Source organism: Molossus molossus, unplaced genomic scaffold (genome assembly GCF_014108415.1).
Source record: "Molossus molossus isolate mMolMol1 unplaced genomic scaffold, mMolMol1.p scaffold_m16_p_35, whole genome shotgun sequence".
In the NCBI taxonomy this organism is placed as follows: domain Eukaryota; kingdom Metazoa; phylum Chordata; class Mammalia; order Chiroptera; family Molossidae; genus Molossus; species Molossus molossus.
In genome coordinates this window covers 247,138-357,421 of record NW_023425372.1, presented here as the reverse complement: position 1 = coordinate 357,421, position 110,284 = coordinate 247,138, and the positions used below count along the sequence as shown (strand labels likewise).

General features: G+C 64.1%; 6 protein-coding genes across 7 annotated transcripts; 4 read left to right on the top strand and 2 right to left on the bottom strand.

Moving 5' to 3' along the window:
• Positions 1-2,319: 2,319 nt before the first annotated feature.
• Positions 2,320-6,499, top strand: C1QTNF12 (C1q and TNF related 12). Its single transcript, XM_036281420.1, has 8 exons — positions 2,320-2,478; positions 4,524-4,640; positions 4,717-4,828; positions 4,931-5,082; positions 5,494-5,602; positions 5,865-5,949; positions 6,128-6,206; positions 6,401-6,499. Exons 1-8 carry the CDS (start codon positions 2,320-2,322, stop codon positions 6,497-6,499), a joined length of 912 nt encoding a protein of 303 aa, XP_036137313.1.
• Positions 6,500-15,332: 8,833 nt separating this feature from the next.
• Positions 15,333-17,367, bottom strand: B3GALT6 (beta-1,3-galactosyltransferase 6). The gene has a single exon (XM_036281476.1). It carries the CDS (start codon positions 17,357-17,359, stop codon positions 16,364-16,366), a length of 996 nt encoding a protein of 331 aa, XP_036137369.1. The 5' UTR covers positions 17,360-17,367; the 3' UTR covers positions 15,333-16,363.
• Positions 17,368-17,589: 222 nt separating this feature from the next.
• On the top strand, positions 17,590-31,481 carry SDF4 (stromal cell derived factor 4). The gene is made up of 7 exons (XM_036281504.1): positions 17,590-17,655; positions 19,998-20,330; positions 24,203-24,339; positions 25,337-25,450; positions 28,777-28,935; positions 29,536-29,711; positions 30,984-31,481. Exons 2-7 carry the CDS (start codon positions 20,044-20,046, stop codon positions 31,158-31,160), a joined length of 1,050 nt encoding a protein of 349 aa, XP_036137397.1. The 5' UTR covers positions 17,590-17,655; positions 19,998-20,043; the 3' UTR covers positions 31,161-31,481.
• Positions 31,482-33,790: 2,309 nt separating this feature from the next.
• TNFRSF4 (TNF receptor superfamily member 4) lies at positions 33,791-36,451 on the top strand. Of its 2 annotated transcripts, none has more exons than XM_036281500.1 (7): positions 33,791-34,134; positions 34,335-34,457; positions 34,832-34,933; positions 35,144-35,210; positions 35,635-35,837; positions 35,929-36,039; positions 36,381-36,451. In XM_036281500.1, exons 1-7 carry the CDS (start codon positions 33,993-33,995, stop codon positions 36,449-36,451), a joined length of 819 nt encoding a protein of 272 aa, XP_036137393.1. In that variant the 5' UTR covers positions 33,791-33,992. The 2 variants fall into 2 exon arrangements, with proteins under 2 accessions (XP_036137393.1, XP_036137392.1); XM_036281499.1 differs by having other exon boundaries at positions 35,929-36,054.
• Positions 36,452-41,120: 4,669 nt separating this feature from the next.
• Positions 41,121-43,659, top strand: TNFRSF18 (TNF receptor superfamily member 18). Its single transcript, XM_036281419.1, has 5 exons — positions 41,121-41,277; positions 42,008-42,124; positions 42,956-43,043; positions 43,166-43,368; positions 43,435-43,659. The coding sequence occupies exons 1-5, from the start codon at positions 41,121-41,123 to the stop codon at positions 43,551-43,553; spliced, it is 684 nt and encodes a 227-aa protein (XP_036137312.1). The 3' UTR covers positions 43,554-43,659.
• A 4,942-nt stretch (positions 43,660-48,601) lies between these two features.
• On the bottom strand, positions 48,602-102,845 carry TTLL10 (tubulin tyrosine ligase like 10). Its single transcript, XM_036281418.1, has 18 exons — positions 102,741-102,845; positions 102,032-102,237; positions 67,994-68,087; positions 62,457-62,522; positions 62,248-62,402; positions 61,922-62,034; positions 61,299-61,379; positions 61,088-61,223; positions 60,836-60,954; positions 60,598-60,727; positions 59,808-59,876; positions 59,242-59,327; positions 58,847-59,018; positions 57,835-58,006; positions 57,223-57,363; positions 49,691-49,807; positions 49,299-49,392; positions 48,602-48,945 (listed from the first exon to the last, which is right to left on the bottom strand). Exons 1-18 carry the CDS (start codon positions 102,843-102,845, stop codon positions 48,602-48,604), a joined length of 2,400 nt encoding a protein of 799 aa, XP_036137311.1.
• Between the last annotated feature and the right edge of the window lie 7,439 nt (positions 102,846-110,284).

Here is a 110,284-nt window from a genome sequence, read left to right as displayed (position 1 = left end):
ATGCAGAGCCCTCCGGTGTCAGCCCTCGTGCTGGTGTCCAGGCCACTCCCGGCCCGGGTGTGTGCCTGCCGGTTGGCATAGCCGACCCTCCATGGTGCCGGCTGTGTGGTGAGGTGTGTCTCCGTCAAGGGAGCAGCCTGACGGCATCGACACCCCGCGGACGTGTGTGGACCGTCTTCTGTGCAGAGTGGGCTTGGAGAGCCTGCGTCTCCCCGAGGCTGAGGCTTTCACACCAAGAGGTCCTGGTCTGAGAGGCCGGAGTGACCGCTGCTCGAAGGGCCGAGGTGGATGGCCTGCTGGGGGGTTGCCCAGGGCTCTGTGCCCTGTCCTCCCCCAGAGGGCTGGGTGCCCAGTGTCGGCTGTGAGCTGGGTGGGTGAGGACACCAGCACGGGCCTGAGCCTTGGCTCCCGGGCAGCTGGCCGCTGTGGCAGGAGGGCCTGACAACCCAGCCTGGGGCCCTCGGCCTCTCCAGGTGGCTCCACTGCTGTGCCTCTGGAAGACCCTCGGCGCGTGGGGGAGGGGCACGGACCCGGAGGCAGTTCCACAACACCTGGTACTGAACCCTTGGAACCCACACCCCAACCCCAGAGCACGGGCAGGCGGACACACGGACACACGGATGGCTTCCTGCTTCCTGGTTGTGAAGGCGCCTGGGACAGCCCTGAGCCCCGGGGTGGGTGGGGTGGGAACTGCCTGAGGCTCAGCTTTGCCTCCACATGGCTCCCTGTCCAGTGGCAGAGCCGTCTGCCGGAGGGCTCGAAGGATGGGCCCACCAGGACACAGGTAATGAAAAGCAGGTGCCCCGCCTCTGGGGAGGGGTCTGGCAGCTTGTCGGGGCTTCCTGGCCTGGTGCTGAGTGCAAGTCCCATCCAGGGGTCCAGCTGGGTGGGGTGAGGACGGGGGGTCTTCTGCCATGTGGCCCTACTCCAGACCCAGGTGTGGGGCACGGGCTCACCAGCCAGACACAGGGAGCTGAGGCTTCAACAGCAAGCTTGGGGTTCACTAGAACCCACGCTGCTGTCCTGGATGTGACCGCCTCTGCTTGACCGGGAGGGCGGGCGGGTGTCCCTGGGCAGACACCCCTCACATCTTCCTGCCAGCTTCTCAGTAGCTCTGCCTACAGACGACCACGGGTGTAGGGTGGGCTGGGTCTTCTGCTCGGCTGCTGGCTGTTCCTGGCAGATGTCTGGGAGTTAGAGGGTCTGGAAGGCTCTGCTCCGCTGTCCACTGGGGCCGGTGCCCTCCACCTTTCTCGCGGCCGCACTGTGATCAGCGGCTCCTGTGGGGCCAGCCATGGCTCTGACCATCGTCAGCCTTGGTCTACACCACCCGATGGGCAGCTGTCCTGCCTGCAGCCTGGGGAAGGTCCCAGCTCAACCTGGGGAACCCGCAGTGTGGCTCAGGTCTAGCTGGAGGGAACCATTCACTCTCCCGGGCCGGATGGCTGTGGAGGGAATGGGCTCTTCTGGTGGGCACAGCTGGGGGGTGGCTCACATGTGCTGACCTCTTACGGGACTGGCCTGGGAACTAGCCTCTCCCCCCTGCTGGCTCAGGAAGCCAAGTGGCCTGGCTGGGTGAGGGCACCCCCCCAGGTAGTAAGGGTTGGCCCTGTGCCTCAAGAAGAGGGGCCACCTGCCATGCCCCCCGCCGTCGCTGGCACACTCAGCCCAGTGGAGAGAGAAGCAGCACCCAAGGTCGTCAAGGCCAGCACGAGGCTGGGAGCCCAGTGGGTCAGCTGCCCTGCTTCCCTGGCCCTGCCTTTCCCAGGCGCAGGGCCTGAGCCAGGCCTTCGGGCACCACCAGGACCCTGGGGCAGGGGACCTGGCAGATCCAGAAGAGCCCGACTGAGGTGGGTCCTAGGAAGGGGCCGATGGGGCTGTGAGCGCGTCCTCCCTCCCTCCGCCCCCCTCCGCAGCCGCAGGCCCGCGGTCAGTGGGGGTGCCCGACCCTGTCCACGCCCCAGGGCCCGGGAGCCCGCTGACGGATCATCCATGTGAGCCCTCCCCCTTGGAGCCCGCGAGCTTTGGGGCGGAGGGGAGGGTTTATTTGGCGGCGGCGCGGGGCGGCGAGGGCGCTGTGCCTGTGAGCGGAGCCGTCACCAGCCCGACCCGGGGCAGGAGCGCGTCCCGCTGCCTCTCTGGCGCGCCCGTCGGGTGCCCGTCGTGCCGCCGCGCCTGGCTCATCCCGCACAGACATGCAGCGGCGGCGGCCCGGCGGCCCCCAGGGCCGCGCCTCCGCGCCGCCCCCATGAGCGCGCCTGGGCGCCCCTGCGCGCAGCGCTGAGCCTCCGCCGAGGTCCGCAGCCGCCGGCCGCCACCATGCGCTGGGCCTGGGCCGCGGCCCTGGCCCTCCTCTGGCCGCAGCTCGCGCTCCTCGGGGGCGTCGGGGCCCGGCGCGAGCCCAAGCGGCCCAGGCAGCGCGCCGAGCCCCCCAACGTCACCGTGGCCAACAGCGAGGGGCTGCCTGGCTCCCCCAAGGTACGCAAGGACCGGCGCACGTGGGCGTGCGCTCACTTGCGGGCGCTGCTTGCTTCGGGGGCTTCCACTCAGTGGGGCACAGCCCTCCCACCTGTCGGCTCTACCTGCGGGGCTCTCCAGGCCCCCTTCCTGCCTTGGTGGGGTGGGGCTTTGGGTAGGATCTGCTGCAGACAGGTTTGGGGCCACCTCGGTCCTCCGCTGGCCTGGGAGGGGGAGGGGAGGGGGGAGAGGCTGCTTCTCCGGGCTGCCCTGAACCTTTGAAGCCCCAGGCGCGTCCTGGCCCAGCACCCTGCTGCCTTTGGGTGTAATCGCCAGTCTAGGAGGAGGTGGGGAAGCGCTCCAGGCAGCCTGCTCTTTGGCTGCCCAACAGACCCCTGGTGGAGACCGGCCCCCACCACTCCTGGGTTGGAGGCCAAGGCTAGCCTGGACCCTGTGCATCCTGGCGGTCCTCACCCTCACCCCTGCTGTGTAGCCACCCCCCCCCCCATGGCTTCTAGTATGGGAATGCTCCTATCCTGAGTCCCTATGGCCCCGACCTGTCCCAGGTCCTCTCTAAGACCTGAAACCCCCGGCCTGCCTCAGCCCTCTCCTGTCTTTGGCTGAGGATCTCCTGAGGGTTTAGGAGCTGACCCCATGGGCCCAGAATTGGGAGGGGAGCGGTGGTTGCCAGGACACCCCCTCCACCCCCCAGCCCTCGTGCCTTTGATCCCAGCCTCCTCACGCCCTTGGGCGTCTCTGTGGCGGCCAACCTGGCTGCTCTCAACCCACGCGGCCCCGTGAGCCTGAGGCCCCGTTTTCCAGATGGGCAAGTGAGGGAAGTGAGTCCCTGGGCCCTGCCAGCAGGGAAGGGTGGTTGCCAACCCAGCCAGGCACGGGGCAGTCTGAGGACAGACAGGTGGACCTTCGTCCTGGGCGGGGCCTCCGTGGGAGTCCCCAGACCCTGTGACACATGCCCCTCCCCACACGTCAGGACCTCTGCTCTTCCTCCACCTGCCTCCCCCTGGCCCTTTGGGGTCCCTGGGTACCTCGGGTGCAGCCGGGGTTTGTGGTGGCCAGGGACGCAAGCAGAAATCAGGGGACCCCTGAGTGTTCCTGGCTTTTCTGTCTCCCCTGGGTAGGGCCAGGTCAGGTTTGGGAGGCAACCCTACCCTGCTCGTCCCTCCTAGCCCCCCAGGACAGAGGCCTGCCAGGTCCACTGGGAAAGAGCCCAGCCTAACCCTGGTCATGAGGCTGTGCCTGCCCCGGGAGTCTGGCTCTCGCTGTGCCTGGGGCTGAGGGCTGACGGCTGGACTGGACCTAGGGCCAGGACCCCTGGGCTTGCTCTGCCTGGGACAGCACTCTGGGAGTGGTCAGGGCCCTGCTGGCTTCGTGGCAGTGTCTGCTCTGCTTCTGCCCACTTTATGGGCTTCCTGTCTGAGTCCGGCACAGACTTCCTCAGGACGGCAGGCTCTCTCTCCAGCCCCCACCCCCTTTCTGAGCACGGGTCTCCTCAGACATAGGCAGGGGTGTTTCTGCCTCCCCCACCTGCCTGGAGCTGAGGAGACTGGTTGGCGGGCTGGGGGCACAGTCTCAGCAGCTCTGCTTTGCCTCTCCCAGCTCGTCCTCCAGCAGCAAGGTGGGCCAGCAGCTGTGGCCTGGGGCCGAGCTCAGGAGCAGGGCCTGTCCCACCCCTGCCCAGCTTCGCAGGGCACTCTGGACGGTCAGAAAGGCCACTGCCCTCTGCGGCCTGCCTTGGCCAGGGCCAAGTCCCTGTTGGGACACACGAAGCCGGCTGTGTATGTGCATGGGTGTGCCTGTCTGACTGAGGACAGGATGCAGTGGAAGGGGACAGGTCGCTCCAACACTTGGCCAGAGCCAGGGTGTCCAGACGTCATGCCTGCCCCAAGCCATCACCCTGCCTGAGGTCCTGGTCTGGTCCCTAGGAATGGCCTTTGGTGCTCCCTCGCTCCTCCTGTGTCTGCCCAAGTACTGCCCGAGGCAGCGGGGACCTCCGCGGCCCCCTCTCCCCGGGGGCAGCACATTAGCCCTGCCATTTGGCCTTTCAGCCGCCCGAGGCCCTGGGGCCTGAGTTCTCAGATGCCCACATGACATGGCTGAACTTTGTCCGTCGGCCCGATGACGGGGCCTCAAAGAAACGGTGCCGAGGACGGGACCAGAAGTCGGTGAGCCGGGGTCTGGGCCCAGGCAGGGGTGGCTGTGGCTCCCACCGGGATCCTCATGTCCTCCTGCCTTCCTCAGCGAGGCCTCTCGGGCCCCCCGGGCCCCCCCGGGCCCCCGGGCCCCCCCGGGCCGGCAGGTGCAGAGGTCACACAGGAGGCTCTGCTACAGGAGTTTCAGGAGATGCTGAGAGGTGAGGTGCCCCTGCCCCCACTCCTCCCAGAGCCTCGCTCAGGAGGGTCTCCCAGGCTCTGGGGGTGACCCCAACCTTCTGCCCCTGCCTTTGTCCCCACAGAGGCCACCGAGCGTCGGTTCTCAGGGCTTTGGGGCTCGCTGCTGCCCGAGGGGATGGCCGGGCGGCTGGGGGCGGAGGCCTTCCACTGCCGGCTGAAGGGCCCTGTGCTGGTGGACAAGAAGACGCTGGTGGAGCTGCAGGGCTTCCAGGCCGTGAGTGGGCTGGGGTGGCCTGAGGGGCCCCACGAGCCCCAGGGTCTCTGGGGGCAGGATGCTGGGGCGGCCCCCACAGGTGACGGGGTTCACCGCCACCACGGGCACTTACACACAGCAGTGGCCACCTTGGGTCCGGTGGAGGGACTGTGTGCCCAGACCCCCATCTTGCGTCGAGCCTTCGAGTGGGGTCAAGGTGGCAGGGGTCTCTCTCCTGTAGGGGCTCTGGGGCCTCTTCTGCCCCTGGGGCCTGAAGCCTGTGGCCAGAGGCCCAGGTTGGTGCAGAGCACAGGTCCTGCCTTCTGTCCTCGACACCTGGGTGTGCTCGGGCTGGGAGCTGTTGGTTGCAGGCGCTGCCTCCAGGCTGGGTGTCCAGGCCTTGCTCCTGACACTCACCTGCTGTCCCTGCAGCCCACCGCCCAGGGTGCCTTCCTGCGGGGGTCTGGCCTGAGCCTGGCCTCTGGCCGATTCACAGCCCCAGTGACTGCCATCTTCCAGTTCTCCGCCAGCCTGCACGTGGGTGAGTGGGGCAGCGGGGGGTGGTGGGGGCTGGTTCTCCCAGGTGGACCCTGACACCCCAGGGTCCAGGCCTGGGTCTCACTGCAGAGCTGCCTCCTGCTCCAAGCCCAGCTCCCACTGGGGGCTTAGACGGGGCCCCATGCCCACCTGCCCCAACTAGCAGCCACTCCTGGGCCTATCTTGGGCAGTGCGCCATGAAGCCCCCCAGCCCCAGCCTCTGCTCCGTCCCCCCTGAGGGCCGCTGCAGCCAGCTGTCTCCACAGACCGCAGAGGGCTGCAGGGCAGGGTCCGGGCCCGGGACACAGTCAGGGTGCTTATCTGCATCGAGTCCTTGTGCCATCGCCACACGTGAGTGGGCCCTTGGGACCACCTTTGATGCCAGGGGGTCACCGGGCGGGGGTGGGTGCCTGAGTGTGAATGTCCCGCCCATGGAGAGGGGAGGGGCTGCCCGACATGACTGCACTGAGCAGCGGGTGGGTCCAGGCCCTCGTGCCGGCTGGGCCCTCACCCTGGGCGCCACGTCTAGGTCCTTGGAGAGCATCTCGGGCCTGGAGGGCAGTGGCAGGACCTTCACGGTGCTGGTGCAGGGGCTGCTTCAGCTGCAGGTGAGGCCTGCGGGGCTGGGCGGGGCAGGGGGGTCCCATGCCTCGGAGCCTCGGAGGGGTACCCCAGCCCAGCACATGGACAGACATTGGCCATGGGGCCACTCAGGACCCTGGGGCCAGGGTGGGTGTCCCACGTGCTCCCCGTGGGCAGGCAGGTCCTGTGGGCGGTGACGTGCACTGTGGGCTGTCTGCAGGCTGGACAGTACGCCTCTGTCTTTGTGGACAATGGCTCCGGGGCCGCCCTCACCGTCCAGAGTGGCTCCAGCTTCTCCGGCCTGCTCCTGGGTGCGTGAGGACACCGACGGGTCCCAGAGGAGCTGCGTCGAGAGGACCCTCCAGGCCATGGCGAGCTCCCCAGTCACCCATTCCCACTGCCCTCTGTTAAAAGTGTGGTCACAGCAATAAAGAGTACCCAGCCCTCTCTGTCGCCTGGTCACTGTGTTGGGGGGGGGGCAGGTGCAGCTATGGAGGCACATGGGGCCTCAGAACACAGCCCTCGGGTGGGGTGGGTGGGGAGTGGACTTGGCTTTGGAGGTTCCGGTGGAGTGACCTGCGGCCTGTGGCCCCCACGGCCTCTGCGCCCCTGGGGTCCACGTTTACCCTGAGGACAGGACAGATGTCCATCCTGGTCCCTGCTCGGCCCTGCCCACTGCCTGATGCACCTCTCTGCTCCCCGGGCTGGGCAGCCTTGCAGGGCTGGGGCCCAGATGGCTCAGCCTCGGGGCGCTGGAAGTCCCAGAGCTTGTGAGCGGGACGGTGGCCGGATGCTGTGCCTGTCTGGGGAGCAGAGGGTGAGGTGGGGAGCCCTTGGTGTGCTCCGTCCTGTGGGGGCAGGCACAGGGAGCATGGACAGCGCATGTGCAGGCCACCAGCACCACGTGTGAACCCCGGGGGGGGCGCTGAGTGCTCGTATGTGTGGGGCTGGGTGAAGGAGCCCTGGCCACCTTCCTCTTGGTGGCTGCAAACCCCCTGCCCCAAAGGTGGGGCCAGAACTGGGGGGGGGCAGCCAAGACCCTGCCTGCGGGTTCTGTGGCCCTGGGACCCCGGCACCCACCCCTGGTGGCTCCAGCAAACCCAGACCAAAGAATGTAAATGGGTCCTGGGATGGCCAGGCCTCTGCAGAGCTGTCAAGATATCATCTCTCGTGGGCACCTGGGCCCTGGCAGTGGCTCCACCCGAAGCGTGAGGCTGGCCCCTGACCCCTCCGCAAGCAGACACCCTGGGGCTGGGGCTGGGGCTGGCGGGAGACCCTGGTTCCAAGGCTGAGCAGACAGAGAAGGGCATCGTTGTCCTGTAGATGGGGGCAGGGGCTGGGGGAGGGCAGGGGCCGGGGTCCTTCTGCAGACTCAGGGCCCAGGAGTGGGAGGTGGGGCAGGTGGAGACGGGAGCCCCTCCCCCAGGGACCCTGGCCGCCGGCGGGTAATGAGGCAGCAGAGCCCTGGTGCCGGCCGGGCGCTGGTCTGTGCAGCGCCGGGCTTGGCCACTGACCCGTCCCCACCTCTCTCCCTGGTCCCCCAGGGCGGCGTCAGGGGCTGGGGGCTTGGGGGGGGGTGTGTCTCTGCTTCACAGCAACGGTAGGCGCCGGCGGGGCTGAGTGGGGGTGCGCGGCAGCCTGCGGGGGCGGGGCGCTGCGCCCCGTTGAGGGGGGGAGGGGCACGAGCGGGAGGCGGAGGCAGGGTCCCTGCCCCCACTTCCCATCGCGGGGCCTCGTGTGGCTGCCGTGGTCAGCCTGGCCCGGCGGTACATGCCGGTCTGTGCTGACCGCCTGTTGACAGGGTGCCCGGGTGCTGTCGGCGGGGTGCTGAGGGACCTCGGCCAGCACCCAGCCAGACCCTCCGGCGCACCTGGGGCCTCACTGCACCTGGGGTGCTCTCCCGACCGTCCATCAGCGCCAGCCAGCACCCTGACCCGCCTGGCCTGGGGGGCAGGTCTTGCTTCCCCGTCCAGCCTGCTGCGGCCGTGATGACAGAGACGGAGACCCAGACCCAGCCCGGGCCCAGGGCCCTGCAGAGCGCAGCAGACAGACGCGGGACGGAGACAAGGAGACGAGAGATGGGGAGAGGAAGGCCAGGCCGGCCGAGGCGCCCGGGGTGGGCAGGTGGCCAGGGCTGGGGAAGCAGCGTCTTGGCGCCCAGCTCCACCTGCCTGTCTCGCCTTCATCCTTGTCTCCCCCCTAATCTCAGGTCATTACCGTTTAGCGGTGACTCCCCTGGAATGTGCTGTCTCCAGTCCCCATGGCTGGGGTGGGGGAGCAAGGGGGGGGGGGCCCCGCAGCCACTACTGCCATATGGAGGTTCAGGGGCATGAACTGGGGGGACCCAGGGCTCGGGGTTCAGGCCCTAGGCTCAGACAGGCTGCCCCCACAGTGCAGACAAGGGCAGCGCTGGGTGAGCCCCCGACGGCCCCAGTCTGAGCCCAGTGGCATCACCCGTATCAGATCCGACCCAAACCACGGTGTTGACAAGCTTCCGGGGACTCTGGAGGGGTCTGGAGACCCCCTAAGGGGCCCTGGGGCCCTGTGGTCACGCCCACCCAGACTGAGCAGGGGGAAGTGCTGACAGGGCCAGACCTGCAGCTGAAGGCAGGGGGCTTGGTAGGGGACCCGAGGGTGGGGGTCCTGGGGGTCGGGGCTCTTTCCCTGGCCTGGCCTCCGGTTGTGGCGCTGGGTTGTGAGGTGGCCCAAGCCTCTGACTGTGGCCGGAGCCAGGTGGTCGGCACAGTGCTCGCTGGCCTCGGGCTGACCCCTGACCGAGCCCCACCCGGAGCAGCGGGAGGTGCTGGCTGACCTTGTTGACCCGTCCTAGGGCTCACTTCCCAGAACCTCCGTTTGACCTGCCGCCTGCCGGACAGGGGCTGGGAGGCTGCTGTCGGGAGCTCAGGCAGACCCTTGGCCGGGCGCTTCCCAAACCCTGGTCTTGGGCCACAGCCAGGCTGCATCTGACCGGCCCTTCCTCGTCCCGAGGTGGCCCTGAGGTGCGGGGGGCGAGTGGATCTCTGTGTTGGCTCCGAGCCTGCCCCCCAGCACCCCTGGCTGCTGTCCGGTTTGAGTGCAGACAGGAATGAGGGTGTCTGGCTCCAGATACCTGGAAGTCCTCTCAGGGCCAGGAGCAGCCGTGGACGGGACAGCCGGGCCCCACCCCGGGCTGTGGCAGGAGCAGCGAGGGCCAGGGCAGGCCGGGTGGGGGGCTCCCAGCTGCAAGCACGAGGCTGCCTGGCCCCATCTCCCATGGTCCCCTCTGGGGCTGTGGATGGCACGGGTAGGGGTGAGGCCTGCCGGAGCGGCCGTCCACCTGGCCTGGGCCTCCGGTACCTGTGAATTTAAGGGACAGCAGGACCGGCTGGCCCTCTGTGGCCAGAGCTGAGCTTTGGGTCTGACTTTGTCCTCCTTAGGCTGGTCTGGGGTTGGTGTGGCATCTGCTCCAAGTAGCCCAACATCTGGGTGATTAGGCTGGCTGCCACAGAATCGCTGCACCCCGACCTGGGAGCCCGGGGGTGGGGCCAGGGAAGGCGGTCCTTCCCCAAGGAATGGCTTCCAGCACCCTGTCCTGGGGCAGGAGCTCCCTGGGGCATCAGGGACACTGCCGGTGTCCGAGGCCTGCCCTGTGCAGAGTGCCGACCGGGGACGGGGCTGTGGCCAGGGAGTAGGGGCCATCTCGGGGCCTTCACTCACTGACTGGGCTTGGCCAGTGTGCCCTGGGCTCCAGGCTTGGCATGACCTCACGGTCCTGCCTGGGGTCAGTGAGACACTGGACTCCTGTCCCACAACCTGAGTGGACCCAGGAGCCAGGCCTCCAAGGCCAGGGTCTCCGGCAGTCTGGACCCCGGCGCTGGGTGGAGGCAGCGGAGGAGCTTGCCCTGCGCACGCCTGGCCTGCGGCCGCCGCGGGCACGTCTGTCTGCCCGCATCTGATGGCGCGCAGCAGCCTGGGGAGGAAGGGGTGGCTCGGGGACAAAGGGCCTTTGTTCAGCAGAGTGTGGGGTGCAGCCCCGCTCGGGGGCAGTGACTCACAGGTCCCTCTGGTGCGATAGCATCAGTCTTGCAACAGCTGGCGTGTCACACACCCCGGGAGGCAGCAGTAGACCCCCGCCTGCGCCCCAGGCCCCTCCAGGCCATGCTGTCAGAACCTGGGTGTGTGTGGGGGTGGCAGGAAGAACAGCAGGAAATAAGGGGCATCAGAGGGCCAAGAACACATTTTTCCCCACTGACTCTGAGAGAGTGGAAGGGAGGAGGGACAGGGAAGGAGGGAGAGAAGCATCGATGTGAGAGAGAAACATGGGGTGGTTGCCCCTCCGCTCCCCAGGCTGAGATGGGACCTGCCACCCAGGTACGTGCTCTTGACCGGGAATCCGACCCGAGACCCTTCCATGTGCGGCCTGACACTAACCACTGAGCAACCAGCCGCCCAATGGTCTCTGGCAGCATTTTTCTGGCCTCCGATCCCCTGATGAGGGCCAGAGGCCCCTCGGAGCCCCAGCACCAAGGTCAGACCCCCAGATGCGCGGCTCGCCTTCAGTCCCTCCTCTGGGGGGCATGTCTGGGGCTTGCTCCTGGCTCTGGCCATCTGTCCCTCCCTCCCTGTCAGGATCAGGTGGGCAGCTGTGGCAGGGGGTGTGAGGGCCCCTTGGGGGCTGGGCCGCCGAGACCCTCAGACGCCACTGGAGGGAGGGGCCGGGGATTGTGTTTCCTTCTCCTAGGGTCACAGGGTGGGTCAGGCTCGGGGTCAGTGGGAGGTGGGAGCTGGATGTGGCCTCCTGGATGTGGCCTCCCTGGGCTCCTGTTCGTGTGCCATGGAGGTTTGGCCGCTGCCTGCGGGCAGCCTACCCCTGTCCAGGCTCCCAGGGCCAGTGCTGCAGCTCCTGGCTTCTCCCCAGCCTCGACTTCACCCAGCACCACGGCCCACTGAGCCCTGCCTGGTGGCCGCTGCTGGAAAATGCAGGGACCCAGGGCCAGAGCCACGGGCGCCACCTGTGCACGTGGGTACAGGCGTCCGGGGGCTGCTCCCTGACCTACTGAGTTGCTAGACCAGAAGCTCCCTCTTGCTGACCTCCTTCCCCCGGCAGGGCCTCCCCGGGTTTTAGCTCTGGCACCCCCCCAGCTACAGAGCCCTCTCCCAGGGGGATGGTTTCCACCTCCAGGCTCAAGTGAAGACTCCCCTGCAGAGACCCTTGACCTCGCCACCGCCTGGGGCCCCTCGTCCACTCAGAGGTGGCCCAGCTGCAGCTCCTAGTGTGTCCAGGACAGAACCCTTTTCACCCTCACCCGTAGCTCCTGCCAAGGCTGGGTCTTCCAGAGCCGCTTGGGCGGGCGGGCAGATCCCGTCTCCCCTTGAGCCTCTGTTCTCTGCAGGACCCACTAGTCAGTTGGGGCTGGCAGACCGCTGGGTGCCTGCAGCTGCCCACACTGCTGACCCGGGCAATTGCTGCTGGCTTCCTGAGTGGGGTCCCCCGGCCCAGGTCTGAGGGTCCCCAGGTGCTCTGCCCTGCCTCACGGGGGGCTCCTGATCTTTCCTGAGGCACTTGTTTCCCGTGGGGTCCAGGGGACAGCCAGTGAGGGGGGCTATGAGGCATCTACGAGAACACAGCCTGGGCCCCGCTCACCGTGCCCTGGGCGGAGCGGGCAGCTCCAGCCACAGCCACAGGCTGCCTGCGGAGGCCACGCTACAGGTGTCACAGTTCCCTGCTGTTTGGGAGCAGAGGTCTGAGGCTGGCCAGGAGGCAGACCCTTCTGCGTAAGGGTGCGAGGGCCTGAGCAAGGGTGGGGGAGAGGCAGGAGCCTGCAGCACCCACACAGGGCATGGGGTCAGAAAGGGCTAGGAAGGAGGAGGGCACTGGGGACAAGTGGGGAGGTGGGGTGGAGAAGGGAGAGAGGAGTTGGTGGGGACAATGGAGAGAGGGTGGGGATGTGATAAGCACTTTTTTTTTTAAACATTTTTTTTCTTCTTTATTGATTTTAGAGAGAGAGGGAGATGGAAACATTGATGAGAGAGAACATCGATTGGCTGCCTCCTGCGTGCCCACCCGGGGATTGGGTCCACAAGCTGGGCATGTATCCTGACCAGGAATCAAACCGGCAACTTTCAGGTGCATGGGTCGATGTTCAACCATGGAGCCACACCGGCTGGGCATGATGAGCACTTTCTATGGGAGCAGAACTGAGGGTGTGAGCCCAGAATGGCCCCAAAGAAAGGGGGGTTGGTGGCCACAGGGGACAGGTGATGGGTGAAGCTGTCTATTCCAGCTCCCAAGGCTCTGGAAGGTCCTCCGTGCAGGGGCGAAGAGGTGACCCCCAGGGGAGACTCAGGAGTGGAGGGCCTCAGGGTCTCTGACCAGAGACACACGGGGTTTGGACTGAGCCCTCGCAAAGCCCAGGTCTCCTCCGAGGCCAGGCCTGGGGAATGGATAGACACGCAGCCGTGGTGTCAGGACACACAGGGAGGTCTTTTACCTGCTCCCTGGACTCTCGTGGGAGATTGTCAGTCAACCCAGAGCAGGCTGATTGGGGGAAACATAACCTGAGTCCCTCATGGCCCTGGAACCACAGTGCAGGCACGAAAGAGCGTGTGAGACGTAACTGCAGGCACGAAAGAGCGTGTGAGACGGAACTCCAGCTCCGTTTTCACTGGGCTCCCTGCTGTGTGGCGCTTCTGAACATGGGTTGTCTGTGGTTCCCTCCCGAGGCCCTGAGGGGCCGGGCGTCTGGCCGGCTTTAGGCCTGTCTAGGGACAGCTGCCAGGTGCTTCCTGGGGCCCTGGACAGCGGACATCATCAGCCTCATCACGTGGATAGAGTGCCCCGTGGCTGGGGCCCAGAGAGGGCACTGGCCACTCCCGATATTCAGAGATACCCCCTCTGACGCTGGCAACACTTACTTGTCCTCACCTCTGTAACTTTGTCAGTTCAAGAACGGCAGAGAAATGGGACCTTTTCTCACTCGGTGCATTCCTTGCAGATTCACCCCAGTCGTGTTTGGAGGTTCCCGTTTCCTAGCTCTGGGACCCTGGCCAAGGCGCTGTCTCTCCTCCATTCATAGGAAAACGAAGGGGCTGTGAGCAGGGGTGAGCACCCTGCTGGCACCTCAGCCTGGTCCTGACGGCGGGGCTCCCTCTCCACCTCCCTGAATGATGCCTGTTTCTTGCTGCCCCAAGCCCAACCCCCCCACCTCCTGAGGGCCTGCTCTCTCCTGGGCCCCATGCTGGGGGCACACAGGTCTGGATGGCATGATCCCCATGGTGCGCACCCTGGCAGGTGGGAGTGGTAGACTTTTGGGGGCTACCTTGGGCGGGGCACTGCAGCCAGCTCATTATCAAGAGGAATCATGGGGCGGTGGAAGATGCTAGGGTGCAGGGAGGATGTGGGCCCAGGACCCTGGCTGGGAGAACCCACCAGATGGGAGCTGAGAAGCAGAGGCCTGAGGGGCAGACTCCACCCTGGACCACGTGTGGCCTGGCCACGGTTTCCAGGATCACAGATGCAGAGGTGTCTGGGCCACTCCGGGAAGAAGCCGCTGATCTTTAGCTCCGCTGAAGCCTGGCATACCTCAACCGCAGCGTGGATGTGCGTGGTCAGCCAGGGTTTCCCGTTTTGAAACTTCTTGTTTCAGGTTGAATGTGAGTTTCCCATTTTCATAGGTCAGACTTGGTTGCACATGGGGTTCAGCTGCATGCAGGCTAGAGCCCAGGTCCCCTGAGGACACGTGCCTGGACTTGGAGATATTCCTCCAGGGGGCCGTGGGCACTGCTGCCGTGCTCTCTGTGGGGTCCACACTGTGGAGAAACCAGCAAGCTGTGGCCAGACCGGTGGTGTGGGGCAGGCTTCGGGTCCAGCCCTGGCTGGAGTCCAGGCTGTGCCACTGGCGACGTGGGCCTCAGCAAGTGCTCCGACCTCTTCAAGCACCTGACCCTTGTCTGAAAGATGGGGGTGCTCACACCGACTGCTCTGTGATCAGGGGGTTCAGACGGGGCATCTCAAGCAACAGTGGCTGGCAGGAATTGGGTCCTGATGCTGTCAGCATCCCCCTGGGGGCAGGCCCTGTTGTGCTCATCCTGGTGTCCCCAAACCTGGACCCTCTCCTGGATCATTCCCATGAACAAGGTGTACACAGGAGCTGTGAGTCTTGGCTCGAGGCAGCCAATCAGAACACTCATACTCACCTTGTAATCAGGACCCTGTGCAACCCTGGACCTCTGAGGTTCAGCCTCTAACTTCTGAAGGCAGAATCACTTTAAGGTCACTAACCTCACGACCCCCTTGTCTGGCCCAAGACCCTGAGTTCCACATATTCTTCCACCTTTGACAAAAATACCCCAAACCTGCTGCTACGGACTAATTGCATCCCCCAAATTCATGTTGAGCCCTAATCCTGGTGTGACAGTATTAAGAGGTCGTGCCCCCGGGGAGGTGATTTGGGTGAGATGAGGTCATGAGGGTGCCCCCACTGACGGGACTAGGAGAGGACACACGAAGGGGGCATCTGCACACCAGGAAGACGCCTCACCAGAACCTGACCCTGCCAGCACACCCACAGACCTCTGGCCTCCAGAAACGTACAAAATAACCGTCCCTCTGCTATCTAAGCCGCTGGTCTGTGGGGTCTGTGATGGCGGCAGAGCTGATGGAGACCCCTGAGAATGTAAAAGAATGGCAATGAGGTGCTCTGTACTCCTACTCATGTGGTCCCAGTACAGACCAGAGACCGCGGAAGCACAGCGTGGTCGCCCAGAGGAAGTGCAATTTGCACGCGTGGTGGACTGGGGAGGGCTCTCGGATGTCCAGCAGCCGCTCGACTTCACCTCTACAGTGACCAGAACACCCGCTTTTCACAGTCAGTGGGGGAGAGAGGAAAGCCCAGCTTCGGGAGGACGGCAGGGTGTATGAGCTGACCACCCGGTGCGCATCATCGCATTCTCCGAGAGGTCGCGCCGGCCGGCCTGTTTCCTTAAGACGGAATTTGGGAAACCTCGTCAACATTCCGAGGGTTCCGATTCCTGGAACTGGGGATAACAGGCGCATGAGTGAGAAGCACTCGCCCCTGTGCGGCCACAAGGAGGCCTTAAAAGGAAAATCTTTTCAGAAAGAGACAATAGGACTGACTTATGTGTAAACTAAAAAGAGAAATGGACAGTTTTTAAATTCTTCCGTGTTTAAACACCCATGCAGTAACGGGTCTACAGTTCACGCTGTAAAAACAGATTAATCCACGAGTCCCAAGTTCTGATAGAAAAACCTTCTCAAATGACTTAAAATAATACCGAGACCCACACACTCCCAACTGAAGCTCTTATCTACACAAATTTACAATATTTATAAATTGCAGACAGACGCTGAATAGCACGTACCACAAATTCACTCTACGGAGACACAGAGACCAAAACTAATGGATGTAAAACGAACTTTGATCTCGGAGTTACGCACAAATGACGCCAACAGAAGCCACGAAGGAGGTAACCTGACCGCACAAAACAGCAGCAGTTCTCATAAAGGCCACTGGCTTGCCCCTGGTCAGGGCCTGCGCTCAGTTTGCAGTGGTCACAGCTCTCGGTGCAGGTGACTTCTAAGTGGATGGTCAAAACGGTGGATGCAGGACACGATGTAGTCCCCACCCAGAACAAGTCAGATCTGTGTTTGGGGTCAGGTTCTGCAAGTTCAGGTCAGCTCCAGCCTTCAGCTCTTTGTCCCTGACTTGAGACAGACAGCAGGAGGACCAGCAGGGGGTGGGGGTGCTGCTGCAAGCCCCTAAGACTGGGGAGGTTCTTTCTGACTCACACCCAAATCTGGGCATCTTCCCAGCCCAGGTGGATGCCGGCTGAAATCCAGGGGTAGGACCCTTCTACCTGGACATGATGCATTGCCCTGGCACGCCCCAGGGTCTCCTGGACACAGAACAAGATGCTCTTGCGCTATACTGTAGATACGGCCACCGATGTGCGCACCCCTGGGTGCAGACTGGAGCTGGGGCCTGGTTGTCCGCCGCTGCATGGCATTAGCACTAAAGCCCCACCGATCACTGGAAAAACCAGGTCCCCCTCGAGTGCTGGACTCGTCGCAGACAACCAGCCAGTCTGTTCGCTCCCAGTGTAAGACCGGTGTGTGTGTGTGAGGGGTTCCCAAAGGGCTCCTGGGGTGTCTGTGCTGGCGCCCCCACCACAGTGGCCGCAGCGCTCAGGGGATGCCCTCCTTCCTCTGGCAGCACTGGGAGGGCGGCGCAGACCAGTCGTAGACGTAGGAGAGGCGCAGCTGCACCTCCTGTTTGCACAGGCGGCCCTCGCGCGTCAGCGTCTGGTGCTTCTCCAGCATGTCCTCCAGGCTCTGCTTGTGGGTCACCAGGTACTGGTTGCTGCAGCCGCGGGACTTGTACTCGGTGTCGAAGCGCGGGTCGTGCTCGCGCTGCACGTCCACGGGCGCCAGCCAGGCGCCCATCGACACGTCCTCGCTCTGCCAGGCGCGCAGGTACTCGCGGCTGAGGCGCAGGTAGCGCACCAGGTCGGCGGAGAGCACGTAGCCGCCCCCCAGCGCGTAGGGCAGGTAGTAGTCGCAGAGCTGCCAGGCGGCCTCGCGCCAGCGGCCCCCGGGCTTGACGCGGCCGCGGCCCGAGAAGAAGCCCCAGTAGAGGCGGCGGCGGCGCGCGGGGTCGCGGGCGCGCAGGTCGGCCAGCAGCGCGTCCAGCCGCGCGAACGAGTCGTCGTCCGCCTTGAGCACGAACTCGAAGGCCACGTGCTCGTCGAGCCAGGCCAGCATGGCCAGCACCTTGGCGGTGAGGTTCTCGTAGGCGTCGCGCAGCGCGGGCAGCAGCAGCAGGTCCCCGTGCCGCGCCTGCTCGCGCTCCAGGGCGCGCCGCTCCTCGGCCCCCAGGCCGCCCGTGCCCACCGCGAAGCGCGCCCACACGTCCCCCGGGCCGCCCCGCCGCGCCGCCGCCAGCCACGTGCCGCGGACCACGCTGCGCCGCTCGGCCGCCCGCGGCGCGCTGGCCACCAGCACGGCCAGGAAGGCGGCGGCGCGCGCGGGGGCGGCGCGCGGGGGCCCGGGGCCGCGGCCGGGCGGCGCGCGGGGGGCGTCGGCCGTACAGCGCGCCAGGTAGAGCAGCGCGGCGCCGCACAGCGCCAGGCCGCTCAGGCCCAGCGTCGTCCGGTGCCGCCACGCGCGCCGCGGCAGCTTCATGGCGCGCCGGCCGGCCTGCGAGCGCGCACAGGCCCCGGGGTCCACGGGCCGCGAGGCGGCGGGCCCAGCCGGCCGCCCGTCACGTGGCCGCGCGCGTCCGGTGCAGTGGTCACCCCGGGAGGGCCGCGCGGCCGCTTCCGCCCGGAGGCAAGATGGCGGCGCCGGCGTCGCCGCGCGGAGGTCGCGCCCGCCCCCACGGCCCGGAGGCCCGCCTCTTCCCGGAAGAAAGATGGCCGCCGCCTAGCCGAGTCCTCAGGAGGCGTCACGGCCGCAGCAGCGCTCGGCGGATCCTGGCGGTGAGTGCGGGCCCGGGCGGGGCGCGGGCAGGTGCGCGGAGGCCGGCGGAGCTGCGGGGCGGCCCGGTCCGCGGAGGGCGGGGGCGCGGGCCTGGGGACGCGGTCGGCGCGCGGTGACCTCGCCGTCCTCGCCTGCGAAACGGGGGCCGCGCCGCCCCGGGTGGGACCCGGTGCGGACCTGACGTCCCGCTGCGCAGCCCGGCAGCTGCAGGGCGGCCCGGGGCCGGAGCAGCTCGAGGACTGAGCGCTTGTCTGTCGGCGACGAGGAACGCGTGTCCGCGGGACGGGCGCTCCGGGGCGGCCGCGGGGTGCCGGCCGGACGTGCGAGGGCCCGAGCGGGGCTGGGCGCCCGGGGAGCCCGCCGACCTGGCGCAGGGGCCGTGGCAGCGGCGCTCGTCAGCGCCCGGAGAGCGGGGACGACCTGGCGCCGAGGAGCGAAGTGCGCGCTTTCGGACTCGGCGCGTCTGCGGGGCGGCTGCTGGGTGTCCGGCCTCCTGGGCCCGGAGAGCGGGGCGCGCACCCCGGCGGGAGGGGGCGCCCGCGGGGGCCGCCGGAAGGAGGCTGCGTGGCCCCCAGCCGCAGCCCCTGGCACCGCCTGGGGCCTGCGCCCTGCGTGCCCTGCACCGTTCGCCCCTGCGAGCCGCCTCCCCGCTGCGGGTCCTCCCTCTGGGTGTAGCTGGGAGTCACCTGTGCACCTGCGCGGGGCGCTGGTGTCGCAGCAGAGGCGCCCGCACCCCTCGGCTGTGCTGCGTGCTCGCGGTGCGGATCGCTTGCTGTGTGGCTGGCGGGACAGGTGCTGGGACCCCGACGCTCAGGACGACAGGGCCCCGGTGAACGGCTCGGGTCAGTCACAGCGCAGAGCACAGCGGGGCAGCTGCTGGGCCTCGCGGGTGTGCGGAGCGCACAGCCCCCGTTGACCTGGAAAGAGAGACGCCAGGCTGTCCCCTGAGTTACTCCTTCAGAGGAAAGGAACCCGAGGGCACTCGGGGCCAGAGGCAGTGCAAAGGCATCGGTCTGTCGAGGGTGTCAGGAGCAGGTGGGGCAGAAAGGAGGCAGCGAGAAGCTGGTGGTGGCATCTGCCAGGCCAGCTGGGGGAGCTGCTACCCATCCTGTCCCTGTGCGTCCTCAAGCTGTGGGTGGGGGCCAGGCACAGTGGCCCCTGACACCCCCCCCCCCCCATGCTCCAGCTTGGCTGCAGGTAGCATCCAGGCCTGAGGAGAATGTGCCCAGGGCCACCGTCCCTGGCTCCAGGTGCCAGTGGGCTTCCCTCTGCTGCTCCTCCCTATAAAAACTGCCGGAGGAGGTGGGGCGGGGGGAGGGGGGAAGGGGGGTGCTCAGCTACGCCTGGGAGGACCAGCAGGTGTTTGCCAGGTGGACAGGTTACAAGAGGAACAGGTTAGGGACAGGAAGAAGCTGGAGTTCTCTTTGGAATAGTTGAAGCATAAAGGTCCAATTGGGGAGCTGGGGAGGCAGCTGGGCCCACAACTGGGCCCGGTTTCTGGCTCGGAGGTTCCTGGAGAAGTAACTCAGGGTGTGAGGGAAAGCTGGTGAGCTCCGGGGGCAGGGACAGGTGGGGGCAAAGGCTGTGGCTGTGGGGTCCTTCACATGGCAATGTGGACAGAGGGTGGCCTCGTTCCTTTGCCACCAGGCCCAGGTACCCCCAGGTGACAGACTTCCTGGGCGCTCCTGCATGAACATGAGAAAGGGCATGTGTGCATGCGTGCGTGTACATGTAGTTATTCACACACAGGTGTGTATACATGCATGTGCATATGTGTGCATGTGCTTGCGTGTGTATGTATGACTGTGTGCGCACCTGTAATTGTGTTCACATATGTGCACTCACTGTACTTGTGTGTGTATACATGCCTGTGCGCGCATGTGTGTGAGCAAGCACATGCAGGGGTCGTTGAGATGGGACAGTAGGAAGGGGCTGGTGCCCTGCTGGGTGGTTTGGGTGTTTACTGGCACCAAGCCCAGTCCTCACAAAGCTTGGGGTGAGGGAGGGGCTTCCTGTCTCATGGAGTAAACTGAGGCCAAGGAGGTCATGTGGTTTAGCCAAGGTCACAAAGCTCACAGTGCTGAGTCGGGATCTCGAGCGTGAGTTACCATGACTCAGGCAATCCTCAGTGCTGGGGCTGCTGGGATGCTGAGAAGGGTGCTTCACCCAGCAGGAGAGTCGGGAGCTGGAAGAAGAAACGACACCCCGCCTCGTGTGGGTCCTAGAAGCTGTCTTCTCAGTCAGGTCTTTTCTGGGCCCTGTGTCCTCTGTGGGCAGCTGCCTGCTTGTCGGGGTCTGACGGCTGTAGCCTCACCAGCTCGCCTGCCTCTCCTCTCCCCAGCGCCTGGCCACTTGCAGGCTGTCCTGAGGTCCGGACCCAAGGGGCCATGGCTTCCAGGCAGGCTCCCTGCTGCCTCTGGCTCCTGAGCATCGTCCTTCTGATGGACGCGTCCGCACGGCCTGCCAACCACTCATCTGCACGGGACAAAGCAGGCCACAGGGAGGACAATGAGATCCTGCCTCCAGACCACCTGAATGGGGTGAAGCTGGAGATGGACGGGCACCTCAACAAGGACTTCCACCAGGAGGTCTTCCTGGGGAAGGACACGGACGGGTTCGAGGAGGATGCAGAGCCTCGGAAGAGCAGGAGGAAGCTGATGGTCATTTTCTCCAAGTAGGTGCCCGGGCTGGGGGCTGGGTGCTGTGTGCATAGTGGCCAGCACCGGGGGCCCTGTTGGTCCAGGCCTGGCTGTGCAGTGTGGGAAGTGACGTGGCGTGTGCCTTGTCGGCAGGTGCAGGAGCTGAGCTCGGGACGTGCAGCCCTGAGTGGCAGCTGGGTGCAGAGGGGCTCAGGGCTCGAGCAGGGCTGCCCCCATCCCAGGGCCATGCAGGCGGGAGGAATTGGGACGGCCTGGAGCAGGCCCACCTCGTGCGCCGTGGTGAGAGGCAGTTGGTCACGGCGTGGTCACAGCGGGTGGCAGTACCAGTTAGCCGAGGCCTGGCAGTGACCATGAGGTGTGGGGAGGCTTCAGCTCACACCATGAGTACAGAGCTGACTGGCGAGTGGGTGTGTGAGCTGGCGGTGGGCACATGTGTCTGGAAGTTCCTGTGACATGAGGTGAGAGGGTCGGGTGATGGGGGAGTTGTGGGGGGTGGGCTGGGGCATGTGGGGACTTGGGGCCACTCCCCCCTTTGCAGGGTGGTGATGGGGAAGGTGTGAGGCGTGGCCTGGGGAGACCAGGGCCAGGCAGAGGACCGAGCTGGAGGCCCAGGACCGTGGTTGGCATTTCCAGGCTGCGGTGCAGTGAGACGGCCAAGTCGGGTTGTCAGCATCCGATCGGTTTGTCCACGTGCCCTGTGCCAGGTCACAGTGCACAAGAGCTCTGCGCTGGGGCAGGGCGTGGTCCATAGGTCTGGGCGCCCCACCCTACCCAGCCTGGTGGGTTGCAAGCTCTTAGGTTGTGAGTGGTGCGGTGCCCTGAGGGTCACTTGCTGGGACCTGGAACTCAGGGCTCAGCTCCAAGAGGGAGAATGAGGGGTTCAGCTGACTGAACACACACAGGTCACGTGGGCTGAGGTTGCGTGGCCTGGGCTTTGGACTGCCTGCAGGAGGGCGGGGCTTCATGGCCCTGGCAGCTCAGGGCAAGGACCTTGACAGCTGGCCCGGCCTCCTCCTCTGTGGATTGGGTCACTGAGCACCCTGCTTCTCGGGTGGGGAGACCTGGCGTGCACCACCCTGTCCACACGCAGGGGCCCAGGAGCAGGGCAGACAAGGGTGGAGAGCTGATGGGGGGCCCAGAGGGGTGAGACACAGGAGAGGCTGGGCTGGGCCTTCTGATGACGGGTGGGCAGGTTTCACCTATTTCAAGGAGAATCCAGGTGGGGCCCGAGCAGCTGCCGTTGGGCTGGACTGGCTGCCTGTGAGGGACTTGCAGGCAGAGGGAGCTGGGACAGCAGGAGCCCGGTCACCACGGCTGTGCCCTGGGTGAGATGTTGGAGAGAGGGCCACAGCCAGACCCGGGCTTTCGAGGTTCAGCACTTGGGAGAAGGGAGGGCCCAGAAAGGAGCTGCCAGGAGCCAGGGCCCAGGGCTGGGGGCCTGGAGCCAGGGACAGCAGTCAGCCCGTCAGGCCCTTCAGGACGGCTTCTCGTGGAATGTGAGGACCGCCGGCTTGTGGCAGGTGCACCGCACTAAGCCTCGTCCAGGGCGCACACCTCTGAGCGGAGGTGGAGCTTGCTGTCTTAGGTGAGCAGAGGAGAGAAGCCAAGACCCGAGCCAGCAGGGGGCAGGTTGCTGCCTTGTGATCAGGAGAAGCTCGGCCCACAGAGGGGGTGGGGTCCGCACGGCACGCCTGCCCCTTCTTCCTCTTCCTCTTCGCAGTGTCCCTGACCGGCCTCCCTAGGGAGCAGGTTGGCAGGAGAGGCAGAGTTCGGGCTGCACGCACCAGGCCCTGGGGGGCCCTGTGGGTTGGTGAATGGGCCGCCAGCTGGGGTGGGAGCTGGGGCAGAAAGTCGGGCCAGTGGGCTGGCCAAGGCTGACATGGCTGCTCTTGAACCCTGCCGCGTACTTGGCCCCGGGCTCCACAGCTGAGGCCCGGGCTGCTCTCACAGGACATCTCATCTGACGCTGAGTGGCCAGCTGACCTCGCCGTCGCTGGGCTCTCCGGGGCCCTCTGAGAGCCCCTTCTTGGGTGGCCTGCAGAGGTGTCCCGCACCACTCGGGCTGGGCTGCTTGGACCTGCCTTAGCCTCTTGGGGAGGGAGGGTGGCTGCTCAGCTGGGCCCCCGGGTGCCTGATTATCTTAGCTCTTTGAGACACGTGAAGAAAAACCTTCCCCCTAAAGAGAAGCTTATTTAGCTACAAACAGCAGGCTCCTCCTGGCCGCCCTCTGCCCCTCGAAGCCAGGCCAGTGGGCACGTGTGCTGGGCTCGGAGGGTCCCGTGCTGCACACAGGGAGGCCCAGGCAGGGCCGACTGGACCGCACTGGGAGGGTGTGGGGTCCGAAGGCCCCTCAGCACCAGGAGCAGGTGCATGACGAGCAAGGGTCTGAAGGAGGCAGAGGCCCACAACAGCCTCACCTGGGAATGGAGTGAACCTTCCAGAGGGGCCTCCTGCTCAGTGATCAGGGTCAGCTCTTTGCCTGGTTGGAACGGGGGAGGCGTTGTGACTCAGATATTGGGTGGATGGGACCAGCACTGCAGCGAGCCAGACGTGGGGCACTCGGATCCCCCACTGGGTCGAGCCTCACCTGGATTCACACCTGGCAGGACCCCGGGGACAGGTGTGCAGAGGTTCAGGCCGCACCAGCCCTGGCCCTGCAGGACGCCGGCACCTGCTGGGCTCGGAGTTCCAGCTGGGGCACTTGTAGCCAGATTGGGGTGAGGTGGGGGTGGGTTTTGTTTTTGTTTTTGTTTTTAAACAAAAAAATGTCACCTGAGGAGGACATTTTTGCATTTATCTTCAGATAGAACAGGCGGGAGAGAGACACATCGGCTGGCTGCCACCCACACGACCCCAACTGGGGCCGGGGACAGACTGCAACCGAGGTACGTGCCCTTAGCGGGAACTGAACCCGGGACTCACTGGACTGTGGGCCGACGTTCTAACCGCTGAGCCAAACCGGCCAGGGCAGGGGTTGGGGTTTTGATGCCCAGATTACATCGCAGGAAATGTCACCCTGGATCCCCTGGATTAGGGGGGGTCACTGGTGTCTTCTCTGTAGTTGCTCCTGTCCTGTCCCTCCTGCTCCTCCCATCACTGAGGCAGCCTCCCTGCGGTGGGGGGTCCACCACCCCGTGTGGAGTTCTGGGCAGCGGCTTCTCTCCCCCCTGACGCTGTCCCTGTGGACTCGAGGGTGTTCGAGTGGCTGTTCGCTGTGCCCTGGCCTCGGCTCCTGTGTCCCCGGGACACACCAGCACCCGTGGTTTCCCAGGCTTCTTACTCTCTGCCGTCACCCGAGGCTCCTGTGTCCCCGGGACACACCAGCACCCGTGGTTTCCAGGCTCCTTACTCTCTGCCGTCACCCGAGGCTCCGGGTTCACCTCTTGCCCCTGCCTCAGCCCCCGGAGCAGCCGTGTCCCCAGGGAGTCTGGTCTCTTCTGCAGGAGACTGGTGTTTAGAGACCCAGCCCGGTCCCCGGCCCTAGTGTGGGGTGCCGTCGGCATCGCTGCCTGTGGGAACACGTGTACACACTAATGTGTGTGTGTGTGTACGCACGCCCGCCGCGTACACGTGTGCCCCAGCTGGTGCGCCCACACCTGTTCCCCACCTTGCTCCGGCGTCCCAACTCTCACCTGTTCCCAGGGACTCGCCGGGCATCCACATGTCTGGGGCTGTGGAACAGGGTGGGTGCTCTGGCAGCCAGACAGGGAGAGGCCACTCCCCGCAGCCCCAGAGCTGAGGCCGCCCACCGCGGGTCCTGCCCACCCCATGTCCCCGCTGGCGCAGAGTGGCGGTCTCGTGGCTGCCGGGGGAGCCCCGGCCAGCCTGCGTCCTGCCCTCCCGGCCTGCGGGCCAGGCCTGTCTGACCCGAGCCGCCCACGCGCAGGGTGGACGTGAACGCCGACGGGAGGATCAGCGCCAAGGAGATGCAGCGCTGGATCGCAGAGAAGACGGCCGAGCACTTCCAGGAGGCCGTGGGCGAGAGCCGGGCACACTTCCGCGCAGTGGACCCCGACGGCGATGGTGCTGCCTCACTCTGACCCCCACCCGAGGGTCCTGGGGCTGGGGCGAGGACGGGAGAGCCCACGGGCCCTATGTGTTCTGCCCACCAGGCCACTCCCAGCCTTGCCGGCCAGGGTGGGCTGGGTCCAGGTCGAGCGGCTGTCTGCCTGCATCTGCTTCCGCAGCTGCTGTGGTGTGATGTTTAAAAGATACGTGCTTTGCCCTGGCCAGTTTGGCTCAGCGGTTAGAGCGTCCGCCTGCGGTCCGGAGAGACCCGGGTTCGGTTCCCACTAAGGGCACATACCTCTGTTGCAGTTTGTCCCCGGCCCTGGTTGGTCGTGCGGGTGGCGACCACTCGATGTGTCCCTTTCACATCGATGATTTCCTCTCTCTCTCTTCCTCTCTCTCCCTCCCACTCTGTCTGTACAAAAAATGGAAAAATGTCCTCGGGTGAGGATTAAAAAAAAAAAAAGTGCTTTTATTGGTTTTAGAGAGACAAGGGGGAGAGAGGAACATGTGAGAGGGAACATCCATCAGTGACCTCCTTATGCACCCAGACCGGGCATCAAACACAACCTGGGCATGTGCCCCAACTGCGAATCGAACTGGTGACCTCTTGGTGCAGGGTCTACACTCAACCACTGAGCCACACTGGCCAGGGCTGCATGAAGATATTTTTAATTTTTTTTTTCATCCTCACCCAAGGATATTTTTCCATTGATTTTTAGATAGAGTGGAAGGGAGGGAGGGAGGGAGAGAGACATCGATGTGAGAGAGACACATTGGTTGGTTGCCTCCCACATGACCCAACCAGGGCCAGGGATCAAACCTGCAACCCAGGTACGTGCCCTTGACCGGGAATCGAACCTGTGACCCTCGGTGTGAGGGCCAATGCTCTAACTGCTGAGCAACACCAGTGAGGGCCCCGTGGGGATTTTTAACCTCTTAAAATAATTAGACGTCCTTTACTAAGAACGTTCGTCGTTAGCCACCCTAACAGGACGGTCTCCTCTTTCAGGCCACGTGTCGTGGGACGAGTACAAGGTGAAGTTCTTGGTGAGCAAAGGCCACAACGAGAGGGAAGTTGCTGAGAAGATCAAGAATAACCAGGAGCTGAAAGTCGACGAGGAGAGTGAGTGCGAGGCCCCAGGGCCGCAGGTGTCGTGTGGGGTCGGAGCCCAGCAGGTTGGCGGGGCACCTGCGTGGGCCCCGAGGCAGGAGGGAGCTGGGGGACAGCCCCACACCTTCCGTGTCCGGAGCTGTGCCTGTGCGTTGCGTTGGTGCGGATCTGACGCACGAGGGGCTCGGCAGGTTCCACCGCGTCACCAAGAAGACTCGCCGTCGCTGGTCACTGCCTCCAGCTCGCCACCCACCCCTCCCTGGGATGTTTGCAGCCCAGTGCTGGTGGGCCCGTGGAGGGCGTTACGAGTGCGCCACGTGGTGCCGTCAGTCCTGTTGTCTTCAGCGGTGGGTCGTCCCCCTGCCGTGGGCTGCGGACGTTGTCTTCTCTGAGGGACGTGTGAGCAGGAACGTTCCAGGGGCTCTTCTGCCGGGACGTGGTCTCTGTGTACTGTGTCCACTGGCTGTTGGGTGGAGTTTGTCACAGCCTCGGTGGCGTCCTTGTTTTCCGTCCGTCCTCCACCTTGAGACGGTGCTGTGCCGCTGTGTTCCCCGCGCGTCTTCATGGGGGCCTGTCTGCCTTCAGTGTGTCTCCTGCCTCCTTGGTCTTTAATCCCGAATCCCGCGTGTTCCTCGCCAGTGCACAGGAAAGGGGCCAACCTGTGTGTCAGCCTCTGTGGCGGAGACGGCCGCTGGCCCAGGAGTGTGGCCGTGACCGTGGCCATGAGGGTCCGCGAGCAGCGGTCCTCCCTCCCTGTCCCTTTCCTGTGTTGCCTCGTTGTGTGAGCTGGGCTCCCCGGACGATGCTGAGAAGGTGCAAGAGGGGCGTCTGGTCCTGCTCCCGGCCCTGGCAGGAGAGTTTCGGGTCCCGCCGAGCTGTAGGTTTTGCAGCTGCTGGTTATCCAGTCGAGGAAGTTTCCCCTCTTTTCCCCGTCTGCTGAGAGCTTTGATCTCGAGCGCAGTTGGGTTTTGCCAGGTGGTTCATGTGCATCTGGTGGTGCGACCATGGGCGTCTCTTCTTCAGTTCATTGATGTGGCGGCTGGATTTCCGACGCGGACCAGCCTCGCACACCCAGGATCAGTCCCGCCTGGTCGTGGGGGGCGACTTTCCGTGCCCTTGGGTTTAACGTGCTGACACTTTGTTGAGAGTTTTTGCATCTGCATTCGTGAGCGACGCTGGTCTGCAGTTTTTTTTCTTGTAACACATTAGTCTGGTTTGGGGGTTAGGGTGACGCCGGCCTCGAAGACTTGGAAGGTGTGCCCTCCGTCCCCCGCAGGGGCTCCGGCAGGATCGCAGCTTTTCCGCTTGGCGGATGCACCGTGAGTCCTTTGCTCAGTCTTTCTAAAGTGCTTGTTTTTCCTGGACCAGAGTGTAGTTTTGTTCGTGAGCCAGTATGAATATTTTGGGAATAGGTGGATTGAGCCCATTCACAGTCTTTGTTTCTGTTTCCCTCCATCCACTCCTCTCCTCTGCTGTGGGAGGACGTGGAGACCGACTCCCCCCTCCGGTCGTGGGGGCTGCCTGCTCAGCAGTGTCCACCTCACACCTTCGTTGTTTCTGCCCAGTCTGTCGAGCTCAGAGTCCCCAGCGGCTCCCCGTCCATGGGACCCTGGCCGCCCAGTTCTCGCCACGTCACCCAGGTCCTAGCCCATCCTCTTGAAGCCCGTGCGCCAGGCTCTTGTGACCTCTGTAGATGCTCGCGGCCTCTTCCTGTGCTGGTCTCCATGGTGTCCCCGCCCCTTCCTGCGGGCCAGGGTCTTTCCAAGGGCACCTGGGCCAAGGGGCTTCTGTCCCCCTCCTGCCAGAGGTGGCGGCTTGGCACTGGCTTCTGAGCGCATTGGGAAGTCCCACTGCCGGTGGCCTGCCCCTGCCTCTTCAGGGGCTGGTGTGCCTGGGGTGGGGCGGGTCCTCCTCTTGGGCTGGGTGGGGGGTGAGTGTGGAATCCACACTGTCCCTCGCTTTCTTTGCTCTCCTCTGTGTTTCCCTTTCCGGCTGGGGGAGCAGATGGAGGGCAGGGGGCCTGGGTTCCTGGGGCTGCCGTCACAATACACCTGACAGGTTGGGGTGCCTCTCAGTCGGGGCTCTTCCCGTGGGTGCTCGGAGCAGGGTCTGTCCCAGGCATCCCTGCAGCTTCTGGCGGGCGGGCGTTCCTGCCTGTGGCTGCGTCACTCAGCCTCTGTGTCTTCTCACCTGCGGGCACATGCCACTGGTGCAGGGTCCTCCCTCGGTCCCGGTGGTCTTCTCTCAGATCCTTAACTCGGTGCAGCTGCAGAGACCATTTTCCAGCTCAGGTCGGCTCACAGGCTCCAGGTGGACAAGCAAGTGTGCCCGTCTCCATCACTCATCCCGCGGTGGAGCAGGCGGGAAACCACCAGCCACCTCCCGTCTGCCCTTTGACAGTTGGCTAGCACGGGCTCCTGCCCATCAGGAGGCAGCAGCTGCCAGGTGACGGGCCTGTGGGTCACCCCACTGTGACTGGGCAAGGCCGTGGCATCCCTGCTCCCTGCTGGAGAGCAGAGACCCCTGTGCCCGCTCTCCCTGCTGTCGGAGCCCCATGGCCTCTCCCCGTGTGCCCTCGGAAGAGCTCTTCCCTCGCCCTGTACGGCATTCCCACCGGGAGAGCGGGGCAGGCTGGGCCGGGGCGGGGTTTGCCCCCCAGCCCTGCTCCCCGCACCCGCACCCGCTCTGTCCCTGAGCAGGTGCATTTCCCTGACCCAACAGCAAGCTGGGGGGCTGCACCTGTGTGTGGGGGTCTGAGTCTGAGACTTGCTGGGGGCTTAGTCTGGGGGCACGTCTGTGTTGGGGAGTTTGTGTATGGGGTGATTCTTCTCCGTCCACACCTCGGGGCTGACCTCTTCTCTGAGGGGGGACGTGTGGCCTCGCCTGGCTGCTGAGCCGCCTCGGTGTTCAGGCCGTGCGCTGGGACTTCCTGGATGCTGCTGGCGTTGCGGGTGCGGGGCGCTCACAGGTGTTATGGGCGCCGGGGGTGCTCACGGGCGTTCCGGGTGCGGGGCGCTCACGGGTGTTATGGGCGCCGGGGGTGCTCACGGGCGTTCCGGGTGCGGGGTGCTCACGGGTGTTATGGGCGCCGGGGGTGCTCACGGGCGTTCCGGGTGCGGGGTGCTCACGGGTGTTATGGGCGCCGGGGGTGCTCACGGGCGTTCCGGGTGCGGGGTGCTCATGGGTGTTATGGGCGCCGGGGGTGCTCACGGGCGTTCCGGGCGGCGGGGGTGCTCACGGGCGTTCCGGGTGCGGGGTGCTCACGGGCGTTCCCGGGCGCTGGGGGTGCTCACGGGCGTTCCGGGTGCCGGGGGTGCTCACAGGTGTGCCTCTCTCAGCACAGGAAGTCCTGGAGAACCTCAAAGACCGCTGGTACCAGGCAGACAACCCCCCTTCGGACCTGCTGCTGACCGAGGATGAGTTCCTGTCCTTCCTGCACCCGGAGCACAGCCGTGGCATGCTCAAGTTCATGGTCAAGGAGATCGTCCGGGACCTGGGTGAGGCTTATCCCTTGGCCCTGCTGAGGGTGTCAGCCCCTCACTGCTGATGCCCAGGCCTGGGCGGTAGGGCTTGCTGTCCGAGCCCAGCGGATACCCCTAGCAGGAGGCCAGGGTGGCAGGTCCTCAGCTGGCGTGTCCTTGGGCCAGGCTTCAAAGGAACACCCAGCCCTACAGGCGCCATGGGGCCTTAGCCAGGTTCCCAGCGGGTGCAGCTGTTTAGCTTCAGTCTACAAGGTCACAAGTGGGGCCCTGGCTGGCTTGGCTCAGTGGTTAGAGCGTCGGCCTGCGGTCTGGAGAGACCTGGGTTCGTTTCCCGCTACGGGCATGTACCTCGGTTGCAGTTTGTCCCCGGCCCTGGTTGGGTTGTGTGGGTGGCAGCCACTCAATGTGTCCCTTTCACGTTAATGTTTCTCTCTCTCTCTCTCTCTTCCTCCCACTGTATCTGAACAAAATATTGAAAAATGTCCTCGGGTGAGAATAAAAAAAAAAATCAATAAATAAAAGATCACAAGTGGGAATTCTGATGGCAGAACCGCCTGGCTGACTCTTCTCCCCAGTGGCCCTGGGGCCGAGGTCTGAGCGCCCTGTTGCCCACAGATCAGGACGGCGACAAGCAGCTCTCGCTGCCCGAGTTCATCTCTCTGCCCGTGGGCACCGTGGAGGACGAGCGGGGCCAGGGCGTCGACGACAGCTGGGTGAGGGACCGGAGGAAGGAGTTTGAGGAACTGATCGACGCCAACCACGACGGCATCGTGACCATGGCAGAGCTGGAGGTGGGCACGGCATCCAGGGGCTGTGGGGTGCCCCGTGGGGGTGCCCGTGGCACCGGGAAGGAAGAGTTGGTCTGGTTTCCTGTGGTTGGTCACTTGATCGCTTAGTGGGACCTGGGGCTGAGCCTGTGTGACCGCCGGCACCTGACCACTGTGGGCTCCAAGGAGGCCCAGCCAGCCAGGGTCGCTGGCTTTGTGCCCAGCAAGGTGGCCGGGCCTGTCCCTGGATGGGGGTGCCTGGGGCAAGGCGGCCAGTCCCGTCTCTGAGGAGCCATGTCCGTGGGGTCTGGGCCGGCCCCCGCAGGGACGAGGATGTGGGCTGGGACCTTCCTGTGCGCCGTTCTCACCTTGCTGTGTAGGTGCCACGGGCTTGTTTTTCCCGCCCTGATGAGTCATTTCATTTTACACAAGAATTCTCTGATCCCTGCTGATAGCTGGGGGACAGCTCTGGGCCGGGCTTCCTGTCCGCACTGCAGTCCTGGTGGCCGGTTTAGTCCATGTCCATGTGACCTGCTGGCCTCTGGCTTCATGCCGGGCAGGGCCTCCTCCTCCCCACCCTTCCCCCAGGTCTGAGGAGGCAGCGCCCACACAGCCCTGAGCCTGTGTCAGCCTGGTGTCCATCTTCCCGCCACCCCCGCCATCCCCGTGCACCCCCGCCACCCCCACCACCCCTGTGCACCCCCACCCCCCCCTCGCCCCCCCCGCCATCCCCACCCACCCCCGCCATCCCCGTGCACCCCCGCCACCCCCACCACCCCCGTGCACCCCCACCATCCCCGCCATCCCCGTGCACCCCCGCCACCCCCACCACCCCCGTGCACCCCCACCATCCCCGCCATCCCCGTGCACCCCCGCCATCCCCGCCATCCCCGTGCACCCCCGCCACCCCCACCACCCCCGTGCACCCCCACCATCCCCGCCATCCCCGTGCACCCCCGCCACCCCCACCACCCTCGTGTACCCCCACCACCCCTGTGCACCCCCGCCCCCCCGCCATCCCCACCCACCCCCGCCATCCCCGTGCACCCCCACCACCCCCGTGCACCCCCACCATCCCCGCCATCCCCGTGCACCCCCGCCACCCCCACCACCCCCGTGCACCCCCACCATCCCCGTGCACCCCCACCACCCCTGCGCATTCCCGTGTCCCCATCTTGCAGCCTCAGGGGGCGGCGCTGTGGTGGTGAAGCCAGCTGCTTCCCTGGGCCCCTGGTGCTGCCCTGTGTGGGCCTCAGGACGCGTGGCCAGGTGGGCTGACAGGTGGTGCCCTCGCAGGAGTACATGGACCCCATGAACGAGTACAATGCCCTCAACGAGGCCAAGCAGATGATCGCCGTGGCCGACGAGAACCAGAACCAGCACCTGGAGCCCGAGGAGGTGCTCAAGTACAGCGAGTTTTTCACGGGCAGCAAGCTCATGGACTACGCCCGCAACGTGCACGAGGAGTTCTGAGCCGGCCTGTGCCGCAGGCTGCTGCTGGCGTCCGTGCTGCTGGCGCCTCGCGGTTCTGAGAACTCGGCGGCCGCGGGGTACCAATCACCTCGAGCCCCGGGCTCGCCGCTGTGGGAAACAGCTCTGGTTTCCTCGAAGCTGAACAGCTGGGGCCGCGGGCCTGGCGGGCGGGTGGGCGGCTGTCTGACCCGCTGAGGCTGCTCAGCCTCTGGGAGGCCCGGACGGTGGCAGAGTCTCGCTGACTGGCTCTGAGATGTAGTTGCCTCTCTTCCCAGCTGTATTTCCGGTGGAGAAATCCCATAAACGGTGGTCGGAACCCCGTGCCAGGTGCTTCCCTGACGCCTCTGAGGAGGGCAGCTGCTGGAGCCCTGGGGATGGCGGCAGGGTGGGCACCAGGGTCGGGGGCCACTCTGAAGGGGCAGGAGGGAGGGGAGCTCCAGGTTGGGGGCATCTGAGACGAGCCCTGGCCACTGCTTAGGGCTGGGGCAGGGTGGGGGCAGAGGAGGGAGGGGCCCAGGGCCGAGAGCCTGGGCACGGGGCAGTGTAGGCTGCTGCTGGGCCAGAGTCCTGTCTGCAGTCCCGCCGGAACCCACCGTCCTGAGCCGTCCAGGGCGCAGCTGTGCCAGCGCCTCGGTGGGGCAGAGGGCGATGCAGCCCAGAGGTGGCACGACTGAGGCCCTGACCCCATGCGTCTGGCTGGAGACCTGCCTCCAGCAGCCTGTCCACTGCTGACCCCTCGCAGCCTCAGTGCGCAGCTCGGGGCCAGCAGGTGGGCTCAGGCCTCTGAAGGCCCTGGGTGGGGGCTCCGGCTGAGTGGGCAGAGGGGCCACCCTGAGCTGCCCACGTGACCAGCTCCTGCCACCTCCAAGCACCTGGGCCCGGAGCACCACGGAGGGAGGGGCGGCACCGTTTTCAGGCAAACAGGAGGCTGTTTCAGAGTTGACGGACTGTGCTGTGCCCGGGGCGCAGTCTTGGTGTCTCGGCGGCCTGGTCCAGGGGTGGGTTGGTAGTGAGCAGGTGTGAGGTTGGACAGAGGTGGAGACTGAGCGCCAGGCCAGCCGGACCCGCGGGATGGAGGCCGGGCCAGTGGTCAGTGTCTGCGGGTCACCTGGGGCAGACGCCCGTCCATGGGCTCAGCAGCAGGACCTCGGGCAGCAGAGACCTGCACCCAGGGAGGGAAGGGCGCCACCTGCCAGACCCCGAGTGCCCGCTGCCCAGAGGCTGCAGCCTGCTGCGTCTGGCAGAGACGACGGGACGCAGGCTGCACGCAGGCAGGCGAGCAGTTCCCGGACGCCTGACCCTCCCGGGGGCGCGCACTGTGAGGCCCGGCTGACCCTGCTGTGGCCACCGCGTGGAGGTGGAATTTCCCGCAGGTGGGCTGGGACTGGCTTCTACCTGAGCAGCTCAGGAGGAGGGGACTTTCCAGGCTCCGCTTTCCTCCCTGTGGGAGGCGGCTCTGCCTGAAACTTCTCGAGTTAGCTGTCAGACAGGTAGCCCCGTGCCTTGGCAGGAAGGCACAGAACCACCGTGATGCCTCCCTGCCTCGGGACCTGGCAGTACCCGACTTGTGAGCATGTGTGCACATGTGTGTGTGGTGAGTGCACGTGTGTGCACGTGTGTGCCTGTGCACTCCCCTCTGCACGCCATGGTGGCCACCTGTCCTGGGACTGCCCAGGTTCACGTTCGAGGACCCCATGCACCCCTGGGACGGTCAGCTGGGTCACCCGTCTTTTCTGTTCCTGTGGAGCTTGGGATCAGGAGAGCAGGACCCCCCAACACAGGTCCAGTTCTCGGGAGCAGCCACACGTGGCCCGCACATGGGGCCAGTAGCACACGTGTCCTTGCACACGCAGACAGGCCCACGCAGGTCCCGGCCGCTCACCCCCAGGAGCGGGCAGCCGTGCGTGCTGGGCCAGCCCAGGCTGGCGGAATACCCCGGGTTGGTGGCTTGGACGACATGCCTGTTTGTCCCCAGCCCTGGGGCTGGGCTTCAGACAGGCTGGGCCCCCCGGAGGCCTCTCCTGGGTGTGCAGACGGCACCTCCTGCGTCCTCACGCCGCGTCCCTCTGTGGCTCTCCTGGGGTCGCTCCTTCCTCTGGCAGTGATGCAGTGCTGTGGGGTCAGGCCCCACTCCCGTGACCACCTGACCTTGATCACCTCCAGACACAGCGCCTGGGAGTCGGGGCTTCAGCATGTGACTCTGGGGACACGTGCGGCCCTCACACCTGCTGTGCTCACAGCTGCTCAGGGCACCGTCTTGCACACCCACACACTCGCCAACACGACTGCTGCCACGGCATCGGTCCAGCCGGTCCTGGACACGTGGGCCCGTGACCCTGCTCTGGAGCCCAGGGCTGATGCTGAAAGAAAGTCCGACTGTGCCTGTCTCCTGACCGAGTGTGCTGCCTCGGTTTACCCACGTGCGCTGTGAGGGTTGGCTTATGTTGTGCCCCCTGCTTCTCCCTGAGGGGCTGCCCTGTGAAGGGGCCATGTGGGCCCGGAAGGAGCAAGCATCTGAGGGGTCCCAAGATCACCCTGTCCAGGCAGCTCGGCTGGGCACCCAGCACTTCCTGGTGAGGGTGTGGGGAGGCTGGTGTGGGGAGGACGTGCAGACCAGACAGTGGGGGGACCGGGCAGTGGTCAGAGGCTCTGGGTCCCACTGTGGTCCCAGATCTGCACCTGGCAGGAGGGCTGGGTCTGAGGTGTGTAGGCATAGTAGTGGAGGGGTGTCCTGGTCCCCTCCTCCTGCCCTCCCTCCCACTTCCCCCGGCTTTTTATAGCCACATCCTGCAAGGAAAAAACCCAGACTCCTGCACAGCTGGCGAGACGAAGATGTGTGTGGGTGCTCAGAGGCCCCGAGGGCCCCGCTCGGCCCTCCTGCTGCTGGGGCTTGTGCTGGGCACTGCGGCCAAGTCCACCTGCCCCAGGAACACCTACCCCTCAAACGGCAGGTGCTGTTTTGATTGCAAGCCAGGTGAGTGGCCTGGCCAGGGAGGGGGGAGGGTGTCTGCAGGGACCCAGGGATGGGGCCATGGATATGGAGGACGTGGGACCGGGAGACACAGGCAGGTGGGGAGGGGTGCAGGTATCACGGGACAAGTGACTCAGGGTGGTGGGGAGCCGGAACCAGGCCTGGGACAGGCCAGGCCGTGAGGATCCCGGGTGTCCCCACAGGTTTCGAGATGGTGAAGCGCTGCGCGGACAATGAGGACACAGAGTGCCAACCGTGTAACTCAGGCTTCTACAATGAGGCCGTGAACTACGGGGAATGCAAACCCTGTACTCTGTGCAACCAGAGTGAGCTCCCCCTCCCACCCGCCCAGACCACATTCACCGGAGGCTCCCAGGGTCCCCGCAGCCACAGAACCAACCCCAAACCACAGGGGGCATGTTCCCTCCGCCTGGGGGTCCCCAGAGGCACCGCCCTCCTCCCCGTGGGCTGAGACTGGTGGAGTCAGACTGGAGCACATGTCAGCCACGTGGCTGTGGAGGGTCCTGCCGTGGGCTGGAGGGAGTGCGGGAGGGAGGCCAGGCTGCCACGGACTGTTCCTGGGCCACATGGCCTGGAGGGACGCAGCACCTGGGGACCAGAGGGAACGGGACCTGCTGGCCTGGGGGAGGCGGCTCTGGGCCTGTGGCTTGGCCCTCCAGTCCCCCGACTGTGCCCCCAGGAAGCGGGAGTGAGGTGAAGCGCCAGTGCACCTCCGTGAGCGACACCGTCTGCAGCTGCCGGCCTGGCACCCAGCCCCAGGGCGGCTTCAAGCTCGGAGTCGGTGAGCCTGGGGCAGGGTCAGGGCCACGTCCCACACAGCACCCTCCTCACCGAGGCCGCCAGGTGCCCCTCGCCACCAAGCAGGCCACGCCCAGATGCGGGTGCGGGGTCAGGGGCCCCCTGGGCAGGGCCCGTGGGTGGAGGGGCTTCCAGGGGCCATGGGGTCGAGTGCCCAGAAGCACAGGCCCGGCCACCTCCCTCTTTCTTACAGACTGTGCCCCGTGCCCACCAGGACACTTCTCCCCGGGCAACAATGAGGCCTGCAAACCCTGGACCAAGTGCGTGTCCCAGGGGTGGGACAGTGTGGGTGGCCTGGGGACCCGGGACCTGGGAGCCAGGTTTAGAAGCAGGAAGCACTGGCTGGGGGCGCTCCTGGCCCTGTCCCCTGCGTTGGCCCCTCTCCCTGCTGGGCTGCAAGTGGGAGCCCCTGAGACCCTGCCCGGGGCCCAGTTCTGGTGGGCTCTGTGGAGGAGCAGGGGTTTGGGGTGAAGGGTCAGGAGGGGCCTGGGGGGCAGAGAGCGAGGGAACCGGTGAGCAGTGGCCTCAGAAACCTGCAGGGTGGGGCCGAGGTTTGGGGGAGGGCAGCAGGGTCCGGGCCCCTCCCACCGCCTTCTTTGTGGATTTGGTGCTGTGAGGTGACCAGTGTGGACACTGTCCCCGCCCGGGGCCTCTGAGCCATCCTGACCCCGCCCCCACCTCTAGCTGCACCTTGGCGGGAAAGCGCACTGTCCAGCTGGCCAGCCGCAGCGCCGATGCTGTCTGTGAGGACAGGACGCCCCCTGCCATTCCATCCCGGGAGACCCGGGTCCCCCCAGCCCAGCCCCCCACTGCCCAGCCCCCTCCCACCACTGCCTGGACCAGGATCTCACAGGAGCCCTCTACAACCCCCTCAGAGTTCCCCAGGGGTAAGGACCCCAGCCCCATGGTAGGAGGGTGGGGGGGGTGGGGGGGATGCCCTGGCCTCCTGGGGCCTCTCCAGCAGCCCTCTCCCCACAGGCCCCGCGCTGGCCGCCGTCCTGGGCCTGGGGTTGGGCCTGGGCCTGCTGGCCCCAGTGGCCGTGGTGCTGGTCCTACTGCTGCAGCACAGAGCCTGGAGGCCGCTGCCCGGCGCCAAGCCCCACGGTGAGTGCCCCGCAAGCCCCCCTGCCGCCCTCTCCACCCTCATCTACCCCCCTGCAGGCCCCGCAGGCCCCCCTGCCGCCCTCTCCACCCTCATCTACCCCCCTGCAGGCTGGGTGGCTGCCCTCTCCATCCTCATCTACCCCCCTGCAGGCCCCCTGCCGCCCTCTCCACCCTCATCTACCCCCCTGCAGGCCGGGTGGCTGCCCTCTCCACCCTCATCTACCCCCCTGCAGGCCCCCTGCCGCCCTCTCCACCCTCATCTACCCCCCCTGCAGGCCCCGCAGGCCCCCGGTGGCCGCCCTCTCCACCTCTCACTCTCCCCGCAGGAGGGAGCAGCTTCAGGACCCCCATCCAGGAGGAACAGTCCAACGCCTGTTCCTCCCTGGCCAAGATCTGAGCTCATCTGCTGGAGGGGAGGCTGGCGTCCCTCCCCTGTGCAGGCTGCCGCACCGGGCACCCCTCACCCCATTGGCACAGTACCTTGTCACCCTGCTGCCTCGCCACCCTGTGCCCCCCTTGGCTCGTCACCCCATCACCTCGTCTTCCCCTGCACCGTTCTAGGTGCCTCGGGCTGGCCCTGGGCTCAGCTATGTATGCCGTGCATACTCCCCCCCAGGGTGGTGACCCCAATAAATGATGTCGGAAAATGTGGGTCTGTGTCTGGACACCCTTGGGCTGAGGCTGCCCGTTCGTGGAGGGGCTGGGGTTTCTGAGGCAGGGGTGTGGCGTGGGGGCCCCAGCGGACCACTCGGGCCCTGGACTGTCCCCCTACTCTCTGGGCATGTTTTGGTACCTGGGGGGGGGCATGGAGGTCAAAACAAAGGGCCTGGGCAGCCGGACAGTGAGGTCCTCAACTTGAGGCCCGTGGCCTGAGCACGGAGGGGGTCAGACTGAGGTCCTGGGCTAGGTGCTAACGGAGGCCCTGATCCCCAAGGGGCACTGAGGATGCCCCCATCTCTGCCCCTCTGAGAGCCGAGCGTCGTTTCCTTCTCCTCCCAGACCCTCAAACCCCCACCTGCCAGCCCTGAGTGTGGTGACCTGGACCCATGCCTGCAGGGCCCCTCGTCTGCGAGGCTACTTGGTGCCCTCTGCGTGCCCAGGGCCGAGCATCTCCCAGGGTCCTTGGGGGAGACTGTACTCCCAAGTCCTGCAGTGGGAATGTCAAAGACACTCTGGGAAACAGGGCGCCTGGTGGCTCATGAACAGAAAGGTCCCAAGGTAGCCCTGCAGACCCATCCGTCGGCTGCACGGTGGACAGAGAATCCGTGGCTCGTCCACATGGGCTGCTGGCCAGCTGTCAGACGCGGTCCTCTGCACAGCTCGGACGGCCACGCGTGGTTTGGGGACGGAGACCTGGGAGTGCAGGTGGCCCGCCCCGCAGCGTCCCTTCTGGCACGAGTCCGGAAGCTGGGACCCAGCCGGGGGAAACGCTGCTGGGAACCTGTGAGCACAACACCAGCCGCAGCGGCAGGTGGGCCCACCCTCGACGTCTGAAGCACATTCCAGAGCCACTGGAGGAATCAGAGATGAACCGCTGCGCGGGAGCGGGCCTCCGGGGTGCCTGGCAAAGACAGGCTCGGAGGCCTGCTCAGCCTCCACCCCTGTGCCCTCCAGTCCCACTGACCAAGGACTTGCCATCTACTGGGGTGTCCTGCCAAGGAGAGCAGCCGTGACCACTCCTGGGGTGCAGCTGGGAGGACTTGGGGCTCTTGTTCGGGGAACCTTAGTGCCACCTCCCTCAAGCTGCCCCAGAGGCCTCCAACCTTCCTCAAACCTCTGGCCCCTGACCCCGGAACCTCTGGTTGCAAAGGGGAGGAAACCGTCGCCCTTTGGTCAGCAGGGGCTCGCTGGGCTCCCACAGTGAGAAACAATCCCCCACACCTCTGATGCGGGGACCGTGGCCTCCAAGTGGGCCCTGAGGGAGGTGGTGGGGAAGGGCTTCCTCCCCAAGCCTGCCTCCAGCCCAGCGACGCCATGTGTGTCCCAGACGGATGCGTGGAGGCAGGGTGGTCGCCTCGCTGCTCTACACACCCTTGTGCACGCCTGGTTCTGCCGACAACCCCGACTTCCTCGTCTCCAGGCCTCCTCACCCAGCATGTCCCCACCTGGCCCCTCACGGGGCCCTGTGGGACCTTCGAGCCGTGAACACAGGTTACCGCTGCAAGCAGGAATACACGATGTAAAAATAGCCGCTGGGGAAGAGAGATGAGCAGACGCTCCCTGGCTGTCACGGAACCTCGCTCACCGCCCACCGCCCACCGCCAACGACACGACCGTAGGCTTTCCCCAGGGGCCGCAGGAAGGAAGCCTGGGGCACCGAGAGTTTCTGACGTCACCCTTGGCTTTTACAGGCTTTGCTTACGTCCCTGTGGTCACAGAATACGGTGCTTCAGGTAAAGGCTGTGGTGGGCCCCACCCCAGTGCACTTTTTTATTTTTCCATTTTTTGCTCAGACAGAGCGGGAGGGGGAGAGAGAGAAACATCCACGTGAAAGGGACACATCGAGTGGCTGCCACCCGCACAACCCAACCAGGGCCGGGGCCAAACTGCAACCGAGGTACATGCCCTTAGCAGGAACCGAACCCGGGTCTCTGGACCGCAGGCCGACGCTCTAACTGCTGAGCCAAACCGGCCAGGGCTCTTTTTTTTTTTCTTTTTTCTTTTGATTGATTTTTAGAGAGAGATGGAGAGAGAGAAACATCGATGAGAGAGAACATCGATTGGCTGCCTCCTGCACGCCCCCCACTAGGGATCGGGCCCACAACCTGGGCCTGTGCCCTGAACGGGAATCGAACCGGCGACCTCTTGGTGCAGGGTCAACGCCCAACCCCTGAGCCGCGCCGGCTGGGCATCCAGTGGACTTTTCTTTCTCTGCAGATCCCGGCTCAGCTCAGCTGCCTCCCTGCCCCCTCCCCCATGAGCCAGTCCCAGAAGGCTCTTACTGTCCCTGCTCCGGAAGGACCAAGTGTCACAGCACACGGCCAGACAAGCACCCTGCGGGGGACACGTGTGTTCATTTCCTTGGGCCGGTCTACGGGGTGATTCCCAGGACTGAGCGATGCTGCCGGCGCAGGCCCGACCTCTCATGCCTTCAAAATGAGCAGCGGCAGGTCCAGAGCGGCCCAAGTTGCCACCCAGAGCACCAGTACCTGGCGCCCAGGTGTGGCCAGAAGGCCTCCCGTTCTGTCCTAGCTCTCGGACCCGCGTCTCCACTAGGAGCTGAACAGAGATCTCGGGGCCCTCTGGCCCCGCGGGCCTCACTTTATCCTCTGAGTCTCCGGCCGCTAGCTGGGAGCCAGAGTCGCCCTGGAGAGCCCTCTCTGAGGAGGCTGGTGAGGCTGCTGAGAGTTGAGTCACAAACTGCTAATTCCTATCATTTCCCTCAGACAAGGAACCGCTGCCCCATGCAGCTCTCAGAGGGGCTTGAACCAGGTCTCCTGGGTCTGCCCGAGTCACAGCTGGCACCTCCAGCCTGTCCCAAGACCCCACCGCCCAACCCCCAGCATTCCCAGCAGTCTTCACCAGCTTCCCTGTGCCGAGCCTCAGCGAGAGGGCTGGGAAATAGGGCTGCGCAATCTAGGCGGGCTTCCTGGAGGAGGAAGGCCCCAGAACCCTTCAGTGCCACAGCGGGGAACTGAGGCTGAGACACAAGGGACCATTTCAAGGTGACTTGGAGGCTGTTCTCTGTGACCCCAGGGCCACTTCAGGGGCCGGCCTTCCACAGCCTCCAAGATGACCAGGTTTGTCCAGGGAGGTGTGGGTCAGAGCTGAGTCGTAACCAGACAGGCCTCCCCGGTCCAGGCTTCAGGGGTCTGGAGCTTCAATCAGTGGCCTGGTGTCTCCACTCCCCCCACCCCCCAGTCCCAAGGAGCTCCTTCAGTGGGGAGGGGTGGGGGGTTGCCCTGGGGGCTCTAAGCCATAGCGAGGTGACTGCGGGCTGCAGCCCAGGGGGGTGTGTGGGGCATCCCAGGCTGCTGGAGCCCCACCAGGCCTGGTCGGCCAAGTCAGGGGGGAAGGCTCGTCCTAATTCCCAGAACATGTGTGTGGGGTACTCATCCGGATCTCTGCACGGGGATACTGAGTTCATTGCTGTCTCGTACTGTGGCCACGCCCATGGCAGGTGTGAGGGGGGTGTCTGGGACTTTACGAAGGACAAGGACGTCACCCCACTCCCTCTGGGGATCCAAGGAGAGCTCTCAAAGCCTGTGCCTGCCTCTCTGCCCAGGAAGCTGGGGGGGGGGGGGAGGGCTCAGCCAGGAGCCCAGTGGTGCAGTGAGGGAGGAGCTCCTTGCAGTCTGCAAGGGGGGCCCTCTGGAGCCCACCTGTGGGCACTGCCCATCTGAGATGACTCAGGGCCCAATCTGCCGCCTGCATCTGGAGCCCACCGCTGCTGCCCTCCTGCCCACACCCCCTCTCCTCAGACCTGGTGGCCACAGGTTTTGCATAGATAACATTGTAGATCTCTGCTCTGCCCACAGTGGGACCTGGCTGGGGATGTCCGGGTGGGAATTCCGGGGCCAAAGGGCAGGAACACTTAGGAACCCCCAAGGTCACCCCACGTGCGCCTCAAGGCTTCGATCAACTCTGAGTCAGGTGCTGTGCACGCCTGGACAGGGGTAGCCCGGGCTCCTCTGAGTTTTTCACAAGCAGACTTTATTTTTAGAGTAGTTTTAGGCTCACAGGAGAACTGAGGAGCAGGTCCAGAGACGGCCGCACCCCGCGCAGCCCACCCCGCGCGGACGCACCCACAGCAGGTGCATCAGCGCAGCCGAGACCCTGCACTGGCGCGTCATCAGCACCCGGCTCAGCGGGGTCCCGGGCGCGCTGCATCCGGCTCGCAGCGTGAGGACTGCGGGGCGCGGTCCCCCCCTCCCCCGCCCCCCCCGGGGGCCCCACTGCCCGGCCCCTCAGTCCCGAGCTGGTGGCTGGTGCTTCGGGTCCGCGCTGGTGGTCGGACGTCTCTCCGCCCTGGGGCGTGGCGGCGGGGGCGCAGGGCGGGGTCTGGCGTGTCGGTGGGGGCGGGACGACGCCTCAAAGTCCCGGTGCTGGCGGGGGTGACGGGTGCCATGGGAGCTGGGGTCCGGCGGGCCGCCCTGTGGGGCGTCGTGCTGCTCCTCCCGCTCGGCCTGGGCCGGTGCTCCCCGGGGGGCCCGAGCTGCGCCCCCGGCCGCCGGCTGCTCGGGACCGGGACGGACGCGCGCTGCTGCGGCTCCTGCGCCCCCGGTAAGGCGCGGGCGGGCGGGCGGGGCGGAGGGGGCGACCCGGCTCCGGCGGGGCAGACGGTCCAGGTCGCGCCGAGGCCCCAGCGCAGCCCCGGGACCTGGGAGCGCGCTCAGAGACCCGGGCCGGGGCGAGGCGTGCGGAAGCCTTTTCCAAGACACGTCGGGGGTCCCGCTTCCCAGCCAGCGGGAAATGAGCCCTTGGTCAGCCGCCAGGCCACTTCCCGCCCCTTTTCGGCCTCAGCGGCTCTTTCCACACACACCCCCGTCCCTGACCTGAGGCTGTGGGTGAGGGCAGGTGGAATGTGCCTGCCCGGGGACAAATATCAGAGGGAAAACACCCCGGAGTGTCACCCTGAGGGGTCCTGGGGCTTGGGGTGTGCGCGGGGGACAGGCAGGCTGCCTCAGGGGGGCCAGCGGGGAGGCAGTGCAGGGAGGGGAGGCCCCCAGGCTGCTCTGTTGTCCAACGGGGCCGTCTGAGCCACAGCCCTGCAGGGTGGGAGCCGTCTCAGGGCAGTGGGTGGACATAGCAGGCCGCATGGGTGGAGGAGTTGGGTGTTCAGGAGGGAGGGACACAGCTGCGTAAACAGGGGTCCTGGCTCCTCCAGAGGTGCCCTCGGCCCCCCGGTGATGTCAGGGTGGGCGGTGGGCTGCCCTGGAGGCCCCGGAGGTGGGAGCCCTTTGAAGGAGGGCTCAGGGCAGCACTGAGGGCGAGTGTGTCCCCTGCTACGCAGAGGCCTGTCCTGTAGGAGCCTGCGAGTGTGTCCAGCCTGAGTTCCACTGTGGGAACCCGGAGTGCACCACCTGCCAGCACTACCCCTGCCCGCCCGGCCAGGGGGTGAAGGCCCACGGTAAGGCCCTGCCGGCTGCAGCCAGAGCCGCCCAGCGCCCACGGGCACACCTGTGCCGAGTGGCGTTGAGTGGAAGGAAACTCCCATAGACATGTCCTCAGGCAGGTGGCGCCACGTCCTGTGCTGTTGGGGTCCCAGCCCACTCGGTGCACTTCGGCGAGCCCTTCCTGCTCCTAGCTGGGTCCCTCCATCCAGAAGGAGGCGCTCATCAGGGCTGGTCATGGGGGACAGTGGGGTGTGCAGGAGGTGTCCACGGGCTGTGGGTGCTCGGGCTCTGGCTTCGACCACACGCAGGTCCTGCACCCACCCCGACTATCTGCCTGGGGACCGTCCTGCCCCTGAGCCCCATCTGGGGGTCAACCCCTTTTCTGGAAGGAACAGCTTACATCCTACTGGGGCTTGTTTACCTCACGGGAGGGGCTGGGGGAGTGCGGAGAGAGGGGAGTCCTGCCTGGTTGGACAGTGCGAGTCCAGGGTCCGCTGGGGGACACCAGCCTCAGCCCCTCTCCAGGACCCTCCCTGGCCTCCTGCCCTGCAGCCGCGGGACCAAGCCTAAGGCTTACGTGACCTGGCTCCAGCTGTCCTCTGCTTCCACCTGCTCCCCACCCCTCTGGTCCCACCTCACCCTGCTCAAGGAACCCCACCCAGGCCAGGGTCACGGCCTCTGGTCCCCCAAAGCTGCCTCTACCACAGATGCCTGGCCTGGATCTGGTGCACGCTGGCACAGCAGGAACTGGAGACCTCTGTCACAGGGGCTGGGGGGGGGGGGGTCCACACCCACCCAGCAGCCCTGCAGCCTGTCTGCCTGTCTTTCCATTCGTCCGTCTCCAGGGAAACTCCTGTTCGGCTTCGAGTGTGTCGACTGTGCCGCAGGGACCTTCTCCGGGAACAGAGAGGGCCGCTGCAAGCCTTGGACAGAGTGAGTCCTGGTGGGCCTTCGGGCAGCTCGCAGGGAGGGGCCCCAACAGCTGGGAGGGCGGCCGCGTGGAGGGGCTGCTGGCGGCCGCGGGCTGATGGAGGGCTCTGTGTCATGCGCCCCAGGTGCTCCCAGCCCGGGCTGCGCTCCGTGTTCCCCGGGAACAGGACGCATGATGCAGTGTGCAGCCTGGTGCTGCCGTCCACTGAGATGCACTGCTCGCTGCCCATCCTGCTCCTCATCGTGGCCGCCTGCATCCTGGCCCTGAGCGTGGTCCACCTCGGCCTGCACATCTGGCAGCTGAGAAGGCAGCGAGTGTGGTCCCCAGGTCAGTGGTGCCCTGGGGTGGGGAGGCGGGCCCCTGGACTGCCCGCTGACCGGAGCCCCTCTGCAGAGACCCAGCTGCTTCTGGAGGCGCCGCCGCCAGCCGAGGACGCCTGCAGCTGCCAGTTCCCTGAGGAGGAGCGGGGGGAGCAGCTGTCCGAAGACAAGAGCCAGCTGGGGGACCTGTGAGTGTGAGGCCTGGCCACCTTCCGGCACAGCGGACCCTACGCCAGACCCTCCCAGGACCTCGCCCACAGCTGGCCCTTGGGAGCAAGGGCTCTGTGCCTTACTGAGGGGCCCTGATCTGGCCCGGCCCTGCTCCCCTCGAGGGCGGAAGTGGGTGGGGATGGTGACAGCCACGAGTCCCCCAGACCAGGCAGAAGACGTAGCAGCTGTGGCTGGACTGTGGGAAGACACAGACACGGCCACGGCGGCCTCCCCACCTTGCCAACTCTGCTGGGGTGGGGTCTGTGGGCCCCCAGCTACCAGACAGGAGGCTCTACCCAGCCCAGGACCTGGATGCAGGTGGTGCTCAATAAACGTGTCAGTGACCCGAGTGGATGTGTGCTGGGGGGCAGGGACAGGGACGGGGGGCATGCGCTGCAGGGCCTCCCCCTGTGCCCACAGTCCCTCCCAGACTAGGTGTGGTTGGGTTGAGAGCAGAAGTGAAACCATGTTGGGGCAGGGACCAGTCCCATCCTCGGCAGCCTGCCAGCGCACCAGGACAGCTGGGTCCAGAGCCTGTGTCATCTGGGCCCAAAGTCAAGGGTGAGGTGTCTCTGCACTCGGCACTTCCTGGTGGGCGGTGGGCAGTCTCAGCCTGGCGGGCTTCGGGCCCCGGCCCTCTCCCCAGGTCCTGCTGCTGGCCTCCACCAACTCACCGACCTGTCTCCCTCGGAGCGTGCTTCTGGGGTTCCTCCCAGTGGGGGCGAGAGCACCCTCCCCGCCTCCGGGCAGGTCTGATAAGGACTTGTTGGCACGGTCGTCCGGGGTGTGGCAGGGAGGCCAGTGGAGACCCGTCTCAGAGCAGCGCCTCCAGGCGCTCGCATACCTGGCCACCTGCCTGCAGCCTAAATGCACCTACTTGCTTCAGCGGCCCCTGCCCGCCCCTCCACGCATGCTGCAAGTAGAGCCCTCTTGACTCATTCGCTCTCACCCACCCCGTCCCCACGGACAGTGGGCCAGGTGGGTACTGCTCACAGCAGGTAGGCAGAGGAGAGAGGAACTCTGGGTGTGTCCCACCCAGGGCATCGCCCCACCCTGGCATAGCCCAGCTCATTTTACCCCAGAGAGGAGGGTGTGGAGAGCTTCATGACTTCACTCACTTGGGAAATACTTATCCTTGGGCCCTGTTCTGTGCCCACTGGATCCCCGGCCCTGGGCACATCCACGGAGCCCACGTCCCTGGTGAGTGTCCAGGTGAATTAGCTAAGAAATAAGGACATGCAGGTGGGCTGGCTGGGCATCTGGGAGACATGTCCCGGGAGAGCCCACGGAGCGGGAGCGGCTTAGACCTGCCTGCCACGCTCCTGATGCGCCTGTCTCCGGGCGGGTCTCCCGTCCTGCCAGCCTTCGCCCCCTTCCGGAAGCTTGAGGCTTGCTCTTGTCACCGGGGTCACTTGACTGCTCCACCCCCACAGACAGGCACCCGGTGCTCACGGCTGTCTCAGACCCTCCCTAGGTGCCTGCTGCGGCTGCTCCGGGGACCCTCACTCAGCCCTCCTGGGAGGGGTTGGAAGTCAGGTCATCTGAGGACTTTCCATAGAAGTCACTGTGACTTGCCCACACCACGGTCATGAGGGGCCTCTGGGTGGGCGGTAGGACTGACTCAGCGCGGAAACTCCTCCTGAGCCGCCTGCGTAGGAGGAGGCACCAGTACCCGGAAGCCAGCAGCCCATGCACCGCCTTGGGGGATTCCAGGGCACCAAGGCCCTTGGAGGGGTGGGAGGGGTCAGTCCCAGGAAGCTGGGGCTTCGGGAGGGCTTGGGGAGTGTCCCTCCACCCCAGGTCCCCCCACCTCCATCTGCCCTCCCTCCAGCTCATGTCTCTGCTCAGGTCTCCTCTGAGCTGCCAGGATCCCATGATTGGCAAGCTTGGCCTGGCTCTGCTGTGCCCCAACTCAAACTCTGCGGTGACAAGGGGCTGTGCACGGTGCTGAGGCTGGGGGTCCGGTGGAGACGGGGCTGTGGGTGTTCGGAGGCAGCCCAGGAGTTTGGGGAGGGGAGGCCTGAGCAGCTCAAGGTTCAGAGGCGGGAAACGTGGACAGGTAGTGGGGGGCAGTGCCCAGGGCAGGGTGCCGAGGACACTGGGGTGCTGGCTGTGGGGAAAGGCAGGTGGGGGACTGGTGCTGAGAGAAGGCGCTGAGAGGCCCCCTCCCCCTCCCCCTCAGCCCAGCCTCCTCAGAGGCTGGTAACCTGGTCTGATTTCCGGGACTATGGAGCCCAAGAACCCCCAAGCTGAAGCTATACACCCTGAGAACCCCTACCCACTGGAGAAGCTCTCCAGATGTTCCGGAAAACCACAGCCCCTCCCCTGGGGTTGGAGTTCAGCCTCAGATAAGGATCCAGAGGCCATCTGTTCTCAGAAGTGCTTCCGGCCACAGCAGCTCCTCACCCAGCACCCCCTTCCCCGCCTGGAGAAGGCCCCTGCCCTGTCCACTGCTGAGGTTGGCACTCAGCCAGCGTGGGAACCCCGCAGAGACCCCCGGTGGGGGCGGGGAGGAGGTCCATCCTAGACAAAACTGGGCACCAACACCTCCTGGTTCCAGGACAGTGCAGGGGGCTCTGCAGGTCCCTGGTGCCGCCAGGTGTCCTGAGGTGTGCCTGCCCCAGAGTCGAGGGCAACCTGACCCCTGAACTTTCTGCAGATGAAAGGTATTGCCTGAGTTTTCCGCCCACCAGCAGGACCCCTGGAGAGGACAGGGAGAGGGCGGAGGAAGAGAGAAAGGGAGTGTGTGGGGCAACAGGGGGAGGGGAAGAGTGGGCCCACGACAGCTTTCAGTGGCTTGCACTTGGCCGAGTGCAGTGCCTAGCGTCCCTGTGCTGGGCACTGGGCACCACCCCTCCCCCGCCACAGCAGGGGTCTCAGCGCCTCCGCTGTGGTTGCCACCCACCCTGTTTGAGTATTGGGAGGGCACCTCCTATCTGCAGGTGCCCATGTGCCCCATGTGCCCACAGCTCCTCAGACCCCATCTCCTGCCTGCCTTTCCCTGGGTCCTTAAGGTCCTGAATGTGGGCTGGTGGGGCCGGGGGTGTGGCATCACCTTTGGGGGTGAACCAACCGCAGTGGCTCTCAGGAATCCTCATTGGACATTCGGGCCCTCAAGGGTCCTAGGGACCTAGGAGCTGCAGGTGGCCCAGGCCTTTGGGGGAGCCCTGGGATAGGGGTGCTGTCAGGATAGGGCAGGCTGCTCTGCCAATGTGCACTTCTTGTCACATCACAGGTCCCCGTAGGTCATTGCACACACTCAGGGTCCAGGGTTGGCAGAGGCGGCAGGGACAGCATCTCCCTGAGGACTCCGGCCACCCACGGGGCCCACAGCCACGGGGCAGCTCCCTGACGGAGTCCGAATGTGCCGGGACAGCGCTGATGCCACCACGGGCCACGCCGACAACCGTGTGGGCAGAGGACCCGAAGGCAGGGACTCGCAGGGTGGGTGAATGTAAGGGAGGGGTGCTGACATCTGTGAGCTGAGACAGGGGGTGCAGAGGCCCCGCGGGCAGATCGAGAGGGGGCCCCGAGGTAGCACAGCCGTGCAGCAGCCTGGATGCCACAGGGAACATGGCCGGGACCCCAAGGCCCAGGTGTGGGTTTTACAAAGACCGTGCACTCAGCTCGCCCAGGAGGCCCCCTTTCCGATGGAGGCCGGTCTCCACCCACCCCAGCCTCGGGCACAGAGCAGGCAGCCCCCCAGCATGGCCCTTCATGGAGAGAACACCAGGCTGGAGGCTCCTGGCAGCAGCGACAAGTGCGTGCCTCTTGCCTGGGCGCCCCACACTCCAGGAGCAGAAGGGCGATGAGGGTGCTGGGGGTGCAGGCGCTGGGCGGGCTGAGGGATTGCACAGGTTGGACCCTGGCTCTGGCCCCTGCCCCGCCCCCGCCCCGGCTGCAACCTGTCTGAGCCCCAGTTCCCGCCTTCCTCGCCCCGGCTCCAGTGGGACGTGGTGCACAGCGCCCTCTGGCGGTGCTGTAGCGGTTGCGTCCCTCGGAATCCAGCTGCCTTCCCCATGGAGTCGGGGGGGGGGGGGGGGGGTGGCCCCAGCCAGAGCTCCGTGACAGAGCGCACAGGGGGTCCCGCAGCGCCCCCTGCCTAGGCCACTGATGTCTGGGTCGGATTCGAGGTCAGAAGGGTGGGTGGGTCAGGAGCATTTGCCACTTGGCTGACCACTGGGAGAGGTGAGCAGGGCAGGTGAGGGAGCACAGGAGGAGGGGGTGCAAACTGGGGTGGGCCTAAGGCCGGCTGTCTGGACCCTGGGGCTGGACTGGGGTGGGTACAGAGTGGCTGGGAGTGGGGGGTGCAGAGGTGGGGAGGGGATTATAGCTGGTCTGGACACTTAGGGGCAGGGTGCTTGGACACATCAGAGGTCCTGAATCACCCCGAAACCTTGGGGCTGGGCCCATGGAAACGCCCAGGCCCCACAGGGATGCAAGGGTGGGCCCACTGTTGGCCAGCGTGTCCTTCAGGGCAGGGTCCTGCCTTGGCTGGGTGTCCTCCGGGCCCTGCCTGCTTGGAAGTCAGGGCTGCTGGGGGGCAGGAAGTGCAGGGCCCTGGGGTTCCAAGGCCCAGGCAGAAACCGTGTCTGGGGCTGAGATGAGGAAGAGAGTTGGGGGGAAGGCCTGGCAGGGGGTCTGAGGAACAATCTGGGTTAAGGGGGCCGTCCTTTGGGGATCCAGGAGGGCACCAGACACCTTTCCTGGGGATCACAGAGCCAAACTGTGGGTTCTGCGTCGGGTCCTGGACACAGGGTGATGGGAGGGAGCCCCGGGGCGGGCGGGGGCCCACGATGGAGGCAGCCCCGGGATGAGCAGAGCAGGGGCTGTGGGGGCTCATCTCCCCGTCCTGCAGGACAGGCCACCCCATCCCTCCACCTGTGCCTCCCGAGGGCGGGTCCCAGCCGGGAGGAGGGCGGTGGCCGAGCGAAAGGCGCAGACCCAGGGGACGTCCAGACAGCAGGACCCTGACCCGTTGGCGTTTGTAACAAAGTAGCCTTTATAGGTCTGAGAGGGCGCGGGCGGCGCTAGGAGCCGCGGTGGTCCTCGGGCCTGCGCTCCTCGTGGTGCTCCTCGGCCGGGTCCTTGGGGTCCGCTCGCGGCCGCTCGGTGTTCCGGGGGCGAACCTGCGCGGAGCGGGGCTCCCCTGGCCTGCGCGCGCCCGGCCTGTCCGCCGCGCGGGCCAGGGGCGCCGGGGACGCAGGCGCGGCCTGGCAGGGTCGGGGCGCCAGGCGGGGGCCGCTTGGGGAGCCCACCAGGCGCGGCCAGACATCCGTCTCCCCGTTGTGTAAGAGCACGAAGCGGCGCTGCGACAGCAGAGGCACCATCCTCTGGCCGCACAGGCTCTTCTGGAAGGTCTCCAGCGCCAGGTCTGGGGGAAGCAGCGGCAAGCGGGGGTGGAGAGCATCGTCGGGGGTGTGTGTGTGTGTGGGTGGGGGTGCGTGCGGAGCCCAGTCTCTCCAACATCATGTTTGCAGGGCCGGGGACAGAGGAGGTGAGGGAGTGGTGGGGGGTGGGGCCCAGGTCCGGTGGGGTGTGGGTGGGCACTGTGGGGAGGTTGGGGCCCCATTCTTTTTCTGTGGGGCCTGGGTTGATACCCTGGTGCTTGGGATGTTGAGGGTCGGTCTGTGGGCATCTGAACTAGGGGAGAAGAAGGGGCGCTCATGCACGTCAGGGCAGGCAGCAGAGGGGCGTGGACAGTCCAGGGACCTGTGGGAGACTCACCCAGGGTCTCCATGACGACGCCAGGAATCACCTCCTTCAGGACCTCACAGTTGGTGTGCAGCGCAGGATTGGAGTTCATCTCTAGCAGCCACACCTGGGCCCAACATTGGTCAGTGTCCTTCCCCACCTACTACTTGGCCAGCAGGAGGCGGAGGCTCTGCTCCGTTAAGCCAGGTGACCCTGGGCAGGTGGCTGCTTTCTCTGCCTCACTCCCCACATTTGCCCAAGGGTCTGAGGTCTGGCCTTGGAGGCTGCCCCAGCTGCAGGACGGGCAAAGCCTGATTGGACACAACACCCCCAGGGCTTGGGGAGGTCTGGCTGCCTGGGTGGTCACGGTCGCCCCTGCCTCCTCCACCTGCCTACAGGCCCCGCCCCCTGGGACGCCTCAACACCTTGAAGTTGTCGTCGATCAAGAAGTCACAGCCAATGAGGTCGAAGTAGCCCAGTTTGCACTCCAGCTTGGACTTGACAGCCAGGAAGCAGTGGACCATGATCTGCTGCATCTGCGCCTGTCGGAGGGGCAGGGAGGGAGGGGCTGGCTCTGTACCTCCCGGGCCCAACAGCCACAGCCACACCGCTCCCCTCAGGCTCACCTGCGCCTCCCCTACAGTCCCGCCTGTGTCCTCACGCACAGCCACACCTGTGTCCTCACGCACAGCCACACCTGTGTCCGCACCTGCACAGCCACACCTGTGTCCTCACGCACAGCCACACCTGTGTCCTCACGCACAGCCACACCTGTGTCCTCACGCACAGCCACACCTGTGTCCGCACCTGCACAGCCACACCTGCCCACATTTTCACTCTCGGAGTGTGAAGCAGGTGTACGGCCCCTCTCCTTTCACTGGACACGCACGTGGGGCTCGGGCTGTGGGGCAGGTGCGGGCACAGAGTGCAGAGGACCTGTGAGGTGCTGCCGTGCACAGAGCACGCGTAGCGTTGAGGCAGACCACACACCTGGCCCGCGCATTGTCACGCACTTTGCGCAGGAAGGAACACATGCTGGCGGGGAGATGGAGTTGGCGTGGGGATGAGGCTTGGGGGTGGCTTTTGTGATGTAAGGAGGGGTCTGGTCTGGGTGGGCCTCACTGAGGAGAGAGTGAGCAAGGCCTGCAGACTGGAAGGAGGTGCGGGGAGGTGGGCACCGGTCAGCGGTGCCTGAGCTGCTGGAGGAGCAGAGACGCTGCGGTGGCTGCAGGGGGCAGGGGGGGCAGGGGGCCAGGACGAGGATGCTGCCGGCCACACGGTGGGGCGTGGGGCGGGGGAGGACCCTGCCTTTCACCGAGATCAGAGCGGTTGGAGAGTGGGCACAGGGGGCACACGTGACCCATGCCCTAGCAGGCTCAGAGACCGGAGGGGCTGGAAAGCCGTCGCCACAGTCCAGGTGAAACGGTGGTGGCTGGGGCAGCTAGCGGCGGGGGGATGGGCTCTGAATATATTCTGGGGCGGAGCCCAGCCAAGTGGTGGATGGAAAGAGGAATGAGGTTTATCCGAGGTGTTTGGTCTGGGATCGGGAAGGACAGAGCTCCCGTCAACCAAGAAGGGGCAGGAGGACCACGGAGTCTGAGCGGCCTCCGGGCTGCAGCTGGGGCGTTGACAGCCATGGGCTGTAAGGCTCAAGTTCAGGAGCGAGGTCAGGGCCGGGTGTTGAAATATGGACTCTTAAGCACGGAGATGGGATTTGAAGCCAGGGGACTTTGACCACCAGCGGGTGTGGTCAGAGAGCAGAGCAGCGAGGCCCTGGGCCTCCAGGGAGCAGAGGCTGGGAGATGAGGGCCGGCACAGGGGCCGGGGAGGCGGGGACAGGCCCTGGGAGCCACGGGAAGAGCAAAGGGCGCGAGCAGCTCTGTCCAGAGTGGCTGGCAGGTCAAGCATGAAGAGGGCTGGGAACTGACCCCTGGGTTTGGCAGTGTGAAGGGCACTGTGGCCTTGAGTGTTTCAGGGGCAGGGAGAGGCGGCCCCCCCAGTGACAAGGCCAGAGGAAGGACGTCTGCAAACAGGCCACTCAAAAAGCGGGCAAACCGGTCAGAATAAACCTCAGAGCTCTGGAAATCAATGAGGCTTGCGGCACCTTGAGAAGTGCTTATTCAAGAAAAACCTCGAGCCCTGGCTGGTTTGGCTCCGTGGTTAGAGCATCGGTCTGGTGCCGAGGCGGGAGCTCAGTTGTGGTTAGGGCATGTACCTGGGTTGCAGGTTCGATCCCCAGCCCTTGTCGGGGGTCATGCGGGAGGCAACCGATCAATGTATCTCTCTCACATCAATGTTTCTCTCTATCCCTCTCCCTCCTTCCCTTCCACTCTGTCTATAAAAATCAATGGAAAAATATCCTTGGGTGAGGATTAACAACAACAACAAAATTCTTGCATCCTGGTAAGAACAGGGAGCTTGGTGGCATTTGAAGTTGCCCCGGTCAGTTTTGTCCCCCACTGCCCCCTCAGGGCCGCCTGGAAGACAGCAGGACCAGGCCTGGCTTGCAGAGAGTTGTAGTTATTTGCGGTGCCCTGTCTGGGGCCCCCCTGGAGAACCTCACTTGAAAAGGATGATGGAAAACTGTGAGAACGATGTCTTACCCAATGGAGGATACCAGGGAAGAGGTATACATTATAAAAGGGAGCAAGAAGAAATTCTGGAGTTGGGAAGTGTAATGATGGAAGTGTAATGACACGATCCAGCGTGAGGGACGGAGAGAGGAAGGAAGGAAGGAAGGAAGGAAGGAAGGAAGGAAGGAAGGAAGGGAGGAAGGAAGGAAGGAAGGAAGGAAGGAAGGACAAACAAAGCCGCAGGGACCCGAGGGCACCACCAGGCAGACCAGCAAGCACAGTGGGCATCCCAGACGGAGAGGAAGAGGCAGGGAGGATATCTGAGGTCATGATGACAGAAAAGTTGCCAAGTGTGATGGAAAACAATCCACGCGTCCAAGAACGTCAGTGAGCTCCAAAGAGGATGAACTCAAATAGGATGAGGTCCACCCCAGCACAGGCAAGACGAGACTGTTCACGTCCGCAGAGAAGGGACTCGTGCCTGGCTGGTTTGGCTCAGCAGTTAGAGCATCCGCCCACGGACCGGAGGAGAGAAGGGACTCCTTCCGGGGCAGCCTCAGGGACATGATCAGACACCACAGGGTCCATGCCCGGTGGTGTGGCTCACCGGTGGAGCATTGACCCAGCACCAAGACACCACAGGGTCCTGAAGGCAGCATCTGGCACATTTGGGTGGAAAGAACAGACCTGTCAGCCGAGAATTCCACATCCAGCAAAACCACCCTTCAAAAACGAAGGGGAAATGAAGACCTTTCCAGATTTAAAAATAAATAAGTAAATAAGTCATCACTAGAACTGGCCCACAGATTTTCAGGCTGAAATAAAAGGTCACTAGAAAATAACTCGAATTCACGTGAAAAATAAAGAGCACCGGAAGGATAATCACATTGTTAAGTATGTGACAGTATGGGTTGGCCGGTGCGACTCAGCAGCTGGAGCGTCAGCCTGCAGACCCAAGAGTCTCAGGTTCGATTCCCTGCCAAGGGCATGAACCTTGGTTGCAGGTTCAACCCCCAGCCCCAGTCAGGGTCATGGGGGAGGCAACCAGCCTGTGTGTCTCTCTCACATCGATGTTTCTCTCTCTCTCTCTCTCTCTCTCTCTCCCTCACTCTATCTGAAGAGAAATGAAAAACTATCCTCGGGTGAGGATTAAAAAAAAAAAACACAGCCCTGGCCGGTTTGGCTCAGCGGTTAGAGCGTCGGCCTGCGGTCCGGAGAGACCCGGGTTCGGTTCCCGCTAAGGGCACGTACTTTGGTTGCAGTTTGTCCCCGGCCCTGATTGGTCGTGAGGGTGGCAGCCACTCGATGTGTCCCTTCACGTCGATGTTTCTCTCTCTCTCTCTCTCCCTTCCTCTCTCTCCCTCCCCCTCTATCTGTACAAAAAATGGAAAAATATCCTCGGGTGAGGATAAAAAAAAAAAAAAAAACACAAACAGCATAAAGAGAGGTTGGAGCTGTGTAGGAACCATTTTTTATACTGTTGAAATTAATTTGGTATTAACCCAAACGAAATTGCTATACATTGAGATGTTAATAGACATCCCCAGGACAACAGCTAAGAAAAGAACTAAAAACTATAGAGGAAAAGAAATGACTGTAGCCCTGGCTGGTTTGGCTCAGCGGTTAGAGCGTTGGTCTGCAGTCCAGAGAGACCCGGGTTTGGTTCCCACTAAGGGCATGTACCTCGGTTGCAGTTTGTCCCCGGCCCTGGTTGGGTCATGTGGGTGGCAGCCACTCGATGTGTCCCTTTCATGTCAATGTTTCTCTCTCTTTCTCTCTCTCTCCCCCCGCCCCCCACTTTGCCTGAAACAAAAATGCGAAAATGTCCTAGGGTGAGGATTAAATAAGAAAAAGGAGCCCTGGCCGGTTTGGCTCAGCGGTTAAATTATCGGCCTGCGGTCCGGAGAGACCCGGGTTCGGTTCCCGCTAAGGGCACGTACCTCGGTTGCAGTTTGTCCGCGGCCCTGGTTGGGTCGTGCGGGTGGCAGCCACTCGATGTGTCCCTTTCACATCGATGTTTCTCTCTCTCTCTCTTCCCCTCTCTCCCTCCTGCTCTGTCTGAATAAAAAATGGAAAAATGTCCTCAGATGAGGATAAAAAAAAAAATATTTAAAAAAAAGAAAAAAAGAAAAAGGAAATGACTGTACAAAGGCAGCATTACAAAGTGCATTTCTATGTAACACAAGAGGAGGCGGTGACAGGAGAACTGACGGGCAAACGAGACAAATAGCAGGAAGCAGGTGGAAATCCCGCCCTATCAGCAGTTACGTCCGATGCAAGTCAAACTTTCCAGATAAAAGACGGAGCCTGGCCAAGCGCAGGAAAGCCCCTTGAGGCACCGTGCGACTTCAGCTTCCGAGACACAGACAGGTTGAAGGTAAGAAGGTGGGAAAAGGTATCGTCAGCAAACAGCAGCCAGAGGAGAGCTGGAATGGCTGTACTAGCATCAGCGAGAACAGATGTTACGACAAAAACGGAGGATATTCAAAAGTGCCTTCTACAGTGATGAGTCAAGATGGAGTAATTATAAACATATAGGCACCTACCAAAAGAGCCTCTGACTACGTTCAATAAAAACCAACAGAGCTGCAGGGAGACACAGACAATGCAACAATAATAGTTGGAGACTCCAACACCCACTTCCCACGATGGATAGACATATAGACAGATCAGGCAGCACATAGCAGACTTGAACAAAACTATAATTTATTTTTCTTTATTGATTTTTTGGAGAGGGAGGGAGAGGGAGGGAGAGAAACATCAATGAGAGAGAACATCGGCTGGCTGCCTCCTGCACGCCCCCCACTGGGGATTGCTCCCACAACCTGGGCATGTGCCCTGACCGGGAATCAAACCAGCGACCTCTTGGTGCTGGGTCGACGCTCAACCCCTGAGCCACCCCGGCCGGGCTTGAACGGAACCATAAATCAGCGAGACCTGACAGCGGACACACATTCTTCTCAAGGGCACAGGGAACATTCCCCAGGGCAGACATTTTTTAGGACACAAGTTTCAGGAATGTCTTTGAAGGGCTGGAATCATGCAGACTGTTCTCGGACCACAGTGGACTGAGAGTAGACGTGCGTGAGAAGGAAAGTTGGGAGCTTCACAAATATGTGGCGATAGAAGAACGTGCTGTGAAGCCACAAACAAAAGCAGCAGAATCTCACCGCAGCGGCAGCGAGAGCCGGGCCCAGAGGGCGTCTGTGGCCAAAACACCAACGTTCCGCGGAAGAAAGGCCTCAGATGGGGAACTAAGCCTCAACCCTGAGAAACTAGAAAATGAAGGGAAAAGCCAAAGCAGGTAGACTGGAGTGGACGCCTGTGGAGTGGAGCAGAGGAGACACGAGAGAGAAGTAAACAAAACCCAAAGCTGGCTCATCGAGAAGATCAACAAAATGGACAAACTCCTGCCTAGATGGACCGAGGAAAAAAGAAAAGAGAAATGACTAAAATCAAGAAAGGAAGACCTTACACAGAGGTGAACATGAGTATAACAAAGGTTATAACTGTTCATAAAACAATTGTATTTTATTTTATTTTTTATTGATATTTAGAGAGAGAGGAAGGGAGAGGGAGAGAGATGGAAACATCAAAGAGAGAGAACACTGATTGGCCGCCTCCTCCATGGCCCCCGCTGGGTATCGGGCCCACAACCTGGGCCTGTGTCCTGACCGGGAATCGAACCGGTAACCTCTTGGTGCATGGGTCGGTGCTCAACCACTGAGCCACACCGGCTGGGCAGAACAATTGTATTTTATTTATTTTATTTATTTATTTTTTAATCCTCACCCGAGGACATTCTCCCATTTTTGTTCAGACAGAGTGGGAGGGAGAGAGAGGAAGACAGGGAGAGAGAAACATTGACGTGAAAGGGACACATCGAGTGGCTGCCTCCTGCACAACCCCAACTGGGGCCGGGGACAAACTGCAACCGAGGTATGTGCCCCCAGCGGGAACCGAACCCGGGTCTCTCTGGACTGTGGGCCGAGGCTCTAACTGCTGAACCAAACCGACCAGGGCAGAACAATTGTATTTTAAGCAAATTAGATAACTCAGAAAAAATGGACAATTCCTAGAAAGACAAACTAGTAAACCTGAGCCAAGAAGAAACAGAAAATCTGAATATAACCTAAAACAAGTAAAGGTTGAGTTATAAATAAATAAACAAACAAACCTTCTCAATAGAAAAGTCCAGAACAGGTGGCCTCGCTGGTGAAGTCTTCCCAAAACTTAAAGAATGAATACAAGACTTTCACAAACTCTTCAAAAATAGAAGAGGAGGAAACACATCCAAAACGTAAACACACAAGAAAAGAATGCTCTTGACCCATATTGCTTATGCGTGTAGACGCAAAAAGTACTCTGTGAAGTCCCAATCCAACTCCTGCAGCAAATGTGCAGGATAATTACTGTACATCTGGCGAGATTTGTCCCAGAAATGCAGGGGCGGTTCAGCACCTGCAAACCAAGCAATGGGATCCTGGCTCAAGGACGGACACACTCCCCCAAGAGGCAGAAAGAAACCCAGCAATGTGTCAAGAACAGTCCCTTTGACCGTGGTGCTGGGACATAGGATGTCCACCAGCAAAAGAATGAGGTTGGATCCCTACCTCACAACCTATACAAATAATGACTCAAAATGGTAAGAGCTAAACTAAAAAATGTTTAAAAGAAAACATATGTCTGCACCTTTCCAATCTTGGATTTGGCGATGGATTCTTAGCTAGGACCTCAAAAGCATGAATAACCAGAGAAAAGACGGGTAAACTGGACTTCATCAAAATCTAAAACTTTTATTCAAAAAAGGACCTCATTAAGAAAGTGAGAAAAGAACTCAGAACAGGAGAAACTGTCTGCGGGTCACATGACAAGGGTCTAGCATCCAGAACACATAAAGAGCTATAACAGGAAGGACAGAGGCTCCGAGTAGGACGTTTTCTAAAGCAGATACACCGATAGCCAATAAACACAGGAAGAGACACCCAACATCATTATCGTTAGCGAGATGCAAATTAAACCCACAATAAGATGCCACTTCACAGCCAACTTTTCCTTAAAAAAGTAAAAAAATAGAACTTTCCCTTAAAAAAATAAAAAATAGAATGTGCTGGCGAAGATGTGGAGAAACCGGAACCTTCACACACGGCTGGTGGGAATGTGAAACACTGTAAACGGGAGAGAGACGGGGACACCTCCAGGTGCCAGCGTCCACCGTTACCCATGGAGACACACTCTGTAGTACAGACACACCCTGTGTCCACATTGTCCATATACCTCGTGCCCAGTCCAGTCCTGAGGGAAACACTGCCCCCACCCCATGTACCCTAAGGGGTCTTGACCCTTGCCCTTCCCCCCAGATGGAGGTTGGGTGAGGAGCTCACGGTGAAGGTAGTGAAGACCCAGTCTCTGGGGAGGCCCTTGGTCTGCCTGAAGTTGTCGTTGATGTAGCGGTTGAGGTGCTCCATGCTCCACACTGTGTCCTCCTTCAGGAGCACATATAGGGGGCTCTTCTTCTGCATGAACTACGGGCAGGTGATGTGACCCCTGGAGACATCGCCCCAGAGCACCGAGAAGCCGTGCCTGCCCTCTGGACATCCTGCAGCAGCCCTGCTGCCAACCCTCCTCCACACCTTCTTCCATGGAGACCTCCTCAGCTTCCAAGTCCCCCTGATCCTCAGGGGATCCTGCCTACGCTCCTCCCAGCACGAACCTTCCACCAAGACCTCTGGCCCACAGGTTATCTCCACTGAGGTCCCCACAGAGACCCCCCGGCTCCTCCCCCTCCCCACACCTCATCCTCACTCAGAGGGAACCACTTCACCAGGATGCCCTGCAGTGGCTGAAGGTGCGAGGCAATGCCAACTGCAGGCAGGGGCAGCCCAGGCCACCTCCGGGGCTGGACCACCTCTGGGTCTGAGCCATGTCTGCAGCTGGGCTCTCCTCGATGTTCCTGAGCAGTGAGCTCATCCCAAAGCTGCAGGGAGGGTCCTCACCTGGTTGGTCAGGTGGCCACTGAGGTCTTCGGAACAGGGGTCGTACAGGTTGAGGGTGAGGCGAGCGTAGCCGTGGCCAAAGAAGATCATGTACGGCATGGTGCAGGCGATGAGCAGGTAGGAACGCACGTCAAACTTCTTCCCCTCCAGCAGCAGAGGATTGCTGATGTACCTGGGTGGGCGCAGGAGGGCTGAGCACACCGCCAGCCTGGCCTGTGTGTGTCCCTTTGCCCCGACCCAGCCTGGACCAGTTCCTCAGTACCCCCACCACCTGCGGACTCCCTCCCCTGGCCGAGTGCATGTCGGTTGGGGGCACATTTCTGAGCCTGAACAGTACAGAGGATCCCTGGGTCTCAGCCCGTTGGAGGCCGAGGTGCTCAGGCTGCAGCTCTCACTGGGCGCCTGGCGGGTGTAAGCAGATGAGGCCCCGGGCAGGGAGGACTGCCTGGAGGAGGGGGGGGGATGCTGACATTGGGCCTAGAAGTGAGTGGTTCTGGAGAGGCAGGGAGGGAGCTGGAGGACCGAAGACCCAGAGCCTGGGATGGCCGTTGGAGAGGAGGGTGACCGACAGCCCCTGGGACAGGACTGTGGTTTACAAAGGGCAGATGAGGAGATCCAGAGAGACCTTTCTGAGATGACCGTGCCTCCCAGCATGAGACTAGGGTATGGACCCTGTCCAGAGGCAGAGGGGTGGAAGGAGGGACTGGCTGCAGTCAGCTCTGGCTGCAGGCCTGAAGGTTGCGGCTGCCTGGCTGGGCTTCCTGCAGGACAGAGGGGCAGTGCCCAGGCAGGGGAAAGACTGACCAGTCCTTCCCTGCCCCGCCCCTGCGTCCAGGAGCCTCTGTCCAACCGCGGGTGACCCCTCCACCTCTGCAAGCTACTCAGCGGCCCGGCTGGGGACACCGCAGCCTCCCACGGCCAAGAGTCCTCGTGGGCCCGAGACCCCTCACAGGCAGGAGCCCAGGGCCAGCCTCACACCCCCGACGCCCCTCGTGGTGTGCACGCCCAACACCTCTGCACAACCCGGGCCTGGGGTGCCCGGAAAGGCATCCTGCGGTAGACGGGGTCGTCCTGGATGCTCTGGGTCTTGGCCTGGAGCGCGGTGACCTCCTCCTGGCTCCTGAGCAGGAAGATGCCTTTGCCCTGGTTGGAGGCGGTGGGCTTGCAGATCCACGTCTGGGTTTCTGCGGGGAGAGCCGCCGAGTCGCCCGGCCCCGCCCTGCCCCGCCCCAGACACGCCCCGCCCCGCCCACCCGGACGGCTGCCGCCTCCCGCCCACAACACCCCGCGGGCCGACCACGTGCAGCTCCCCCAGCCTCCCGGCCACGCCCGCCCCTACCTGGACCGCGCCCCACCTGGACCTCCCCTGGGCCCTGCGCCCTGGGCCCGCGTCCAGGGGCCTCTCACCATCAAAGAGGGTGAAGAATGCTTCTCTCTCATCCTTGATGTCCAGACGGTAAGTCTCTGGGAAAAAATCTTCCATTTTCAGGATCCTGGGGAGCAGCGAGGGGGTGCGGATAGGGAGAGCTTGGCAGGCCAGTCTAGGGGTCTGGCCTGGGGGCGAGCTGCAGGGAGCATGGCCCCTGGGAAGCTGGGTTGGGCTCCAGCACCCCGGTGTCCAGCACCCCACCCCCAACCCTGGCTGTTCCCTTGCCAGAGCCCTCCTGCGTGGCCCCTTGCACACCTGCACCTCTACCGGCTGCCTCACCTACACCTGGCCCCTCCCACTTCCCCGGCCCTTTCTCCCAGCTGCTCTGCCACCTGCGTGGCTCAGGCACCTGGGAGAGGTCAGGTCAGAGCTGGGTCCCCAGGCAGGGACAGTGCCCAGCATGCACTGAGCACAGATCCCTGAGTGCTCCGAGCGGGTCCAGACCTGGTCTGCTGGCCTGGGGTGGCCTTGAACCTGTCCTCTACCACTAGGCCACCCTTCAGTGTGGGCAGCGTGGCCCCACCCAGCTGGCTGGAAGCTTCACCTCTGTGGCCCAGGCCTCGTGGGCATCCATGTAAGCTGCTCGAGGGAGGGTGCTGGGCCCTTACCAAGTCTGTACCCCAGGGGGACACGGGGCCTGGCTAAGTGTGCACTCAGTGGTGTGTGGAGGATGGATAGGTGGGCCTGGCGAGGTGGGGGAAGGGGGGTGTTGAAGTAGGCAGGTGGGTGTGTGGCTGGGTGGTGGCTGGGTGGTGGATTTGGGATGGAAGTAGGTGGATAACAGGCGCCTGCTTACCCACAGGTGTGTGCTGATGTGAAGGTGGTGTCGTGGTGACCAGGTGGGGTGGGCTGCCTGCCTGGTGGAAGGTGGACAGTGGCCAGGTGGTTGGGCAGCAATGAGCGGATGAATGAGTGGACAGGCAGACAGGTAAACACGGCTGTGGTGGGTGACGGCGTGGGAGGTGTGGGGTGGGCACCGGGGGGATGGCATGGGCCCGGTGGGTAAGCAATGACTAAGTGAGGGATGCCAGTGGCAGGTGTTGTGCGAGGACTCGGGGGGGCCGTGGGGGCTGGAACGGGTGGCAAGTGCTTGGGGTGCAGACATTGACGAGTGCGTGGTGGAAAGGTGTGTGGGTGGATGGGTGTGAATGGGTGGACAGAATGCAGGGTGGTCAGGACCAGCAGTGGACTGATGGTCAGATGGGTGGGTGTGCAGCTAAGTGGAGGAGGGACGGACGGGGGGTGGGATGTGCTGGCAGGGTGGACGAGTGCAGGAGGGGTTGAGGTGAGTGGACGGGTGCCCACGGAAGGTGGGTGGGCCAGGGTGGACGTACTTGGCTTGGGCACCGGACGATGTTTTGCTGATCTTGCTGAGGACCCGGGAGTACTCCCTGAGGGCGCTGAGAAGCCCAATCTTGGTGGTGAGCAGTTTGTTGTTGGGGAGCTGGAACAGCAGCTGCTCACCTGGCAGGACAAGGCCCCGGGCAGCACCAGGTGACCACGAGGGGCTCCCAGGGCGGGGCTGGAGCCCTTCTGCAGCCGGCTGCCCCGAACCCCGCCCCTCTCGGCTACCTTCCCGGAAGCTGACGTAGCTGTCTCGACACTTGACCTCACACCACTTGAGCTTGTAGTCTTCCCGCCGGCTGTCCTGGATGCGCTGCCAACCCTTGCTCTTGCAGTAGGAGTTGATTCTGTGGGGCAGAGGGGCAGTCGTGACCCTGGGCCTCAGAACCGGGGGGGGGGGGGCACACCAGGGGAGGGCACAGGGGAACTCCGTCGGTAGAGCTGAGGCTGCTCCAGGCCAGGCCTGAGGCCCCCACTCACATTGAGGCCCCGTTGGTGCCTCCGATGTAGAAGAAGGGGCCGCACCCTGAGCTGGGAGGCTGCTTCTGCCCCCCCAGCAGGTGCCTCTCCAGGAGGGCCGCCCGGGGCTGGGCAGCCACAGCATCCTCCAGAGGGTCTGTGGACAGGTGGTGGTCAGAGGCTCCGGCCTGGCGGGAGGCTTTCCCGTCTCCTGTCCCCTGCCTGAGCCCACCTGCATCCTGGTCCCCCTGGCTCAGCTGACTCAGGAGCCCGTCCACGTGGCTGCTCCCCATTGGTCTCTCATGGGCCCAGCCTGTGAATGGGGTGGTGCCCACTCAGCATCTGGCCCAAGTCCAGTCCCAGGTAGGCTCCAGACCAGCTGACCCCATCCTACCCATATCTCACAGCCCCTAGGCAGCCCCCCAGCCCATCTGGGCACATCTCATCCCAGGTGCAGGCCAGTGGGCCTGGGCCGACCACACCGGAGAGAGGTGGTCACTTGCAGCCGGCAGGGTCCCGCCTCACCAACAGGGCAGAGCTCGGTTCAGGTGAGGGGCGAGGGTGTGAGGCTGCACCTGGGGGCGACATGGCACAGGGACATCCCAGGAGGGCGGGGTCACAATGTGCATCATGATGTCATGGGTGACCCAGAGGCAGAGGTGGTGGGCTGCCCTGCCCTGGGTGCTGGGGTCGGCAGAGAACCTGCCAGACTGTGGGGAGGAGGCGTTTCCCCTCCTGTGCCTGGTTAGACCCTGGCTGTGCTGGCCCCTGCATGCTGTGGGTAGTCCCCTGGTTAGAACACTGTCCCTGGACTGGGGTGCAGGCCCCAGGGGGGCCATCCCAGGCTGCATTCACCTGATGCCTGGGCGCAGCTCCGCCAGACCCCTTTGATCCTTGACCGCTTGCCTCTCTTGGTGCCGACCTGGGTCTGGGAGGACAGTCCCCGGCAGTGGATGAAGACGGTGTGGCTGCAGGCCGCAGGTGTGGGGACACAGAGGCAGGGGCACCCCTGGGAAGATGCTGCCCCCACCCCTCTTCGGGACCTTCTCAAAGCCCTGGGTCCTAGCTGCTCTATCTGGCCTGGGGTCAGGCCCACCCTGCGCGGGGAGGGGCACTTCCTGGGGCTGTGGACTTGGGTTTCTGCTTGTGGCTGGCTCTTGTCTCCATAGCAACTGTGGGACCTGGTACCCCTCAGGGGCAGGGCGGTCTCTGCATTCCGACTGTCCTGGGCGAGGCCTCCCTGGTAGGGACTGTCTGTCTGGACTCCGTGCCGCCTATAAGGAGGGTTGAGGCCGGTGTCGCAGGTGGGCGGCGCTGGCGTTGCCCTGGGGCAGTGCTGGGAGGGGCAAGTGAGAAGCTAACTTGAGGATAAACTTTGGAAAGGGTTTACCTGGTCCGGTGTAGTGACCGGCAGGAAGCAGAGCAGCGGTGTGATGAACGGAAGGCCCTCGTGAACCTGAACGGAACGTCCAAGAAAACGAGAAGAGGTCAGTGCCCGCCGTGCACCGACAAGGGGTGCTCGGGAGGTGCTCACACCGCCTGGCTAGCTGGTGCCTCCCGGGGAGGGGCAGGCTGTCCTGGGGATGGGTTCCCACAGACGGCAGGAGGCTGCCCTCCTGAGCATGGGTTCTGAGAGACAGACCTGGCCCTGGGTGGAGGAGCTTGTCCCGAGGAGCCCACACCTCCAGGAGGTGCACCCTTCTTGGCCCGGCCCTGGGGTTCGTGCCCCTCGCGCCGTGGACCCTGAGGCATGGACTCTGCAGAGGGGTGGCACCCTTCCCCTGCCCTTTCCTGTCTCGTCTCTTTCTGCTCCTGGGCAGAATCCCCAGAGGACCCACAGTGTCCTTGGTGGCCAGGGTGGGGCACAGGAAGGAGGCCCCAGTCCTCACACCCAGCCAGGACCCCTGCTGCTGGCCCGCCTGTCTCTCTTTCCTGCCTACAAGCTGCTGTGAGCCCCTGCCCGGGAAACAGTGGTGGCCTGGCAACTGTTTCCCAGCAACCTCAACCCAGGGCCAGAGGTGAGCAGGTGGAGAGGGAGGGGCAGGGGCCAGGCGTCCGGGGGAGCTGGCCTCTCCATTCTCTCCGGAGTCACCCCTGAGCCTTTTAAGACCTCAAATCCACACCCAGACCCCAGAACGTTTTTTGTTTACCAGGCTTCATTGCCATATCACACCTCCCTCACCACAGCCCCTGCACTTGGGGGACACCCCTCTCCAAGTTAAGTGGGGGCTCAGCAAGACCGTGCCACCCTAAGGGTGGGGTGCTCCTGCCTGGGGCTGTGCCCCCACCGTCCACAGCCTTGCACGGGTCAGGAGTGTCTCTGCTTCCAATGCCTGTGCGTATTGTGTGCACCTTCTCAGCCCCAGGACCTGCAGATGTGACCTGACTTGGGCAAAGGGTCTTTGCAGATTAAGTTAAGGATCATGGGGTGAGGTCCTCCTGGGTTCTCTGGGGGACCCTAAATCCAGTGACCAGCGTCCTGAGAGGGAGGCAGACAGATGAGGAGACACAGGGGAGAAGCGTGTGCAGAGGGGCAGAGGCTGGAGGGATGTGGCCACAAGCCCAGGGACTCCCAGAGCCCCCGAGGCCGGGAGAGGCAGGAAGGACCCTTCCCTAGAGCCTGCGGAGGGAGCTCCCCACCCCTCCTCCGTTTCTGACTCTGGCCTCTGAGCTGTGGGAGGACGCACTTCCGTCGTCCACCCCGCCCAGTCTGTGGCCGTTTGCTGTGGCGGCCTAGAACACACACACACCACGCCCGCTGGCGTGGCTCAGTGGATTGAGCGTTGTCCAATGGACTGCGATCCTGGTCAGGGCACATGCCCAGGTCATGGGCTCGATCCCCAGTAGGGGGCGTGCAGGAGGCAGCCGATCGTTGTGTCTCTCTCACATCAATGTTTCTATCTCTCTGTCCCTTCCTCTTTCTAAAAAATGAATAAAAAAACATAGTTTAAAAAGAAAGGCACACACACCCCTTAAACCTCTCCTCACTTTGAAGGGTCCTGGGCTTCACCCTCATTATAGGGAGGCCTCTGTGACTGCAGAGGCAGCTGCACCCACCAGCTGCATGCCTGCCTGGGCTGGGTACGCCGGCCTTCAGGGGTCAGTCCTGCTGGACGGTGGTCTGAGACCTCTGCCCTGCAGGGGGTGAGCTCTGGCCAAGCCCTTCACTGGGTAGTTGGGGCATCCAGACCTCAGCAGCTGGGGGTTCCCAGCTTGGGGCTTCTTCAGGGGTGCAGTGTGGCCCCTGGTCACCTTTAGGCTGACCTCTGGAGCCTGAGCTCCTTGCCCATTTCTCGGGGCGAGACCCTTGGAGGCTCCCAGGCTCCTGGGCCAGCCCACCACCTTGGCCCCCCCGGTTCCTCATGGGCTCCGGGGACATCAAGAGCTCAAGCTGGAACACAGCCTCATAACCCGGAAGAGCCCTTTGGCGTGGTGCCCTCACTGCGCAGCGGGGGGCCTCCGGGCCGTGTGTGCCGGAGGTAGGGGCTATGGAGCCAGGGAAAGGCCCACTGTGCTGGGTCGGGCCAGGCCTCCTGGACACGGGCAGAAGTCCTTGCTGGTACCAGGCAGCCTCTGGCCTCTGCTCGGCTCCTGCCGGTGTCTACATGGCCCCCCTGGTCCCCTTGCTGTGCAGACTGTTCAGGGAGCGAGGAGGGAATGGGGGAGGGCAGGGACCTCCCCCAGGAGCCCCAGGGGCCTCTATCCCATTCCAGAGGCAGAGCTGGGCGGATGCAGGGTCTGGGGCTGTGTTCTCAACGGGTCCTTGGTCAGGACCCCGGGATCTGCTGAGAGCTCTCTGGGGAAGGAAGGGGCTTTGGGGGGACAGCTATGATGCTGATGGTGCGGTCAGCGTCAGAGTTTGTTTTGGGGGACAGCTTTAGACAGGACATTGCAGTGAGTGCAGTGAGGGGGGCAGGGTAGGGCTAACGTCTGGGGTGGGGTGGGCGTGAGGGGGCTCTGTGGCACTAGGAAAGCGTGCCCCCTGATTGTCCATGCCCCAGAGACAGGTCATAGGGACCCCCTGCCTGCCCCCCCCCCCAGCTTCTTGCTCTAGGCTGAGGGGGTTTCCACTCCTGGCACCTTCCAGCATCCGACACTGCTTGGGATTGGGGTCAGCCCTGGTTTCGGGGGCACTGCCTGCCGTTGGCACCCCTCCCCACCATGGCTGGGGGTTTGGGCGCTGGAGTTGCTTCTGTCTTGTCCTCTGAGGTCCCCTGCCTGATGCAGGTTGGGAGGGTATGAAGGATGAGGTCGCCGCCCTGGAGAGGGTTCCCGGCTGGGTGGCAGGGTGGGGCTGCCTGCACCCCCATCTCTTCTGGCCGAGGACAGGGCCCAAGCAGGGCCCACGGGAGACCCAGTGTGCCCTGTGCCCGGGGCAGACATGAGGCCCAGGTGTGGGCACGTGCTCACCCCCTGGTCAGAGCCACTGTGGACCTCAACTTCCACCGGCCTCCGCGAGGGGCCCCTCCTCCGGCGACCGGGCCGTGGATGGGCGGCTTTACCAGACAGTATTAGACAGAAGGACCCAGGTCTAACCGTGTCTGGTAAGACACCCATCACAGGCTGCCTGTCCTGCGGCGTTCAGCTGGGTGGCAAGACCCCGGTCTCCCCTGAGTCTGCAGAGCGGCTCCCCGGCGCCTGTGGCCCGGTGTCTGGCTGGAGCCTCCCAGGACCGGCTTGCCCCCGGGCTGCTCCGAGGAGGGCCTCCCACAGACCCCTTCCCGGCACAAAGCCCCCCAGGTGTGTGCGCATGTATGTGTGTGCGTGTGCATGTGCGCCTGTGTGTGTGCATACGTCAGTGTGTGTGTGTGTGTGTGTGTGTGTGTGTGTGTGTGTGCAGATGGGGCATCTGGTTACCCTGCACTTGACCCTGAGTCAGTGCTCAGTTAATGAGTAACCGGAGGCCAGGGGCAGACCCTCCTCCCCTGAGAGACCAGCTGGGGCCCGAGGCAGGGTGGGGTTCCCGGGCCAGAGGGCTGCCTCTGTGCACGTCAGCCAGGCAGGTCTGGGGGCCCAGCCCTGGCTTCAGATCAAAAAGAAAACCCAGGGCTTCTGGCCTTCGAGGTCAGACTGTTCCCATTCTTGCCCATGACGCTGTGGGGGGGAGAGGGGGATGGTCCCCGTCGGGAAATAGCACGGACTGCCCGCTGCCCTTAGCCTGCAGGCCGGGGCAGGGCACCTGGACGCCCCTGTCCTTCCTCTGACCAGGTGGCCTGCGGAGCATGTTCCCGACAGAGTAAAGGGCTGTGAGGGGGGCCCCTCAGGAGGCCCAGCTCCCGATGAGGAGGGTGGCTGGGGCTCCCTGGGCAGCCACAGTGGACGTGGGACCTGCATGGTGGCGGGAGGGCGGGCTGCCTGTTCTGGACCAGCCCAGGGTGGCTGACGGGCTGGCTTTTCTGTGGAAGTCCTCGGACTGCAGCGGCAGATCCGTCACGGGGTGTGCGCCAGGTCCCCAGACGAGGCTGGTGAGGGCAGGGCCCCGGCCCCGTGGTCTCTCCTGGGGGTCAGGTCACCGTGGGCCTGGCTGAGACAGGTTGTCGCCCGAGCCCAGCTGGCCCCGGGCCTGAGCCCAGCTCTGCAGTCAGGGACTCAGGACAGCGCGTCCTCGGGCCGCTTCCGGGCAGTGCGCGGCGGGTCACCTTTGAACATCGTTACCAGACAGTGTTAGAGCCGAGCCGAGAAGTCCAGCACTGTCCGGTAAGATGCCCACAGAGGCCCAGGTGTGCCTCGGCCCGAGGACACGGGAGGGACGCACAGTGCCGCCCCCAGGCAGGAGGACCGTGGTGGGAGCTGCTTCCTCCACAGTTGGGGTGTGGGCCTGGGCCCCGGGCTGGAGGCGCAGCTGGTCTGCCAGGAGGACCCCACCCTGGGCCCTGGCCGGCTGCCCACCCGGCTGCCCTTCACCCTCAGAGTTTCGCGTCCGTCCTGCTTGGGCCTGATGGGTAGGACCCAGAACCTGAACCCTCTAATCCTGGGTCACCGTCCTAGGGGGCTCAGCACGGCTGCTGGAAGCCTTTCCTTCTGTGGGGCTGGGAAGGGGCTCAGACCCACCAGGGCCGGGGGGACAGGCCTGCCCGAGGACAACGCTTGCCCCGTAGCCCCACCAGAAGCCACTGGGCAGGGCGAGGTGGGGGCTGTGCTGCGGACACGGGGCTTGGGGGGAGAGGGTCTGGCGTGGGCGGGCGGCCCCGTCGCTGTGCGCAGGGCCCCGCCGTCATCATTACCAGGCAGTATTAGAGACCTGACACCATCCAATGCTGCCCAGTAAGATGGCGACGGCCACCCCGTTGGGTCTGGGGGCCGCCCGGGTTGGGTCAAGAGGGGACTCAAAGTGGGGCACCCAGCCGCCTGAGGTCGACTGTGTTCTCTTAGGACACTAAGGTGGGGAAGAGCTCATGGGGGGCCCGTGTGCCCGAGGCCCAGCGCCCCGCTGGCCCCATCTGTGGACTGGGCTGCTGCATTCGGAAGCCCCTGGGGACAGGACCATAGGGCGACCTCCCTGCCCGGCCAGCCCCTCCCGACCCAGCAGGGCCCCCGGCTCTGGACGTGGGGTAGGCTCCTGAGGGGGCGCAGGGTGTCCTGCTCACAGGAGGCTGGCAGCCCCAGGGGTCAGGGCAGAGCGGTGCCCTCTCTTTGGGTGGCCCCAGAGAAAGGCATGGACATCAGGCTCAGGCCCTCCGGGTCCCAGGTGAGCATGATGGTGTCTGAGCTGACGGGGCTGGACAATGGGCCTCTGTCCCCAGACGCCCCAGCAGCTGTCTGCAGCCCAGCCCCTCCTGTTCTTGTCAAGGGTGAGGAAGGGGATCAGGGCGAGGATGGAGGGGGCCGCGGCTCTCAGACAGGACAGCCCCTGGGACCTCCGCCCCCACCCACTGAGCAGGGCAGGTGTCCCTCGGGGCCCCCACCTTGTGCAGCACCCTCTCTCACCGGTGAGGTCACAGCTGGGCTGTCTGCCTGCTCCGGGGCCCTGGGGTTCTGGCCACCGTTGGCCGTGAAGTCCGAGGCTGAGATGGCTCGGGCCCTGCAGGAGGGGTGAGGGCCCTGCTCAGTCTGTGTCTGGCAGTCCCCTGGGCTGTGTGCTCCCTGGTCTGGGGTTGAGCCCAGAGCAGGTGGAGCACCAGCTCCCAACACAGAATGCGGGACAACAGTCCCCAGCTGCCAGCCTCTAGTGTAACCCCCCAGGGCGGGTGTTCAGAGTGAGGGGGTCGCGGAATGGGAGTGTCCGCAGACCCCACCATGCTCAGGTCACCTGGGCCCCCTGCAGAGAGACCCTGACACCCTGCCCTGGAAGATTGAGGCGTCCCTCCTCCCTCCTGTCCCTTCTCTGTCCCCTGCACAGGTGATGGCTGGGCCTGGAGAGCTGGTCAGAGCAGCTTCTCAAGTTTTCCGGCACCTTCCACCCACAGAGGCTGCAAGGAGGAGGTGGGGGCCCTGTCCTGCCCCAGGCTGCTGGGCTGACCACAACAAAGGCTGCGTCCACCCCGCCCCTGGCCTCAGCCCAGTGCACCTGGTTCTCCAGCTCCGTCCTCGGGCAGGGCCGCCATTTCTCAGAGGACCCGATCCTCACAATGGGGCAGGTGGGGTGCCCCCCTCCTGCCCTGTGTGCCCACCCCCACTGCTGGTCTCTCCTGGCGGGACACCTGGCCGGGCAAGGTCTGTCCCACAGACCCCGTAAATCAGTGTGCTCCGGGGGTACAATGCCACTGTTTCCTGGGCTGAGTTTCAGCTCGGCTCCTGCTGACAGGCCCCGTGTGGGTGCTGAGTGGGGGGGCAGGCGGGTGCCCAGCGTCCCTCCGTTGTCGCCCCCCAGTCACAGGCCAGCTTCCCACCCTGTGGAGACCGGTGTCCCCAGAACCTTTGGACACTCGGGCCTAAGCTCCCTCAGGGAGCACCTGGGGCCCGAGAGAACCCGCAGGCCCGACGCCGGCCCTGCCACAAGCCAGGCAGACGGGCACCCCACTGTCTGCTGCCCGCTCCTCCTCAGCCATTACGTTCTGAGGAGGGGAGGTGCACCCCAGACAGACAAGGGCCAGGCCGGGCGGGGGCCTCAGAAAGCTTTCTGCTGACTTCAAGACAGCCCCACCCTCGCCCTCCACTGCCTGTGACCCCGGCAAACACCGGGCCTGGCTGGGCCTCGGCGCAGCTGGGTGTGCAGGCAAGGGCTGCGGTCTGACCGGCTGAAATGAAAAATGAAAACGAAGGTCCCCTGTGTCCGGGTGCCCAGGTGCGGCCGCCCTGACTGGCTGCTGGCAGGGAGTGAAGCTAGCGTCCGGGTGCTGCCCGCCGGTCTGGTGAATCATCACCATGACGACCGGACTCAGCGTGGGAGCCTGGAGGAAGGAGCCCTCGAAGAGCAAACACCCCAGCCGAGGGCACCGGCCTGCGGGCCCTGGGCCGGCGGGGAACACGATCCTGGAGTGAAAAACTCGCTCTCTGCTGGTTAACCTGCCCGACGGGCCTTAATCAATGGTGAGGCCCACGGAGAACAAAGCGCTGAAACCCAACCCCGTGTGGGGAGAGGCGGGGGCGTCCTCACCGGGGCCTGTCTCCAGCCTCCGAGGCCGAAGACGCCGCCATTTCTCTCCCAGCTCCGCCTCGGCCTCCGGGGCGCCCCATGTGCCCCGCCAGCCTGCAGACCTGCTCCTGGGGTCGTGGCTTCCGCGGACCGTTCACCACTTAAGTTCACCCAGAACATTCCTACCAAGTGATTTTGCAAATAAGGTATTTGCAAACGACCCAAATGCCTGGAACGGACAGCAGACCGCGTCCGCGTCTCATGTGCTTTGCGTTTCCATAAATGCAAAACGGATCTCCCTAATTCAACATCCTGCCAGCCACTTTCGCTGCTCAGCTCTGCGTCTGGGTTCCTGGGGAAGGCACAGCAAAACCATCCTCTGTCCAGGTGCCCGGCCTAAAGGGGCTACAGTGCTCCCAGCGGACTGGTTAACAGCATATACGTATCCCTAAAAGTCTGTCCGAGGACAGTGAGCTCTGCCTTATTCCTCAGAGGTCGCCCGCGTCCCAGGGGCGAGCGTCCCCACGCCCGATACCTGCCTCCGGAACGGCAGATGTCCCAGGACCGGGCACTCCTGCAGCCACTGCCATTTTGCATTTCAGTTAAGAATCTGTGGAACAGACTTTGGTCCTGACCCCGAGTAACCGCGTCGGCCAAGGGCCAGCCCACTCCTTCTCCAAGTTGGTTCCGGCTTTGTGGGCGCCTCCGAGGAGGGCAGGTGAGAAGGAGCCACAATCCGGGCCAAACTGGCTCTGGCCCGAGCTCTGACCGTCCTGTGTGGCCTTCGGCAGAGCCGACTCCAGAGCCCAGCACCGGAGCCGGGCACCCGAGTCCTCCCCAACCTGCCTCTCGGGGAACAAGGTGCCTCTAGAACCAGCACCGCAGTGGCCCATTTGGGAAAGAGCTTTCCAGAAGGTGCTGTGTCCAGGCAGAAGGTGGGCACCCTCACGGCCATTGACCGCAGCTGTGGGGAAGACGCCCACCGCCCAGTGCCCAAGCTCAACCTGGCCCCAAAGACGGGCCAAAGATGGCTCCGCACCGGACACCCAGTGTGCCGGCCTGAGGGGCTCACCCGCTCCTCAGGGAAGGACCAGCCTCCCCGCAGTCCTGGCTGTGAGCTGGCCGGGCACATCGCCATGGTTGCCGCGTCCTGTCTGGTCAGCGGTGCAGGGAGCTCTCCCTGCAGCGCGGCCTCCCCAGGCTCCTCCGCCTCCCGCTTACCTGCCCCGACAGGTTCTGCTCCTGGAGGAGGAGGGCGGGAGGCCACTCCCTGCCCCCAGCCTGGCGGCTAGGCTGGCGTGTCCAGCACCGTCCTTGTGCCCGGGACCCACCAGGCCTCAGAATGGACACTGGAGAAGCGTGAGCACCAGTAACCCCAGGTGCCTGTCAGCCCAGGGCACAGGGTGGCTTCGGCCCAACCTGCCCCACCGGTCTCGTTGCAGGGGGCCCAGGAGGGTGGCCACCCCCTGGGCCAGACCAGCTCCCCGCCTCCCTCGGCCGAGGCTCCGCACAAAGGAGAAGCTTAAGTCCACACGCGCAGGTGGGCAGCGCGCCTGGTCTCCAGGACTCTGTGTGCCGGGAACAATGGAGGTGGTGGCTGGTCCCACGAAGGGCAGGGCAGGACAGGGAAGAGACGGCGTGGCCCCAGGCTCGCCTTACATGTAGGGCCTCACCCCGCCCCGTGCAGGTGCTTGCTCACGCCGACCAATCTCCGCTCCTGGCCGCCGACAGGTGTGTCCCCCGGGCTCCCATAGGCCGGCAGGGAGGCAGTTACGTGACGCGGGCGGCAGGGCGGGAGGCAGGCCCCGCACACATTCCTGCCCCCGCCTCACCCGCCTGGGCCCGAGTTGAACAAAAACCAGGGCAGAGAGCTGCCGCTGCAGCCGCCTTGGGGCCAGAGGTGCGGTGGGGTGGGGGAGGGGGTGGGGCTCCCCAGCCAGGCCCGAGCAGGCCTCACTGGACACGGACGGGGCCGAGGGGTCACCCCCTGCACCCGCTCTTCCCGGGGCAGTGCGCGGCGGGTCACCTCTGCGGCCGTTAACAAAGTGCGGAGCTGCCCCTGCCCCTCACTCCAGGCCCCAGCCGCGGTGGACACCTGTTCTGCGTGGGCCGCGGGCACCCCCTCCTTGGAGTGTCCCACAGGCCCGTGCTGGAGCCGGGCTGCGGGGTGGAGGCACCCTGACATGCCCCACTCAGAACCCCTGGGCTGAGGGCTCAAGGTCCTGTGGGGTTTAGAAGGGCCTGGGTGTCTGTGGCCACAGGGTGGGAGGCACCGAGCCCGTCCAGTGGGGGGGGGAAGCCCCCCAACCTGGCAGAAGGGTTCCTACTCAAACAACAAGCAGCCCAGTAATAAGCCCGACAAGCAGAGAGGTCCCCGAGGGCCCAACCACTTTCCATAACGAACCCCACGAACTCCACTCTGGCTCCGCTGGAAACTTAATGACAGGGGCCCCTCCCCCGACCGCAGGCTCCCGGTTCGCTCACCCCTGAATCCGGGCTTTGTGGGGCCTTCTTTCTGTCCAGGGACAGACCTGACCGGAGGGGTGAGCACCACCATGGAAGGTTTCTGGGGGCCACAACTCCGGGGGCTGCCTCCCCTTGGCCTCTGTACCTGCTGCAGGGCCCAGAGGACGGCTCAGCCCTCAGAGCCCCCAGGGGCCTGGATCACGGGGTCATGGCGGGAGGGTAGGACGTGCCCCTCCGGTAGACCCTCAGGGCAGGGTTCTGCGTCCACGGCCCCCTGGCCACCCCCAAGCTGTGTAGGACACACATTTGTCAGTACCCCCACCCACCCGGTACCCACTCAGGGTGTTTGCATGGGGGTGAGGTTGGGGTTCCCTGGCTGGCAGGCGCCTGTGCTGTGGGGAAGCCGAGGCCTTGCTCACTACCCCCAAACCTAGAGGTGTTTGCAGTTGGATGGGGTGGGGGGGGCTGTTCTCCGAGGACCCTGCTCAGGCTCATACCCCGACCTCTGCCCGTCTCGTCCCCTCGGGCACCAAGCGTCCTGGGGCGGCCGTGAGGACCTCCTGACTCAGCCCAGATGTGTTGGCTGCAGGCACAGACTGGCTTCAGAAGCTCCAGGGGTTCTGAGCGGCCAGAGGGGGCCATGGCCATGTCTGCTGAGCCTGAGTGCTGGGACCTGGGGCTGCAGGGGGGCGTCATGGAGATCAGTGCCCCCCGACCCATGGAGGGGGACGTCACAGAGATCAGGGCCCCCCCGACCCATGGAGGGGGACGTCACGGAGATCAGGGCCCCCCGACCCATGGAGGGGGACGTCACAGAGATCAGGGCCCCCCCTGACCCATGGAGGGGGACGGTCACAGAGATCAGTCCCCCCCTGACCCATGGAGGGGGACAGTCACAGAGATCAGGGACCCCCTGACCCATGGAGGGGGACAGTCACAGAGATCAGGGCCCCCCCGACCCATGGAGGGGGGACGGTCACAGAGATCAGGGCCCCCCCTGACCCATGGAGGGGGGACGGTCACAGAGATCAGTGCCCCCCCGACCCATGGAGGGGGACGGTCACGGGAAATCAGTGCCCCCCCGACCCATGGAGGGGGGACGGTCACAGAGATCAGGGCCCCCCCTGACCCATGGAGGGGGACGGTCACAGAGATCAGGGCCCCCCCTGACCCCGGGGGGACGGTCACAGAGATCAGGGCCCCCCCGACCCATGGAGGGGGACGGTCACAGAGATCAGGGCCCCCCCTGACCCATGGAGGGGGACGGTCACAGAGATCAGGGCCCCCCCGACCCATGGAGGGGGACGGTCACAGAGATCAGGGCCCCCCTTGACCCATGGAGGGGGACGGTCACAGAGATCAGGACCCCCCCTGACCCATGGAGGGGAGAAGCCAGAAGTCAGTCCTGCTGAATTTGGGGACTGGGCGGGTTTCCTTCTCTCGTTACCACAGCAGCGCCCGTCCATCCTGAGTGTCCTTGGCCAGGTCAGGACATGCTGCACTTTTCCCACCAATTCTGAGGCTCCGCCCACAGGCCAGAAACACCTGGGCCCCGTCGGCCGGCTGACTCAGGTGGAGGACTGGGTGCCTTTCTGCAGGAGGTTGAACCAAGCAGCCGTGGCGCTGCCACTGGCCTGGGGCCCGGAAGACCCCGCCACGCGCTCGCCCACGCCGGCGTTTATCACAAACGCGCTGTCTGGCGAGAGGCTGTCCAAGGGGCCAGGCTGGGGCTCGGAGGCTCGCCCAGACCAGCAGCGAAAAGGCCAAGGAGCAGCTGAGCCAGGCTGAGTGGAGGCCACCCCCCACCTGGGCTGCCGGCGGGGTGGGGGCCGGGGCTGCAGGGGGGCCGAGGTGCGTGGCTGAGGCGCTGCGTGGCTGGGTGTGAGTGCCGCTGCTGGCCACTTGGACGAGGAGGATTCTGGTCTGGCTGACCACCTGCTCCTTGGCCCTGCTGTGACCCCTCACAGTTCTCCTTGCACTGTTTTGTCTGAGTCGAAGTGAAACGACCCAGAGTCGTCTGTGGAACCCTGTGGGTGAGAGGGCCAACGAGGGCCCAGCACCACGGGCAGGATTCGAACCCTCTCATCACTTGGTGTCAGACCAATGGCCGGTGGAGACATTGCCTTTGCCCCTACTCGCCCCAAGCAGCCCGGGACCCTCAGGTGTCTGAGCCTGCGGACAGAGTCCGAGGCCCTGAGCAGGCGCGGTCACTCCTGAGCCGCGGGGGGCTGTCCCCGGCTCTCACCTGCAGCAGGACCCCAGCCCCGGCCGAGCAGAGGCGCTGGGAGGCCGCCCAGGACCCTTGCAGGCAGAGTCCTTCAGGCAGGGCTCCAACCCCCAGAGATCGTGTGCACGGGGGCTGGTGGGCAGAGCCTCGGGGGCACCTGAGTCCTGAGTGGTCAGCATGGGCCACCCCACGGCACTCCAGGCCCACGTCATCCTGCCTGGGCTGGCAGCCGCCCTGGGCGCTGGGCCCTCTGGAGAAACAAGTGGCCACCAGACAAAGGTCCTGGCTGGCCCACCTGGTGGGCGTGGACGTTTCCATAGAGCAGGAGGGGGGCAGAGGGGAAGCGGGCTGGGGAGGAAGAGGCTGGGACACAGCGGGCTGGTGTGGAGCTGGCCTGGTGGGGCGGAGGCCTCCCTGGGCGGGGCCGGCAGGACAAAGCGCCATTGTGCTGTGGCTGGGCTTGTTTCCGGCATGGCGGGGAGCCACCGACCGCCACAGGGTCCCGCACCCTTTGGCCCAGCCTTGGCCTGGTGCCAGGCTGATGGGGGCTCGCCTCCTGCTGGGACAGTTTGGGGACAGGGGGTGGCCCTGGCGCCGCTGGGGCTCGGGGCTCAGGGCTGGATCCTCCCCCAGCACTCCCGACCAGCCCTGGCTCCGGCTCCGAGGGGTCAGGCTCAGCGCCACCCGCCTGCACTGCTTCCTCTGCTGTGGGGTCTCCCTCAGCCCTGGGCTCCTCTGACTCACTTCCTGGCCTCAGCAGAGCAAACACCTGCGGCAGGTGGGTGGGTGCTGGGGGCACCGCCAGCCCCACGTGCTCCCTGGGTCAGCTCTCCGTGGGGCAAACACTGTCACAGCCTCCTTGGTCCTCCCCCAAGGCAGGGCTGTCACCGGGGTTGGAAGGGGTCCCCACCCCACTAATTTCCCTTTGGCCACAGAATCAGAGCTTTCAGAACACAACCCTCCAACAGAACCAGGAGGAAGAGCTGGCCCAGGCCCCGCAGAGCCAGACCCTAGTGCTTAGGGTTCAGACTTGGAGGTTCCACCTGGGCTGCCCCCACGGGACACCAGCTTGGGGCCTCCGGTGCTGTCTGTCCGGCCCGGCCACCACTTCCACTCAGCTGCAGCAGACCCTGCCCACCCCAACGGGACGGCTGTGCAGGGGGTGGGGCTGCGGCGCCGAGTCCAGACCGCCCAACCGCCTCACTTCCTGCCCTTGATCCGCAGGGCCAGGTGCTTCCCTGCCCAGGCTGCTCCCTCCTGCTGTGCTGACAGGTGAGCAGGACCTGGGAGGGGAGGGTGGGCCCTGCCGTAATGAGAGCACAGAAAGGGGCTGAGCTGCACCCCCCTTCTGAGCTGCCCTTCCACACCTTCCCCTTTGGCTCTTCCAGGCCAACCCCAGGGCCCAGGGACTGTTGTCTGACCCGAGCTCAGGGCAGGAGCGTCCAAGCCCACCGTGCTGGCCAGCACTGGGAACCCCTCTCCCAGCCTCCTGGACAGATTCCAGCCCCCCACCCCCACCCCCACCCCGGTCCTGGATCACACTTCAGGCCCCAATGTCCCAGCAGTGACACCCACAGTTCCTCCCAACCCCTCAGTGGACTCCTGCAGCCTGACTCCGCCTTGACCTTGACCCCTTCTGGCTAAGACCCAGCAGCACCTGTGTCCTCCCTGGGCCTTCTCCCGAGGGCCGTGCCTGGTCGCTGTGCCCAGAAAACCCTGAGCTGGACGTCTGAACCTGTGACCGTCAGGTGTAGACAAGGCGCCTGCTCAGCGTCTGGTTTCCTGATCCTCGGGCTCTTCATTTGTTTCTTCTCGATGCTCACGCAGCCCACCCCAACCTCCACAGCTGCCACCGTGGAGGTCCCCAGCTGCCTCCAGGGTGCCCAATCCAGGGGTCAGCCCTCAGGCCTCCGGAGCCGACCTGTTGGCAACTGGTCACTGTGTTCTCTGCTTGTCCACCGAAGCCCAAGGCAGCCTGGATCCACTCTGAGATGAAGGGGCCAAGTGTAGACAGACCCCTGGGTACCCCAACATCTAGAGGCTGGGCAGGACCAGAACACTCCTCCCCAGGGTCCGGTGGTCTTTTTTTTTTTTTTAAATCCTCACCCGAGGACACTTTTGTATTCATTCTCCAGATAGAGGAGGAGAGAGAGAAATATCAATGTGAGAGAGACATCGAGTGGCTGCCACCCACAAGACTGAACCAGGGCCGGGGACAAACTGCAACCGAGGCACACGCCCTTAGCGGGAACCGAACCCGCGTCTCTCTGGACTGTGGGTCGACGCTCTAACTGCTGAGCCAAACCGGCCAGGGCATGTCTGCTGGTCTCAGCTCGGACTTCTTGCTGGTTCTGATGGGCAGGTGGAGTTTGGGAATTTTCCAGGTGATTCCAAACTGGCTGTCATAGGTCAGCAGATGCCCTGGACAGGGGCCACACCTGGTGACTCCTGTGGACGGTGGAAACGCAGCCCACAGCCAGGGGTGACTGTGATGGGGGAACCTCAGGATTTCTGATTGGCAGTGGGCGACGGGTTCGGGGCGAGCAGGAGAGGGAGGAGGCCCCAAAGCCGCAGGGAGAAGGTTGCCCGCATCTGAGACACCAACCCGTCTTATCAAAGCTGCGATGGGCTTAGGACCTGCAAGGACAAGTCAGGCAGAACCAAAGGGAGACACGGCCTTGAGCGCACACGAGGGCAAAAGCTACCGTCCAGGGTCAGACGTGAACATTATTCCGAGGAGCTGAGCTCGGGTCCTCACTAAGTGATGTCTCACAGCACACCCTCCCCACAGCAAGCTGGGAGCCCGTGGGTTCCACCCCCACAGTGAGAACGAAGAGAAAGTGAGTCCAAGCCCCCTTTTCTTCCTGGAGCCTCAAGTCAAGGTGCCCCCAGACCAGGGAAGGCCCATGTGCCTGGTGAAGACAATCAATCGAGAAGGCACCGTCACCCTACAGGCAGCAGATCAGTCCTGCAAATACTTTTTCAGGTGTAATGAGCAGCACACAGCCGAAGATAACCAGGCTGGCCGGGGTGCAGACTCCATGCGCGAGAACCAGCAACCGTCGCCAGGGACAACCTCCAGGGACCTTAGATACGGACTGAAAAACAGTGACACTTGCAACATTGAAAACAGAAAAGAAGACAAGGTTACTATCTGCAGGGAACTGGAGTTTTAAAATTTTGATAGTGTAGACTTTGCAAAAGAAGCCAGATGAACGTCTGAAAATGAAAACACAGCCCTGGCCCGTTTGGCTCAGCGGTTAGAGCGTCGGCCCGCGGACCTGGGAGTCCTGGGTTCGATTCCCACTAAGGGCATGTACCTCGGTGGCAGTTTGTCCCCGGCCCTGTTGGGGTCGTGCGGGTGGCAGCCACTCGATGTGTCCCTTTCACGTGGATGTTTCTCTCTCTCTCTCTCCCTCCCACTCTATCTGAACAAAAAAATGGAAAAATGTCCTCGGGTGAGGATAAAAAACACCATTTACAACTCATAGACGTAATATCGGAATAAAAGTAGGTGAGCCTGGCTGGTGTGGCTCAATGGTTGAGCGTTGACCCTGAACCAACAGGTCACCGGTTCGATTCCCGGTCGGGGCACATGCCCAGGTTGTGGGCCCGATCCCCCGTGAAGGGCATGCAGGAGGCGGCCGATTGATGCTCTCTCATCGATGTTTCTCTCCCTCTCCCTCTCCCTGAAAACCAATAAAGAAGAAAAAACTAAAAACAGAGGCAAGACAAACGAAACCAAGAGAGAACTGGGAGGACCCCCAGCCGACCCCTGGCAAAGAGCAGGACCCCAGCGGGAGGGTTCGAGGTACAGACGGGGGCTCTGAGTTAGTGTTGACTTCACACAAGATTGACAGTAATGAGAGCTGTGGAGTTCAAAAATATTTGAAGTTAAAACACGGGAGCATCCAGGTGCCCGCAGGCGGGACCCCTCCCGGTCCCGGGCACGTGGGTGGTGGGCCGCGCGGGCAGCAGGGGCCCGGAAAGCTGCGATGGGAAGGGCACCTGCCGGCATCCTGAGACCCCCGGCCTCAGTCAGCCAGGACGCAAGCCCCGGCCGTCCACACAGCGCCTGCCCAGGCTCATCAGGACCGTCAGGGTTCATAGAAACAAGGCACGTCCGAGAAGCTGCCGCAGCCCAGGGGCGCCCAGGGCCGCGGCGATCAAGGTCATCGTGTGACAGAAAGAGGACACTGGGAGAAGGAAGGGACTGTGTGCAAGGGTGGACCGAGCTCGCAGCCTGGGGGGACCAGCGGTGGGCACGGGGCCGGGGGTCTCAGGAACTCGGTGCCTCTGCAACCTCTATACACCCGAAACTCCCGGAAATAAAACACGTTGAAGTCCTGGCCGGTGCGGCTCAGCGGTGAGACTGTTGGCCCAAGGACTAAAGGGTCCCGGGTTCAACTGCCCATCAAGGAGGGCACGTACCTGGGTTGCCCTGACCACCCCTGGCCCCGGTGGTCAGGATTGTGTGGGAGGCAACCAATCGATGTGTCTGTCCCGCACGGACGTTTCTCTCTCTCTCCCCCTCCCTTCCACTCTGTCTAAAAAGTAATGGAAAAATATCCTCGGGTGAGGAGATGTATGTATGAGTCCTGCTGGTGACCTTGGCTGGTGCCCATCGGTGGCAAGGGCAGAAGCAGGTTGCTGTGGGCAGAGGTGTCAGGAAGGCTGAGGGAAGGATGCGATGGTCAACATGGAGCCCAGCCCCAGTGGGACAGCTGGGGAGGGGGCTGGGGGACTGGGCCTCAGTGTCTGACTGTTGGCTGAGGCCCCCGCCCGCCCTCACCGGCCTCTGTGGTCAGGCTGGGCTTCGTGCTCGGAGCTCTGGGGTCCCTGAGGCCCTGCCACCGTCACCTCTACTGTTGTCTGTTGGGGCCACTGCAGAGTGACCTTGACACCTGGAGCCTGCTCAGGGCAAGGTGGCGAAGGGCTCCTGGGTCCCTGGGGGGTGGACAGCCCAGGTCAGCTGTGCAGGTGGGCAGGCCCCAGAAATGGGCCCTGGAGGGGACAGTCGGCAACCGGCCAGGGTCCTGGGAGTCACACTGAGGGCTGAGGTGTTGCCCGAAGGTGGCATCGAAAAGCAGATTCTGAAGGAGCAGCCCCCTCCCTCCCCGGTGCCCGAGACACACCGGAGCTGTGAGGTTCTGTGCCGGGGCCTCCAGGCCAAGCCAAGGACCCCTCCAAGAGTGAGCTGGGACCTCAGGGCCGTGGCCACTTGGTTAGGGGCTCAGGGGGCCAGAACCAGGCGGGGGGGAGGGAGCCGGGCGGAAAATCCCGAGGGAGCAGAAGCTGGACAGAAGTGACTCAGGCTCTGGCAGTGGTGACCGCAGGCACCCAGCCTCACGCTGGCCTCCCAGCCCCCGCCCCCCCCTCCTTCCCTCCTCTGCCCTCTCCCCTGACCTCCAGGAGGCCCAGAGGGAACTCAGACTTGCAGGCCTGATGGGGGCAGCTGCCCCTGGGGGCTCTCAGGAGTCCAGGCCACCCGTGGAGGGGGGTGGAAGGCGTGTCTGCACCCCGTCAGCCCCTCAGCTTGGGAGACCCAGAAGGTGGGCTGGGGTCCTGACTGGGGAGGCCCACGGAGCCCTGAAGACCTGCCCTGCGCCCTGGTGACCCCTGGCCTCTCGACTGCGAGCCTTTTTGAGACCTGCCGGCATTTGGCCTTTGTTTCTAACGCCCATGAGCTCCGCGGCCACACAGGAATTCGGCTCCCGGCTGGGTCTCACAGTGGTGAGGCCTGTGCTGCAGGACCCTGGGCTGTGTCCCGCGGGCCCCGCACTGAGGCCCAGGGGGAGCCAGCTGAGGGCCAGTGGACCTTCCGAGAGCTTCAGTCCAGCTTTTCTGGCCTAACAGTGAGGCCTGGGCCCTGGGCAGGTGGGGTGCAGTGACAGGTGGGGTGCGATGGCAGGTGGGATGCAGTGACAGGTGGGGTGCAGTGGGCAGGTGGGGTGTGGAGAGCAGGTGGGGGTGCAGTGGGCAGGTGGGGTGCAGTGGGCAGGTGGGGTGCGGAGAGCAGGCGGGGGTGCAGTGGCAGGTGGGGTGCGATGGCAGGTGGGGTGCAGTGGGCAGGTGGGGTGCGGAGAGCAGGTGGGGGTGCAGTGGGCAGGTAGGGGTGCAGTGGGCAGGTGGGGTGCGATGGCAGGTGGGGTGCAGTGGGCAGGTGGGGTGCGGAGAGCAGGTGGGGGTGCAGTGGGCAGGTGGGGTGCAGTGGGCAGGTGGGGTGCGGAGAGCAGGTGGGGTGCAGTGGGCAGGTGGGGTGCAGTGACAGGTGGGGTACAGTGGGCAGGTGGGGTGCGGAGAGCAGGTGGGGGATGCTGGGCCGGGCTCCCGGGTCTTGGGGACGAGTCAGGCCCCGAGCCAGCTCTGAGCAGCCCCAGGCTGACGCCAGGGCTCCAGGCCTTCACCCGCGGGGCTCTGAGCTCTCCCTGCCTCTGCTGCCCTGCAGGGCCCACACCTGCCCAGCCTGGCCCAGGGTCCAGCCCTCTTAAGTGGGGCCAGAGCCAGTGACTCAGGAAGAAACAAAGAGCTGGGGGGCAGTGGGGCGTCCGGCAGGTACCAGGACAGCGGCCTGGGCATCTGCCTTTACCACACAAACGGGTGCAGCCAGGGCCTTGAAGCCATTCACTTGCCAGGGCACAAGAAGCTCGGCTGTACCTGCCCCACCAGTAGCCAAAGCTGGTTTGCTAGTGTTATTGTGGTCCCCGAGAGCCCCGCTTCCGTGGGTGTCGCCCCAAACCCAGCACTCAAGAAAGGAGGAGTTTCCCTGGCCTCCCAGCTCCTCTCCAGGGGCTCAGTGTAAAGAGAAGGGGACCCCCATGTTTCAGGTGCTGGAGGGCAGGCAGGGAGCTCTAAGCAGAGCTCCTCTCCAGGGGCTCAGTGTAAAGAGAAGGGGACCCCCATGTTTCAGGTGCTGGAGGGCAGGCAGGGAGCTCTAAGCAGAAGAGGTCCTGGGGGGCTGGGGCTTGTATTAAAGAGGCTGGTTTGGGGGATGCAGTGGGGCTGGGGGTATCTGGTGCTCCCCGCTTGATGAGGTAGAGGTCGGGGGCCTGGTCTGGGACCCTGCAGGGGGACACGTGTCCTGGGTGGGTGGTGATGGAGCTGTGGCCGCTGCTACAGGCCCGGCTGATGCCTCGGAGCATCTCTGAGCACCAGGGCACAAGCCCTTCCCAGAGGGTTCCCGCAGGGCCGCGATGGAGGTGTGTCAGCAGAGACCTGGGGCTCCCCAGCCAGGCCGGCTCCGGGGTCTGTCTCCCAGGACATTTGAGAGTTGCTGGGTCAATGCCCGTCACCTTTGACACTTGAGTATTTGTCCTACAAACAACCCCTCCCCCCAAAGCAACCCACAGCCACCAAGTCTGGGAACTCCTGTCGCCTCCTCCACATCCTCCCGCCTGGTCTCAGACCCCACTGACCAGTTGCCCCCGCAGCATCCTTTGCCACGAAGGACGCAGACGGGACCACGTGCGTCTGTGTCTCAGGGTGCTGCTTGGCCTTGCTCTGGCCGCTGAGTCCCCAGCCCCTTCGCGGCTCTATTCAGAGCCCCCCGCGTGGGTCTGATTCTCCCGCCTGTGACGGGGCCGCGCAGCTCCGGCTGCAAAGTCACAGGAGTGGCACCGGGCTGGCAGGCTGGCGGCTGGCGGACAGCGGGGTTCTCATCCGGAGTTCCTTCTGCGTTACTCCGAGAGCTTTCCTCTTCCCACGTGCTTGACTCGCGTCTTCCCGAGCGGCCTTGGGTGCTCGGTTTCCTTCACCGGTACGATCTGTTAGCCGTCGACCAGGCTGGTCCTGCCGCTCCACGTGCCCTGGTCCTCCGGGCATCTGCATACTTCCTGGTGCGAAAGGTCTGTTCCTCCCGGACGCTCCCCGAAGCCGTTTGTCCAAGTGGTGCTGGTTCCCTTCCGTGGACAATGAACTTGGAAGCCCCGATCTGGGGGCTGGGTGCGCTCACCGCCCCCCGGATGGCGCGGGTGGGCAGAGCTCCAAGCCTGCACGGCCTCGTGTCTCCCGCTGGACGTAAGGCCATCCACGAGCTCACACGACTTGGGGTGCAGGCCTGCCCCTCGGGCACCCTGGTCCCCGTTTCCGCAGTGAGCAGCTGGCACCCTCTGGACCCTGTCAGTCCTGCCACTGGCCCTCCCGGCACGGACGCGTCAACCTGCCAGGACATGTAAAGTCTATGGGTGGTGCTTTGTGTGGTATTTGTCAGCTTTCAAAAATTAGCCATTTGTTTTTATTTCTTTGCAGATTCTAAATAAAAATCACACTTCTTCCCAAGTTTGCACTTCTTATTTTGTATTATTTTTCTCAAACGGGGCCCTACGCTCTAGGAACATTACGCCTCTCCACTTGAGCCGGGGCCTCCTGCTCACCATCTGACTCCCGCCCAGGAGAGGGTCGGCTCCTAGGCCACAGCCCACAAGGGCAGCGCTACCTCAGGTGGACACCAGACACTGCGGGCTCACACCCAGCCTCTCATTGATTTCTCAGTCCACTGGGACTGAGGGACCTGGCTTCTGACCCCAGGGGTCACCCGGCCCCCAGCAGCACAGTCCCTCCCAGAGCTGTGCCTCCAGCCTCCCCCCCTGGGCTCCCAGGGCTCCCTGAACAGCACCCCTGGCCTGTGCTTCCGGGTCAGGGTCAGAGGACAAGGGTCAGCGTGTTTGGGACCCAACGGCACACACACTCAGTGAAGCGGAGGTGCGGTTGGCCTGTGTGGAGGCGAAATAACCCCATGTCCAAGGCAGACGTCCGACCACGCGGCCTCGGAGCCGACCCTCCGGGGTGGGGTGCCCAGGCTCTGGTGTCTGCCTCACTGGGCGAATGGTCAGCACACAGGAAGTGCCCTCCCAGCACCTCCCTCCACTGGCACCCCAACGGGAGACGTGGGCTCGGAGGGAAACCTGAGCCGCTGGCCACACCCGACAGCCGACAGCCGGAGCAGGTTGGGATTTGCGTCCCAAATCAGCCCACATCAGCATCTGATTTGAGTGAAGCTCTCAGATTCAGGGTGGGGCAGGGGCTCCCAGGGATTGGGAATGTGCCCCCAGCCCCCAGATGACCCCTCAGGGCTCTGAGTGGAAGCCCCGGTGGGCAGGCGCTGGCTCTGCCCGTGGGCGGGTCCTCCCGCCCTCCTGGCCCCCACACTCTCCTCCACGTCTGGCTGTGGCCACGCTGCTTTATGGACTCTCCCCTCGGACCCCTGACCCCCCTCTCCAGCCACAGCCGCAGTCGTGAGGGGGGTGGACCCACCACTGGCAGCCCTGATGCCTGACCATCAGCAGTGACGCAGGCAGGGGCAGCCCCGCAGGCCGGCACAGCCCACCCACCATTGTCCAGTAGGACCCAGCAGGCCCCACCTCTGCCTGCATCCTCGGTGGCTCCCAGGGCTGGAAGGAGGGAAAGGCCACAGCCCCCCCCCCCAACACACACACCATCTGGCTCTAGTTGGCCCTCACCCCCGGCCTGGCCTCTGTCCCAGGGGCTTCCCCAGCAGGTGGAACACTGCTCCCCTCGGGAAGGCTCCTCCTGGCTCACCCATGACCTCCTGGTGCCCCCACCCCATCAGGCCCAGGAGCCCCCCCTACCCCATGTCTCCAATGCTAGCAGAAGTGAGGGACCGGGAAATCCTCACTGGAGGGAAGAGGGAGGAGGTCACCTTGGGTGTGCGGACACTCCTCCATCCCTTCCCTGGGGTCCCACCTGGGGACCCCCTCCTGGTCCTGCTGTGTTGTCCCTGCAGGGCCTGCCCTGGGTGCTTGTCCTGGGGCCCGGACTGGACGGGGCCTCATCCTGTGCCTGCCGGGAGCGAGATTCCTGTGTGTGTGGTGATGCGGGCCGGGGCCAGTCTAGAAAGGATGCAGGTCGGGGTGGGGTGACTTCCAGGGAGGAGGGGGTGTGGTGCTTTGGGGTGCTGTGGGGAAGGCCCTTTCTAACTTTCTGGGTGCTCTTTGGGGAGAGACGCTGTGAGCGGGGAGGGTCCTGGAGGAGGATGAGCTGCCCGGCTGAGCTGGGCGGGGACCTCATGGCCTTGAATTTTCTGCTGTGAGGGGGACAGGGAGGCAGCTCCTCAGGGCCTTTGAAGTCAGAACCAGCTCAGGGGTTAGGGGAGCGAGGGCAGAGGCTCTGAGCTTCCTGATTCCATGGAGGGTGGGCAAGGGGTCAGAAAGGGCCCTGGACTCCGGCTCCTGCCATGGGGAATTTGAGAGGCCTTAGGGGGTCCGTGGCCCCTTTGGGCAATTGTTCTACAACCAGCCTCTAGTTTGGCCTCCTCCCCCATCCAGTCTGAGTGGACTTACAGAGGGTGGAGATGGAAACTTCCAGAAGCCCACAGTGATCAGGCTGGGAGGAGGGGCCGCAGTGGGGACCCTGAGGGAGGCAGCGCGCGGGGAGCCGGTGTGTGGGGCGGGCACACTCGGGCCTCAGGTGCTGCAGGAAGCCCCGTGGGGCAGTGTGTGATGCAACCCAGGCACCGTGGGGAGGAGAGCGGCCCTGCGGGCGGGCCACCTGTGGCCCTGGGCCTGGCCAGTCCTGCCGAGCGCCAGGCCCTGGACCAGCCGCCTCGCGGAGCCTCCTGCCACAGATGCAGCACATTAATGAGGCCGCTGGGCCCTGCTCGTCCCCACCACCTGGGTAATTGGCCTCCAAAGGCAGGAAAGAGTCATCAAGATGCCGGGGGGCCGCCACCAGGGACTCCGCTCGAGAAAATTGCCACCTCCTCTTTCCACTCGCTGGAGCGTAATTGTGCGGTGGGGCCGCCAGGCAGGAGCGTTTGTTTTCCAGACGCACACAGGGGAGGACTCGGGGAGGGACTTGGGAGGGACTGGGAAGGGCCCAGAGGCCCAGAGCCCGCCTGCCCGGGTTGGGAGGGGCCGAATGTGCGGGAACTGTTTTTAAATGCAGGTGAAATTTACCTGACACAGAGTTAACCGTTTGAAGGGGCACAATCCAGGGCATTTCGTGTGTTCACAGTGTTGTGCTCCGTCACCGTCACCTGTGTCTAGTTCCAGAACACGTCCTCCTCCCCACCCAGGAACACACCAGGGCCCCCACCTGGTCCAGAAACCACCCACCTGCGGCTGTCTCCAAGGACACTTCCTGTCAGTGGACCCCAGGCTCCCCCACCCCCTTGCGGCTGGCCTCCAGCAGGAGCCCTGCCTGCCCACCCTCTGGGGCAGAAGGACAGGCCACCTCTAGGCTCACGGTCCAGGCCCGGACACCCACAGGGGGCAGCAGAGGCGGAGGAAGGAAGGGAACACGAAGCCAGTGAGGGCGGAGGTTGGGGCTGCGGAGGAACAAGGATGTGGGGCAGAGGTGGAGGGCTCCAGGCTCTGAGAGTAAAGGGTTCACAGCAGGCGGCCCACTTCCCCACGTCAAGGGGCTGGGGTGCCCGAGGAGACGTGCACTGCGGGCCGGCAGGGAGGGCCCTGTCGGGCGGTGAGGAATCCCGCAGTGATGGTTTGGGAGGGGAAACCGAGGTCTTTTCCTGTGACCTGTGACTCCAGCCAGGGCTCGGGCAGCAGGCAGCGGGCAAGGCCTCAGGGGCGGGGCTCTGCGAGGCTGGAGGGACCAGCACCCCTGGGATTCCCCGGAACCAGAGCTGACCAGGAGAGCCGGATCCCCACGACACCTGCGCCTGGTCATCCTCGCTGGGCACGGGCGAGGGGCACCAAAGCTGGGTCCCCGAAATGTGGGGACAACACTTGGAAACACTCAGTCGGTTGGTATTTTTTTAAAAAAGCTGAGAGGTCTGATGAGAAGGATCAAGACTTTGCTGAACCTCTCTCCCTGGTGGGCAAGACTTGCTTAAACCTGTGGCTGGCTGGGTGGGGGTGCTGGGGCTGGGGAGCCAGAGGGCCAGGGGACAGGGCTTGGGGCAGGCAGCTTTGGATCTGTGCTGGCCAGGCTGCAGACCTGCAGGAGCTCCAGCCCAGCACCAGGCTGGCTGGTGGGCCAGGTGTCCGATGGAGCGGCGGTGGAAGGGGGAGTCTGGGGTGGCCTTGCAACCTTTGTGGGACGCAGAGTGGCTTGGACGATGGGGGTGGGGAACAGGAAGGGGGAGGTGACACAGAGGCCAGGCCAGTAGGAGGCCAGGACGGAACATGGAGGTCACTGTGACCTTGGCCAGGCCAGCAGCAGGAGGGAGGAGCCAGACTGTGGGTGCTGGAGGGAGGAGGGAGGCTGGAGCAGCTTTGCTGACCAGGAGGCAGAGAAGGGCAGTGGCTGGAGGGGTCACTGGGGTCAAGGAGGGTTTTGGCCAGCACAGGGCGTGCAGACGGACACGGTGGGAGCCCGAGGCCCCAGGAAGCTCTCCTCAGCCTGGAGCACAGCTCCCACCCCGGGGACGCTTGGGCCTGACCACAGTGTGAGGGGAGGCACCGGGCTGGGTGGGAGCTGAGGGGGTGGAGGAGGGTGGCACCCCTGGGAATCAGTGACACCCCGACACAGGAGGAGGGTGGAATCCACAAAACAAGGAGCATCTTGCTGGATCCTGTCCAAGGGGCAGCCCAAGGCCTCCAACGCCTGACCCTGGGCGCTGAAGGCTGCAGCCCTGGAGGCCAGGCCTGGGGATGGTCACAGGAGCTGGGCCCGGTGGAGAGGCCCCTGTGGGTGCGAGATAAAGGAGTGGGAAGGCCCCCAAGACCGAGGGTGGACTCTGGCCCGGGTGGCAGCTGTTTGGGAAGCAGGATTCTGAGGAGGCAGGGTCGTGGGCCAGGGAGCAGGGACATCCATGGGCCTGGGGGGGAACAGGTCCCTTTGAGGGACCCAGTGTGTAGCCCTGGAGTCTCGACCCTGGGGCCTTCGAGAAGGGGGTGTGGGCACCGTCAGAGGGAGAGTCCCAGGGCTGTTTTGCGGGCGGTGTGGGTCGATGTCCAATCCAGCCTCGCGGAGCAGGCGGGCTGGGGCCCCATGGTGGGGCTGCCTTTCTCCCCTCTAGGTGGGCCTCTGGCCTAACTGAAGCTCAGAACGTGACCCCAGGCAGCACCTCAGGACGTCCGCATCCACTGGGGTGCAGGCGCCTTTGTACCCCAAACTAGAGGCTCCGCATGTCCTCCGTGACCCCACCCCGTTTCTGCCAGCACCCACACCGCCCCCAGAGTTGGGTGGGGGGCAGGCCAGGGCCCCAGGGATGGGGGAGCCTCTGGAGGACCTCCCCCCATCTGATCCTCGACCATCGAGGGGCATCGGGCCGCTGGGTGCCACCCCTGGAGCCGGGCCGGGGCCCTGCCGGGGTGGGGTGGAGGCTGGAGGCTGGAGCAACCGTTGTCAGGGGCCACCTGCCGCGAGGACAACGCGGGCGGGGCCTGAGGCGTGTGGCCAGCTTCTGGAACCATCCACGCAAAACTCGGCACTGTCTTCCATCAGGGGAAAAGGCTCCGTGAGAGGGACAGCCGCAGAGCCCTGACCACGTGTGCAGACAGGAGGAGCTCTCGGTGGTCAGCCGGGGGGCGGGGGGCAGGTGTGTGCTGTGAGCAACTCCTGGCCTATAGAATCTAAGCAGTGACACAAGGCTGACCGTCCACCGTGGGCCGGGCACCTTCACATCCCAAGGGAGGACCGTTCAGGACCGTCCTCGACATACAGCCTCACACGCGCGTCAGAGTGCAAAGCGCTGCAAGTCGAAACTGCGTTTAATACAAGTAACTGCGTGCATCACAGCTGGGCCCAGGCCCCTCAGAGGTGCTCAGAGGCTCTGCGAGCTCACAGCTGGGTTCAGCCCGGGCATCGCTGTCCTCTCCTCACCAGAAGCAGAACACATGTGGGCAGACGTGATGTGATATGAAAACACAAAGCACGGTCTCCAAAAACCAGGGGCACAGCCACGGGAGCACGGCCACGGGGGGCACAGCCACGGGGGCACAGCCACAGGGAAGCGTGGCCCTGTGATCCGTGGCTGGCAGGGGCCGGAGAGAACCACCGCACACCGCTAGCCCGGGAAAGGCCGACCTTCGAAGCGTGGTTCCCACTGACTGCTTGTGGGTTCACACCCTCGTCAAGTAGGAAAGTCAGGAGGAGCCACTGGGAGTCGGAAACCGTCTGTGTTCGATGCTCAGCTACCAGACGCATCTGGGCTCTGGGTCTTTCAAGGAACGAGTCTGTCCCGGGATTTTCCACACTTGTCTTGGCTGCAGCCGCCCGAGGAGGCCAAGGTGCCCATGGTCCAGCCACCAGGGGGGCAGAAGGTGCTGGGGGGGTCCTGTAGCTACACACTGACATGCCCACCAGGGTCTCGGCACTCATTCTAGTCGGAACCCCCAGCCGCCGTGAGAGGTGGGGTGAGTCCGAGGGTACCTCGCGTGCAGGGCCTGGCCTTTGCTGCCCCTGCCCGAGAACAGACCGGCCCACAGAGGTGGCTCCGGACCCAGCACAGGAACCCCCTCCATTTTCCCTTTCACCTGCACACCTTCTCCTGGGCGCCCCCCTGGAAGCCCCCCAAGCTCAGCCCCCTGGGACCAGGGGGACGCATATCTCTCTGGGGGTGTGCCTCACGCGGGGGGCCTGGGGGCAGCACACCTGTCTTGTGAAGTGGGGTCCCTGCCACAGCAGACCTGCAGGGCTGTCCAAGAGGTTCACACACCGCCTGGGACACAGCGTGAGGTAGGGCTTCTTCCCTCAGATTTCACCCCACAGGCCCCCAGGACTCAGGGCAAGGGGCACCCCGGTTCCTAGACAGGACCCGAAGAGCAGAGGCCAAGGCCGCGAGCCCCCGCTACTTAGTTCGAGCCTCCTGGCTGAGCTGCAGTCTCCCCATGGGTGCCGAGCCTTCCTCTGCCTCTTGTCTTCTCTGTAACCAGGTCGCGGGTCAGCAGGGGGAGTGAGATCTGACCCCCCCTGACGCATCTGCTCCCATTTCCGGCGAACCCCAGACCCGGGCACACCTCTATCTGAACACTTAGCACCTTGGTCCTGCCACGTTCCTGCCGGCTTGGACCACAGCCCCCCAAGCGTGCCCAGGACCCAGACATGGGGCCCCCCTTGGACGTCCGGTGCCTCTCCCTGACCTCCTTCCCCAATGCCCACACTCAGGACAGTGCTGACTGAAGGCCAGCGACACTCGTGAGACCAGGGGCAGGGGTGAGCTTCTGCCCTGCAGGGCCCCCCAGGGTGCAGAGACCCAGGAGCCTTTGGCCACTGGGCTCCTTGTCTCTTCAGAAACAGATGCACCCCGCTGTCTTAGACTTTGGGGAGGGCACTCAAAAATGCCATCCACCAGCTGGCACGTACAAAGCAAACAGCGGCTCAGCCCAGTCAGCGGGGAGGACACAAGGCCCCGAGAAGGGTGCTTTCCGTAAACCGTACAAACTCAAACCCAGCTTTCTGAGAGGTTTGCTTCACTCCACACACCAGCTCTGGGCCAGCCCCAGGTGGGGAGGGGCCGTCTCTCGGAGAGGGGCCCCCATGCGCACATCTGGCCAGGGCTCCTGCAGACCTGGGGGGCCCACGGCCCCCCTTCCTTCACTGCTTCTGGGGCTGCTCTGTGTCTCGTCCCTGCCTGAGTCCCACGTGTGAGGGAGCAGTGAGGGAGGACTTCCTGCAGGAGTCGCGGGGGGCGGGGGGGGGGGGGGGCAGGGCCACGCCTGTTCCTGGAGAAGGTGGAAGGCAGGCGGGAGCTGGTGGCTTGCAGCCAGGTAGAGCTGAGGTTGATGGCAGGTCAAGACAGCCCCAGTCCTGCCGAGACCCAAGAAAGGAGGTTGGTGTCCCTGCCCCAGGGCTGCCCTCCCCTCCCAGGACCCTCGGAGGAGCAGGAGGCAGGAGGGCCGGAGGCATTCACCTCTGGGAACGGGGCCTGAGGCTGGCAGGGAATCCCAGGATGGGGGCAGAGCCCGCAGGCTGCCACCTGGCGCTGCTGGGCACACCTCTGAGTGTGAGCACATGGCTGTGCATGGGGCATGTGGGCTGAGGTGTGACTGAGCGTGTGTGCACCTGCAGAGTGAGCCAGAGGAGGAAGCTGCAGGGAGGGGCTGGCGGAGGGCCCAGCAGAGCAGGGACCCATCAACTGGGCTGTGCCTGAGGGTCGGGGGACCTCAGGAGACCCCACAGCTCCTTCCCCGTAACCCCATGGCTGCCAGTCCCAGAGGCCTTGGGCGGCTCCTGTGACAGGAGACCCGAACCCTTCTCCAGGGTCACAGGGATCTGAACCCAGGCCCAGCGGCTCTGCCACAGCCCTGAGGTGGGCCGGAGAGGGGGGTTCGAGGGGTCCTCTCTGCAAGAAGCCCCTCCCTCTGTGCACCCCCAGCGCCCCTGAGAGTGGCCATGTGCAGCCGGGACACTGCAGGTGGCAGAGGCCTCAGAGAGACCCACAGCTCTGGACACTGGGGAGCTGGGAGCCAGGACTGCGGCCAGGCCTGGGGTCGGGGAAGGAGTCAGCCTAACCCTTTCCTTTGAAGCCTCTGCCTTTTCCGGGGAAACTCTCCAGGACTGGTTTCATCAGAGGACGAGGGACGACCCAGGACGAGTGCCCTGCTCCAGGTGCTCCTTCAGACCGCAGGTGCAGGGAGGGGCGGGCAGAGGTGGTGGGCAGGGGGCAAGTGGAACCTCAGTCCCCGGCTGAGGGCTCACCTCTGCCCCCTCCCATCCCCCGCCCACGCACCGGAGGCCCAGCCCCTCCAAGCCACCCCACCGCCTTCCCCTTTGTCTCCTGCACACCTGGCAGGGGCTCAGGTTTCCTTATGCAAAGCTGGGCTCCCCACCCACCACACCCTCCCCATCCACCCTGAGGAGGCAGGCAGTCCCCAGAGAGAGGCCACCACACAGCCCCGCCCTCATTGTTTGCTGGGAAACCAAGGAAGGGGTGGGGCCGGGGTCTCGGACAGGTGCTCAGGGCTCGGGCTCCTGGAGCCCAGGTGGGAGAAGCAGCCACAGGGGCTGCCTCCGCCTTCCCCAGTCCCAACCTCACGGCCCACCGGCACCCCCACCAGGCATGTGGCCAAGAGCTCAGGGCACACTGACCTCTTAGCCGGGTGCCAGCCTCCTGCCCGCACGGGTCTGCCCCTTCCCCAGAGAGCCCACGGCACAGAGAGGGTTAAGCCGCCGGCGCTCCACCTTTGTTTGCTTGTCTGCACCTGCACTGAATTAACCCTGGGCGAGAGGAGGGAGAGTGCGTGAGTCCCACCAGGAGTATCCGCCCTCCCATCTGCCCCACTTGGGCTCAGTGCCCTCAGGGACCCCGGGGAACAGATCCCCGCGACCTGCAGCATCCGCTCACCCCAGAAGCTTCGAGGTCTGTGGATTCTCCTTGTGGGCAGGCTTTAGGGTGTTTGCCAGGGAGCACGAGGCCTCTGTGCTCTGCCACCCCCCATCTGCTGCCTGTGTCAGCCAGCCCCACAGGCCTGGACCCCTCTCCCAGGCCCCCCTCCCGGTGAGGACGCCTCTGACCCCCTTCCTCTGCTACGGGTGCCCACAGCTGCCCTCCAAACTGTCAGCCAGGCCCACCCACCAGGGATGGACCCCAGGGCCTCCTCCCCAGGGCCAGGGGCCCCCAGTGCTCCACTCACAGTCCCCAAACACTCATGTGTGCCAGGCCTCTGCTCAGCCCAGAGACCCCCAGGGCCACCTCCTCCATCCGCGCCCCGCCAGCCCCCACCCATGTTTCTCAGAGCTCTGCCTCCCCCAGCAGCTCCCCCAACCCCTGCTCGGCCTCCCCAGGGCGCCCGGTGGCTGGGAAGGTGGTGTGGGCATGAGGCTGCCTGTGGGGTGCCTCCCTTCCTTGGCCTTCGGGCTCCCACCCAGTTCTGCTGGGGCCACCGCCACAGGCACAGGCGCAGGAGGGTTCATGGTCCACACGGGGCCGTGAGGACGTGGAGAGCTGGGCTCCTCACAGGTGGGGACCCCCCTCCCCTGAGACCACCTCACCTGCGGGGACCACATGGCGACACCTGGGCACTGGTGCTGTGGGGGGTGGTTTCCTGGAGCAAAGACGCCAGGCTGTTCTGGTGTTTGCAGTGGGGAGGGGGGCAGAAGGCCTGGGGGTCCTGGGGGGACAGAAGGCCTGGGGGTCCTGGGGGCAGAAGGCCTGGGGGTCCTGTGGGGGCAGAAGGCCTGGGGGTCCTGGGGGCAGAAGGCCTGGGGGTCCTGTGGGCAGAAGGCCTGGGGGTCCTGTGGGGGCAGAAGGCCTGGGGGTCCTGGGGGCAGAAGGCCTGGGGGTCCCTGTGGGGGCAGAAGGCCTGGGGGTCCTGGGGGCAGAAGGCCTGGGGGTCCTGTGGGGCAGAAGGCCTGGGGGTCCTGTGGGCAGAAGGCCTGGGGGTCCTGTGGGGGCAGAAGGCCTGGGGGTCCTGGGGGCAGAAGGCCTGGGGGTCCTGGGGGGACAGAAGGCCTGGGGGTCCTGGGGGCAGAAGGCCTGGGGGTCCTGGGGGCAGAAGGCCTGGGGTCCAGGGGGCAGAAGGCCTGGGGGTCCTGTGGGCAGAAGGCCTGGGGGTTCTGTGGGGGCAGAAGGCCTGGGGGTCCTGTGGGCAGAAGGCCTGGGGGTCATGTGGGGCAGAAGGCCTGGGGGTCCTGGGGGCAGAAGGCCTGGGGGTCCTGTGGGCAGAAGGCCTGGGAGGTCCTGGGGGGCAGAAGGCCTGGGGAGTCTTAGGGGGACAGAAGGCCTGGGGGTCATGTGGGGCAGAAGGCCTGGGGGTCCTGGGGGGACAGGAGGCCTGGGGGTCCTGTGGGCAGAAGGCCTGGGGGTCCTGTGGGCAGAAGGCCTGGGGGTCCTGGGGGGCAGAAGGCCTGGGAGGTCCTGGGGGGCAGAAGGCCTGGGGGTCATGTGGGGCAGAAGGCCTGGGAGGTCCTGGGGGGACAGGAGGCCTGGGGGTTCTGTGGGGGCAGAAGGCCTGGGGAGTCTTAGGGGGACAGAAGGCCTGGGGGTTCTGTGGGGGCAGAAGGCCTGGGGGTCCTGTGGGGTGTGGGGCGCCGGGCCCTGGAAGGAGGGATTTCGCAGTGGGGATAACAGGCTTGTTTGCCGTGTTATTCCCGGCTGTGTCTCAGGAGGGAGAGAGGCCCCTTGGCCTTCACACCCGCAGCCCTGCACACCCGCAGCCCTGCACACAGGAATCAAGTCAGGTGTTTTCCCCCCAAAACGAAGCTCAGGATCCACGTTCTAGGGCACTGCCCACCCCAAACCACCCGCCCGCTGGGTCCAGGAAGCTCTGCATTGTCCAGACAGACCTGGACCTGAGCCAGACCATCTCGTGGGCACAGACACCGTGGGTGTCCCCAGAGCCCCTCGCTGACCCGACACAGCCACAGGGAGGGAGAGGGGAGGGTCACTGCTCTGTCCCTGGAGACACAGGCGCGAAGTCTGCAGGAGGGAAGGGCCGCCCAGGGTTAATCATATAGGGAGGAAGTGAAACATTAAACACAGGGACCGTTGTCCCACTGGCCACCTCCCACCACTGCCTGGGAACAGACTCCGACCTCCTCCCCGGGCCCGCCTGGCACTGGGGTCTGCCGAGGCCCTGGCGGGTGGGGGTCCACCGTGCGCCCCGGGTTCCCAGCCTCACCCCCAGGCCTCCACATGGCGGAGCAGACGACACCGTCCACAGGGCAGCGTCACCCTCACAGTGACCAGCCAGGGAAGGACACATGAGAGGCAGAAGACAGAAGACCCAGGCTGCCCACTGGGGGGCACCGCGGGGACAGAAGGCCTCCCCCTCAACCACCTTGTTTGACCAGGCCCGTCTTCCTGTGCTTTTTCTCTAAGGGGCATGATTGATCGCTTCTCCTTCCCACGAATACGCGTGCACAGATCACTCTGAGTGACGGCGGCCGCGTGGCCACTCACGATGCTGCGCCCTCTCCCTCCCCGGGCAGCGTCCCTGCCCAGGTACCGGTGCACCTCCCTCGTGACTCAAGGATGACAACCAGCGTGTGCGCGTTCCCACTCCCGGTTCCCAACTACAGACCCAAACACTGTGAGGCGCGGCCGGCCGCGTGTGGTTATTGGAGAACGTGCGCACGGTGCGTCCACCACTCAGCTGCAGGCGTGGACTGGTATTCTGCAAGGATGACGTGCCAGAGGACCTTCTCACCTGTGTCTGGACCCCCCGACTCACCTGGACCCCTTCCCTCCATGGGGGTTGCACCTAACACCCTGTTATGGCTCAACGGTGTCCCCGAAATTCATAAGCGAAGCCCTGACCCGGGACCTCAGAATGTGGCTGTGTTCGAGCATCTCGGAATCAGGAGATAGTGGCCCACAGCCTCAGGGCTGGGGACGCTGGGATGCGGTGCAGGATTCCGGGGGGTGGTGACGGTGCGGGAGGTCTGCTCCCGCTGCACTGCCCCCCAGGGAGAGGGGAGTGGAGCATTCGAAAGCCACATGTCTGCCATGTGCCCTTTCTCGGGAAGCTACGGAGAACACACCCCACCAAAACAAGGAGGAAACTGAGGAAGGCCACAGGTCCAGGGAAGTCCATCCAGGGGAGAAGCCAAGGGAGTCCTCGGGACAAAGGCTGGGGAGATCTGGGGTCCACCCAGGACCCGGGCAGAGCTCAGGCTCCCGCCAGGGCCCCGCAAATGCCTACGTGTGCCTGTCTGCGCCGCTGGCCAGAGGCAGGATGAATCAGTCGTGAGTCCGGAGAGAACCCGGCACAAGCACAGAAAGGTGATTATTAACTCCAGGGCCAGGGAAAACCACACGTGTGCAGGCTGGGACGGTGACCCTGGAGGGCCACTGGCCCGGTGTGAACACAGACAGGGCCAACTAAAACGAACACATAACGGTGGAAATGCAGCAGCTCCCTGGGGTGAACCCAATCGCTGACACCCAACCCAGGAAGCTGCATTCAGTCGTGTTGGTTCAGCCCAGAGCTGTCTGGAGTGTGGACATGAGGCCTCCAGGCCGGCAGAGCTGTGTGGCTGGGAGGCTGATTGTCCAGCGTCCTAGAAATCTCTGACTGAAACTACAGGCAGGTATGACGGATTCAACATGAAATTAAAAATCCAGTTGCTGCCGCCCTGGCCGGTGTGCCTCAGCCGGTTGAGTGTCGTCCCTGCACCAAGACGTCACCGGTTTGATCCCAGTCAGAGCACAGGCCGGGGTTTCGGGCTCGATCCCCAGTAGGGGGCGTGCAGGAGGCGGCCGATCCGTGTTTTGCTCTCACATTGGTGTTTCCCTCTCTCCCTCTCCCTTCCTCCCTTTCTAAAAACAAATTTTAAAATCTTTTTTTTTTTTTATCCTCACCCGAGGATATTTTTCCATCCTTTGTTCAGGTAGAGCGGGAGGGAGAGAGAGGAACAGAGAGAGAGAGAGAAACATCGATGTGAAAGGGACACATCGAGTGGCTGCCACCTGCACAACCGACCAGGGCCGGGGACAAACTGCAACCGAGGTACGTGCCCTTAGCGGGAACCGCACCCGGGTCTCTCAGGACCGCAGGCCGACGCTCTAACCACTGGGCCAAACTGGCCAGGGCACAAATTTTAAAATCTTTAAAAAAACACACAATCAGTTGGTGCAGTCTTCATCCTCGAAGGCCTGGGAGTCATTTCAGAAATATTGGAGTGACTCACAGTCGCTGGAATGACCTACAATCACCGGAATGACCTATAACCGCAGGTCAGCCGAAACCCGGCTGTGAACTTCTGTTCTCACTGTTCTCCAGGACAGGTCTCTAACCACCTCTCCTAACTCCTCGTGGCCGACCTCGTCCCCCTCTCCACCTCCCTTTCCCTGCTATGGCAACATCCACTTTTCTGGGATGTCCCTCAGGGGACCACCCCCACCCATGTCCACCTTCCTGATCAGGCAGGTCTCCATGACAACTCTCCCATTCTGCCTTGTGACCACTTGAGACCAGATGCCATCTGTGTCCTAGGTCCCCGTCTTATTTTTGGTGCCCCCCCCATGGACCGGGACACCCTGGGCTCAGACTCTCGGCAGGACTGAGTTTCAGCCTCAGCGAAGGAAGCTGGTTCCGCTCTAGCCGATCAGGAGTCCCACCCTCACAGGGCGGTCACCGTGTACAGGTGTCTCCTTACAGGGAATACACTTGGTTTTCCGCGGAGCTCCCCGGCCCTGCCGTGTCCGGGAAGTGTGCATCGGGGCACCGGGCCTGCTCCCTTCCCCCGGCCCCGGACGGGCTTTGCCCTCAGAGCCCTGGTGATAATTAGGTCCCATGAGCAGTCTGGGGCCTTTGCAATCATCTTCTGCTACAGGAAGCTCAAAAACACCCGCAAGCCACAGAGGGCCAACCCCCAACTTCTCCCAGGGGACGGTGATCCCCTCGTGGCCCTGTGTGCAGACACACGGGCTAAATTTCCGTGGCTGTGGAGCTGTGGGACCTCAGGTGGCCAGCCTCAGCTTTCCAGCCAGTTCAGACGACCCCCACGGGGGCCCAGGGCACGGCTACCACCCCACCCCCAACAAAGAGCAGACACACCCCTTTCTGTGAGACCCTCTGGAGGCCCCGAGCCTGCCCAGGGCCCGAGTCCCTGTGCTCCCCGCTGGGACCCCCAGGTCCCCGATGCCAGGTGCACGGGCAGCACCAGGACAGGCAAGACAGCCGCGAACTGGACAGCAGTTTGGAAAGAAACGCTTCGGGGAGGGGGGGCGAGGTGACCACAGACCCCACAGGACACACTGCCCTGGGCTCCCTGTCGGCCTCGGTCCTACCTGGTCCAGGAGGGGCGCGGGCCGCGGCGGCGCTATCGCCTGGCCGGCTGCGGAAGGCGGTGGGAAGCTTCGCCTGGTACAACGGCCTCCGCAGCACAGCCAGGAATTTCGTGTTGAATAATTTTTAACTTCTGCTCTGTGAGAAAACCAGGTTTGTGTATTGTGTCTGTCCACACAGGAATGCCAAAAGCTTTCCGTTAGAAGTGAATACGTCAGTAGTGACACGGGAAGCTGCCTTGGGGGGAAAGAGGGAAGAGAGGAGGGAGAAGTGGCCGCAGGGGCCAGGTGGGGTCTCACCGCCCCCTGGAGGGAGGCCAGCAGCATCCCGGGGCGGGGGGGCAGCTCCCCCACCCGGCCCACACACCTGCCGGCACACCCACCCCCTCACTCCTGCCCATAGTCCAGTCCTCATCCCGGGGAGGGGACAGCCTGGCCGGCCCCGCCCTGAGTGACCATCACACCGTGTGCTGCGAAAGGCAAAGCCTGAAACCAGTTTTCCTTTAAAAAGACTTTCCTTTAAAAGGGCTGAGCCAGGGCAGGTGCAGTGTCTTGGGCTCTGGGTCCTCTGCTCATGCTGCCCCAGGCGCGGCCTGCAGACCCCATGGGAGGGCGCTGGGCCACCGCAGGACATGGCCTCCCCACCCACCTCAGAGGAGAGGGTCCAGGCTCACCATGGCCGCTGCCAGCCCAGCGCTGTCCACGCGTGGGCTCAGCTCCGTGGACGGCCCTGGAGAACGGAGCTGGGGAAGGGCCCTCATCCAGGCCTGCGCTGTGAATAAGCCTCGGGAACAGGGTCCACGCGGGCCGGCCATCTGGCACAGCTCACAGGGAGGTGAGAGAAAGGAAAAAGCAGCTGAACCCCGGCCAGGCCGCAAGGCCGGGACCCACGCGGGCTGAGGGGTGGCCTGTTGAGGTGTCAGGGACCTGCAGCTTCACACACGGCTCTGTGGGGCACCCCCACTGCAGCCATGTCCCCAGCCACCCTGGCACCATTCATTCTGGGTGCCACGGCCCACACGCACCAGGGCTCTGATGGGGACACCCCGGGGCGCCACAAGATCCCCTCGGAACTTGAGCAGCCGTGGGTGGAGTCCCGTAGTGACTGCCGGTGTTGGCCGGTAAGACGTCAGTTCTAAGGGCACTGCAGGTGCTCACACCGTCCTCAGGAGGGAGGGTCCCGGGGAAGGGAAGGCAGACATTTCAGATGACAAGTCACCTCCTGCTGGCAGCAGGGAACACGAGGTGGGAAGAGAGCTGACTGCCCGGCATGCTCCACCCCCAGGCTCTTGGGGGGCCCCTCGTCGGAAAGGCCCCCTCTGGGTCCAGCACCCAGAACCAGAGACCCACAGGCTAAAGCAGAACGAGGTCAAGTTTATGTAGATGCTCTCACGCCTCTGGGTGCCAGCACCCCAGTGTTAGAAGCAGGCGAGAAGCGCAGACCAAACGGGTGCATCTCAGGCACACGCTTGCTGCCGACACCAACCTGCATCCTCTTCAGGGGGCGCTGCTGATGCCCCCTCAATTGGCAAGACAGCCCAAGGGGCACAGGAGCAGAGGCACCCACCACCGGGACGGTGTAGCTCTGATCGAGTCGGCTGGTGCCAGGCACAGACCAGGGTTTGGGAGCTGCGGGGCTTTAGTCTGGGGGCAACATGTGGACAGGGAAAAGGAGGTGGGGTGGGGGCTTGGGGAAGTGTCCCTGGCAAGGGCAGCAGCAGGGGGAGTGGACAGATGGACGGGGTGAGCCAGGGCAGGTGCAGAGGGGACGGTATGGCGGGGCACACTGCTGGGTGAGCATCATGTCTGGGGCAGGGGTGGCTGGCAGTGGGGCAGGGCCAGAGCACGTGGGATCTTGCTGGCCAGGAGGGGCAAAGGATCAAGCTGGGAAAACCCCAAACGGGGGAATTTGCAGGGACAAGACGCCCCGTCCCTGGCAGGAGCGGAGGACGCATCCTGCCCAGCGGCAGGTCTGAGGATGGTGGGACCACCAGGTCCAGGCCAGTGAGGAAGGCCAAAGTGCGGGAACCACACGATGTCCCCAGACAGCCAAGGGGTCAGAGGTGCTGCCTCTCCCCTGAGCAAGCACCAGGGCAGAGGCCAGTGATTTGACCGCAGGGCAGGGCACCGGGCCTACCTTGGGGCCTGAGAGCAGGGTGGGTGTCAGAGTGGCACCTCCCACTGGTCTCCGCCTGGTGACAACTGGCCCGCGCCCAGCTCCCTGTCCTGCAGCTCTGGGACCGTCCGCTCCGCCTGCAGAGTGGAACAGGCAACGGGACTGTAAGCTCTTTCAGCTCTCAGGGAAGTTCAGGGAAACCAGGGTGGGGGCGGTGGGAACACTGTTGGGCAGCTGGGAGGACGACCTCCGAGCAGGTCTGCTGAGGTGTGTGCACGTGTGCACATGTGTGTAAGCGTGTGCATGTGTGCACTGCGCACGTGTGTGTGTGCACGTGTGTGTGTGCGCATGTATGCACGCTTGTGCATGAGTATCTTCCACACGTAGACAGCCAGGGAGGTGGCAGAACCAGGTCCAGCTCTGGCCCCTTTGGGAGGGCGGTGCCTGGAGAAGCCTGCCAGGTCCCAGCTGCCACAGTTCAGGGGACGTGGGACAGCCACAGGGGCAAATGAGCCAGGCGGGTGCCATTCCACCGGGCGCCAGCCACCTCGAGTCCCGGGCCCAAGCAGGGGCGAGGGTCCCAGCAGAGCAGCTGCTGCCCTGGAGATGAAGCCCCGTCCAGGACACCACTCAGATGTGCCAAGTTGCTGCAGCCTCGGAAGGCTGCACTGAGGGCCAGCGCCGTCCTTTCTCCCCAGAAGGGGCGGGGCGCCCGTGGCACAGCATCGGGTCAGCACGGGAGCCGCGGGGACTTTTCCCTCGGAAGGGAGATGTGGCTGCAGGAGCCCGTGGCTGGCATCGGTGGCAGGCCCAGCTCCCTCGGACAAGCAGGAAGGCGCCTGCGCTGGCCGTCAGGCTGCAGGGGTGCAGGGCGCAGCTGGGAAGGGTCAGCTGCTCTCAGCCCTTGGCTGCCTCCAGGAACACAAGCAGCACGACCGGTAACGTCCAGCGTGAGCTCTCCTTCGAGCCACTGCCTGGCCAGCCCCGGGGAGGGCACGCAGGCTCGGCCGGGGCACCAGCTCTCAAAAAGGGCCACTGGGCCGTGAGTCTGGTGGTGGGGGATGGACCACTGGTCACCCACAGGCCACCCGCTGGTCACCCACAGGCCATCCGCTGGTCACCCACAGGCCACCCACAGGTCACCCACAGGCCACCCGCTGGTCACCCACAGGCCACCCACAGGCCATCCACAGGCCACCCACAGGTCACCCACTGGTCACCGCTGGTCACCCACCGTAGGATGGGTAAGATGGGCGACCCCAGCGCTGACTCACCTCTAATGTTACCATCTTACCACCGCTGACACTTGGATGTATTTCCTTACAGCGTTTTTGCTACATGTCGATATAGTAAATGTAACATAAATATTGGTTAAACACCAGTGAGACTCTTCCCATTGGAGACAGTATTCTGAGCATCTCCCTCTGCTATTACTTCCCCGGACAGCTGTGTAGTCGCATGTTGCTATCTGTCCACAGCAGGGTGTCGGGTGACCACCTTGTCTCCTGTTTCTGATTAGAACTCCAGGGATGGGTCAGAGATCCAGAGCCCCAGGCAGGTGACCACCACACCTGTGTCCCTGCGTACACTGACTTCACAGTGAGCCACAGGGAGGCTGGTGGCTCATCGCACGTCAGCCAGGAGCAGGGAAGGAGGGCGAGGCCCCCGAGCTCTGCAGGTGGCCACATCCTTGGCCCCTTGGGTGCTGCCCCTGGGGACATGGGACCCCCTTTCTGGGCTGGCACTCCGGGGTGGCTGAGGGAGGCTCCCCTGTCCCTCCCAGGCTGTGCCCCCACTTCCTTCCCACCTGTCTCCTTACACACTGCCTGCAGCTGGACATGCTTCCTATGCATGGGGGCAGCTCTAGGGTCTGCGATGGGCGTTGCTGACTTGCAGGCAGCTGTGGGCTTTATATTTGTACCAGGGAACTTGGGGACTGTCCTTTGGCAGGTGAGTGACCCTCCCAGGACGCCTGCTCTCCAGGGTGTGGATCAGGGTCCAGGGTTCCATGTTGCCTCCAAGCATCCTGCCTGCAGGCCCAGCACCCAGAGAGCAGAGGGAATTCAGTCTTGACCGGGCGGGCGGCTCTGGCTCTCAGAACCTGCACCTGCCCAGGAGATGCCCAGGGGGTCAGCGAGAGGACAGGGCTGGACCCAGAACACGACCTCCGCCAGGCCTCTCTGCCCTGGGGCAGCCCAGGGATGGGCAGGAGGTGTCCTTGCTGGAATCCAGGCACGAGTCCTGGAGAAGCACTGGCCAGCCTGGGGCCCATCTGCTGCTGTGGTGAGGGCAACCCCTTTCCTGGCCTCTCAGCCCCCATGACCCCACCAAAGTGAGCAAGGCCTGGGGCTGGTGCCACCAGGAGAAGCTTGCGGGGTCCCCACCCCCTCCCTGCACTGCTCTGGGGCAGGTCGCCCACTCTGTGCCCCGAGGCCAGGCAAGCACAGGATGGAGCGTTGGCGGGCTGGGAGGTTTGCCCAGCCTGGCCGAGAGGCCACCCACTGTCTCGGGCCTCAGAGACCTGCCCCGGCGTCTTTCCAGACCACAGCCCAGGCCCAATGAAGGTGCCCAGGGCTTTTGTCCCTTCACCGTGGCCACTGTTATCACTCCATCAGCACACAGAGACCCAGCTCAGGACACATCCTAGACCTCTGGCCCAGCTCCCAGCTCGGGGCTCGCCACGCCCTCTGCACAGGAGGAACAGATGTCCAAAGGACCCCTCGCCGAGGTCTCCTGCCGGGTGGACGCCTTCGCTTTGCGTCTCCAGGAAACTTGAAGTCCTCCAGCACCCCCTCCCTTGCCCCACGGCACCCCCCTTTCTGGGCCAGTCGGCCCTGTGGCGTGACAAGCCTTTGTCCTGGTGAGCCCTTCATGACTAAACACATATTTGCCCAGGGTAGGGCTAGGTGCCCAGGAGTCAGTATTAAATGGGCCTAAAGTTGGAGGGTCCTCTGACAGCCCTGTGGGATCCTGAGTAGCCGTGGCGGCGGGTGCTGGGCCTGGGTCATGCCGTGCTCCGGGCCCCCTTGGGATGGGAAGGCAGAGCTCACCCCTTGGGCAACCAGGCATAGGCGAAGGCCAGCACAGGCCCACAGGCCCCACTCGTGTGGGACAGCTGTGTCATCTCAGCGGGAGGGTCCCCCTGGCTGCCCACGTGGGCCGCTGAACCCAGGGTGAGACCCGCTGTGCTTTTACAATCAAGCTCGAAAGTGCCGTCCTGCCCTGGCCACTGCGGCTCGGCTGGTGGGGCGCCGTCCTGGGCGGGGAGAGGTCGAGGGTTGAATCGCAGGTCAGGGCACATGCCCAGGCTGTGGGCTCGATCCCTGCTCGGGTTGTGTTGGGACGTGTGTGGGAGGCAGCTGATCGATGTTTCTCTCCCTCCCTCTCTCTCTCTCTAAAATCAATAAAAACATATTAAAAAAGGAATAGAAAGTGCCGTCCCATCACCTCTGTCACCTGCGTCCCTTCAGAGGTGGGTCTGGGCGGGGACTGCACAAGGGGTCCTAGGAGCCAGATCCCCCCACCGGTGCCTGGGCTGCAGTGGCCAAGTCAGGGCAGGTGCCGGCGGCTTTGTGTGGCTTTGTTCCTTGGGAGCCATTCATGCCGTTTATGGGCTTGTTTTTGCTGATGGACCGGCACTGGGTTGGCTGAGCGTGAAGCGGGAAAAGACGCACATTCTGTCTTTATTGAACTCGGTCAAACGTGAGGCCACCCAGAGCCCCAAGCCCAGGGCCGCAGCGCCTCCCAGCGGCCCCTCACCGCGCTCGGCCCACAGGAGCACTGGGTCTTCACGGGTCTGCGTGTGCACTCGCTCTGCCTGTTGATGTCGTACTTCACGCCAGAGTCGGCTGGTTTTGTGTCCATTTGGTGGGCCTCAGGTGCCCAATATTTGGTCAAACGTTATTCCAGGTGCTTCGGTGAAGGTGTTTTTGGGTGAGACTCAGGTTAAAACTGGTGGACTGAACTGAGCAGGCTGCCCTCCCCATTCCACCTGCTGGGTCCCTGCGGGGTGGCCTCAAAGTGGGGCGATGGTGCGCTGCCTTGGCCTGGGGCAGGAAGGACCCCACGGTTCTCGGGGTCACCAGCCCGTCCTACTTGTCCTGTTTCTCCGCGGGACTCAGGCACTCACCGGGCATTTGGAGGGAATGACTCGGTGCATCTGGCGCCTCCTAGTGGAGCAGAGGGGATGTGGGTGGGCCATCCATCCACCAAGGGGTCCCCGGGGCAGTCAGAGGAGCTGGGTCACCCTCGCGGACCAGAAGTCAACCAGGGACCGTCCTGGAGTCGGGCCTCTGAGACCGGAAGACGCTTCGGGGCCCGTCTGTCGATAATGGAACATGAGGGAGTCCAGCTGCTTGTCCGACGTTTCCTCTGAGGTGCTGGTGAGGCTTTGGGGGACCCTGGGAAGCCGTGATTGGGGGCTTTTATTTATTTATTTTTTATTTTAGAGAGAGAGGGGGAGAAAAAACAACAACATGAGAGACACACATCAACGTGTCTGCCTCCGAGGATCAAACCCACAACCCAGGTGTGTGTCCTGCCCGGAAATTGAACCCATGACCATGTGGTGCATGGGACAAAGCTCCAACCAACCGGCCACACCGGCCAGGGCAAGTGGGGCATTTGGGTGCACAGGTCGAAGGCGGGTCCCTTTCCTCCAGGGAAGGAGCTGTCTCAGTGCCAACCCCGAGCATGGGCACATTTCTCTATGGGGGGCACACCATTCAGATTCTGGGGGCCCCCAGTTCAGCACCGGGGAGAGGGTCCAGGCCCACACTTCCTCCCGAGGTCAGAATGGCCTGGGGCAGCAGGCGCGGGCGGCACCGGCCGTCCAGGCCCGATGCCCGCTGGACAGGGGCGCCACCTGCAGGCCGGCTGGAGAATTACGAGGGACGACAGCCCTGAATCCGCCCCGTGCTCTGTGGGGAGGGGGTTCCCACCGCTGCCCCATGGTAGACCGCAGGGCAAGACCGGGAGGTGGAGGGTTGAGGTCACCGGGCCCCAGTCGGACACTGTCTGAGCCCCAGTGACAGCCCGCCACGGAGGCTAGGCTCCTGGAGAAGGTTCCGGCGAGGCCAACATGCACTTGGGGCCCAGGCCCGGTCACGCCTCTTCTCATAGTTCACCAGGTGACCCTCGGCTCCTGAGGGTCAGGGTGCCCCAGCCCCGTCCCGGAGACCTGGGCACCCTGCCGTGTGCTGGGGTCCTGCTGCAGGTCCCTGTGGTGACTGACCCGTCTCCATCTCCGCCCCAGAAGGCAAGGGCCCAGGAGGACCGGAGGACTGAGCTGGCCCTGCAGCCACCCTGGCAACGGGCCTGGCCTGGCGGAGTTGGGGGTGAGCACAGCAGTGGAAACCACCCTCTGACCTGAGCGAGAACTATCTGATAATTGGGGCGCCCCCCCCTTCCCCCCAGCATCTGCCAGCAGGGAAGAGCTAACAACCTTCACCTGCTCCTCCCCGCAGGGGTGGGGGTGGGGGCTCCCAGGGGCGGTCCTGAGCCTGTCCACGCCCCCACAGCTGTGTGGACAGAGAGGCACCTTCCCTGGAAGAGCAGCCCCCCAAACGAAGGCACATGATTGGGGAGCAGGAAGCAAGGGGCCCTCGCTCAGGCTCAGCTCCTCCCCCGGGGCCGCCTTGCTCAGGTGATGAAACAGAAAGGCCCCCAGGTGCCCAGGAGCCCCCGAGGGGCAGGTTGTTTTGCCAGGCTCAGCTCCTCTGGTGCCATCTGGTCCCCGCAGCTGGCCTGGGCTCCTCTGGCAGCCCTGTGGGGCTCCCCTCTTTCTGAAGCTGGGGGTCACCCAGGGGCGGTCATCCCTCTGCACAGATAGCCAGGGCACAGGAACAAGCGCACGAGGAGACAGCACACGGAGGCAGACGGGCACCAGGATGCTGGGCCCGCGGACCCCAGTCCCCCGTCAGTGACAACTTCTTAAAATGGTGGCATCAGCACAGTGTGCTCATCGTCATATCTCATGTGTGATTCCTGGGCCACCTGAGTCAGATGCAGAGTCCCACTCACGGGACCCCTCCTGGGACCCTTCCAGGGCCCCCATCCCAACCCGCACACGCGCTGTGGGCCTCCATCGGCTTGTCCCAGGAACAGAGACAAGCGGACTCGCACGGCATGTGACCCTCCGAAACGGTTTTCCCCAGCAGATGCCCTGGATGTCGCCGCCAGCCGCTGCTGGCACTGTCCACGGTGTGGCTGAGCCCCTCCACGGTGGAACTGCCCAGCTGGGGCTTTGTGAACAAAGTTACCGTGAGCCGTGGACAGGCCTCTGTGGGGCATGAGAGCTCACTGCTGTGGAGGGCCACCCAGGCCCGTGGCTGCTGGGCCACGTGGTGAGTGCGTATCCCGTGTTTCCAGGGCCCGTCACGGGGCCTCCGGATGTCTGTGCCATGGTTCGTTCCCACTGGCGACACACGAGGGTCCTGTTCCCTGCGGCCTCGCCGGCACTTGGCACTTGGGGCTGTCGCCGCTTGGGTGGCACGTGGCGTCTCGCCGGGGTTTCAGTCACTGTCCCTGGCGGCTCTGCACATCTTCCGCGAAACGTCTCCGTGTCTGCCCACCTCGGGTATTTCAGACTGCGTTCACACACGCACGCATTCCACGTCCTCGCAAACTCGGTCTGAATGAACCAAGCCCTCTTAGGTACGGGACAGACAACTAACCTTGTACATAGGTCTTCCCAAAATTTCTCTTAAATTTTCTAACACCGTCCATAAGGTCCGTCGGATTTCACCCTAAAATACCAAGTCTGAGTAACTTCTGCTAGAGCGACGACTTGGCCGAGCCAAGCCTCTCACAGGGCAATTCTTGGGCATCACAAATACACACGTACTGATTCCATCGCAACACAGGACCTGGTCACGACGTGTCCCTCTCCTGCCCCCCAGACTCCGAGGACGTCTCCCCGGGCAGGAAGCGCCCACAAGGGTCACGATCGCCAGTGGGCTGAGGCACCCCCCGACATTCCTTCAGGACACTGGACGGACCCAGCTGCCACCCTGGGCAGGTTCTGCTGAGACCGGCCCATGTCTCACGCCACCCCGTGGCCTTCAGGGCCCGTCCCTCTGTGGCGGCTGTGTGGTGCCTGCATGTCTGGGTCCTTGAGACAGTGGACACATTTTCCATGTCAGTCCAGACGTTCTTCTCGAACATGATGAGCTCCGGACGGGGTGTCACACTCTCCACCTACCCAGTGGAATCTCGCTGGGACCCTGGGACACTGCAGCGCGTGGGGTACAGGGGACGTTCCGCTTGGTCTTGTCTGGCCACACGGATCACTGCCCATCACACTGACCTGACGAAGACGGCCCCCCAGTTTCACGACCTGCCCTCTCCCTGACAACAGCTTCCCTAGTCTGTGGACCCTCCCGCCTTACAGGAGGGGCCAGGTAACCCCTACCCGCCTTACAGGAGGGCCCAGAGCCAGGACTGCACAGGCCAGGCAGGTGCTCCACACCCTGGAGACCAGCCTGGGGCAGCTGGAGAGGGGCCGGCCAGGAGGGTGTGTCCAGGTGGGTCTAGGCCACAGCAGACACGGGGCGGGAGAGCCAGGACCCAGGGCCACAGTCAGAGGGCGGCCGGCAGGGCACGGGCTTTATGCCCGGCTCAGCGGTGACGTCCACTCCTGATGCTGTGGCCCTGGCCTCCACGACCTGGACACCGGTCTAGGCTGAGTGGGAGCAGCTGGGCGGAGTCCAGCCCTGTTTCTCCCGGCAGAGAGCCAGCACTCAGTGGCGCAGATGAGACCGAAAAGCCAGGTGACCACAGCATTGAAGGAGATGGAGGTGACGGCTACTCAGAGGGTTTTCTCCTCCCCGCTGCGGAGCTGAATTGGGAGTCTGGAGGGTGGAGTGGGAGATGAATTGAAACCGACTTCTGCTTCTGGCCAAGATGGAGCCACAGGGACCCCTCTCCAACCCTCCCCCAACCCACCAACACCCAGGAGAGAGCAGTTTTCAAGGCACTGGCCAGGCAGCGAAGCACAGGGTCCCAAGGAATGGGACCTGACCGCCCTGCTCCATGCCCAGGGAGGGAACCCGGGCGTGCCCGGTGGACCCAGAGGAGGGGCGATGGAGCTGCCGATCTGGGAGACTATGGGGCGCAATTCACCGGCTGGCGCAGCAGAGGGGAGAGCACCAGGCCTGCAGACACAGGCGGGCAGCCGCCGGCGCCCTCTGAACTCCGTGGACTCGGGCCCTGCTGAATTGTGGGGACCCGTGAGCCCCAGAATGAGCACTGCTCCAGGCCCACCTCGCAAAGCTTACGGGATCAGACTGTCTCCGAGTCCCTTCTGTGTGTCCCGGAACGCGGCTCAATAACATCCGCGGAATTCGAAGCTGTCCCGCACCAGCAAGGTAAAGCTTGCAGCTGGCAACCGCTCGGAGGTGGCCAACGCTGCCCCTAAAGCAGACGGACAACTTCCCTAAGAGCTGAACATGCAGCTGAGGGTCTTCTCACAGAGAGAACTCCAGCCCACGGGTGAATTCCGCCAACACTGCTCACCCAGGCACTGAGGGACGAAGGGTGACGTGGAAGCCGTGGCCCGTGGCCCTCACACAGACACAAACGTTCTCAGTAAACGGATTCCTAACTTGGGACAGTTTTAGCAAACCCGAGGATATTTTTCCATTGATTTTCAGATAGTGGGAGGGAGGGGGGGAGAGAGAGAGAGAGAGAAACATCGATGTGAGAGAGACATTATCGACTGGCTGCCTCCTGCACGACCCCGGCCAGAGCCACAGATCGAACCACAACCGAGGTACGTGCCCTTGACCAGAATCGAACCTGAGACTCTTCGGTCCATGAGCCAACACTCGAACCACTGAGCCAAACCAGCCAGGGCTCAATACACTTTTTTTTTTAAGTATTTGACAAACAACACCTATTTCTTTTTTTTTTTTAATCCTCACCCGGGGACATTTTTTTCCATTTTTTGTTCAGATACAGTGGGGGGGGGGGGGAGAGAGAGAGAGAGAGAGAGAGAGAGAGAGAGAGAGAAACATCGACGTGAAAGGGACACATTGAGTGGCTGCCACCCGCACGACCAACCAGGGCTGGGGACAAACCGCAACCGAGGTACATGCCCCTTAGTGGGAACCGAACCCGGGTCTCTCTGGACCGCAGGCTGACACTCTAACTGCTGAGCCAAACCGGCCAGGGCAACACCTATTTCTGATGAAAAACAAAAACAGAGAAAAGCCCTCTCAGTCAAGTAGGAGCGGAGGGACCTCGACTTAGGACGATGAGGGTCCCCTGTGGACCAGGGACCCAGGTATGGAGGGGACTTCCCAGCAGAGGTGTCCATGGGGCAGGGGTTACATGAGGCTTCAAGAAACTCCTGCACAGAAAGATAAAAGTGACAGGGAACTTTATGGCAAAAAAAATGTAAACACTAGGCTTTCAATAGTTCCCACGAAAAGACTCCTCAGAACCTTTGACTTGCTGTGTCCACCAACCGTAAACTGTCACCAGAACCTGCACCCAGTCCTTACCAGGCCTCCTCCTCACTGGACACCACACCCTGACCCGGCCCAGGACTCCGCAAAGACAGTCCAGCGTGCACACAGCACCCTCTGACCAGCACTTTCTCTGGTGGCGTTTTCAGGGAGCCCACGCTTGACATCTCTGAGAAACACTGCGGAGAAAATGTCACCCTCTGATATTAAATGATTTGTTGTGAATGGACAGATGACGTTGGGGAGACGGCCTCAGCAATAAATCACCCCATGCTGGGAACCACAGGTCTTCGGAAGCACCAAAGGAGTGAAAACAGCTCGGGTCAGGGCCCAGGAGACGCCGCTGGCAAAGCTCCTGGATGTCCCACAGGTCAGGGTCCGGGTTCTCCTGACCGTGCTGGCCCACGGAGGCTGTTACGTTCCCAGGCACAACCTGGTTCTCCAACGTTCTCATTGTCACCAGCACATCATTCTGAAAACCTACTACCATCAGCGACCAACTCATCCGGGTCATTCACACCCAAGTTTCGGATGGAGGAAACATGCTGTCACCCGAGGCCAGACCCAGAGGACCTCAGCTCCTGCCAGTGGCCCTGAGGGCATCCTGGAACCCAAACCGAGTGGATGCTGTGCTCCAGAAGACACACACAACTCTCCCTTCTGACCCAATGCCCTTGCGCAGAGAATAACCCCGTGCCGCAAGACTGGCCCTCTGTGTCCGCTGAATGCTCTGGACATTCAGACTGGAGATGGATGTCCTGAGAGGGCATCAAAAGGGAAGAGAACCTGGCATCCCAGAGGCAGAGAGCCTGGGGGACTGGGCACGAGCAGGCGCCAGCTGCCAAGGCACCGATGGCCCAGCACACCTGCCAGGCACCCAGATGACCTCGGGGACACTGACAGGGCCCAACCCTTTCATGAGCACACGTGACTTCACTGAGAAGCTGTGACTTCAGGACATGTGCTCAGCCGTGTATTTTTTATTTATTTTCTGTCCAGCGTGGCTCAAAGGCAGAGCCTGAAACCACACCTGTGGAAATTCTCCTGCCTCGTGTCCGCCTGTTGGAACAAAGCCAGCCCAGGGTGTCAGTCCCTAGACACCCTGGTCTTTGCAACTGACCGGGGAGTGCTCACAGGCCCTCCCGCCCAAGGACAGGAGTCTGTGGGGCTGGAGGAACCAGGAGTCGGAGAGGTGGAGCTGGGGCGGGAAGAGGAACCAGTCCGACCAGTCCAGAGGAGCCAAGGTCACACCCGTGGGCTCCTGTTCGCTTGGAAGTGCAGAGCCCAGCAAGGCCAGGCCTTGGCCCTCGGTTCAGATTCGGCGGCCCAGACACTGCCCTCCAGGCTGTGGCCCCCCCAGTGGCACGGAGCGCGGCCCCTCCCTTTGGACGGCCTCCTTGGGCACCCCGTGACCCTTCCCGCCCGCGGGGCTGCGTGGGCCGACCCCGCCTGGGGAAGGCACAGCCACGCTGGGCACGGGAAGGGCGCTGGTCGGCTTTTCTCCCAGCGGCTCCTCGGCACACCCTTTGGGGGGCCAGCTCTGCAGGCCCACGGGGGGTCGGCTTTTCTCCCAGCGGCTCCTCGGCACACCCTTTGGGGGGCCAGCTCTGCAGGCCCACGGGGGTTCGGCCCGGCTCCGCGATTTCCTGTTTAATCCCGACCCCACAAAGCTCGACATCACCCCAAAGTGGCAGCCTGGGCTGCGAGAGAGGCCGAGGACGACTCGTCCTGCGCATCGGGAGTCCGCGCTCCGCCGTCGCTCAGACCCCTGCGCTGTGCTCGAGTCACACCCGTTGTCACTTTCCCCGGCGAGGCCGAGGGGCGGCGCCTTCCATC

Excerpts from the sequence above, each read along its gene's own strand:
- TNFRSF18 (XM_036281419.1), top strand. The coding sequence starts at position 41,121 with ATGGGAGCTGGGGTCCGGCGGGCCGCCCTGTGGGGCGTCGTGCTGCTC. Across the intron at positions 43,044-43,165 it reads CGCTGCAAGCCTTGGACAGA|GTGCTCCCAGCCCGGGCTGC; the intron begins GTGAGTCCTGGT and ends CATGCGCCCCAG. Across the intron at positions 43,369-43,434 it reads GCAGCGAGTGTGGTCCCCAG|AGACCCAGCTGCTTCTGGAG; the intron begins GTCAGTGGTGCC and ends GCCCCTCTGCAG.
- TTLL10 (XM_036281418.1), bottom strand. The coding sequence starts at position 102,845 with ATGGACACAAAACCAGCCGACTCTGGCGTGAAGTACGACATCAACAGG. Across the intron at positions 61,224-61,298 it reads CCAGGGGGACCAGGATGCAG|ACCCTCTGGAGGATGCTGTG; the intron begins GTGGGCTCAGGC and ends ACCTGTCCACAG. Across the intron at positions 48,946-49,298 it reads CGTCGTCATGGAGACCCTGG|ACCTGGCGCTGGAGACCTTC; the intron begins GTGAGTCTCCCA and ends TGCTTCCCCCAG.
- C1QTNF12 (XM_036281420.1), top strand. The coding sequence starts at position 2,320 with ATGCGCTGGGCCTGGGCCGCGGCCCTGGCCCTCCTCTGGCCGCAGCTC. Across the intron at positions 4,829-4,930 it reads GTTTCAGGAGATGCTGAGAG|AGGCCACCGAGCGTCGGTTC; the intron begins GTGAGGTGCCCC and ends TTGTCCCCACAG. Across the intron at positions 6,207-6,400 it reads AGGGGCTGCTTCAGCTGCAG|GCTGGACAGTACGCCTCTGT; the intron begins GTGAGGCCTGCG and ends GGCTGTCTGCAG.
- TNFRSF4 (XM_036281499.1), top strand. The coding sequence starts at position 33,993 with ATGTGTGTGGGTGCTCAGAGGCCCCGAGGGCCCCGCTCGGCCCTCCTG. Across the intron at positions 34,135-34,334 it reads CTGTTTTGATTGCAAGCCAG|GTTTCGAGATGGTGAAGCGC; the intron begins GTGAGTGGCCTG and ends GTGTCCCCACAG. Across the intron at positions 35,211-35,634 it reads GCCTGCAAACCCTGGACCAA|CTGCACCTTGGCGGGAAAGC; the intron begins GTGCGTGTCCCA and ends CCCCACCTCTAG.
- SDF4 (XM_036281504.1), top strand. The coding sequence starts at position 20,044 with ATGGCTTCCAGGCAGGCTCCCTGCTGCCTCTGGCTCCTGAGCATCGTC. Across the intron at positions 24,340-25,336 it reads AGTGGACCCCGACGGCGATG|GCCACGTGTCGTGGGACGAG; the intron begins GTGCTGCCTCAC and ends CTCCTCTTTCAG. Across the intron at positions 28,936-29,535 it reads GGAGATCGTCCGGGACCTGG|ATCAGGACGGCGACAAGCAG; the intron begins GTGAGGCTTATC and ends TGTTGCCCACAG.
- B3GALT6 (XM_036281476.1), bottom strand. The coding sequence starts at position 17,359 with ATGAAGCTGCCGCGGCGCGCGTGGCGGCACCGGACGACGCTGGGCCTG.